Source organism: Ictalurus furcatus, chromosome 17 (assembly GCF_023375685.1).
Source record: "Ictalurus furcatus strain D&B chromosome 17, Billie_1.0, whole genome shotgun sequence".
In the NCBI taxonomy this organism is placed as follows: Eukaryota; Metazoa; Chordata; class Actinopteri; order Siluriformes; family Ictaluridae; genus Ictalurus; species Ictalurus furcatus.
Window position 1 is genome coordinate 16,123,825 of NC_071271.1, and position 131,250 is coordinate 16,255,074.

Consider the following 131,250-nt stretch of genomic DNA (forward strand, 5'->3'; position numbering starts at 1 on the left):
GGTTAGTCTTACTTTGCAGACTGTATAACCCAGGCTTTATATTAACTCTGTTCTTAATTGAATAGAAATTTGGATTGTTCAACAAAGAGAAGCTAGCTTACTAAAACTGGGCATCCTAGCTAATTTTGCCTGTATATGGGTTGTATTGAGGCTCTGACATTTTACAGTGTTGCTTTTTTTTTTTTTTACACGACTTACTATAATTTTTTTAGTTAGACTCAGTTATATTCCAAACAGAAACTGATTCTGAGCAATCCAATTTTATTTTTGCCTTTATAAATAGGTAGAAGACATCTCATTCTGTTCTAAGATATTAGCTGTCACTCACCTTTGAGACCCCCACAATGTCTTTTCACTATATTTGGAGCTTAAAATTCTAAATATTCCTTTAGGAAACATTGCATTGTACAGCCTTGGTTTCTAATTGGGGATTGAACAGACAGGGAAACAAGGTGGATACTGCATTATATATTGTAACAGTATCTTATAAATGATAAGGGACAGTGAGAGATTAGCTGTTACCATGATTCAGGCTTTCACAGGGGGCCCACTTGTGGTCTGCAACTTGAGAGGTATGATTGGAGTGAGGGGTGGGATGGGGTGGGATGGGGTGGTGGCAAATAGAATGTTGCTTTGGGACCCCAAAAGATCAGAAATGGCACTGATGGTAAGACTAATAGATTCCAGATTGTACCAGGAAATTAAAGTTCAGGATATCTGTCTGTGATCTAAAATGAAAAGTGACTGTGCCATACGGCATGTCAATAATCCAAAGTACTGGAATAAACCAAGAGTGGCTAGTTGAGGTCCACTGAAATGCTTTTGCATGGTATGAATCAGGCTATTAAAGCAAGACATTAAAAAGATTTCATAGAAGGGAATGGTGTTAATATGCAATAAATACTAAATATATGTACTCTTACTACTTATATGAGCACTAAACTGGCCAGTGGTGGCTCAGTGGTTAAAGGCTCTGAGTTACTGATCAGAAGGTCAGGAGTTCAAGCCCCAGCACTGCCAAGCTACCACTGTTGAGCCCTTGGGCAAGGCCCTTAACCCTCAATTGCTCAGTTGTGTAAATGAGATAAATGTAAGTTGCTCTGGATAAGGGTGTCTGCAACATGCTATAAATGTAAATGTAAATCTCTTACATGCATTCTTGCTACACTAACAGGGTTTTAGCCTGGTGGTAGTCTTGACCTTTTGAACTAGCTTGAGGATATGGTCTTGATGGAGCTCTAGATAAGTGACATCTGCTAAATGTTGTACATTTCAACGTAAATGTAACGCACATGCTTTTTCATTCAATGACCTTGAATGTGCATTTAAAGATGGAGCAATGTAAAATGTGGTGTAAATAAAATTTCTCATTTCTCACCAGATCACATTTTCAGCCATTTTCATCACTCCAATCAATTGATTACAAAATATCATACAAAATAGAATACAAAATATGGTCACTAATGTATAAATAGAATCTGCTTTTAATCATTAAGTGAAAATCAGTAAGACATTCCCATTAACACAATGCTTCAAAGTTACCTTTAGAACGGTAGGTTTTGATCTGGTGTGAAATTAGGGCACTCTATTCTGTTTGTAATCAGTAACATTTTGATGGCTAGATGGACCCTCTTTTTTTTTTTTTTTTACTTGTTTGTATATCTGCGTGATGCAGGTTTTCCTTTTCCACCAAAGCTGAGAAATCACAGTGCAGAAGGGCAGTGCTGAACACTTGCTTATATGTTATTTGAAATGTCAAAGATTCTTTCCATAGAATTTAGGTCAGTTTTAAACTTTGAGATTGTTCAGACAATATACACCTTACCGCCCCTGCAATACAGTCTACACTCCACTCACATACAGAAGGGATTATAGAAACATGAAGTTTAAGTAACTGATTGCACCTGAAGGGTGTAAACGAAGTATGAAAAACTATTGGGTGACAAAGGATTCCTTACATAGTAATCACATTTATGCAAATTTTAATTATGGTACCATCTATATTCAAATACACATATACACCTTGGAGAATTTCAAACATTTCTAGTGTTCTTTTAACATTTTCTCCAGCTCGTCTTGCCAGTCAAAATGACAATCCTCCTCGAAATCCCTGCGAATAGAAAAGAAAAGAGAAGTTGTTAAAACGGGAAACAAAAAAGGAGGGGGAAATAGGGAAATGAAAAAGGGAAGAGAGTGGTCTTTTTTCTTTTTCTTTTTTTTAAATTGGCTCACGTGTCTTCATCATCTGAACGGGGTTCCAGTCTGTTCTGGTCAATGTGAACTTCCTCCACTCCGTCTGGAACATCATCATTCTGCTCTACAGCCAATGGACAAAACAGAGCTTCAGCACCTGCAACACACACACACACACACAGACACACACACAGACACACACACAGACACACACACAGACACACACACAGACACAGACAGTCCTTGGTTTCAAAACCTCTCGATACCAGATAACTATGCCTCTGTGCATTAATCTGGGTCTTGGCCTGAGTTTCAGAACAGTGTCACTTCCCAACAAGTTGATAAACTGAATTATGAAATAACTGAAGTTTAAGAGAAAGGCCACACCTGAAGCTCCACCTTCTTCCTACTTAACTTCCCAGAGATTCCCGCTCTCCGCTAGTGATTCATTTTCCGCACCCACAACCTCTCTAGCTCTTCCCCAACGGTCTTTAAAGATTGTGCAAAGCAGAAGCTGCCCAGAACTTCTCCCCATTTTACAATTTCACAATCACTCATGTCTTTGAGTTGTGGCTCTGGTATGCAATTACAAGATACCACCACCAGTCACTGCTGTACCTGAGATTCACAAGTATCACAACTCACACGCACTTACTATTTACGTGGATGGTGTAGGTATTGAAGGCTGTGCTGAGAGGAGCTTTCTCCAGGAGGCTCAAAAGTCTTTCAGGTGGATCCTTGTCCCATTGCCTTCTCTCCTGTTTCTGCATTTCTAGAAATCCTTCCCCTATATTAGATCAGTGGGTAGAATGTAAACTTCCTCCACAATGTTTTACTAGCACATTATTATAGTTTTGCTTCATGTACTGAAATTACAAAGTTCCACACACCTGGACAAATAGCAGCTCATTATACTAGTAAGAGTACACTAGAGTCAGAGGTTCACTAATACACTGGTGTAGTTTAAAGTCTTAGATGAAGTAGAGAAACACCTCAAAGAACAAAAAAACACTTATAAAGTAGGCATGCTTCAATTATACTAACTAAAAGGTCAAATGCATGGTGGACAGGGACAAGTTAGTAGTGTAAATGGTAGACAGAGGTTTAAAGGTGGGAAATGCAAAAATAAATAAAAAATAAAAAATAGAGTAGCTTGCTGCACCTTTTGTGGAGTCAGACCCCTGTGTGGTTGCCGTGTCACCAGAGCAAATGATGTCAGCATTCCTAAGGACCTGCAGCACTGTATTGGAGGGTTCTTTTGGCCACCTCTTTCGGGTAGCTACGTTGCCCCCCTGATTCTCAGACGGATTTCTGAAACTAGTGTCTGAGCAGGAAATAAATCACTCGGTTTGTCACTGACCCTCTCCAGGACAGCGCTATTACTTCACCAATAAACATACTCTACAATACACAGCTGCAATATTGCAGCCAATCACAGTCAAATGATAAAAGTAAAAAGAAAAAAGAAGTCACAGTATTGTATCAGTCCTGCTGGTACAGTAAGTACCTTTAACTGTAGATGTGTTTAATAAGCTCTTCTGGCCCAGAAACATTGCCACTTTCTCTCCTTCTTCTTTTTTCCACTGGTTTACTCGTTTCTCTGGTAGTTCCTTGCTTTCTTTCTTGGGCAGTTCCTTACAAATAATATGAATGGTACCATTAATGTGTATGTCCTTGTCCCTTGTACCTTTTGGTTATATGAACATAAATGTAGGAACATCACTAAGACACCTAATTGGAACTAAATTGGACTGTTTATTGGAATGTTTCGTGGTACATTCATGTTGTTCGTACCTGGGCACTACCTGACGGTGTATGTTATCAAAAATGTCCAATATGGCAATTAATCAGTGAAAATAAATAGGTAGCAGTTAGCACAGAGAGATCAGCTTTTATTTTTTTTATTTATACACTTTTTAAAATGATGTATTTATCAATATATAGCAGGTGTTTTTAACTGTGTTGGTGTCTTTGCGTGGAGTCTGAATGAAATCTTTAAATGCTATTTAAATTCCCTTCTGGATGTAACCAGACATTAAAATGCTATTTTAACTTTTGGTTGAGATACATGCAAAAGTGAAACATAGTTCAGTTCAGCGAAAACCGAAATCAAAGTGTAGTACCTCTTCAGATATGTGTTTGTGGAGCAGTCTGGACACACGGTGGGAGCTGAGGATGGTGTGTATGGAAGGCCTGTCTCTCGGGTTGGTCTTAAACATGTGTTTAATCAAGTAGTGAAGCTCATAGGGAAGGTGACTGGGCAAAGGCGTGTATGTCCCACGACACACTTTCAAAATCAGACTCTTCCAGCTACGGGCCTCAAACTTAAACCAGAGCAACAGAGAGTAAACATCAAAGAGGTCAGAGATTATATTCCATAATCATTCATTGGCTCATGAGACCGAAAAGGTAAACGTACACACCGGATGACGTAAAGTGCAGAGTTCATAGAGCACACAGCCTAAAGACCAGATATCACTGTAAAACACATACACAGTATGGTATGAAGTACTTTGTCCAATTTGTTACACAGATATATGAGGTGTGACAGACTAAACTGTATGTTCTGTACCTCTTGTTATTGTATGGTTGGTTGTCCCAGATCTCTGGAGAAACATAGTATGGAGTTCCAACATAGGTCTGGGCATAACCTTTAGCACTGGTGAATATCACAACATAACTGTGTCATTATTAAGATCTGTCAGATGTCACTTTCACCCTCTTTGACTTACTAAACAAAACAAAAAGCAAGCTTTTCAACAGATTACCTGTTAAGAGCACATGCCGAGCCAAAATCTCCCAGTTTGATTGTGCCGTGGTCCGTCAGGAATATGTTCTAAGAAATTTTTTTTTTTAAATGTTGCAAGAGAACTTGGACAATGAACAATAATAATATGAGCAAATATCAGAGTTTAGTCTGCACTATAACATGTATGGTGTCCATTTCTTACAACTATCATTTTTTGTTGTTTATTATACAACTTCTGTCAATCACAGCGACACACTTCCCTCTTCCCAGAATCTGATTCAACAAGATGGTAAAGTCCATTTAGACTATGTTTTAATCCAGTTCATAGTTGGATCATATCACAATATAACACTTTCAGAGTGTTTAAGATGCAACAATATTTAAAATTGGTGCAGTGTTTCAGTTTGAAAAAAACTGAACACTAATGAATTAATGAATAAACAAGATCTGATGTGATTAAAGAGTATTTGTGGTCAGTGATATTGACTTAGACATTATATTTACATATATTCATTTGAGTAACAGTTTTTCCCCCACAGTACCTTTACATGTAATATGAATGTGTAAGCAAGTTAAGTGGGGGAAAACGTTTACTTCATAAAAGCATGAATATATGCAACACAGAAACCCTAACAGAATACATAGCTGCTGTTTTTTTACCTTCGATTTTAAATCTCGGTGAAGCACTCGTTTTTCGTGAATGTGCTTTGTGCCCAGACACATCTGTGAAAACCACCTGAGTATCTACAAAGACAGATCATGACTACACACCAAATCTGTCCTGAAAAGATCAAAAAATATCTACAAAATATTTTTCAATGCATTTTGTTATTTATATTGAAATAATGATTTTACCACATCGTCACGGAACAGAGAGCCGTTTTGCTGCTTCATTCTTTGAAGAAGATCACCTTCGCTACAGAACTCCATAACAATGTACAGATGGCCATCGTCTGCAGCGTGAGAGAGACCAGACAGAGAGAATGAAAGTGAAATAAGTCATCATGTATGGGTCTAGGTCTCCAGATGTCAGTCCACAGAGGCAATAGACTCAAAAGAATATGAAATTCACATAATGAAGCTGTTTGTAATTTTATGCTGCCCCCTACAGTATATGAGGCATTTTGTGTTTGAAATACATTAATAGGACAAGCCTTGCTCTTCCACCATCAAAGTTATGCATACCTTGCCTATCTATAATTTCCAGAAAACAGGAAAACCTATCAACACAAGCATGAGATAAATACACTAGTCAGATCCATTGCAAAAAAAGTATTGTTGAGATATGATTGTTATAGGGTTAGGAACATTTAAATATCACCTGAAGTGGCCATGTTTCTTGAAACTACACCCGTTCTTTTAATTTCTGCTTTTTTAAAGTGCTTTTTACTTGGTTCTCAAACAAAATCACATATATCCTCTCTTGGCATAGTAATCATTTAGCCTATGCATTTTCAATTTTCAAGGGAAGCAAAAGTGGCCCCAAAGAAAATGCATTTGTACAGGGACCAGAAATCTGTCAAACGCCATGTGTGTGGATTCAGAGAGATGTCTGTAAACAAACTAACATCCAGTTAAACCCAAGTGCACAGCTAGGACACTAAAACAGGGTTTGGGAACCAAAGGCTCGCGAGCCATATGGCTCTTTCAGTCATTGCCTATGGCAACGGCAGGAGAAAAAATTCATAAAAACGATCACGAATAAGAAAAGCCAGTGTGTCAATTCAGTTTAAACACTACATATTTTAAAATATTACATAATTCATAATCGATGCTTGTTGTATACAAACAGACCAAATGGGACAAGTAGTAAGTTTGTGTAGGACAATGTGGGACATAATTTCCACACCCAAAGGCCTACCATTTTGATGCCTATCTAAATGAAAAAAACTAAACAAAACAAAAAAAAAACATTTGCACTTAGCCTTGTATCAAACAATGCAACAAAGAGAAATATTACTGTATAAAACAATTAAGTGGGAAAAAAAAAAGGATTTCTATGGCTTGACCTCATGTGTGTCTAGTTGGAGTGAAATCTGACAGTCCTTTGATGCAAGTATAGGTCTCTGCAGAACATAAATGGGCGTTTCCCAATCAGTGTTCAGTCTTCAGACCGGACAGGCGTTGTTCAACCATCCAATCAACTACGGTTATTACAGTTAGGGTAATTTTTATCAAATCAGGTAGTTGAAAACACCTATCCCGGTTTGACGCCCAATAATTGGAAAACACCTTTTTTTGTTCTGCAGAGACACCATACTACTTTGATGAAAGGCTTCAATACTTTCTTCACAGCCATTGGATGAATGTCATGTTTGGCCCTGCCCCCTGGGATCTATCGGTTCGATAGCGATGTAACTGATGTTTTCCGTCCATTTCAGTTTATAACATACTGAAATATTACCGTAGAAGCATGAGAAAAAAAATTAATAAAACTTTAGTGTAAAGCCCTGTTCACACCTGGACGATATTCACGTGAAAAACTGTCCGTTTAATGCCCAGTGGCTGTCAGTGAGAGTGTTCACACGCAGGAGTAAAACGCGTGGCATCAAAGCGTCACATTTTTTAACATCGAGGAGTTGTTGTTTTTTTTGTTTTACTCACCACGATAAAAAGTGTCCGCCAATGAGATTCACGCTTTCGTTCACGTGACCGGAGCCGCTGAAGTTACATAAAAGTACGACTTGATGGCGCTCAAGTACAAAACTGTATCGTCTTACCGACGAAGAAGAAGCTGAAAATGAAGACGAAGATGCAAGCATCCACCATTTTAGTGAGAGAGCATAAGTGACTTGAAATAAAATGCTCACTGCTAATAAATCCTTCTGCCTACACACAAACACAAGGTGTCCTCTGAAAGCACCAGATTCAAAATTACACTCTAAATACTGTATAAGTGTATTTATTATGTTGTGGCTATTTTTTGACGACACTGAAATGCAAGCATATATTCTAAATGATCCATTTAATTCTTTCAGTGTTGTTTTCTACACTAAACAGCATTGTTTGTTTCTTTGTCTCTTCCCTGCAAATGATAATCCGCTGATTGATAGTAATTCTATTTTGCATCTGGCATATTATATTTATTTATATTATATTCATAAGTATTCTTGACCTCTTATTCAAATAGCTAAGTGCCCCATTATTGCGTTGTGTATTATCATATTGACCACAAAAAATGATTATTCATACTCAACACCATCAATTTGCAGGAACATTAACATTTTTGGGTACAATAATAGTTGCCTTATACCCACCCCGTCCCAAAAAAAAATTGATTAAAAAAAATTAAATAATCTGGGTCTTCCCATAAGTGTGCGAATGCTATTGCTGTGACTTTGATATAATTCAAATAATTACTTATTTAAAATACTCTTTAAAATGAGAACTTTAAGGATTTATCTTTAAAGAAGTATTTGTTGCAGTGGCCAAATCACCAAATACCTTACATTTCACAAAAGTGCATATGTGCTTTAGCGAGTTCGCAAAAAGTGTGTGAACAACTTAAAGGTAAATACTGGCTCTCTTCTTATTCTCAGTGATGAGCGGGTGTCAGAAACAGAAAGCTGTGCAGCGCCACTTTGTGTACCGAGGTATTTCTGCTTTTCAGTAAGCGCCATCTACTGTCCGGGAGTGAATTTACACTTTCATTCATCCTGTCACCCGTGTTTAACGCCTGGGTGTGAACACACACAAAAAAAAAATGCGCTGCAAAAAACGGACCAGTGTGAACAGGCCTTAATACTTTCCCAGATTCGGGTAGGGAATGAGAAAGCTGGTGGGCTCTTTCTGTCTTTTGAGACGTCCGTCTCTCCTGTTTTTATTCTTGCCTTGGCTAACTGCAACACCAGAACAGTCATTAGTATAATTCCCCATAGGGGTCCAATCCTTACCACTTACCTTCTCCGGCTCTGCCCTCCATTCACAAACCGGCGCTGGAGCACGCTACGTTCAAATTTGAGTTAACTCTAATTCCAATCAAAATGTGGGACATCATCTCAAGTTGCGGGATGCGGGACAAAGGACTAAAATGCTGTGCATTACAACACAAAGCGGGACGTCTGGCTACCCTATGTAAACACCAACCTGTGGCACAACAAGCTCCAATTTCATTGGACAATGTGGAATGGAGTGGTAATTTCCCGGAATAATTAATAAATTTACATTTATTCATTTAGCAGACGCTTTTATCCAAAAGCGACTTACATATGAGGAAATACATACATCAAGCAGAGAACAATACAAGTAGTGCTAACTGCTAATTATGAATCTTTCATGATCATAAATCAGTTGAAAATATCAGTCTGTTTTCAGTTTTTCAACAAAATCAAAAAAAAAGACGTTCGTATAGTTATTTCCAGTCCAAACAGACAGATGAATCTGCATATTTGGAAGTAGCATTAATGGTAAGTAGTGTTCAGGTTACTCGCACTTATGTACTGCATCATGTATTGATTTACCATATGATGAAATTATCATATCTGGTTAAATGAAGTCAAAGTGCCACCTACAGGCCTATTAGGTGAAGTGCAGGCTACTAGGTCAAGAACACGCAGAATGTGAAATAGCCTTTATTACCATACCACTTTTTTTGTTATAATTATGCAATAATAATAAAGATAATAACTAGAATAATGAGACATTAAAAAAAAGTTTTGAAAATTTACTTTTCTCTGGCTCTTTAAAGAAAAAAAAAATTTTTTTTTTTTTTTTTTTTTTGCTTTCATGTCTGCCAGCAGAAAAGGTTCCCGACCTCTGCATTAAATTGTGTCAGTGCAGTAAGTTTATCCACAGAGAGACCCACAGGAACACACTCAACTCCAACTTCCAGAGAATAACTTGGTGTTAGGGGAGAAAATCTGTAGTAGTACAGGTTAAAAACGTGGCTGAAAGATGCTTTCGCTTGACTAGAATGCTAAAACGTTTAAAACAAGCCCATGCACAAGATACAGACCTTCAAATGACTCTCTGAAAGCCACAATGTTTGGATGCTTCATTTTGGACAGGAGCACCGCCTCTCTGCGCGCGCTCTCCATTCCGCCCTCTGCCTGCGTGTGCATTGAGAACCGACACATAAACAAGATATCCATCACCTTTAATAGGCTATCTATCATTATTATTATTTCAAGATGGCAGCGAATGTTACCTTTGGCAGTCGTATTTCTTTCATAACCCATTTTACTTTGTCCCTTTTGGGTTGAACCAAGAGCGCACGCCCGAAAGATCCTTCACCGATGACTTTAAGAACCGTGTACTGATCCATTACAATAAAGAAAGAAAGAAAGAAAGAAAAAGGCTTTTTACAATTTCCAAAAATAAAAACTATTCAAAGGTAACCGACTCATTATATTAGATTTATTTGCATAAAGCAGGCACCGAAGACCAGAACAATCAGAAATCAGTGCTTGCGTTATTCTTTGTTTATTATCTGTCCCAACCGACGAGAAGCGAGAAAGAAAAAATGACATTAGATTAGTGGGCTGTCTGGGAGATTATAACACGAGACACGATAAAGAAAGCCTATTTAACCTGTAACCTAGTGAAACTAATGAAAGGAGCTGGTGCTTTATCGTGTAACACTACTTCCGCGTTATTTTTGTGACGTACGGTGTAATGGGCGTGGCCTCTGCTGTCCTCAGCTCAGCTGTAAACTACGAAAAAAAAAGTTCGGGTTCTTTCTTACAGTTAACCTAATTAATGTTAAAGTCGGTTGCCGAGTAGATTAATCAAACTATTTTTTTCAACGTATCGGTGATAAATAAACAAGTGTTCCGGAGAATTCAGGTAATCTGTTTCTATTTCAGTGCGCATGTGCGAAATCATGACGTCATCCCATGTTTCTACTTAGATCCACGTGGGTTATCATTTTGGTGCTGGTATTGTCTGATCTTCATGGTCATTTGGTTCAATCTGTTTATAGATTAGTTTGTAATTATACACATGCTTTAAAGTATAGAATGCATTGCTTTCAGAGGCTTTGTTGATCGATTGCTTATTGTTAGTCAGATAAACTTGCTAATTGCAGACTTTCAGCATCTCTGAGTAACAGCTAGATTTAATGCTCAATTGAAACTGTAATTGCAGGGTTCTTCAAAGACAATTTTCTTTCCCCCTCCCTTTTTTTCTTTTTTTTGGGGGGGGGGTGCAGGTATAAATTATATTGCACAGTACAGTAATTAGTCTTTTTATTTTCGGTTCCTCATCTCAGTTACACACGAGGCTTTTTATCTCCTTGAAAAGTGGTTTTGCGGTAGTATGTAGTAGCTAGATTGCCTTTATGTCTGACCTTTATGAAACTAACGTATCTACTTCACAGTTTCATTCAGCAAGCCTCGTCCATACTCAATTCTTTCACATGCCACAGAGAGAACTGACTTACCTGGTACTGCTGAAAAAATGCGTACACCATGTTTTTCCGATTTTCAGCTGTCCAGTTTGCGCGAGCCAACTGATACCTGTCCTTGGCTGACAGGAGTAGAACCAAATGTGGCCTTCTGCTGTTGTTGCTCATTTACATGTTGTGTGTTTTGTGATGCTTTTCTGCTCACCAGGTTTGTAAAGAGTTTACAAGGTTGAGTTAATGTAGGCTTCCTATCGGACTCTTCACCATGTTGAAAAAAAGAAAGTTTAATAAAGGTTAAAAAATAAATAAATAGTAGAGTATTGTGTTCCAGGTTGTTGCTAGGGTTTGGGGCAATTAGAGGTGAAATGTTTTTGTGTTTTGGGCATATAGAATTCAGTGGGATATTTATTTGGGGGTATTTAGAAGTATTTGTAGGTTTAGTAATATTTCACAATTTTTAGGCATGGGAAGATTTTTTTTTACTTTAAATAGGAGAGTCTCATTTTGACTAATTAATAATAGAATGAGAACTTGTGAAGACAGTTTGACCTATTTTCCCAGTATGTGTATGAATTTTGAATGCAATGACATGAGTCACACACTACAGTCAGGAGATAAACACCTAGCCTATTTGTTTTTTCATGTTGTTTTCCTTTTATTAACAAGGGAGTCAATGTAAATTTTTTATTTTATTGAATAAGGCGAACAGGGTCAGGATTTAACTTTTAACTTCACAAAGCTCTTGTTTTTGTTGTTTGAACTCCCAACCTTCATATGAGTAGCCTAAAACCTTAATCACTGTACCACCACCTTTCAAGGGAAGGAATTACAAGGAAGAGAACACGCTGTGTTCAGGTGAGGAGGTGTGGGAATAACCTCCTGTAACGGGACCCAAAATTCTTATTGGCACCCCTGTGATGGCCACTCATTAATTTCATTAATCCTGAGTTAAGCCCAAAGATAGCTAGCTATTCATAGGCTGAATAAGTGTGAAAAAGTTGTTTTTCACTAAAATGACCCATTTGGGTTTTGTGTGTACACTAACACTTCATGTTAAGAACCTTTAATTATCCATGAACCCTTGAAGAACCATTTTTTTTACCAAAATGTGTAGCAAATCACTGACAATTCTTACTGGTGTACAGTCACCAGATGGCGCAAAAGGCATTGAAATTAAAAGAACCCATCAGTAGAGTGTTGGGCTGCATTGTCCATGAAGAAATTACATTTCTACTCTTAAAAAACATAGGAGAGAAGAATATAAATATGATATAAATTCTGTTCTAAAATTTACATGCCTTTGCTAGTTTTCAGTATTTACTGTTCTCAATCCTCAGTCTACTTGTATGAAACGAATTGGTTAGGTAACCTCATTAGCTGGTGGATGCATATAACTATGTTCTACACATCAGTTCTACAGCCTAAATCATTACACATATGTTTCAAAGTCATGGGGTCTCCCTCTTTGTGCCTTTCTTCATGAATTTGATGATATATGTGAACTGTACTCAGACAGAGGCAAACTCCTCCAGAGTAAACACCCTGCTTCCTCTCAAAATGGTGGTATAGACCCAGCTGTGTTTGTACAGGGATTCACTTTATTTATCTGGCTTGTGTATCCATTCAGGTCACATGCAGCTACATAATTTGCATCTGATAATGTGAGTCCCTGATATATCTTCTTTTTCTTTTAACAAAAATGCTGATCTATTGCTGAGGTGTCCTTTTTTTTGTTTCCTTCTTTCTGGTATACAATGTGTTTCTAGCACCTATTTGATTGAATAGTAATTACAACCATGACAACAACAAGGGGACAATTTGATTATCAGCTTTGTGTTCCACACCATTGCACGCACACATTTGAACCACAGACTGCAAAGACAATACCCTTCTTTCAAGCATCATTTTTCAGGCTTCACTATAAGGCTTGATAATATCACCTGCATCTGAATAGAGAGAAATGGATGCTACACTTTGAGTAATGTCACTGTCGGATTATCAGGAAATGCATGCTGTGTATTTCAGCCTAGGTGTCATGTAATGCCTTCTGTCAAGAAAAAATATTTCACTCTGACATAAAGGGGTTTGCAAAAGTGCGACTGGATGCTGTATGGATTCTAATGAATGCTTATGTATGCAAACCCGACACTTTTTCAGTTGTGGTTAATTTTTTTTTCTGCAGGCAAGTCAATGATCCAAAGCACAGGACTAAGTCCTAGTCCTAGAAGTAAGTGAAAGACTGATCTCCAGTTATCGGAAGTGCTTGGTTGCAGTTATTGCTGCTAAATGTGGCACAACCAGATTTTAAGTTTAAGGGGGCAATTAGTTTTTCACATTGGTGATAGGTGTTGGATAACATTATTTTTTTTTTTGCTTCAATAAAAAAAATGCTAATAAAACATGTATTGTGTGTTTACTCAGGTGGCCTTTGTTTTATGTTAAATTTTGTTTGAAGATCTAAAACTATTCACTATGAAATATACATAAAAAGAAGAAATCAGGATGTGGGCAAATACTTTTTCACAGCACTGTAGTTGTGTAAACCTGATTGTACAGTACATGTATACCACAAGAACGTATGGAAAGCCATTGTATGTTACGGTAAGCTGCGATATTTTGATTCTATTGCCCCTTCTCTCACAATCACTTGTATTCTGTACACCCCATTCAACTGCTTGTATACTCGTATCATACATAACCACCTGTTCTGCCTTTCTGTTGAGCTGCATGTGCACTCCTGTTGTGTGATGAGATGCTGGTTGCTGTGATACCATGCTATGTCTGCTCCACCTTCTTTATTTACCTGGTTGATCTTGATTTATCTCCTCTCATGTCTGCTATTCCTGCTTCTTCATGTCAAAGCTTTCTGCACTTTATACAATCTAAAGCACTACAGAGCTATAGAACATCTCACAAGAATATCATAGATTTGCACTTTCCAACAGCTGACTCACCTTGGTGGATAACCTTACCTGGAAATGGTAGAGACTTGAACATCCTAAGACCAGTGCTGTGATTATAATTAAACAATATTGCATAAGCAAGAGTATAATTATACTGAATATATACCACCTGCAGCCTTGTGCTTACAGCCGAATCAAAGCTGCATTGATATTCAATATCACAGCCTGACTGTGAGTGTGCTATTGTTTTTATATAATAGTTTTGTAATAAGAAAATAATATTGAGTAACTGACACAATATGGCCAAATGATTTACTCATTTTTGCTGTACGAATGGAAGTACAGTCATGTGAAAAAATAAGTACGCCGCATGGAAATAGTGTTTTTTATTTCATTTATTTTTTATTTATTTATTTATATATTTTACACATTTGGAAAAGCAAACATTTGCAAACATCGTCTTTGAAACAGGGCCTATTAATAAAGGTGATACACTCTATCAAATGACACATAAAATTGACATTTTGTAGTAATTTTCACAGTTTAAATGAACAAAAAACCAAGATCAGTCACATGGAAAAAGTAAGTACACCCCATACAATTATGATTTATGCTTGTGTACATAAAAGACTATTTTAAAAGAGGCTCATTTTTAGTAAGAGGTTATATTATGGTCTGAATCACTATAAAACAACTTTGTGACATTTTGAACTTTTTTTAAAATGATTATTTTTACATTTACTCATTGGGCTGTTTCCTGAATACAAATTTCCAACTGGGACTGGATACATTTGAGCATTTGGAGGTCTTGCCCAAGAAACCACCAGTGATCGTTTAGTGGTACTGATTTCAGTAGCCCAATTCCTTAACTGCTGAGCCAGTGGTATTGTAAGACAATACTTTAAATAATGATGATAAGGGCATGTTAAAATATTCCATTTACTGCATCCAAGTGGAAGCAGTCCTGTGAATTGTTGTAAATCAAGTATAAGACGTTTTTTTTTTTATTGTGCAACCTTGTTTCCTGGTTCAGTTCTGACCTTGGGCTATTGTCTGTGTGGCGTTCTACTTCGGAACCTGGGTTTCCGCCAGGTTCTCCGGTTTCCTCCCACCTCCCAAAACATTGCCCATAGGTGGATTGGCTAAAATAAATTTCTCCTAGGTGTGTGAATGTGTGTTCATGGTTCACTACATCTTTTACTTCAGGCTGTAAAAACTCAGACTGAGATGGAGGATTAAGCAACCCATGTTACACACCTCAATACATCAGGCTACACTGCAGTTCAGATGTGTATCTGATGCCTGGTAACAATCACAAGCACAAAAAAAAATGTTGACAGAACAGATGTTATACAACAGAGAGAGGGACACAAAAACCTAAGATTCCTCAGGCATGAGTGAGGAGAAACCAGACTGCAAATGAAAGTTTCAGTTTACTATAAGGTGGAGTAATTGGAACTTTAAACTTAGTGTATACATGATGAATATGTTTATTAAATGGGTCTGATATACACTTTTTGGATACTGTGTAGTGCTACATAGAAATGTATCCAAAAATTATTACACCTGGTTGTGGAATGGAAAATAAATGAAATTATAAAAAAAAAACAAATAAATAAATAAAAAATAAATAAAAAATAGAAGTAAAAGAAAATGTTGCCCCTATTTTGGAAATGAGTTGAAAGTCTGTGGTCATATACTTATCAGATCTTTGTTTGCCTTAAATCTACCAGCTCTGGTAGGCAGAGTTTTATGATGAAACAGCTCAGTGATCTGAAACAGTAATCCAAGTTAAACTTGGATTTTCTCCCCTAGACCTCACTATTTGAAAGGTAGTTTGAATAATAAAGAATGCAGAAGCAATTTGCACCTAGGTGAAAACGGAAATGTATTTGCTCCAGATTTAGTCCTACTCTGTAGCTTCATCTCTCTGCATCACTTGATACCAGTCAGGGAGTGTAATTGCACAAGAGCACTTAGCATCATTTTAGTGAGCTTGCTATCAAAGCTGAGTACTGGCTTTAATTAAACATTGCAATTGTTAACCTAATGTTAGTTAACTGAAAAGAGACCCTCGCTGAAAAAACCTGGGACACTTAGGTGGCTTTAGCTGGAAACCAGCCTCAGCTGGTCAAGCTGGACTAGTTTTATGGTTTTAGACTAGTTTAGGGTTTTTGACACTTAAAGGTTAGTTCTAGCTGGTCAGGCTAGAAGACCAACAAAACCCTGGGAGGCAATGAACTAGCCCAGCCTAACACAGCTAGGCCAGCTAAAACCTGCAAATCTCATGCTGGTCTATGCTGTTTTTTTGTTTGTCTGGGGTTTTTATTTATTTATTTATTTATTTTTTAAAGCAGAGACCTAGCTAATGGGTTCAGTTATATAATAGTTAAGTTATATTAGCTAGCTTGTGTAGTGGCCATGGCTGCTGCTTTGCTCAGTGTAAAACCCTAATGTTACTATATCTAGCTTCTTGGTGCTGGGTTTTAGGTAATATTAGTTCATCTAGCTATAAGACAACATTAGCTCAGCTCTCCGGTAGCTGATTAATTAGCTAATTCTGCTATAAGAATATGTTTTTGTGTTTAAGGGTGCAAATGGCTGTACTGTGTGACCAATGCTAATTTTACCCTGTTGCAAATAGACACTGTCTATACAGAACATCCTTTGGATTGGAAAAAACATCAGTAGTACAGTCAAGCAGGCAGCTGTAGTGGGTGCATGTCTAGATCTGCTATACCATCTTCAGTCCAAGAAGTCTTCCAAGAGCTCTCTAATATGGAGAACTGAAGTTGTGCTACTTATATACACAGCTCACCTCTAACAGTAGGCTGGATTAAATGAGTTGCATGGAAAATGATCTCCAATGTATACTAATGTTTTCAATGTATATACACTGCAGGGATGACTTCCTTAGTGGTTACTGTTAAATTTGATGCTAATAAGGTTGTCTGGATTTGTGGGCCAAAGGTGTTGTGCTGTTTTGTGCGATTTAAGCAGCTCACAATATTTAGGTTCCTCTGCATTTAAATGACTACTTTAGCAACAATTAGGCAAGAGAGCTACCCCTAGATTATCATTAACATTCCTGTGTAAAGTATACTTTTTGTTCCAGAGAGAGCAAGGCAATCGAAGACATTTTGTAGAAATGGCACAGCACCATGGCTGATTGCTTCTACAGGTCACTGATTGAGAATTTCAGCTACAAACTTGTTACCTTGCAAATGCTAGAGCAACTCACTCTGGGAAAAGAACACTTGATCTTCAGAGCCAACAACCGTAACACCTAACCTCAGTAAGGCTAGGATTAATAGCAAACCTCTCCTGACCCTTAACTTCGAAATGATGTCTTTTGTTTTTCACTTCACGAGGTGAACCGGTATGTACGTGCAAAACCACAACCTATTTCCAAGGGGTGGATAAGTGAATATATGGGGTAAAAATCTAACTCAATTGGTATGGATGTGAATGGATTACTTAAATATAATTTATAAAGAAAGTTAAAGTGCACAGAAACTCAACTGATTCATGTAGGTCACGAACTTTGAGAAGGTTTCAATCAAAATGCTAGAGTAAAATGTACACTCATTGTCCACTTTAATAGAAACACCTGTACAACTGCACATTCCCAGCACATAAAATCATTCAGATACATGTCAAGAGCTTACAGATACAGCATGAATGAGCAGGGATGTTCCTATTAAAGTGGCAAGTAAGGATGTTTATTTTTATGGAGATGTAATTAAAATGCAAAAGTTACATGTCAAAGCCATGCACTCTAGCAGATAAAGAATACCCCAAATGACAATGCCATAGATTGTAGATAATATGGAGACCATTTCAGACACAGATGTAGTACTGTGTTAAATAAAATCTTAAATAAGATTTGAAGTGGTCTAAAAGGGGGGGAAAAAACCCTTATATGTACATGTAAAACTCAAATCACCAAATATTCTGTTGATGAAAAGGTTTTATTTACAACATATAATGGCTAATACAATACATGTTTTGTACACTATCACAAAATGTGTGTAGATATGAAGCATATACTGTATATAACAATGTACATATATAGTGTATACTGTTTCCATAGTATACATTTTATGATAATGTATACTGTTTCCATAATATACATTATCATAAAACGATAGATATTAATCTTTTGTAATGCTTATTTAACACTGTATGATGAATATGACAATTATTGCAATTTGTAGTGTAATGTGAAAACAGATATGTAAATATAAACAATTCATAATAATGATCTGTGTTTATCTTTATAAACAGACTTTACTAGCACTAGTACACTGAACAAAGAAGAAGAAGAGCACTCTCAGGATTAACAGAAGACATTAAGGGTAATTGGTCCTTCTGATTTTCTGACATTTGTGCTCTAGACATGTTCGATATGAGAGGGCATCAGTCGCTGTGTATGATCAGTCTATTTTATATCAGTGGATACTTCCATGTGAGCATTCAGCCTATGAGAGAATCCCAGCAGCTGGAAAAGTATAAATGGAGAAAGTGCTCATGCCTTAGGTGAAAGACTGTCTCTGGTCTCTCTATAGTCCACTCTGAGGCATTCGTCCTTGGCTGCTCTGTGCTGTTGGCTCTCTGCTTAAAGCTGAAGCTAAAGCTAAAGCTGCCTGAATCTCCTCTAATATGGGTACTGCTTCTGTTTCTTGCCAGCGAAGCAGGCCAGCCAGGTGCAGATCAGCATGGCTGTAGCTGCGCCCGCACCGGTGCAGTAATACGCCCAGCCAATCTCACACGAACCTGCACCCACACACACAAACACACACATACATAGGCATGAAACAAAGAGTTAAACTCACCCTTGAGTCCACCTCTTTTAACAAACTAAAATCATAATGCCACTTCAGTATCTCTCAGCCTTCAGGAATATTCATTCAAGGTTCGTATTCATTTTTGGAAGAAGGATTATAAAACTTCTTTTTCTGTGTCATTTCTTAAGTTTGGTATCGGGACAGTATTCCTACAACATACTAACCATGTACATTTGCACTTAAAATGTATGTCTGGTTAGCCAAACAAAAAAGAAGCTCTATGCATTTGACCACCACCTTCTTGTTGTTACTCTTTTTCAGCTGTTTTATGCACTATAACAGTTGCTATGTCAAAATTTGTAATTGGGTTTTAATTGCCCTAAAGATGCCACATAGTCTTCAACCATATGCAATATGTCATAATGAATTTGTTTATTAAATGTGGCTTGGAGAAGTTAAACTTGTACAATGCAGCTAAAATGCATTTCAGACCCCCTAAAGTGGTTGGAGCAATGATCAGATTTAAACCGTATGGATGTACACCTGCATTTTCATCCAGATAATCACTATACAAACATAATCCAAAAATCAAGACGCATGCTTTCTTTATTGGTTGCAATAAATGTGATTAAATATATCCTGTAAAAAAAAAAAATCTGATTATAATTTTTGTAATTTTTTAAATTATAAATTTTATAATAATATAAATTTATAATAGACTAAAATTTGCAATAATTTTCTAGTTGCTCGTCTTAAACAGGCTGGTTAGAATTAGTCCTTATGAACACATATTACTCACACATAATTACTCATACTGGAATGTTTGTGACCTCACCTCCAGTTCTGGGCCCCAAGAATTAGCCACGGCCCTGATCTTAAAGCATATAATTCACCAACAATGCAAATGTTATGTAGTGACAAGAGTGAGGAGTGTAAGTCTCATGCCATAAATGTTTTTTTTTTTGGAAATTTGTACACAGTAGTATATTCAAATAAGGTACATCTAAGTTTCCATTAAGGCTTCGTGTAAGACTCCTCTTATTGATTTTAGTGTAGCAAACAACAAAAGACCATTCACGTTCTTAAAGTGTCGCTCCCTGGTGTGAAACAGGGCCAGTCATGCATCACACAGAGGAAGTAAACCCCAGTGAAACTCATTTAAAGAACTAAACTGAAGGAGGATGTTCTGTATATCCATGAAATTTATTTGTGGTCTTCTCTTTTTTCCCCATAACACATACTTTAACAACGATTTCAGCTGTCCTTGTCACAAACTTTTAAATTCTGTGGCTGGAGTTAAAGACTGTGTGGAGCGATTAAAAAAAATTCTAAAGCATTCACCTTTCTCCAGTAAATTTTCAAACAATCCCTGATAACACACTATGTCGTTTATCTGTTGAACTCCACCTACATGCTTTTTGCTGAAAGTAGTGTTGTTTAAAATATTGTAATATATTCTATGCTGACAAACAGCATAATAAACCAGGCATTGGCCTTTAACAACCTCTATTTCCACAGATATTATTTTTCATGGTGATCTCTTACAGACGAGTTATAGCTGAATACGAAATAGACAGGATAAAAACATGGAAAACAGTCTCTCTAAGATGGTAGCTGAGCGTTTTTAACCAACTGTGCATAATCTGATGGGAAATACAATAATGGTTTCCTCTTGTCTCATGATATATAATAACAGTTCAAAACATGCAGTATCTCAAAGAAGACAGTCAACACAGGCACTCGATTTATTTTCAGTTACCATACCATTTTTATGGCATTTGGCAGACACCCTTACCCAGACTGACTTACATTTATCTCATTTATACATCTGAGCAATTGAGGGTTAAGGGCCTTGCCCAAGGGCCGCACTGTGGTAGCTTGGCAGCACTGGGGCATGAACTCCTGACCTTCTGAGCAATAAGCCAGGGCCTTTATCCACTGAGCCACCATTGCCCATCTCCATAGGTTTTTTTTTTGAGTTCTTTGGATGTACCTCTTGCGATCTCAGGTCATGAGGGTGTTATTCTGATGCGTACGTGTGACTGAATTTCTGGCTTTCCTTTAAGCAACTACGTATATTTCGTGCTAGAGGAACCTTTAGAAACTAAGCACTTTACCTAAAGGTCAGACTTGGCCATTTGTTCTGTGCCGCATATTTGGAACTACATACTGTAATATGAAGAACGGCACCTGTGCTTTGAGATCACACACAACATATTCCCCTGGGAAAGGTTTATATTTATGAGGGTGTGAACGATGAATTAAATAAAAAGAAGACTACAGAGTATCATCCATTTTCTCCCTATCTACCTCTCCTCTGCGCTTTCAGAAGTATCAGAAGTCGTTTTGCTCACATGTTCTTGTGGACAAAATCATACATCAAATATGCCCAAAGCAAATGTAACAAATTTTAATCAGTGATGGTGCATTTACTTATGGAAAGTGGAACATATTGTACTGAATGCTTTAACACCGTAATTCCCATCAAGACTTGCTGACAGTGTGATTATTGCCCATTTCTGTGCTGGATTACATGTTCCCGCAGTGCTGTTTCTTTTGCTTAAAGCCTGCACGAAAGTGATTCCCAACTGGGGCATTAAGTTAGACTGCCAGTGGCATTCATGCACAGTGAGTAAACTACACTGTAATGGGTACTTGTGCATTCAAAATTAGGTTAGAAAGAGCCTGAAAGAATAAATCAGATGCCTAAAGTGGGGACAATATCAAAAACTGTTATACATTTTGCAGTTTATTAAGTATGGAATTAAATGCGCTGAATAAATAAGATGTTCACATTAAAAGAAATGATTTTCAGGTGCCAACATACACCCTGGACCCTGGTATAAACAGGGTAGTAGGGCTAAGCCATTCCTGTCTCTCAGTGATAAAAAGACAACAGTATACGGTTTCATTTTTTAGCACCGTTTATTAACAAATGACTTAAAACGGATTATTTTGGATTTTTGTGGAACCAAGTGCAACCGCACCACCAAGTATGAGAAAAATACAGAGAATGGACTGAAGCAGCGAGGGCTGGGGCTGAAGTATAGTTTCATGCTGTCTATCAATTACAGTTGTGTTAGGTGGTTACAGCATGAAACACCCTGCAAATTTACTCTCTATTTGGGCTCATATGTTCAATTCAATGTGATCAGCAGTGATTGAGAAGTCGCATGTGAAATACATTCACGGGTGTAATGCATGTATGTAAACAAGGTGGATTATTCATTTTTATCATCCCAAAATAGACAAAAGTAGATTGACTAAGCATACAATGTCCAATCAAAATCCACAAAAGGACAAATGATGACTGTTAGCTTAACTGTTTTTTTTTTTGTTTGAATGAAAGAGTTACAACCTTTCTGATTACTCTGTTAGGTATTCAGAGGAAACACAGCATCAACGAATTCAGATGTCTGTGTGTGTGGGGGGGGGGGGTGATAGTTTGCCCCACAACATTCTTATTATGCCATCAATAAGACCTTGCAAAAAAATATATATATATTGCTCAAACCTTATATTATCATTGTTACGCTAGTGATAGATGTCACTGCCCTGAGCATTCACTTTTCACATGCGGAAGCTCTTTTGTCAGCATGTGACAGTTACATGAGCACCGAAGAAACATCAGGAGACAGTTTAATACTGCATCAAATGAACAGAATGAATTTGTGAAATTATTCACAACATGTCAGATTTCTTTTCTATGCATTTGTATTAGCTCAGCTCAGCTTAGCTCTACTTCCAAATACCCTTAGCACTGTGAGATCAAAAAATCTCGCACACGATCCAGAACTGTCATCACTGGAGAATTAAAGATTAATGTTTGCTGCAATATACATGAGGCTCAAATGGTAGCATGGTTATGCTAATACCCAGCTAACAGTTCACTAAGGTTCACAGAACAATTTCTGAACATTACAGTTTAAGGAACATTTGGCTTTGAAGCTGTTTTTATTTGTATATATTTTAAAATGAACATTCCCATAGTGTCATGGTGCGTTCAGTTGGAGCCATGTGTTCACCATGAACATATGGGAACACCCCACACTTGTGGTATGTGCCACTTCTGAAGCTCTTAAAGTTCTGAATGTTTTGAGACAAACTATAGAAGGCAGATGCCTCTATGCCCTGACACCAATGCTGCCTCTTGAGTTAGTGTTTTAGAAGGCAGTTTAGAAATTTAGAAACCAGTGTAAGGCATGCTTGAAAGGTAGTATGAGCCACAAAGTTGCCAAGATACATACCTAGGCTTACATTCTCTAAGCTGAAATACAGTGGGGGAAATAAGTATTGAACACGTCAAAAAAATTTTCAGTAAATATATTTCCAATAAGGCTATTCACATGAAATTTTCACCAGACTTTGGAGAAACTCAAGAAATCCACACATATAAAGAAATCCAAACATTAAAGTCCATAAATGAAGTTATGTGTAATAAAGAGGAATGACACAGGAACAAAGTATTGAACACGCTAACTGAAATTTATTTAATCCTTAGTAGAGAAGCCTTTGTTTGTAATGACGGCTTCAGGACACTTCCTGTATGAAGAAATTAATTGGCCGCAGTATTCTGGTGTGATTTTGGCCCGTTCTTCTAAACATATTGTCTTTAAATCTTGTTCAATTGGATTCGAGTCAGGTGATTGACTGGGCCATTCTAACACCTTGATTTTTTTTCTCTGAAACCAATTGAGAGTTTTCCTTTGCTGTATGCTTTGGATCGTTGTCCTGCTGGAAGGTCCACCCACGTCTCATCTTCATCATCCTGGTGGATGGCAGCAGATTCTATTCAAGAATCTCCCGGTAAAGGGCTCCATTCATCGTTCCTTCAATTATATGAAGTCTGCCAGTACTATGCGATGAAAAACAGCCCCACACCATGATGCTTCCACCTCCAAACTTCACTGTTGGTGTAGTGTTTTAAGGTGATGTGCAGTGCCATTTCTTCTCTAAACATGGTGTGTAGTATGACAGCCAAAAAGTTCAATTTTGCTCTTGTCTGACCAGACTACACTCTCCCAGTATTTCATAGGCTTGTCCAAATGAGTTGCAGCAAACTTTAAATGAGCTTCAACATGCCTTTTTTTTAGTAATGGAGTCTTGCGGCATGAGCATGAGCAGTGGAGTGCATTGTCTATTGTTTTCTCTGTGACAATGGCACCTGCTGCCTCCAAGTGTTTCTGGAGTGCTTTCTGAGTGGTCCTTGGCTCTTGGGCTACTCTTCTGACTATTCTTCTGACTCCCTGATCAGAAATCTTGCGAGGAGCTCCTGTGCGTGGCCGGTTGATGATGGAGTGATGTTGCTTCCACTTGCGGATAATGGCCCCATTGGTGCTTACGGGAAGATTCAGAAGTTTTGAAATACGTCTGTATCCGATTCCATCAATATGTTTTTCAGCAATAAGGTTGCGAAGGTCTTGGGAGAGCTTTTTGCTTTGACCCATCATGAGATGTTTCTTGTGTGACACCTTGGTAACAAAAAGCCTTTTTATAGACCATAAGTTTACTAACCCAGCTGATATTAATTTGCACAGATGGGGGTATAGTTACTTTCTAACTTGGATTACCTTAAACGATAAATTTTGGTCAGATAAACAGACCTTAGCTGACAACATTCTATGCAAACATTTGGACTTGACTAGATGGCTTCTTCTACCATTTTCAGTCACGCATGTTTTCAGAGCATTATAACATAACTTCATGCATATAACATTATACAGGAACATTATGTTATTTTATAAAATACATATTTTATTATATGTTAGCTAGCACCTGACAAGTGTTCTTAGAAGTAGTAATGTAAAATGATTATTTGGACTTTTACTCTATTTGCTGTTGCTGAGACTAATGAATTTCCTTTGAAACTATATATTTGGTGGGTATATGATGTCTTAGTGGTTAGCACATTTGCCTCGTGCCACTGGGATTGGAGGTTCAAATCCAACTTCCCCCATGTGCCTCGGGGGCTTCCTATGGGTACTCTGGTTTCCTCCCCAAGTCCAAAGACATGTGTTGTAGGTTAACTGGCATTTATGTAATGCCAGTTGTGGTGTAAATGTTTGTGCCCTGTGATGGGATGGTACCCCTGTCCAGGGTGTCCCCCGTATTGTGCCCTGAGATTCCTGGGATAGGCTCCAGGCTCCCCCACAACCCTGTGTAGTATAAGCGGATGGATGGATGGATGGATGATAGACTTACCCAGTTCAAACTGGTCTGAGCGGTTGTCACATGTCTGTTTGACCTCCTCACTATCCCAGCCAAGAGGGTACAGAGCACATCCAGAGCCAATGAGAAGACCTGCAGAGAAGACAAGTAAATGCAATTAAGTTTTTTTTTTTTTTTTAAACTGGTATTTTAAATGTTACGTTAATCAATACCTCTCTCCCTCTCTAACACTATCAAAAGGTACTCTGCTCAGGAATCATAAAGGAACACAATCACCTCTATCGAGAAGCTTTTTGAGTGTACTCAATAAATAAGGGACGAGTTAAAAGTATTGGTCGGAGAAGGCAACATATATCCTGAAGATTCACCTTTCCCATGGAGGGCTTTCTGACAGCATGTATTAGTTACATTAGCACTTAAAGATGGATTAATATTAAAAAAAAAAAAAAAAGTAATTTCAGTACTGCCGAACATAACAAAAGAAGAGTATTGGAGGGAGATAGACAATCTGTAGCAATGCTTTTCTATTTTCTAGGCATGAAGATGAAATCAGCAAACACTTGGAATGGATAATATGGCAGCTGTTTAAGCTGCTTTGTGGCAGTAAGTGATATTAAAAGTAGTATAAAAGACCTCATTTGAACCCCAGTCCCTCTTGCAGTCTCATCTCCGGTGTCACAGAGGGATTCTTGCTGCTCTTTGCATTTTGCTATTCACTGGGTCTCAGCACTGAGCTGCAAGGTCAGCTCTGGATGGATATTAGCCCTCAGTGCTCTGGCTGAGGGGCTTTGCTGTCACATGAGGTTAATCCCTTCCAATTTGCCTTTTGCTCGCCTATCAGTTTTGGGCCAGTCATGGAGAGAGCGAGACACACATACGCCCAACCCTGGATAACCCTTCCACATGGAGGGGCAGGGAGAGATAAGTGGAATAAATCAATCCCCACACAAGTCTATCATACACCTCAGAAATGAGGAAAGGCAGATACATTCATTATAGCCACACGTGACTAAAGAGGACATCAACACTCGACAGCTTTCTTACTTAAATTCGTACTGGCACTTAACAGGGAATTTACAAAGTGCATAAAGTATAAGTGGTTATAAGACTGCACAGAAGGGTTCACAGCAGGATATAACCAGAATGAAAAGGATCCTCAGATTTGCTGGGGTGCACAGTTGCATGGTGAACATGATGTTCAGTGGCGTTAGAATTTATTTGCACCTAATAAACCACTCACAGCCTTTCTCAGCCTCCGCAGTCACACACTGTATGGAGAACTTCTTAATAAGACTTCCTGAGAATGAGACATTCTGAAAAATTGATGCAGATGATCTTGTAATAAAGAGAATGCCTTATGTGAGCAAGAAACTGATCAAATCAAATAATCATGCAATACTTGCAAGGTCACGTACTGCAGCTTTTTTATGACGTGCTTTTGTTTACATTTCCATATGTCAGTTTTGGTCCTGTCTCTGCTCCTGTTCCATCACTGGTTTGTTGCCCTATTGTGTTCACCTGATTATTGTGTTAATTTGATGTATGATTGCTCGCTATACCTATAATTATCTTGTCTGTCCCTATGGACACGGATATTTAATCACAAACACAGCTTCACAAACAACAGCCAATTCTAACTTATAGTATAATTAAAACGATGCCTATTTATATGCAGCACATTCAGCTTCTCGACTCTCTTCTTCTTGACTCACTGTCCTAGTTTTGATATGTAGGTGGGTTTGTACCACAGTGAAATACTCCAAAGATGAAACCTAAAATATGTTGCATCAAAAGCTTCTGGGATTCTCTGTTGGTCACAACTAAAAATTATGCTGCTGAAAATTTTCCTCCACAAATTGGAGCTTATATAATCTTCTGGTGCGTGCCATAACAACTGAGAGAATGCATAACTCCGAAGCCATATTGAGAAGGCAGCATATTCATTCTGAATTTCAAACAAACTCATGAATTCTCTTTCAAGTCGTAAGTAACGTCAGATAAAGAGGCGTGTAATCGGCTTGAAATGTCCTGCGGTGTTGCGAAACAGAAACAAAAGGAGAATAGCTTTTCTTCTTTTCATAGCTTTGACAAACATTCATGTTGTTCTATCATGTTAAATCTCATGTCTGTCGAAAGTGCAACAACTAATTGCATGGAGTTAGAAATAAATACTCTGTTATTTAAGAACTGTAAGGTGTTAAGGTAGAACAAATAATTACCAGTATGTACATGTGCTCAAACCCTAACTGCCTCAAGTACACTAGCACATAATCTCCATCCACAACTAAATAGACTCAGGACAAACAGAGAAAAGTAGACAATAATACATCTAGTGCATAAGTTATGACATGCACTCCTTTTCTATTCATTTCCCTCGTTATAAACAGCTGGATGACAGAGAATAAGGGAAGCAGGTGGCTCCAGTCTCCAGCGATCATTCAAACAAAGTGCAGCTTCACTCTTTCATCTCCCTCCTCTCTGTTCTCTCTTTTCTCTCTCTCTCTCTCTTCATCTGCATGCTCTATTCATCAAACCTTTAGCAAAGCATGATATCTGCTCTAACAAGCACAGAACTTGTGGCAGATGATGGATGTTGATGTTCCTGCACGTACGTACAGTATGTTCCTACATGAAAACATAATGAGGTCCACTGCAAATCTCACCTGGGTCTGGAACAGACAACTTTTTCCACAGAGATGGAATAATGTACACATAACTGAGACCTATTTATGTTTTGTTGTTAAAGTGAGAGCAGTTGTATAGCAGTTGGATCTGCAGGAGATGGTCATCACTTCCCCAACACTGTTGTTGCAGGAGTAGTAGACTGCTTTTGACCATGTGGCCTCTTATTGCTCATTCCTTTGCTTTTCATTAGGCATTTTGTATGTTTAATCCCATCCTCCACACTCCCTATGTGGGATATTGAGAGCCTGAGCTTTGGTGGTGGAGAGGGAGGGTGAGGATTACTAAGAATGGAAATGGCAACTGCAGATATGGTCTTCATGCCAAGATGCCAAGGGGGCAGACTTGTGAACGACAGCTTGAGCTTGGAGGCATTGCTCTTAATGTGTTTCCACATTGTAAAAGCTATTTTGGAAGTTGTCTACAGTGATAAATATATTCAGTGTCTGTTAGGGAGAAGTGTGTCAGAATTGATGAGCACCAAGGGAACTGACTCTGATTTATTCATCTTTATTCTTATTACTCCTATTTCCACTGAACATTGAATACTCTTGGCAACTTAATCCTTGCTTTTTTATTTTTTATTTTTTTTTAGATAATTTCAAACCAATTTTGTAGAATTTAAGTTAATGTTAGTGTCCTAGGGATATAGCCTTGAGCAGAGAAGTGCAATGCATTTAATGACTAGATCACAGTACATCAAGTTACTCTGGAAGGGAGCCATCAAATCCAGCTGGAAACCTTTAATGCAGCAAAGTAGTCAGATGTTCAGATCAAAGGACAGATGACAAAATATTAATTAGTGCGCTCTTCAACATAAATTTGGTGTCCTAGATGTTTAATACCAAGATGTTTGACATTCAAAACATTTTTACTCTAGTAAAAACCACTGAAAAAGAGGCTGGTTACAGTTGTTCAAATGTAAGAAGGTCAAATGTAGATATAGACACATTTATATGGTAATTATTTACACTTATGATACACAATAGATATTATTCCCCAAGTGCTAGTAGGTTTGGATGGTCACATGATAACAAAAAGGTTTATTTACAGATTTTGGCCTTATGTCTTTGGCCTGGTGGATGGTGTCTTGTGTCTGATGTGTCTGATGGTGGATGGTGGGCCATCCATATACAGAAGAAGCCTGATTTACATCTTGCTACAAACACACCTTTAAAAACAATGTTTCTTTGGAGTAATGCTATAGAAGAACTGGTTTTAGATTCATAAAAGTACCTTTCACTTCATGGGTCATTAACCGTTTCGTTTAGTGCCAGAATTTACAATTAAAAAAATATTTTCCAAAGCATAAAAAATCACAGTGTAAACACTTAATTCATTAAATAACTCATCACAAAACCAACAACAATAGTTAAATAATTATCCATCATAGCTTCGACTCTTAAAGGAACAAAGATGAATGGTTCTTTTATGACATTGTTTTAAGAATATTAGATGGTTTTACTTTCAGTAAGCGCTGGGATTGTGAATTATTTATATTATCATGCATACAAATTAACGATTCTTTGGTACAGTACACACACTCTCTCTCTCTCTCTCTCTCTCTCTCTCTCTCTCTCTCTCTCATTCAAATTTCTGTGTAGAGCCCTATACCTGAGTGTTTCTCTATCAGAAAGTGATTTGAGTAGAACCTCCATGTAGATACCTCACTGTGAATTTTTTAAATCTCATGTCAAAAATTAATTTGCAATAGTGTTTATCCAAAACATAATTTAACCCTTCACTCATGTCTGTTTAAATGCCACTTACTGACAACACACCTGACAACAGATCCTGTTTTATCACATTATCACAGAGATTACACAACGAAAGCTAAAAAACCCTAAGCAGCACCATGAACAGGTGATAATGAGATAAATTTGAGAGCTTTTGTCAACTGTGAAGAGGTGCATCTGGTTTCACTGCTGCAATCATGGGAATTGAAATTGGTCAGAGCCACTTCAAACCCATAGCCTACAACTTCAGGAAATGATGTGCAGCTCTGAGTGCTTATAAAACAAACCAAATTTGTTTTTACTGCAAAACCATAATAGCACAACACAATGGCCTCTAAACAATCTGATGTAAAGCCAAAGTTCCTTATTGCCTTAACAGATTAAATTAGAAAAATGCAAATGAGACAAGTAGCTACAGGCTGTTTATGAAATATGCAGAGTTAACATTTTATTTATATCATACGCAATATGTGACTCAATAATACTATTATTATGTGATTAATGACTATTAATAACTGTTATAATGACTGCCTACAGAGATGCTGCCAGCCTTGTATGAATTCTGTTAGCTAATATGAGGAATATTGACTGTATCTTTGTCCAGAATAGCACATTGTCATGTTATATGTTACCTCCTCTTTTGAAATTCTATCTCTTATTGCAGTATGTGGTTTCAAACACAACATACATCTTACTGTAAAGATTTTGGCATTGTAACCAGACACTGAGCCTGTCTGGCAAACCATGTACATCCATCCAACTACTCCCCATCACCCCATTAACATATCCTCAATGTTCAGTGCCTTTTACAGATACTACACTTTTACAGAGATTATGACCTGGTCCATCACCCAATCATCCTTTCTCCTCCATTAGCGTTCAATATGTAGGCATGAGTGGACCCTGATGAGCACTTGTCAGTGGTTAATGCTTCCTCTGACTCTTGCTGATTATCCTACAGCTACTCATTCAGGCTAGTCTGAGAGCATTGTGTGTATTTACAAGTAATTAAAGATTTAAGATGCACACTTCATACACAGAGCAAGTTGTGGAGTTTAACAAAGAGACCAGTGAGACAGGAACCCATTTACAACCTTTAACACTTAAAGGAGACACATTACAAGATAGAATTAAACAGAATAACAGATTTTAGAGCCATTTTGTTTACTTGGTGACATATTTCTATCCATCCTTCCATTTTCCATACCGCTTATCCTATCACAGGGGACTCGGTGGAACAAGGCAGTGGACACTCTGGATGGGGTGCCAACCCATCGCAGGGCACAATCGCACACATTTATATACACTCATTCACATTCTATGGACATATGGAAATACCAATCAGCCTACAACGCATGTCTTTGGACTGGTTGAGGAAACTGGAGTACTCGGAGGAAATCTCCAATACATGGGGAGAACACGCAAACACCACACACACAGGTCAGAGGCAGGATTCGAACCGTCCAACCCTGGAGGTGCAAGGCAAACGTGTGAACCACTAAGCCACCATGCTCCCTGGTGACGTATTTATATTCATTTATTGCTTTCATTCTATTAATTATGTGTAAAGAAAACACTGTACATATGTGTACATTATGTGTAAAGAAAACACTAGACGTAATGTAATCAAGCATACAGCTTGCCATGTTACTGAGAAACTGTCAGTCCTCTGTCCTGAAAATGCTCACTTCAGAAAACATTACAGCTTTACCTCTGAGTGTAACAAAGCAGTAACACTGGAGACTCCTTCCAAAAATGCTAAATAAAGTTCTCCTCACTGAAAACATCACCATATCAACAATTACTCACATATACAGTATATTTTGTAAATGTTTATGTGGAGCATACAAATCCCTATGTAAGTTGTTACTAAGGAAATGTTAATATTTTAAAATGAGCTCAATCAGAATCAAGAATTCAACCACACTGTGACATAAAAGCTTTTTATAGCTCAGCCAAATACAGTAGACATTACATGAGTGATGGAAGAAAAGTAAAATTAGAGTGTCACGGCACACCACAAGAAATAAAACATGAATGACTGGTCTATGTTTATCCATGTTAAAATGTTTATTGAGTGAGCTCCAGTCCAGTAATTGAAGGTTCACACAAACAATGTGAAATTCATTCTTGCTATGAAAGGAAGGTCATGTCACTATTCTGAGGCCACTCATTTTTTTGTCATCTCTTCCCGGGTTTCATTGGTGGGGTTTCTGGAATTCTGTGCCCCCTGCTCTCTTGGCTTTCAATGCTGTTCTCAATTAGCATTCAAATGGGCGGAGAAAGTGAGGAGAGAGGGAGAGAGAGAGAGAGAGAGAGAGAGAGAGAGAGAGAGAGAGAGAGAGAGGAAAAAATAATGACTGGCTGGGTTATTCACAGAGTGGAGAATGGGTGACATGAATAGGTCTGGAGCCAGTTTTAAGAAAGAATATCCCATCATTCTTGGAGTCGGAGGACGAAGAGGTGGGAAAGAGAGAAGAAGAGTTGGGAAAACAGTGCACCAAAGTGCGCTGGGGTGAAGGAACCTTTTGGACAAGATTTGTCTCTTATATAAGCAAAAGATGGAGATAAAGGATGGGGTTAGAAATGTGCAAATTGAGAACAATTAAAATGCTCACTGATTAAAAGAACATTCTTACAATCTTGATCTAAATCTTTCTGTTTATATTAGTTTAGAAAGATTATATTAGTTTGGTAATATTAGTTTGGCAAGTAATAGTGGAGGTTTTTTTTTTTAATGAATGAATGACACGGTCACATTTTTTGTTCAACCACCCAAATAAAATTTAAAAAAAGACAAGATACTCTTAGATTTTGTTATTCTGCACATTTTCTTTGTTCACTAATCACAACAATTAGCTGGCCTCCTGCTTTTCCACAAACTTTTCACGTTTCAGAATTCAAACAGGATCAGAGGATTTCTTGTAGGAGCTTTATTTCAGGGTGAGGGAATCCAAAGAAAAGGATCTATAGCATTAGTTTCTGAGACTGGAGAAACTTTCATGGGAAAGCTGGACACCAGAATGCACCAGAATGTGGATAAGAATGGATAAAAGTCCAAAGGAATACATTTCTTTTGAAATTATGACACAGAACAAACATCATTTCGCGCCATTCAGATTTGATCATCATCAGAAATTAGATTACCCAGCAGTGCCACAGTGGGTAGCACTGCCGTTTCACTGCTGGTTTGATCCTGAATTGTGTTTACTATCTGTGAACAGTTTCTATGCATGTTTCTCCCCAAATCCACCTTCACTGGTTTCCTCACAAAATAAAATGTAAGTAGGTGGCTTGCCTACACTAAATTGTACCTGTGTGTATATGTGTGTGTGTGTGTGTGTGTGCATGGTCCTTGCAATGGACTGGCGTTACATCTCATCCAGCGTGTATTCTTGCCTCACACCCAGTGTTCCTAGGTTTGGCTCTGGATTCACCACAATGCTGACCAGGATGAAGCAGTAACTGAAGATGAATAATGATTAGAGGATTTCATATGAAAGGGTAACAACTAGCCTAATAGCCCATTTTATATATATATATATATATATATATATATATATATATATATATATATATATATATACACTCTAAAGTAGGAAAATTCCAGATCTTCTTTATCAACAGTATACTATAAAACAGATGTTTTCTACGCCTGAACACGAGCAAACTGAAAAGGTTTTGACCCTGTATTAAGATGTCACAGCTTTAGGTCAAATCATATATATTTCACCAGGCATTGAACTCTTAAGGGTCAAGGTCAAAACAGTCTAATTTGTAAAAGTAGATATCCTCTAAATGTAGGCAAGCCTAATGGGAACATCATTTTAAGTGATCTTTATGATCACAATGATCATCAACACTGATTGAAAAGCAGAAATGGGCGCATATAGGCTACATCAACATGAATCTTATTATTCCTGAAGATAGCTCCACTTCCAAATGCAGTAATAATACATATTACATGGTTGAACAAGAAATGTCATGCACTTGCTCAGTACGTCCCATTCATAATGTTTGTGGTCAACCCTGAACGTCTGCGTTCCATCCAAACCAAAATGGCTGCAGCTGGTTACAGGGTTACACAAGATCTAAAAAAAGGTGGTCGATCAATATTTTTAAAGTACCAATGCTAAGACACTGTTTTGACATGGAAAAGATGACAAGCAATCAAATGCTGATACTGGACTGATATTAATAGTTGACAGTATTATGAAAGTAACTATGTTACACAGAAATGTGTTCTATCTTACACTGGTGGTTGTTTCTATTTAACTGTAGCATGGCCAATTCCCATGGGAGAAATCTTCAGAGCTCTGTGACAAGGTTGTTTTTTGTTCCTTGTCTCAACAGCTGCCATGTCATCTCAGAGGTCTCCATTTAAAAGCCGCTGATTAAGATACGTTATAAATGATGCATGTTATTGTATTTATTGGGTGCGATAATGAATTAAAATATCAACTATTGGACTGGTAACAGAAGTTTATCACTGATTTATTCGTTCATTCATCTTCATCCTGGTTGGGGGTTGTGGTGGATTCAGATCCTATCCCAACTTTTTTTTGGCTATTTAAATTCCTCTATAAGCTCTCTATTTTTCAACAGGGCACATGATTCACTGTCCTATTTCTGAAATGACTTTAAGGTTAGTATGAAAACCCCATCAGAGACAGCAATACATTCATTTAGCTTTAGTGTTGGTCAGTGTGGCAGTGGATCTGGAACCTATCCCGGGAACACTGGGCACGAGGCAGAGATACAGCCTGAATGGAACACCAGTCTATTGCAGAGGATCATGCACACATACTCACACTCTCATTCACACCTAGGGACAATGTAGAGTAACAGTAAGTTTCTCGGGAGGTGGGAGGAAACCGAAGACGCCAGAGGAAACCCATGCAGACAAGGGAATAACATGCCAAAACGGGGGATCCTGGAGCTGTGAGGCAACACCATGCCACCACACCGATCTCAACTTATTGCTGAGAAAGCAATCATATAGGATTCAGCTCACATTTCTGAAGATTACAAAACTAAACAATTACTCTACTCAGGTAGAATGAGTGAAGGATTACTCTGACGGAAACAGGAGAATTACAGAGTGATGTTTAATTTGTCGAATGTCTGTTTGTATAATCCTAGCTTTAAAAAAATACATACACGTCTGGCGTCTTTGCTAAACTGCTGCGAGGACACCCGGGCACATCACAGCTGAGACAACTCAGTGTGAACTTCTGTGTGTGACTTTGCTATTAAGCCAGTCAAGCATTCTTTGATGTGTGAGGAGTTTTAAAATGAATATGTCAGCTGCCCATGATTTTGACTGAAAAGCTCACAACAGTGTGCAGTGGAGCGGCGCACTTTCATCACTTGCTCCTCTGAATGATTAAATGCACTGCAGACATACCTAAATAGTGTTCAGTGTGAAAGTTACCTCCAATTTAAGGGAATCTTGTTCACCGGTGCATTGTTGATGCAGAGGGCATACAGCAAACAGTGCAGTTTGAGTATGCATAAATAAAGATAGAAAAATGCTTATACTCAAAAAACTTAATTATTCCCCACCTTGCACTCACTTTGAATAGACTCTGGCTACTGAAGGTTTGCTAGTTTGATTTACAGGATCAATGTATACGCATAAAAACACACACACACACACACACATATTGTGATCATATGTCAACTGTACTGCTGGACGTCTTAGTGATGTAGCTAGGCTGTGCACAGAGGCAATTATTCATTTTCTCTGACATAAAACAAGCTGTTTTCCCCAGAACTGTCTTAAAGGTTACACCCAAACACACCAGTGTAGGAAACTCAGCAATACCCTTATTATGCTCCACCAGCAATATTTCCTTCTGTGTTCTGTCATCTATATATATGTATGGACATGTTGATGAAGTAACCAAACAATGCACAAAAATGTGCTGTTATCTTTATGGAAAAAAAAGGAATATTTCCAGAATATTATGAATATAAATATAACCGGAATATTTCCATACTATTTTTTTTTTTTTTTAGTAATTCTGAGTTAGCATAACATGCTGCACTTACAAAAACTGTTGCTATATATCTAATAAATATACCATTCAAGAACCAGGTATCAGGTCTAATTCATTCCACTTATCAAAGCACTAGAAGATTTTGAAGTCAGCACATTTCACACATGAATTACACATGAACCACAATCTTTTCTAAAACACATCAATTTAAGTTAACAACAAAATCCACTGTGTCTTCCAATGTCATATCTCCATCCTGTTTATCCTGTAAATCTGAACCCAAGATTTTTTTATTTTTTTTGCTGCTGTTTCATGTACTGTACTTTAGCCTGTGGGTACATGACTGACTGACAGCAGGCCTTTTCCTCTTTTTTTGGCTGCTTCAAAATACAGTAGCAGAAATCCACTGGGAATACAAGTGAACCATTCTCCAGCAGAGCCGTCCCTCAGTCAGCCTGAAAACAAAAAGCTTGAGGTTCAGGGGAATGAGGTGTGACGGTACTAAAACTGCACTGCTGGCAGAGGGTGATAGATTAAGATGGGTTTTTTCTATTAACTAAAGGGAAACCCAGACAATTCAGCATTAATTTTACAACTACATGCATCAAACAGGAAGAATTGCCAAACATCATATATTCGACTTATTGCTATTTAAAGTCATGAAATTTCACATTGTAAAACTAACCAGAATGTTATTCAGATCTGATTTGCTCATGAGCTTTGACATCAAGATAATATAAAGTATAGAATACCAGACTGTCATCAATGTCAGTATTTCCAACTGAGATGAACTATAAAGAAAACACTATTCAGAAAATCAATATTCAATTTAAATTGTATTTGTGTGGCACTTTTAACAATGAACATTGTCACAAAGCACATTAGATTTAGATCCCTAATGAGCAAGCCAGAGGAGACAGTGGCAAGGGAAAAAAACTCCCTGAGACAACATAAGTAAGAAACCTTGAGAGGAACCAGACTCAAAAGAGAACCCATCCTCTTCAGGTGTATACAGATGTAGAACAGTAAAAGCAAACAGTACTAAGTGTGGTGTAAGGATGTTCAGTATGAGCATATCATGAATAAGAGTCCTGGGATGAGCCCAGGACAGTCTTTATAATTACAGCAGTAGTTATTATGCATTAGTCTACAGTATCCAGGTGAAATTATCCACTGAAGAATGGGTGAGTCATAAACTGTTAAATGTTTAGGGTATCCATGTGCATTGAAACATTCTGTAATGTGCACTTAGATAAAGCATGACGGAAGGGTGAAAACTCAACATTTGCTTTATTAGATCAAAATCCATGGTGGGAGTCAGAATACAGGCAGACAAGGTGATCAAAGGTCTATCCAGAAAGTATGTCAAAAATAAAGAGGCATGGGTTAACATGATGAGAACTAGAACCTGAAAACAAAGCTCATTAGAAATAACCAAATTAAGGTGGGTCACAGAACAGGTGAGCATATTAGGGCAGTGGTTCTCAACCAGGGTGGCGCAAATTGTTTTTAAGAAAAAAAAACACAAACCGGGCATCATTTGGGTACTAGGTGTATTTTATTGCTTTTCAATAAAAGAAAAAAAAGAATCTGTATTTTCTTTTTGCTGGGGAGAGGCGTAGCTTAGCCTGCCTTTTATCTAGCAGTCATAAACTTTGAGTCAGTGCAAACCAGTGTTGCCAACTAAGTGACTTTTCAGACCCCTTTAGCACCTAGCAACAAATCTAGCGACTTTTTGGACAAACTTTAGCAACTTTTCAAACTTTTTGGACAAACCTTAGCAACTTTCAGGCCAGTACTGTCCTGCAAGCACAAGGTCTTGCTTTACCGCTGCACTCATACCTCTCTCTGCATCTGCTCTGTTCAGTGAGGGGCTGAGAGCTGGAGATTTAACAGTGTCATGGATAACGAGACGCGCCCTTCGTCCTAATTTACATCATTCATGCGAATGTTTTTAGAACGCAAGACGAATGAAATGCAACATGATTTACATACATAACATTTACATACATACATAAAATAGTCCATGTTATTACAGCCTAGTTCTCTTGTTCAAAGTAGGTATAGTGTTCAGAAACATCAAAAGATCAAAAGATCATTCATATTCTATACCTGTCCATTATATAGTTTTATAAAAGTCATAAAAGTTATGAAAAGTAATTAAAAAAGTACAAAAACACAAAAACAAAAATCTGTCTATCTATCTATCCATCTATCTATCTATCTATCTATCTAAAACAGATTATAGATTAGGTATACACACACACACACACACATACACACACATATACATATATATATATATACATATATGTATATATATATATATATACATATATATATATATATATATATATATATATATATATATATATATATATATATATACACACACATACATATATATGAATGATAGGGTGCCACATGATAGGGGAGGCTTGGGGGGGGCTTTAGTTACAAAAGTTTGAGAACCTCTGCATTAGGGTAATCAACAGGGTGATGACACAGAAACAAAAGTGCATGCCACATACCCAAAACAAAACAACATAACACTTGCTGCATTCGGAACCACACCGCAGGCTGAAGGAATTCATTTATGCAATCAAGCCAACAAAAATGTCATCATGGTCATATAAACTATCTGAACAATACAATACCACTTTCAGTTGAGAAATATACTGCAGGCATAATCAACAATCTGACATCTGGCAAAATATATGCAATAACAGAATGGAAATATTTTTTCCAGGACTCTAATTAATACTCAAAGAGACAATATGAAATATTTCCAACAATCCACGAGTCTCTTTTTGTAATCCTAGGGAGCGCTATATATCTGGGACAGAGTATAAAGGGATCATCCAGAATGCTGCTTAGTATTTCTCTGTCACTTACAGACAGACTGACACATACTCGGGTATCTGGCAGTGCTGTTCTTTCTTCTCAGAAACCCAGTGGCCTTCTGCTGATGCCCTGACATCCCTGAGCACACCAGTCGAAACAGCTAATTAATCCTGTTGCAGCTTGAACCTTGCAGAACGCTGGAAGGTAGATCCCTCCCACTTCTTCAATACCACATTGTGCTCAACTACTGACAACCCCTCTGATAAGGCATTCAGCCGGGCTCAGCACACCATTACGCTACATCCTCTCAGAGTTCTCCCATCAGCTTAACAGCCACAAAAGCCATGTCAACTAAGACATCCTTATAGCTCACTACCACTACAGTATAAGAAGCGGATGACTTTGCCTCTCCAAAAGATGGAGCAATTTCTTGAGTGTACTACATGCTCTGCACTTAAATGTACATTCAGCCATTTTGAAGTTGGCTGTTTTAGGACTCAAATACAAATACACAATTGTACTTCAGTGGACTATCAGGATCCAGATGTGCAAAACTGATAGAGACATATTCCAGAAGTCTGTATGCAAGTATGTATTCTGGAATTGCATCCAAAGCTGGTTCTATGTATGGACCTGGGAGGGTGAATACTTATGCAACCAACAAATGTCTGCTTCTTTGTTTAATTAACGTTTGTGCCACAATAAAAATATTTGCATATTTTGTGAAACTCAAATGATAAAAATCTCAATTAAGTCCATTCCAATTCTAGGTAGTAACACTACAAAATGGGAACAATTCAAGGAGGGTGAATATTTATGCAAGGTACTGTAGCTGTAAACTCGTGGCAGAATCATAACCATTTCCATCAAAGTGCTTCATAGTTGTCTTTATTCACTGCTTTTCAGTGGCTCTGAGACATTATAAAACAAAACTGAATCTTACCATTACTGAATCTTACTCTGTCACACATCTGGAACAATACTTTAATTCACTACAGTATACAGGGAAATTGTGTGCAAAACATCTGGATGCGATTTAGTTCCCCAAAAATCATGGGAAAAGAAGGGAGAAATTGATTCACATAGAAGCATACCAGAGCCAAAGCAAGTGAAAAGACTCCCTGGGTAACAGTAACGGCCTGCAGTTTCAATACAGTTATGTTAAACTGACTTATCCTCACTGAAAGCCAGATGTTAAAAACAAGCGTTTCACACACTCATGACTCATTTTATTCCCTATAAAATGTCCAACCAGCATTAGGTCATTTTGTAGAAATGATAAGTCCAGCCTTTTTGCTTTAGGCAACAATTATACAAAAGGTGCAGTGTTCTGTGAGCAGACTATGTTTAGATCTGATGCAAGATACATGACATGATGTTTTTGTTTCAGATAATGAATGGACAGAAGTGGTAGTGAAGTGGTTTTGCATGGATTTTATCTCCAAGTCTCAGTCCAGAATTGGGGCTTTAATCAGAACAGCCACAAACCACAACTGTGGTTTATACTTCAACGTGCTGAAATGAATTATGTGAGAAAATCTGCCAACAGGATTAAAGCCATCTCTGAAATACAGAGTAAATACTGCTTTGGGATTGATGAGCTCTTTGTGTGGGCACATTTTGTAGTTTGAGTTAGTTATCAAGCTGATGAGATATAAGATTTAATGTTATGTTGGCTGTTTTAAACTAGCAACTATAGTGAGTAGGCGGAAAAATCAAATCTGTCTAGTGAAAATGGATGTGAATCAAAGCGTGACCAATGTGGCTGGAAGCAGTAGCTCTTTCATCACCTTTGCCCTTGTGTGTGTGGTAAGCATCTCTTTAGTTTCTGAGCTGATTAGTGCAGTGGTGTGTTTCATCCAGACCAGGAAAGCACTTGTGCATACAGCATGTGACTGAACATATTCTGGAGGCTTCAAATAATTACAGAATTCCTTTAGATATGCACATATTGAGTGTGTCCGCTCATGTGTGTATGTTCGTGTGTGTCTGTGTGAGTGAGTGCGTGTGTGTTTGCTTCGACCCCCAACATTCTTAGACCACTCATCAATATTCCATTCATTCATTAGCACATGCACAAATCTGAGAGCATACAGCCCCCAGCTCTATAGTGCACACACACACACACATGCTGGGAAAGTCCAAGATCACCCCCTTTCACATAAGTGAGAACAATAAGTGTCGCCGCTACACACACTAACACACACACAGACACACACACACACACACACACACATATCCCCCACACCCTCAATGTCAGTGTGTCCTATGCAGCTCCATCAGTATTCTCACGATCAATGCACTATAGTGGATTCATAAAAATGTGAGTCTACAGCATGCTTTCCTTTTACCTTTCTATAACCATGTTTACAATCTTGTACCTTCGGGGCATCTTGATAAGATTAAAGAAAACTTCACAGTCAGTTTGGTATAAAGAAATCAGAGATCTTGTATAGATAAAGCACATTTGTGTTTCCATAACTGCTAAGTTGGACGATGTGAAATGCAATTCATTGAATATAAAATCGTAAAACTAATTCATACACATAGCCACAGCCTTTCTACATTCTTTATTCACTTCCTGAGAGACCCAACCAGCGATCCATCAACTCCCGACAAGCTATCTACACCCATATAAATTGCATTTAGATGTAGGTCATAAAAATAATAAGTGAAATTCATATTTGCCATTTGCTTCATCTATACCTCTATCTCTTCTGCTACAGACCTCCCATCTAAAATCGACGTGGAGACGAACGCGCAGCTAAAGATGAAGGGACACCTTGTTGAAAAACTCCCGGTGAGAGCTATAATGGATCATAAGTAATGCCATGAGACCGGCTAGCCATGCATCACGCTCTTATAAAACACACTTACACACTTGAGCCTAGTTAATGATATTGCCCATGAAAAAAATCCTGTTCCACATGTGCGCCTCGCACCAATAAATCACAAAAGGGCACACAGATTAACATGCTCAGGAAGATTTCAGAGTCCTATCTAGCAGGGAATCTATTTAAGAAGAAGGAATGGGATCCCAGTCCAACTCAGGAGAGAGTCAGTTCCTTGTGTAGTGAAGACAATGAGATCTATTTCACATCAAATGTGTTTACGAGTCCAATTCACTTTGATACAGCCCTGTCTTCGTCTGATGAGTGGCTAAGCCAAAATTGATTTTAGCAGGAGTTATCTAAAAGGCTCGGATTACTGTACTGAAAGAGACGGAAAGATGGCTCACGAGAGAAAAACTACTGACCAGTGAGCTACGTGAGAAGCATGTAACCCTGAGATATTACAGTTCATTTCTGAAGCTTTGCTTTTTGTTATCTTCCATCAGGAGAAGAAAAGTGCAACCACTCACAGGCAGAAAGACAGACAGGGGAGGTTTAGAAAGGTTCCCGCAGACACAGCGGAAAACAGATGAACGTGAAAATAAGGTGTGAAGCACGAGGGATTTAGTGTGTTGCAGGCTAGAAAGACAGATTAGACACACCTGCCAAGGATAAATACAAATACACAAAAACCAAGTATTTTAAATCTCAGCAAGTCTGGCAGCAATGCTCAAAAACAAATGCTCATAAAAAGTAGAAGATAACATCTTCAGCACCAGTGGACCATGACCATCCTCCAAGGTCAGCAGTGACGGGAAATAGGCTGCCTACGAGAAATCTACCATCACTGTTTCTCTTGTGGTTTCTTCCCCTGGATTCCTGATCCTTTGCCAAGGCCCCACTCTGCTTTCTGTTGTTTAGCTAAAGCTAAAATAGGATTTCTCTCAGCAGGGAATGAGCTTCTCTCTTTGAAAAATAGGCATGGTGTCCATTAAAATGCCACAACAAAAAACGGGCTGAGAAATAAGTAAACAAACAAATCCAGGCCACTCTCTGTGAACATGCGATGCAAGCTCATCAGAATCAAAGCGGTGGCCCATTTAGCCAGTTCTAAGAAGAAGTGGCTAATAGGAGTCTGTCATAACTTTTCAAATTAGGAAACAGCCCAGGGCCATAATGGGCTATTTGTTTGTGTTTACATCGCTTATGTCAGTCATGCTATAGACACACCCTCATATTTACTACTCAGAAATGCAAATTTGGCAAAATCCAGTGCTAAATAGCAAGAATCATTAGATACTCTTGTTGTGTGATGAGCTACAAAAAAAAAACCCCAAAAAAGCAGAAGGACACCAAAAGAAAGGAAAACACGTATAAATGTGTGCTGCTTTACCAAGATGGAGAAATCTCTTGACCATAAACGAGATGAAACTGGCTGCTGAACGAGCTAGCTACATTTCTCCTAGACAACTGATACAAACAGTAATATTAGAAAATGGCAAATGTTTTGGATAATTACTGCAGCAACAAATCAGTATGTTATTTGGTATGTCAGTATTTCACATACCTTTGTTATAACTGTCCAAATAGAATGAGACTAGTGTGGGAAAGTGGACCAAAGCTGGAGTGCTTGTATGCTAGTTAGCCAGTGTCACAGATTCCCCCTTCGTGTCATGGTTCCCATGGTGACAAGCATAATGTTGTCTTGGTTTCTGTTCTAGTCCTGTCTCCGCCCTTGTCCTTTCATTGGCTTGTTTCCACATTGTGTTCAGCTGTTCTGTGTTTAGTTCTGATTCGTTTGTCTATTTATACTCTGTTGTGTCCATGTTTTATATATATATATATATATATATATATATATATATATATATAGAGAGAGAGAGAGAGAGAGAGAGAGAGAGAGAGAGAGAGAGTTTTCTATACCACTTATCCTACAGGGTCGTGGAGAAACTGGAGCCTATCCCAGGGAGCATAAGGTGGGGTACACCTGGACAGGGTGCCAATCCATCACAGGGTACAATCACATACACATTCACACACCCATTCATACACTGCAGACACTTTAGACATGCCAATCAGCCTATCATGCATGTCTTTGGACTGAGGAAGGAAACCGGAGTACCTGGAGGAAACCCCCGCAGCACGGGGAGAACATGCAAACTCCACACACACAAGGAAGCGGCGGGAATCGAACCCCCGACCCTGGAAGAGCCCAATCTGTCCGATGTTTCTTTAATAAACAAATGCATGTGCAAAAAAACATGTAACAGTGAGAGAGAGAGAGAGAGAGAGCGAGAGAGAGAGAGAGAGAGAGAGAACAGACATTTTATCACATAGTTTGGGGATAGTGCCAAGGTGCAGACCAATTACTGTGAAGGATGGCAGTGAAGGGATTAGAGATGCCCATGTGTGGCCAGATGGCAGTGATGTCCTCCTCAAAGGTCACCTACAAAACAAGAATCCTGATGGCTCTTAATTCATAATTCACATTATTATTTATTTTTTTTTTTGATCTACACTGCTTTCAACCCTCTTCATCCTACAGAATTATAGTATGTCTCCATTATTTACCAAATGCAAAGACATTGAAAAGCCTGTTAGCCCTTCAGAAACAGCAACAACCCAAAGTCACTTGTGTGGGCTGCAGGAAGAAAAACGAAAATGCTATCAATTTCTTTCATCAAGATGTTCCATCAAGAGGAACTTGGCCAAATGCCAAGACCCCATTACACTGTGCTATACGGGCTTCTACTTTCAGACACATCAGACTAAATGTTATGATGGCATTAATTTGCTTGCAGAAGGTCACCAGTGACAGCTGCTCCACACATCGTTCTCTGGGGTGAGGCATGACTTGTTTATTTCAGGGTTTTTTTCCCCATCCTTAGAGATTCTGTTCTACTGAATGCTGTATGGGCCTGCAAGAGTTTCCTGTCACCATAAGGCTGACGCCCCCATAGGCGTTGGCTTCCACATCATCACCAGATGGTGCAACCTGGGATGGGATGCAGCAATATACACAGTAGCAAAAGGGATCTTTCTTTTTCTACTTCTACTCTCTTCTCTTCTTCTCTCTCTGCTATTCTTGCTTCCCCCCTCAGGGTCCTCTGACTCTTTCCAAACACTAGAAAAGGGACACTTTTGCCAAATGGGATAAAATCCAGGATTGAAACATCCTTCCTTGATTTCAGGCAAAATCCCACACTTCCATGTTCATTTCCTTTTTTTAATGCCCTTGTTATTGCATTATTATTATTGTTCCAAAACAGAAAACAAAAGTGGATTCAAGGACCAAAAGCAAGATTCTTTGAACCGGAACTCCTATGAAATCATAAAACAATGCATATAAGCTGTATTGTAGAATTTAGCGCTTCAAGTATGAATGCTTTGGCCCTTGTTCCTGCATCCGAGTTGGTACTTGGAACCAATCCAATCAGCCATCTTTATTGTTACAGTTATAAATATTACGATTCCAGCACGGTGATGAATAGAGCACATTTCCCCATGAGATCCAGACCGTCCATTTCAACACTTATTACTGTCCCCACCCTGATGGCTTAATTGATTCTCACAGGTTCTCATATTGACCTAGTCATGACCAAACTCCAGTAAAGGAAAGCTTTTACAGCATGAAATACGAGCCCTTTCATCCAAAGATGCCAACCTTTGATAAGAGGAATGGACCAATGTTCAAAACCACCCCAATTCTACATTCAATCACGATCCAGTCAGACAATCATAAATCTACCAGAGGAGATTGGATGCTGCATGCTGTAATATATTTTCTCTCCTTTTCTTTTTTTTTCTTTCCAACATTATGAGATTGTATCAAGATACCGAGTAACAATATGTATTCATGAAATAGGCCTACAGGATTTGAGCACCGAGCAACCAGAGAGCAGGATAACTTGAGCTTTCATTGCTGTTGACAGGAGCTGAAAGAAGTCATGAATGTTTTTACGCTTGTCTAAAATCAGTCACACTAAGTACTGTATGTGAAAACAGCAGCTTAACCCAGCCACAGCAGCAGGCCAGCCCTCGCGTGGCATTGTGTGGTTTTTTATTTTTATTTTTTTTGCTTTGGTATGTTTTTTTCCCCAACATATTTATAGTGCAGGCGCTTGTTTTAGACATTCCATCTGGTCTTTTAGGATGGAGTTCAGAGTGCAGGCACCTTCTTCACCCATATGCTTCTCCAAGTATGGTTTTTCACAGATATATCACCATATACAGTGTAGAAACAGATGTCTGTAGCTAATACTATGCAAGGTTTACATAAAATATGAAAAACATGCATATCTCGTCTCTTATGGAAAAAATTACTTTTTCACCCAGTCCAAGAGAGAAAGGTGCTTAATCACATTTTCATCTTATACTCATCGCTTAGCATAGTTGTTCATACAGTTTTCATTATATAGACATTATATATACTATATTATATAAAAGTGGAAAATATTGAAAAGTTTATAAATCATTGGTATACCATCACAGGTCTTTATGCTGACTTTCCCCTGTGTTAAGGGCACGTCTAACCGAATTTCAGCCAGGATGAGTGTTCTCTACATAGTGAGAATGAGTGTCTGGAGAGCTTATTACACCATTTCCACAATACTCACTATGCATCTTATATGATAGCATAACCATTCCCTTTGTTATAGCTCTTTAATTGAAGTATATTGCTATTTAAATTCCGGCTTTTGGAGTAATGAGGATTTATAGTTTTACACACACAAAGACACAAGGTTACAAGACAATTCAAAATATAGAAATCCTCACAGGCAAAGAGGAGACAATATTAAAAAATATTATTACAAACATCTATTTATAAAGTAAATGTGAAACATTTTCTCTTTTACAGAATCATGCTTCAGCTACATGATATCTAACTCATCAACATTACACATGTCTTGAATGGGAAAAGACAGTTTTATGAAGAACATGGTATTCAACATTATAACTCAAAAGCGCATTAGCATTTTAAAAAGATCACGCATAAGCTTCAGTGAGCACCTTAATATCTGCTCATTCCTCTTCATTAAGAACAATCTTTGACAAATCAAACACAGTCAAAGCAATTTCATCCATGCGCAGTACATGGTTCTCTACCCAGAAAATTCAGAATCTAAAAGCTCTCTCTCTCTCTGTGTCTGTCTCTGTGTCTGTCTCTGTGTCTGTCTCTCTGTCTGTCTCTCTGTCTGTCTGTCTCTCTGTCTGTCTCTCTGTCTGTCTGTCTCTCTGTCTGTCTCTCTGTCTGTCTCTTGTCATATGAGAACTAATGTGAGATTTAGCTCCAGTGACTGACACACTTCCTCTTTGCTGCAGTAGACAACCACACAGCCTTTGCCCAGAGCAAGCCGTCACATACTTGTTACTGACTCAGGTTGACAGTCAAATGTAGAACTTTTCTCACACTGATGTATACAGACATGTACTGGATTCCAAAGATTTACCAACCTGGATGTGTATTGGAAACATTTAATTTTTTTTTTTTTTTAAAAGAGGAAGAAAAAAAGACCAGTTAGTGGTTCTTCCAAGTCCTTTCATAAGTCACAAGTTCATTTTGCATTTCCTAACACACTGGTTCTCAAAGTGGGGTCTGTGCAGCATATCCAGTGGCTCCTTGATGTTTTATTTCACTATAGCAGTGGAATTAACAACCCATTATTATCAAAGCTATTACCTTTATTATCCAGTTATTACAGCTGACTGGTGACTTGAATTGAATGAACTTTAATTCAAACCTCAATAACTCAAAGACAAGTAGATCTATAAACCAAGTCATCAGAACACTACCTAAAGTGTTCTAATGTATTTTCTGGAAAGTTCAGGAACAATGGGTCCAATAAATAACCAAAATATTATTGTACACCTTTAAGTAATGAGCCTAATATCTGCATAGTCAGATTATGTTCATAAAACTGTACTGAGGAGGTCAGTGTAATTTATTTTACAGGTAAAGGAGTCCCTGGATGCAGAAAGTCCTAAAGTGCATAGATTTAGCTTTTATAAAGAGTTCAACTCACAATGGCTAATAAGGTAAAAGAACAAAACAAACTCTTAGTCTGATCAAAACCTTATATTACTGAAACATTTGCTTTAAAAGTCATTATAAACCACTTACATTTTTACCCATAGTGCTGCTTTGAAATCCACACATATTCTATTGGTTCTTTCCCTGACTTATCTAAAGGTAAACAGTAAAGAAATGAGTAAACACTAGATAATAGCTATTTGTCCTCTTAACAGTGCAGTAAAATGGAGAACAAATAGGCTGGGCTACATTTGGTCAGTGTGTTTGTTACCATACACACAACACTTAATCTGCCTCTTGTTTCAGGCCAAAACCAAACTAGAACTGTAAACTTTTAGTTTACTTTTTAATATAAATCCATGAGACTGATTATGGTAGCATGATTAGCTCTGTATTGTGAAGGTTGATTGTAGAAATTCTTAGCGGATCTAAACACAGTCAGCAGTAAGGTCAGTAGCTTCAGGTAAATGATTTTCCATATGGTCAGCAATGTTGGTCACTATGTTGTGCATTCTCCTGGCATCCCCTTGTGTCTCAATGATAAATGGGGTAATTGAGAACAGCCCTGGGCTACTTGGGACTACAGGGAAGAAAGCCCTAGGCCTGGATCTCTGCTGACACCACTGTGATGGCATGAGCCTTTGGAGGGAGTTGAGTCAAGGGACAACCAGAGGAAAATATATCAGCTTTCTACACACAAGGTTTATTGCAATGATTAGTCCCATAAATTAGAAGTAGGGGTGAGAGAAAAAACAATGGCATTACATGATACAACGAATGTGTCACAATATTAATTCTGCTAGCAAAGGGCCAACAAAACAAACTGTAGTGATATATAATGTAGAAAATGAATGTTTGATGATATTATTATCTAACATATACAAAAGATCTATCCTGAGCTTGGGTTGCTACCTGTGTGAAGTGTGTCATGTTCTTTCCATGGCTTCCTCTGGGTTCTCTAGTTTTCTCCCAATTGGCAAAAATATGACAGCTGTTTTGCTGACTCTAAATTGCCCCAAATAAGTGTGTGAATTTGTGTGTGTGTGTGTGTGTGTGTGTGTGTGTGTGTGTGTGTGATGGGCTGTCATGGGCTGCCGTGTATGAGGGTGTATCCCTGCCATGGCCCTGTGATCCCCCGGATCCATTGTGACCCTGAGCAGGATATAATGGTTACCAAAGATGAATGAATGAATTGAAATGGAAAAAAAGTATGTACCCTGAAAAGAGCATGCATATTTCAAATATGATATTAAATAGAAATAGCTATACAAACACAGTACATCCAATATGATAATTTCTCAAAAACATAAAAAAAAAGTAGTAATAGATTTGTATCAGTTTGGACTATACTGTAGATGCCTGTTTGTGACAAAAAAGTGTTTTACATTGGCTCCCAAGTGGCACAACTGGAAAGCTTTCAGCCTATTGTAGGGAGATTGAGATTGAGATTGTGAGTTCAAACGCTGGTGTTGTCATAACTGTGAGTCCAAAGCTACAAGTCCAAGAGTGTGAAATTGGCCATACTCTCTGGGTGGGAGAAATGGCATTAGTCTCTTCCCATTAATCACAGCAATCATGGGCATCTGTGAGAACATGTATGCAGAAGATGGCAGATAGCAACGTTCTTATGTTACCCTGTTACATAGCAGGAACAGCAGGTCAAAAAGATGTGGTCCGCTGGCTTCACATGTCTCAGAGAAAGCATGTGTTCACCACTTTCACCTTCACCACTTTGGTTGGTAACTGTCACTAGATGGTGGGTGGGAATTGGCAAGTGACCAAATTAAGAAGAAAATGGGGTATAATAAAAGCAATGCTTTAGCAGGAGGGTTTTTTTTCCTGATTGTTTTTTTGTTTTGCTAGAAACAGAGATTATGCCTTTGTTACTCCCAGTCAGCTTAATGAAATGCCAAGCTGTGCGCTGCTATTTACACTGAACTGAATCTGCTTGTGGAAAGATCATTTTGGTGCTCAATCAGGCTTTTTCTCATTCAGTAATTTCCTTCCCTTTCCCCACGCATGGACAACTAACAATCAGTGTTCTCGTAAGTCACTACACTGCATCTGCTCTTGGACCTAAAAATGAGTGTTCCATCTCAGACTGATGGAGGGCTAATTGATCTACACTTTGTCAATGGAAGGTAATATGAACCGACTCGCCTGCTTGACCGAGACAGAAATGGTCTATTTTAATGGGACAGCTACACAGCACAAACCATCCAATTAGGAAGTCAGCAAAGTTCAGCAGTAAAAGCAGCAAGGTGGTGGGATGAAGGTTAATTGCCATGTCATGGTAAGAATAAATAAATGTGCAACCCAGCAACCTCATTTAATAAATAAATGAACACACATCCTAGCCCCACAATGCTTAAGTGGGAGGCATTCAAGATAAACAGAGAACATCTCTGTGTCTAGATCCTGAGAAATTATATGTAGATGATAATCTCTTCTCACAGATCAGCAGATTCTGAAAGTGACTACAGAGCAAGAGGAAAGAAGACTGGGATAAAAGGAGGGTCTTTTCTTTCTTCACAGAGAAAAAGAAGAATTGTAGGTCAGACTGATGAGGGATCATAGAGAGTTGGAAATGAAAGCTATTCTCAGTGGGGATCCTAGCTCAGAGAAGATGAAGGCTTTGCTAGTGGTTGTATAGCCTCCAGGACCAACACAGGTCTCTCACTTCTTCTCAGTGAATTAGCTTTCGTATGCAGGAGCCGGCTAGGTAAGGGTCCCATGACACTGCAGTATTTAGTGGGATGGTGGGAACATTTAAACAAACTGTCAGGAATCAAGAAACGTGCGGGTCAGTTGCTTGTACGGTATTAAGTGAGTACTCTTTTAAACAGGCACACTATCATTGCAGTCTAGATAGCTTCTAGTCCTGGAGGGACACAGCACTGCATAGTTTAGCATTTTACTTCATTTAACACATTCTGTTCAGCTCATCAACTAATTACCAAAGCCATCATGAACTGAGTTCAGTGTATTAGAAGAGAGAAAACAGCTGTGGCCCTCCAGGTCCTGAATTTGACACCCATGTTGCCTTTAAAGCTTCAATCATGAGCTTCTGAAATAACAAGAGACCTGTGAGTACTGCAGAGCACGATAATGACACATACTTTGAGGTCCTGAGGTCCTGATCAGGAAATGCTGTTATTGTCTAAAACAGAGGTTCTCAAACTTTTTTTTGCAGTCAGGGACCCCTTTAACTTTCCAATGAATTTCACAGCCCCCCTGAGTAAATGCCTATTACTGATTAATTTCAGGAACATTATTTAAACATGTACAGTAATATTTTGGCTATTTATTACAGCCATAGAGCTTTTTGTTCCTGAACATTCCACTGACAGAACACCTTTTTCTGTTAACTAACTAAATAAAAGAAACCCACACACAACCCAACTATGCTTCACGGACCCCTGGGGTTTGAGAACTTTGAAAAACTTTGAGGAACACTGGTCTAAAAGACCTGTAGTGCTGTTAGTCTGTGAGTCTCAACTGGATATTTTAGTATCCATGCTTCTGGATTGTGGACATTGTACTGACTCAAAATTTTATTGTTATTTATATTTTATAGCCTTTTCTTGATACTCTAGAGGCACCTCTCAAATACCTCCCCCATAATTAAAAGCAGGGGCGTAACCTGGCTACAGAATTTGGGGCTGTAGCTCCAAAGATTTTTTTTTTAGTCACGAATAATTCTCCACTTGGAGCAGTTTGTTACTACTTAAATGAACATCAGTAAAAGAAGACGGCAGTGTCGTAATTTTGTATCTTCAGTGAACGGACTGCTGTATTTTATCTTCAGCATATGGAGGTGAGACCAATCAGACAGGGTTTACAGGAAAATGCGCAGAAATAGTCGTGTCTTATTGGCTGACGGGTCTCAATTCTGCCAAATGCTAGATAACACAGTCAGTCAGTGTGAGAAGAAAAATGGATATACATTTTCCCCCCTTTTTTTTAGCCAGTAAAAGGGCCGAAACTCCAAAACTAACATCCTCTCATTCTGAGCAGGAAAACAAGGTGTGTAAATGTCTATATCAATTCCAAGTTTCATGAACATGATATGAGCAGAGCTCAAGGAAAGATAATGTACTTTGCATGGCACTGTAGCAGCTAAATCCATACAGTGATAACTTAGCTGTGCCTCCCCTTGGCTAACGACACCAAACTAGCCTAGTCTCGTGTTAGACAGCTAAAAAGCTTTATATTTTATCCGTCTGGTAGTCCTGCAAACAGTGATAACACCCGAGGCAAGTTTTATGATAAATCCAACTTTTTGTTCAGTTTTCACATTTTGAAGCAACTAGCCCTCAAATGCAAAGGGAAAAAACGCATGGAAACAGTATATTTAGAAGTATGTTTTTAAAAGTTTTTGATGGAGAAGAATCTAGCCTCATATCATCTACAGTCCAACTAACGCCCCTGATTAAAAGACTTTTTTTCACAATGCGGTCATATCTAACATTCTGTATCACTGTAATTAGCAAAATCCCACTGTTGGGTGTCACCAAGACAAGGATGGGTTCCCTTTTGATTCTGGTTCATCTTAAAGTTTCTACCTCATGACCTCTCAGGGAGTTTTTCCTTGCCACTGTTGCCTCTGGCTTGCTCATTAGGGAGCTAGATCTAGATTTCTTTAAAGCTTCTTTGTGACAGTGTCTATGTCTGAACGGAAGTTAATTTTACACAGCTTCAACAGCGGCAAAATGCCTATTGTGGCTTTACCGTTCCACATCAATGTCACAATGTGTTTTTCCTTACAGCCAAAATACGGGCTTTTGAATAACATTTTTATATGACTTAAGGATACATTTTAAAGCAAAAATCAATGCTTACTTCCATGAAACACCCAGTGGAAACGTGCCTGTACCACAGCTACACCTCCTTTTGCCACAGTGCGTCTGGATCGCTCATCAGGAAAGCTTTTTTCTCCTCCTACCCAAAGCAGTGCTAAATTTTGGAAACCATCATTAAATCATTATGGTGTCATTCTAGTCTAGTAAACTGTACAGTATCCAGCATTAGCAGATCCATTAAACTTGGGGTGTTGAACATTTCTTGAAAGACATTAATATTAGAAGATGTAGCGTGAGAAAAGGAGGTGTTTATTTTTTTTATTTTATTCTTTGTCTCAGATAACATTCCCCTCTCCTCCTCCTCAATAGGTGCTTTAGTGCTAGGGAACAAAAAGCTTGATCTTTTACTCCTGCCAAGCATTGTGCATGAACTGATTTAAGAGAATTAGTAGTGAGGCTCGCATTTCAGACGCAGCAGAATCTTATAAAATGTCTGGCTCAGTCGTTGCTCATTACACAAACACTTTCTCAAGCCCAAAGAATGATGAGAATTCGAAATCCAAATACAGCCGTGTGCCGAGATCAGGCTGGGTCACAGGGCTGAAATAATAAGCTTCTAAACTTCTGGTTTAAAACCTTTGACGTTTCACTGTGTTTTGCCTCTCTTTCTGAAACCATTTCTCTGGTTAATCTAATCTGAATAGATCGCCTTAATGCCTAACATCGTTTATTATACAATTTCATGACTCCATAAATCCAAAACACACGCAGATCAGTTGAGTGTGCATCATTTAATGCCAAAATACTGCACATAGCTTCAATATAACAGAGTAATAAAAGAACAACAGGGGGCACTTTGCTTTTTCTCCAATTTCTGGTCGCTGCTTGTTCAACAGGATAAATTGAATTGATAGATCTTGCCGTAATCTTATTACACACGCCTTTACTGTCATACATTAAGGTAAAGATCAGACACAGTGTGCTTCTGGTGAGTTTCCAGGTCCTGCATGTGTTTAAACACTCCAACAGTCTATTTCTACATACTGCAATAAAAAGATATTCATACTTTATTGCTGCTAAAACTATTTTTAGATTCAGGGTTCTAAAGTATGCCACCAAAGGCAAAGATTGTGATTTTTAATTGATAAATGTCTGTATATTTTCCATAAAAAGCACGTTTTAGATTTAAATTTTAAGTTTTTATATTTTTATGTTTTGTGGTACTGATAATTGTTCTTAACTAGAGTTCTACAAATGTTTTTAAATACAAAATGAGTCATAAATCTTTAAGAAGCTTAATTTCTTAAGCTAAAACATAATGTTATGTAATCCTGTTATGTAATCCATGTATATACATTTCCTTAGCTGAGGTTATGATTTCTGCTTAAATATTTATTGTTTTCTGGGTTATTATGGGTTATTTATTAATAAGTTTCTTAATACGTATTTATCACTTATTAATAATAAGTGGGAGATTACATCCTGGTGATCTCCCACTTATTTCCTACACCAAATTATTTTCTCGGCCTTCAGAAGAGGCATATCACCATAAGTTCTGGTCCATAAGTCAGCTGTTTTTAATATCTTGAGAAGTTACATTTTATTAATAAAACTTTTTCCAAACGTTTTTTCAAAAAATCACAGAAATAACCATAATTTGACAATGATAAAAGTCTAACCATAGGCAGTGTTATCACAATAAAACTAAAAAGTGATTCTGAGTGAAATCCTTTTGTTGAATACATTTTTTGTGATATGCCGATTAGCATATGTAAAGTAAAAATAAGTCTATTAGCATATTGTACTTGGCCTTGAATTGGGTTCTGTGTTTCATTTGGCTGAGTTCAACCCAAGCTCATCTTTTATATTAATTAGAATTGTTCAAAGCCCTTTAAAAGCTATTCTAAACATCTAAACAAATTATGCCTTTATACTGTTTATACTATATTCTAGAAGATTTCTTTAAGTATTAACCAAGCCAAAATGTGATCTTCAGTAGTTAACAAGCCAGTGTACTTACACTAATTATGGTACATCATTAATGATTCCATCATATTTGCAAACTCTATCTCTATCTGTTGTATTAGTGCACTGCGGTGTTTGGAGTAAAAAATGAGCAGATATACAGCACTTTTATACGTTAATTTCCTACAAAAATAAGCACGCTCTTCCAATGTAGCCAGAACAGGAAAATTAGTAAATGGCATTTCGCAATGGAGTCCTACCACATTCGGTGTTCAATAACCGTTTGTAATCTCATAAACTATGTTTGCTGCACTAATAAAAACCATATTCGCTGCTGCCTACTGCAATGTATGGTGCAATTAAATGAAACAATTGCACACTACACTCACAAAACTGCCTGCCTTTTCACTAAAGAACCTCTCATATGTTTACAAACTCTAGCAACGCAATCGCAATGCCTTTATCACCCATAATATAATGTCAAAGGTGTTGTTACTGTGAACTGCCAAGCTTCCAGCCAGTTCATTTACTCATTCTAGTAAAACAGGAAGGATATTCACTGCTGCTAATAGCTTTTAAAAGTGGTGTAAACTAATTTGAATCTCACCATGAAGACTAGGTGAGAAAGATATCTACAGGCAATGCTAGGTGAATGAAAATAACAGCTCTTGCTCAATATGTTGTTCTTAACAATCAGCCACTTTCGGCAATTGACACTGAGGGATTCTGACAATAATTCTGACAATGAAACATACTTACAGCTGTACAAAAGCTTTTCTGAAGTGGAGCAAAATCCGCTCTCCACTGCAACCCTACTCAATAAATAAAGTAACTAATGTAGCTAGCTAATGCCTTCATTTAAAATCAACTAGTTAGCATTATAAAGAACAAGGCTAATAGCCTTAGCGCATGAACACATGTGTGCACTTTTCATGGCCACAATTTAAACAGAGTTAAATAAAATGGTATGTGACACACTTGATTGATTAATATTAAGTAGGTTGACAAGTACCAAAAATTATGTACGCATACTTGGTCTGAGAAAATGATATCAATGCATCCCAAGTATTAAGCAGGAAGTCAAACATGGCATGATACTATTGGTTAATATTTTTGTGCATACATAAAGCAGATGTTTAGCAGTAGGCAAAAGTGACTAAAAATTTTTTTTTAAGATTATAGGGGAAAAGACAAGAATTTTCTTGCTCACTGATGTGGATGAATTTTGTATATGACTAGAACATGAACAGTTTTTTTTTTAAGTTTGTTTTTGTTTCAAGTTCTTTGATTAAATCATTTTTATTAAAGCTGGTAGAGCTAAGCACCATTTATGGCCAACTGGTAGTAATGTGCCTACACAAACCTCAGCAAAAGGACAAAATGTAGCAGCCATTGAAGAAGAGAAGAGCACTTCATTCCCTCTCTTCTCTCTCTCCCACGCTCTTTGTAAAACTGAATAATAAATGAGCATGCACTGTATAAGAAGTGCTTTGAAAGAGTGAAGGGCTTAGGGGCCACAAGGGGAACATGCATGAATCATACACCATATATATATATATAGCGCACCAGTCAAGGCCATGCTCTGAGATCGTGAGATATTAGATTGTCTTGTGTGCCTTTAAGCCTGTTTGCCTATTTACTCTGGTTTGCATATTAGTTTTAGAGACCTCACTTGAGTAAGCAGTTTCAAGAGCTTACACGTCTGGCCACTCCGCAAAGTAATTATCAATGACTCCAGTAACCTCGGTGTGCTTTTGGCCTTTGTTATCAATCTCTTAGCACACAACCTCTCATTAAGACAGACTGATTGAAGGCACCCAGCTGCCTTCTGCCCTGTAGTTATCATTTTGTGTCAGGAGGTAAAGAATTACAATAACTTGCTCTGAATTCAGTATAACAATAGTAGAAATAGGTATTATGCTGTGATAAGAGGCATGACTAAAAGGTTTTAAGATCCAATCTGGTCACTGACAGATACAAAGAAGCTAATTGAGAACCTTTCCAGTAATACAAAGGAAACATGTATACTCAAAAGTGCCAGAAAAGGTTCCTTTGAGTGATGTCATAAAAGAATATTTTTTGTTTCATAAGAGCCTTTCGATTGATGGATCTTTATCTATTTATATTGAAGCCTTAGAGAACTAAAAATAAGTTTCCCACCATATATAAATGTTAATATTATACTGAAGGATATTTCTGTTGGAAATGATTTAGCCAAAAATGACAAAAGAATCATATACTGAAATGTTGTTTAGGGAACCAAAAATGTTCACCTATTGCATTGCTCTAAAGAAATTTTATAAAGGGAATTTTTGGTGATGGTTATGTTCAACACATGCAGTAGAATCCGCATAGCCATGGATGGATGAATACATATTTTTTTTACATATTCAAATATACTCAATAATCAATTCAATATGTATGAAAGTCTTAAAGATTGCATAGTAAATCAGAATAGCAAATTAGAAATTAATTTTTGAAGAGGTATTAGTTGAATAGAAATGTAGGTGCTATTTAGTAGTAATCAAATCATCTATGCTAAGCATTCTGCTTTTGAAGAACCATAAATGTCATCTCTCTATAATCTCCCTGAGGACAAGGGAGTCATAGACAGGAACTTGAAAATATCCTTGAAAATATCTGCCCCTCTTAAGTACTGAAAATATAGTAAATGTGTGTCGTTCAAAAATTGTATAATGCTGTATCATTTCTATCAAGCTTCCAGGTAATTATGTGTTTAAAGATTAACATATACAGTAGATAACGGACATTAAAAAATAATTTAGGCAATGTATGGTAAAAATCCATACCTCAGGATTTCTGGTTGAACAGTCACGCTATGAATACATGCCACTGACTTACTAGACTTAACTGCATTTGTGGACGGCCTGTCAGGCAACAAGCAACTATTAAGTCAAGTCAATACGTCAAAGTCCACATCTCCATATTTATTTCCCAAATCAATCAGTGACAAATCAGATAATCATTTCAATCCTGAATCCAATTGAGGAATGTCACACCTTTTGTCAGATGATGGATGCTAAAATGTAAAGTAAGCGAAAACACAATTTATAGACTTCACAACACATTGATGGAATGCTTTAGACATCTGAGAGGACAAAGTGCTGTCTCTCCATAACTAATGACATCTTAATAATACATTATGCCTGCTCTTTGTACATTCATGATGAGTGTCAGGATACACACACTGTATTTTAGCAGCAAGCATATACTACAAGTAATATGCAGAGTTCAGTCAAATTTTTACATTTTTTCATTGTATGTCAATGGTCAGACTTTAACTGGAGGTTCCAACACAGTTCTCAAAAACCATTCGTCGATCCACATTTATGTTCCACTCCTATCTCCTATGGTCCACTCCTATGTTCTACCTCTGATCACTACTGAATTGTTGGGAGAATCTATACGCTAAACAAGAATGAGAATCTAGAAGCTAAAAAGCTAATAAAGGGTGTGAACATTGTGCACTCGCAATACAATTTACACCTCCAGTCAAACATTTTAGAAGTGGGTATAAGTGAACTGGAAAAGACTAATCAGGATCATTCTAAATAGACTCTTGTAGCACACAACATATATCTGTGTTACAGTTAATACTAACAATGTCTAATATCAATTATAAGATAAATGACAGCTTACAGAAACTTACAATTATACAGTAATGGCTACACCAAACGAGTACACTTTATAATTTAATAAAGCACTCTTTTAGAGTCCCAATAGAAGTTGACAATGAAGTGCTTAAAAATATATATGTGATGGAACAAGTGTTTTGTTATTTTCATTATTTTATTGCCAGTAGTGGCTAAACTGTAATAGAATATATATTCTTTTTTTGTTTTTATTTTTTTTGACTGGCAGTGTATTAAGCTTGTTACTCACTTTGGAAAAAGTAATTTAATGTGCAAATTAGTACCACAGTACGGGGTGTTATTACCACAGTACGGGTGTATTAGTACTACTTAACATCCTGTTACATATTACAAGAAGCATAGTACACAAAGAATAAGGTTTTTGGTAATATCATTATGTATACACATATAGCAGAGTGTAATTTCTGATCATATTTTAAACAGTATAATTTCAGATTACTCTAGTACTCATGTACCCAGTGCCTTCTCATCTGATTAATTTTAAGGAAAATGCTCCATATTGGCAGGATTCATTAAAGCTGCACATAATGCAGGCTGGGGATGAAAGAACAGGAGATTGTTTTCATCAGCTACAATGTTCTGTGCTGGTACACTAGGGATTTGCTTTGTGTGTGCCACCAGGCACCAAAGCACTAAATTAAACCAAAGGAGAACTATTCAGCTGGGGTGAAAAGGAGCAGTCAACAGACTGCAAAGCAGCTCACATTCAGACTTTCTGATCACTGATCTGATTTCTGACAAGATGCATTTAAACACAGAAACAGTTCAGTTGAACTGAACGACCACACAGGGCACAGAGAATCTTCCAGGACTTCTTATGCACCCAGGCCTTGGTGGAATTTGAGGCATGCTTGGGATCACTGTCCTGTTGGAAGGTCCAATGACGCCCAAGCTTCAGCTTCCTCACAGATGGCATGATGTTTTCTCCTAGGATTTCCTGATACTTCACTGAATCCATCCTGTGTTCCACACACTGCAGGTTTCCAGTGCCAGAGGACGCAAACCAGCCCCAGAGTATCACCGAACCAGCACCACGCTTGACTGTGGACAGAGTGTTCTTTCTTCATTCTTCTTCCTCCAGACATACCGCTGATCCATCGTGCCAAAAAGTTTTGTTTCATTGCTCCACAGAACAGAATCCCAAAACTTCTGTGACTTATTTATATGATGTTGAGCATCTTGGAGTTCTGGCATGGAAATCTTCTGCGTTTAGTACGCGCCTTACTGTGCTTACTGAAACCTCAATGCCTGTTGCCACCAAGCCTTGCTGCAGGTCTTTTGCAGTCACTTGAGGGTTTTTCACAAGCTGCCCTTCAGAAATCTGGTTGCAGCCGTTGATAGTTTCCTTTTTCTGCCCTCTCCAGGTATTTCATTAATTTTCTGCCCCTAGCCAGTTCAGGTATTTCTTGTGTTCCAGCTCAAGAACACCTGGTGCAACTAATGAAGCCCTTGATTAGTTGCATCAGGTGTGCTTGAGACAACACCTGTTTTGCATATTTGTGATGTTGTGAGGGATTCTATTCAGGGGATTGAATAATGTTGAGACTGGAGAAATCATTTAAAGTTGCATTTTCAGTTGAATTTGGGGAAACCACTTTGGGGCGAAAGCAATCGTTGTGTTGAACTATTTCAATTGCTTTTGTTTGATTTGTTCATTGCAAACAGCTGAAAGTCTGTAAATTGTGACAATAAACCCGATTTGCAATGGGGGTTGAATAATTTCGATTGCAACTGTATATGATTATATGTATGCAGTGACGTAGTGTTTGAAAATGAGGTGAGTAGAATGTAGAGATTTTTCGTTTGAAATGTAGTAAGGAAAAGTCAGAATTATTAGATGATAGAAAAACCTCAACTACAAATATATTTAAAACCAGAAATGAGTATAGTAACAATATAATTACACATTGTTACTTTCCACCTCTGCTGATAAGATCTTTCTTTTTTCAGTTCAGCAGTATTCGTTTTAGCCTTGTGAGCACAACACAGATGTGAATACAAGCAGTGTGGAGGGAAAACCTGATAGGAGTCTGATATGTCTGGTTTAAGGGAGAAGGATTAGAGACAATGAATTGACAGGGGTTTATGGGCAAGGAAGCATTCACTCACAGCAGGACTGTTAAAATAGAAAGCCGTGTGCAAGTTCATGCCAGCACTTTGGACAGGTGAAAGAGGGAGGAAGAATGAGCTCTGAAAGGGCCCCAGTTTCAGCTTTCACTCAAGCTAAAAATACATGCTGTTCACCATCTCAACAGCACAACTGCAGTTTAAGGCTTAACGCTGCTAGATGTTGGATGTTATTTCAGAGCAGGATATTTAACAGCTAGGATGTATTTATTGTGGTAATTCCAGTACTGTTAATAACTACACTTTACCATTTAGTGGAAAAGTGTTTCACTTCCCCTCAGGTGTGATATCAACAGAGGCATCATCATGGCCTAATAGCTTTGATAAGTACTGTATAAACATCTAGGCCGGCAGAAGCTGATGTATCTACAGAATTCTAATTTTCATCAGCTGTGAGAAACTACGATCTAACAGACACCAGCACTCGTTTTTCTCACAAGTGAAGGTGATGTGGTTAAATTTCATTCAATTTCACATAAGTACATTAAGTCCAGTCCTAGCCCTAACGCCAACCTTTTATACAAGTTAAATTGTGCCATTGTTACAGATAGGCAAGTGTAAGACCATGTTGGTTTTTGGTATCACAGTCAGAACATGTGTTCTGAGTCATCATGCCTTTTTTTTTTTTTTTAAATCCCATAGCAGCAGTTAGGCTGATTATGAGCATTAACGCAATGGGGTCAAGCCAAGTCAAATTGAGTCAAATCAAGTTGGGTTTATTGTCACTTCTTGTATAACATGAATATAACTCCCTATACCTCCATGTAAACTCTATACATTGCAAATAAATGTTTCTTCGGGAAATGCCATTGTGTGACACAATGCAATAACACACCAACTCTCTACACTGTCTTACAATGTAAGCAGAAAAGCTGTCCCACTGGTAGTGGTAGAATTGGAAAACTGTCCCAATAGCAGCAAAATGGACAAAAATATACAGAAAGATTGTAATAAAACTGAAAAGTGTCCCATAGCAACATGGTTACAAGTAGCAACAGCACCATATGAATGGGAGTGAATACTTATGCGAGACACTGTACATATATAACAGATATATACTGCCTATAAGGTGTATTACATATTTAGAAAATCATTTTAAGCTAGGAAAGATGTATTTGGAGGAGACGGAATCAGTGCTATCTGTAAAAAACTGCCTGGCCAGTCACATGACCTTACCAAATCAAGCTGCACTGAGTGGAGTTGGATCGAAAGGTTTGAGAGAGGTCATTATCCAGCTCCAATGATCTCTGACAAGTTCTGTAAGAGACCCAGAACATCTCTGGGGAAAGTCTAGAAAACATGACTAATACAAGAAAGTGTGTGCAGTAGTTACAGCTACAGTATATTTTTATAATGTTATGGTTTCTTTTGACGGACGATGTACAAATTTTTGCGATGTAAACTCATATACGGTTTATCAGTGTACTGGTTTATCTTCATGCATATATGTGTAAGACAGGACAAACTTTACAATACAATATTGGATTGTATTTATATTCTAGTTCTAAAGTATAAATTGTTGACTCTTGTTCTGACCACCCACAGTGCTGGAACACATGGACATGCAACAGCAAAAACTGAGTCTCAGTGGGGACCCATGGACCCATAGGCAAGAGTTATGGAATGCTTTATGAGAAACGCCACTCTGACTCGACCGAGCATGCTCTGTAAACATGGACAAACTGAATTTATGTTTGTATCCATGTCTCTATTTATGTAAACCAAGCAGAACTTTTGAACTCTATGTATAGCATGGCATTTTTCCCTGGGAAATATACCATAAAGGCTCAACTGTGCATGATGTGGAAAGTAAATATCCTGCATTTTAGAGGTCATGCGATCTTACTTGAGATTATAATGATATACTTCATCTTTTGCTATTTGGCTCTGACAGGCAATATAAGACATTTACTTATGGAATTTGAAACTGAAAACTTCATTTTGCTCACATGTTTTGCTGTGTGGTGTGATTATGGAACCATACCCAAGGCAATAACAATTATTTGTTCCCTGCTGTTCTGTTTTCATGTTGGTTCAGGATTATGTTTTGTCCTTATCAGACAGGAAATAAAACAATATCTCATAGTTTTTATTCGTGCAAGGAAATTTCATGACCTGAGCTACCCCACATTCTCAATCAGATATAAATCATAAGTAACACAAACCACCTGCATATATCAGCTTAACTAAAAACATTCCTTTCAAATTGTTTTCACTTTCTACATTTGAAGAAGTTTTCCTTTAAAAGTGCCTTTTTTTCAGATGTAAATAAACTATGGAAATTCCCCTTCTTCCTGTGTCTATTTCTGAGAAGGAATTTTGCTCAAGGAATTTTGTTACTGATGGATTGCTGATCATAGCTGTGGATCTGCTCAACTCCAACTGTTTCACACCCAGTGAAGCTTGTGACCCTTTGCTGCCATGGGAACAAGATACCTCATAATACCACAAGGCCACCCAACCGCTGTGTGACAGAGATTAAATCCTGGAGGACTTGGAGAGGAAGAAAAATTGTACGAGGAAGAACAAGAATAATCATCCAATAGTCCTTCTGTACACTGCGGAGGAAATTTGTGAAGAAGTTTTTTTCAGTTCACCTCAGCCATACTGCTGTTTAGACTAATCCCAATTTCCTAAGCAATCCTATGCTCAAGTATAACTTTCTCTAATGTTGGAAGAGATTCATTTGAATATTGTATTTCATCATGAAGCAAGTCATTTAAATTGTATTCATAGTGTAATCACCATTGTTACAAACAGAAAATCTTTTGTTTAATTATTCAAGTTTTATAAATGTTAAATATGAGTAATAAAAGAATATGCAATAAATATTACTAACCTATTTATTTCCTATCTCTCACCATTGTGACCATTTGTTTTGTATTTGTAAAGCTCCAAAAGAGATGTTGTTGTGTTTTATCTTTAAAAGTAAGCTATAAATTAAATGACAGATCATCTCAATTCCATATAAATATTATCATGTGGTGTAATTGGTCACATGACACGTGCCATTTATATCATGCATGAGAATGAAAATGAAAATGCCAAACTCCACAGAGACAGTAACCTGAGCTCAGAATCAGACGGCAGACCCTTAAGCAACCATATTATTGCATTATTGATATAATTATCAAAAGATTGTTATTTAAATGTATGAAAAAGGAAAGTTATACAAGGTGAAAAGGTTACCTCAGCATACATCAGTGTATGGTTTTCATTTTAACAGTTGGGTCTAAATTAATTGACAGACTCATTGGCCACAATTGTGAACAAATTTAGAAATGACACACAGTTTGTGCTATAGAGCTTTCACGCAGTAAAATTGATGTACTCACACAGCTCTGTAAAATTTGTAATCAAATATGCTAATAATTATTAGGAAACTATTGTCATTAGGTCTTTTTCTGAGAATTTTAATGTAAAAGTCTATGCATTGTAAAATGGAAGTGCTTTTGAAAATGACCTGAGCAGTCCTTTACAGATAGTTTGGTTTATACAGACTGGTTTGGTTTATACAGACTGTCAGTCACTAAGTGCAAACCATAATCACAATTTCATACACATCTAAAACAGTGTTTCGAACAGATTTTAAAAACGTGTAAATGTACATGAAACGTTGAAGGGAAGTGTTGGTATGAGTCATGAAAATTGTACAGACTCAGTGAAGCGGTGCTCTGGAGAACAAACAGATGACAGATGCAGTGTGGCATTTACAGTCACTGTGTCATTGTGATGCACATGTTTAACAAGGTAGTGCAGTATTATACACTGTATAATATCACACATGCCAGGACGTGCATGAACTTGATCGAAAAACAGGATTTCTCTAAACTACAGAAAGAAAGGCCTGTTTTCAGCTGTTGTCAGTTATACTGGGAATATTTACAACCCACAGTTATGACAGGCTTAATTCCATTGTTTCAGAGAACCACCAAATTATTTTGACTACGTTGACATTATGGTTCTTGGTATATCAGCTTGATCATGAGTGACCATGCGTGAGTAATGATGTGAGAGCAAAGTCTTTCAGACGAGGAGTACTGAGTCAGCTCTTACTGTATTAAAATAGCTTATCACTGTAAAGCTATGCAGACATTTCAGAGAAGAGCTACTGTCAGGATAGGCTACATCAGGAAACGTGACTTTTTTCTGCTTTCTTTGAGGTCATCATTCAGAGACAGCACTGCTTCCCCATGCAAAGTTAAATACACGCCTATAATAATAACCGTATCTCCACAGGATGAGAGAACTGTTAGAGAAAAAAAACAGCCAGTTGATGGACTTCCTGTGACACATTCATAATACACACGTCTTTATTTACTCACCTGCTTCACACACTCTATGACCCCAAAAGCCAGGAAGAATTACTCACACAGACAGTGTGCACTGTAGCCAAGTACTGAAAAGGTTCACCGGTTCATGTCAGCATGTCTGAACATACTGGAGTCAGTCTGTGGTGTTGTGTTTGGTTACAATAATGGTTCAACTCCAGCACATACAGCAGGGTTCAAAAATACGAGAACACATTGTAAATCTGGGAATTTTTTTTGTTTCATTTAAAATTAGAGATACACAGAAGGTTTTAGAATATTTTAACAAAGAAAGTAAAATGTTCAATATATTGAATATTTAATATTCAAGATTCTGCATTATTTCTAGGTCCCTATTTAAATGTAAGCAAATTTGTGATATTGACCATTTTAACCTTCTTTGTACAAAAGGTCAGATTTTTCTCATGCCTAAGCTCTTATATTGGAGCATGTGTTTAGATAACACTTCGATGGATTTGATCATAAGTTTTTGCACAAACTTGTGGAGTCCATGCCAACTCGAGTGCACACACATTAAAGCAAAAAGGGGACGTACCAAATGCTAAGAAACTCCCCAATTCATGTTAAAATTTCATAGATTCTGCTTTTCACTCAAGCTGTTGTGAGTAATATAATTTGTAATGAAAATTATTGTATAGATATTAGAAAAGAATTGATAATAGAAGCATTTCCACTACTGCTCTCAGACTTTTGGTCCCCACTTTATATGCCACATGACAATACGCATGGCTCCAACCAAAATTTCACATGCATGTAAAAAAAAACAACAACAAAGACTTTACAGCGTGTTGGCTGAAATAAAACATCTCAATGCCAAGCCTTGATTCAAGTGTAAGGTTGTGAATGGTTGTGAATATTTGTTTAGTCAGGGTGTAGACAGAACAGCAGCGATGCTGTAAAGATAATGGTGATCGTATCATGCCACTGACATTGCTGCATTGAGTGGTGAAAGATTAACCAGGTTTATTTTGAGGAAAAGCATCTCATTAAAAGTAATTATTTATTACCATCACAAATATCTAGAACTGCTGTACACTTTCATCATACAGATAGTTTTCAAATGCATTCCTCACAGATGGGCCTCTTGAACTGCTTGAACGAGTTTCTCTCGAACATTTTAGTCGAATTCCTGTCATAGCAGCTTGATACAGTTAGAGTCAGTGTCCTTTATAGACACGCTCCTTATTTCCAGGTATCTCTCACACAGCTTTGAATTGTTCGGGGTTGTTGAAAATTGGTACTTGGAAAATGAACATTTCAAAAGCAGGCAAAGTGTCTCCAAACTTCATTACACTATGAGTAGTGTATATGTGACTGGTTTGACTTTCGTGCTGCTGCTGACATTTCTCCATTTCTGTGTCATGCCATCTAAGAATGTGAACATTTATGTGCATTAATAGAAAGAATTCCAGCTGGTTCGAGGAAGAGAACTCATTTCATACTCTTCCATTAAATTAACTGTCAACGAATGTTTAAACCTGGTGCCTTAAAGGTCTTGTGTGATCTTAATCCTTAAAAATTCTTGATTATGCAGTTTAACTCAATGTCTAAATGCCAGGAAATGTTAATCACATAGCTTGACACACTCTTAATTAAAAGTTCATTAAAGACTAACTGAGCAAAAGTCCAAAATGTAAGGAAATTCTGTGAAGATGAGGATCTCTACAAGTCAACAAGCCATCAACAATGAGTCTCTCAACTATACGTTTTTCTAAATTAAAATTTGCTGACATCACATAAATGCCCTCTGTCTGAATTTCTGTCTGCAGAATCAGAAATGAAACCTGCTCACTGACAAATTTTAGTTCACATAAACCTTTCATACAAAACCACAACTATGCTTGGGCATGAAATAATTCCCCCACAACCGTTTCCTAATTTGAACATTGGTTGAGCAATAACAATCCCCACAGGCGTCCTCTCCTCCATAGCAGGCTGTGCTTTAGTTATTTCAGACAGAGCTGAGTGAGGATCGGTTCAGTGGCCACTCTGCACTTGGCCCTGTGGAGCTGAAAACAAGGGTTTAGAATCCAAATGGACTGAAATAATGCTTCCTGCCTAACCTTTAGTGCTGTAGATATCCTGTTTGACTGAGACAAATCCCTGCTGGAGCTGGACAGTCCGGCACTGGGCTGACCTGCTGTCTGACAATCCCTTTTTTGTTTTCTGTCTCCCTTTCTCATTTTCTCTGGCTTTCTTTTTATATGTGCCCTTGCAGGTCACTGAACACTGTTGGGCAGTGCTTCTCTTCCACTCAGCAGGCCTTGCTTTAATTCACACAGAGGAGTGATTGAAGGTCAGAGGGAAAGTGAGAAAAAGAATGGGCCAGAAAAGTAATTTAGGTGAAAGTTGACCTGAAGTAGAGCTTGGATTCAGAACATACAATAATCACCATGGACAAGAGAAACTTGCAAAAAGTTGAGGTTTAGAGAATAAGAGGAAGAGAACTTAGAATGGCGTATCAGTAACATTACCTCAGAGCGATACGGCCTCACAAAGTAAACTGTTCCCTGTACACCTGTGAGGGTATCAAATGTGCTTGTAGAAGAGTGCCTTAATTATTCTCCACTTTAGAAGCCTGATCATTTAAAGCCAGAAGCGCAGACAAGATAACGTTAATGCTAATTAATTACCGGTATTAAGTCTGACTGCAGCTTTATATCAAATGCCAGGAGACTCAACCAGTGGGTTTTAATAGTTAGAGCAACCAAGCTTAATGATGATGAAACAATCACTTCACTAGCAATCATACTCATTTGCATATCCTCAAAGACATGTAGGTATTCAGAAAACACTGCATCAGCAATTACAGGTAGCTTTCCTTGGGTGCTTGTTTTAGATGGGTTCAGAGCTGGGAGAAAGCATAAATGTGGATCAACTTGGGGGAAGCTTTGTGTTAAAGGATCAGTTTGTAATTTATAGATCCCTGTGTTGTCTGTGAAGAGAATTGCAGTTACAAAATAAAATACTGATAATCCATCCCAAATCGGGCTGTCATAATCGTGGTTTTTTTTTTGCCAAATTGGGTTAACCACCACCCCACCCCCCCCCCCCAAATATAGACTATGACAAACGAGGAGAATCATTTCTGTTGAAAGTTATATTGAAAATATTGGCAAAGGGAATGTGGGATTATGGATGACAAAATCCATCCTGTAGATCAAAAATTTGTCCATAACATTGTGAACTTGTTTTCTACACACAGACTGGGAAAAAGAAGAATAATTTGTAACTGTTTTCCCTCATGAGTTCTCTGGGCTAGTTTATGGTCTTCTTACACGGTTTTTTGAGATGTAGTTGGGCTGGAAATTTTTTGCTGAGACCTGGCAACCCTGTTCATTGGTTGCCTTAAGGAAAAGACTTAAAGAAGCTTTATTGTAATTGGGGCGGAGCTAAATTTTGGGCCAGATAAATTACACAGTAATGAAGAAAAAAGCCAGATCCACTATCCAGCTTAGAAATACGGCATTGTGAAATTTCTGTAAGTGTCTTTGGATTTAAATGATTATTATAGTTTTAAAAACATGTTTAAGTAAACTGCGCCTCTAATCCAGATATGCACGCTGCATAACAACTGAATGCCTACGGGTTGAACTGTATTGATTTTGTATGAAATAACTACTGAAGTCTGAAATAACTGGAATTTACTGGCCTACTGAAATCCATCACTATGCCTACATCTACAAGAGCTTGATTGATTTTTGCCTAAAAGATGATCTAATGACAGAATCCTATGCACACTACCATACCCATAACAAACTAGATTCATGTTTCTGGAAGTAAGTTGTGTTGTTTTTTTGGGAAACATGCCACAGGAGACAAACTGGAATAAATATGGCTACGCAAATATAGCTGAACAGAATGTGAAATTAAATGTATCCATCAAACACTGTTAGTTTATCCATTTGAGCTGCTGCATTTTGGCTTTTCTGAATATTGTAAACCATAAACCACTATGTAATAGCCGAGACTAATCTATAATATGCACCCGAAGGAGCCTTGTAATATATCAGCCTCTTCTCTCAAACCCAATACCATAAGCATTCATCATCTCTGAGAGAACAAAGACAGCCCTTTTAACAGAGAAGGTGAGAATATCTCATAAGGGCCATTTTTGTGATGAGACACAGAAGTCACCAGTTATTGACTAAATGGAGAGCAGCTGAATGGAAGAAGAACCATGGGATGTTTCTGTCATTGCCATGGACTCTGGTCTATCATTAAGACTGAGAAAAAGGAATGAAGAGAACATAATAAGTGAAGTTTAAATATGAAGGTCACTTTCTCTTTTGCTCTATTCTTTGCTGCTGTCTTCTCTTTCTTTGGCAGTTTGGGCTCATATAGCAATCAGTTTAACTATTCCAGCATCTATATCCATATCAAACAGCATTAGTGTTTATGTGGATGCTTGTTTTGTGCTGATGTCTCTTTTCCCACAAAACTAGATATTCACAATAACATATACAAAACTCATGTGAACTCGGCATAAGTGTGCGCCATTAATTCAGGAACCAAAAGCTGGAGTAACAAAGGCATAATCATCTCACCCCGTGTTTGGAAAAGTGCTGAGGACAATGACAATGACAGTACACAAAATAATTAAACCAAGTCAGTTTGCACTGAACCCATACCAGTACCATTTTAAACTCTCTAGCAGTCATGTAATGATAGACTGCAGTAGAATCTTTTTAGAATTGAGGTGCTATGGTTTATTCTACCTGTATACTGCCTTGGCTGAAAATGGAAAGTGATACTGACAGAACAGAGTGTTATACTGCCGCCTGATTAAATTGGCAGGTTTTTTTTAAAGACAGCTAGAGCCATTACAGTAATTTTAAATTCTCATGTGCAACAATTTCATGATTATACTTTTCTGTAAAAAAAAAAAAAATCCACGATAATGCAATCATATCTCCATATCTTCATGTGTATCTCCACACAAACATGAAACCCAGGAAAAGAAACCTGATAGAATCCCATTGTGCTTTTAATGTGTAGCTATCATTTTATCAAAAGAAAGGTCATTTATGAGAAAAAGGCCACTCTGAGAAAAAGGTGTAAAATGGGATAAACTGATATCTATAGGAAGCATTTCTGCTGCAAGCTCTTATATAATTAAGGAATAATACACAAGATGGCACGCTTTTATACAAAAATAATCAATGGCAGGGTGGTGTGATGTGGCCCGATGAAGAGTGGAGTTACTGTTACCACTACAATGTTGATTGTTTTCCAGTAACAGCACATCCCAAATTTCCTCCTCTAAAAGTCAAGCAAATTGCCAACTCGACCAATTATTTCTTTATTTATTAAAGAATGGTGCAATGGATACTTTGTATCATTTTGCAGTTAAATTTAATATTGTGGAACTTACATGAAACAAGCTAATTCCTGTTATCACTTACATTCTAACCGTTATAAACAGTCTTTCCTCACAAAACGACTGCAGCTTGTCATGTTAAGAAACCGGAATGCACCAAGTTCTCTGTCCTGAGGACTTTCCCATGCCTGAAAACTTTTAACGTTTTACCTCTGTTACAAAGCCCTGACACTGGTGACTCACTGGTGATCAGGAAGGAGAACTCAACAGCCCTGTAATATGAAATATTTTTAACAGACTATACTTTCAAAAAGCTGTGGGAACAAAACTTGGCATATCAAAATAATCATCTCCAGTATAAGTTACGCTAATGAAGTGTTCAACATGTTAAACTGATACAACACATTATATCTGTGAAAAAAAAAACCTCTCAAAAGACTTCATGACGAATCATTTGTTCTTTCATATATTTGCATTCTATAACCCCGGGCTTGCTCTTACATGTCTGTATACCGTGCACCTGAAAAGTGGCCAATACTATGTGATTGTACGAATTAGGTGCATGCTCAGCTGGGCTGTATGACAACAGCGGTGAAAGCCGATATAAGAGTAAACTTCAAAGGCATTGGATTAATGCACAAGCCCTGCATATAAAGTCATGCAGTGAATCATTAAAATGCATGGAAGCTTAAGGAGACGGAGTGCTGGAGTGATAAGGAAAGAGCTGTCAGCAGCGATCTGCTTCTATTTAACACGATTGTAAAGTGACTGGCTCATGGCAGGTTGACAAACCACATGAGTCTGTATGTGTGTGATTGTGTGTGTATGTGCATGCAAGCTGAGTTAATGAGAGGGAAGCGCCAGCAGTATTTCTAAATACAGTGCAACGCATGCAAGCTAAAATGCACACAGCACAGAAAGTACAGAAAGACTTGGACATGGCTGTTTGGTTGTTCTGTCTTTTCAGCAGTGTGTGTCTGTTTGAATGGCAAACTATTTCACCCACACAGTGGTGTGACAATGTGCGTCACACAGGGATATGACTGGGACAGTCCACTTTTTTTCCCATCCATAATCAAAGAACTCACGGTCATCTGAAGTTGCCCAGCTCAAACAACTATTCACACTGGCCTTCGTGAATGATCTGCCATACTTTTGCACATTTGAAGCACAACCATGAACCAGAACAGAAATAAGAGTCAGCATTCCTCAAAGAATCCCCGCATAGCCTCTGTTTCTGTTCTTCGACTTTGTGCCAAAACTCTGCCAGACAACCGATAGGAGGGGAAAAATAAAAGGCTATTATGTCACACTGTTGAGAAGAACTTAAAAGTTTGGAATTACAGTCTTCAGCTCTCCAGTCTAAAATGAATCAGGTTCCTTCTGTATTGGATTTAATATTATTTGGAGAAGGCAACCTGAATAAGAGGACTGTGATATCAATGCGCTCTAAACCACAAGGATGAGCAAAAGAGGAAATGCAATGCAGGCTGGAATTGAATAGCCTTTTTATTACAATGTGAACAATGACTTCTGATGAAATATGATATGTTCTCACTAAGTAGACACCAAAATATACTTGTATGAGCTTTATGTGATTACCGTAATGTTAGTGACTGTCATTTCATCTGTCATGTATCAGGCAGGGTTAGCAGGGTTACTTTAAAAATGTATTCCGTTAGAGTTACAAATTACTTCATTAAAAAAATGTCATCAGTAACGTAATCCAAGTATCACAATATGAAAGTAATGTAATCTGATTATTTTCGGATTACTTCAAGGTCACAAATGTAAATAAAGTCAAGAGAAAAGCAATATGATCTAAAATACTATTATTTAGAGCTTATTTTAGAGCTTAAAAACATGGTCAGTCTTTGGAGTTGTTTTAGTAAAATGACTAAATTGGTTGCTCGTGTGAGTCACAACTGGCAAGAAAGAACCAGAACTATAATCAAGCAGCTGTCTATATTGTGTTTTGTCAAAAGGTTAATTTCTTTGGTTATAAATGAAAAAAAAAAATATTTTTGTAAAACTGTAAGTGATAAGTAATCCCTTGTGTGAATGCGTGTGTGATTGTGCCCTGCGATGGATTGGCACCCTACAGGGTGTACCCCGCTTTGTGCCCGATGCTCCCTGGGGTAGGCTCCAGGTTTCCCCATAACCCTGAAGGAAGGATAAGCGGTATAGAGGATGGATGGATGGAAGTAATCCATTATTTTTATTTATTTATTTATTTATTTATTTTTACAAAATGTACCTGTAATCTGATTACTTTGTTTTTTGACATAACTGTAACCGATTACAGTTACCAGTTTTTGTATCCTGATTACATAACGATGTTACATGTATTCTGTCACTCCCCAAGCCTGGTATCAGGACATGTCAGAAGGCAGATTAGAGGAGTGTCACAGATACTGGATGCGTAAGGCAAAGACATCCTGGATATCAGGACCGACTACGGAATCAATACTCATTTACATAATCAAGGACTTCTGAGTATTCAGGAAACACCACACCAGCTATGCTGTGTCCTTTGTTATGTTTTAAATGTGTTTGTAACTGGAAGAGAGCAAAAATGCAGGCCATCTGGAGGACCCTAAGGACCAGTTTGGGAAACACTGTTTTAAAAGCAGTCTGTTTTTGTTGCCTGCAAGTAGAATCACACTTGCAATCGAACCATTAACAAGCTGCCTCCTTCTCTCCAACCGCACCCCATCTCTTGCAAGTATGTAAAACTAATGGGCTTGCCTTTTTAAAGAAAAAGGGCAGAGCTAAGCATGTTCTGGCTCTGTTCTGGCTGAGAGTAGAGGTAATTTCCAGGCTGGGAAAAAAAAGTAAACCGAGGCCTAAAATGAATAAAGTAGCCACAGACATTGCAACACAATATGGCAAATCACACATTGTTTTTAGGGTATGTGTGGAATGAAATGATTAGTACAGAAACCATTACAAACTGTACCTTTAAGCCATAAATACTACAAAAAATGTTGATGGACAAAATTTATATGGGAACTAATACTCAAAGATGACACTTCAGTTTTTTTGTTATCATGACCAGATATTCAATTAGTGCAGTGTAGGTTGGAGGGGGTTGGGACAGTCACAACGGTCACTGATTTTTCAACAAAAAATGTACAAGGAAAAAAACAGGTTTTGACCAAAAATGGAGTGTTTCTGCGATTTTTCTGACATCTCCAAAACATAAATATATTTAACCAAAAATGACAAGGAAATATTTTTATTTAGGCTACTTTTTAAACTTGCCTTGCCGTTCTGCCTGCAAAGATCAAATGCAGCAGTAAATGTAGTCAGTCTTCATAAAGATGTGTAAACCTTTGCCAAGTAAGTGTGATTTGTTCACAATTTGATCAGGTTTTTGCACCACTACATGTCAAAGCGAAACAGATTTCCTACTGTAAACTCCATTCTTTCCAATTTGGCAGTAATGCTTTTTCCTAAGTAGATTAGGTTATGAATGTAAATGCAAGCGAGGCGTCTTTCAGCCGAAATGGAAGGATATCTTCAAATGCAGTTTTCTCCCTTTTCACTTTTGGGTCCAGACTAGAATTTTACTTCTGGTGGATATACATTTAAAAGAGGAAAATATTTTAGTTCAGGAAAGCCTGTAGTTGTCAGAACTCTATATAGCATACATGTCAAAATTTGATCGTGTGCAGAGTTTTCCCAGGCCATTATACATATCCATCCAGCCATTTTCCATACTGCTTATCCTACACAGGGTCGTGGGGAGGCCTGCTCTGGGAGCAGGGAAGGGACACCCTGGGTGGGGTGCCAACTCATCACAGGGCACAATTGCACACACACTATGGAGAGTTTGGAAATGGCAATCAGCCTACAATGCATGCCTTTGGACTGGGAGGAAACTGGAGTACCTGGAGGAAACTGCTGAAGCACAGGGAGAAACACTGAAGTCCCTGACTTCTGTATGATTTTCTTTTTCTATTTAGTTATTAATCTGCATGCACACAGGCAGAGGTGAGATTTGAACCCCCAACCATGGAGGTGCGAGCCATCCCCCATTATATATAAACATGAAAACCTGTACAATTTTCCCTTTCTATTTAGTCAGATTCAGCATTCTATCTGCAAACAAACTTTCTCAGACTTGCCAGATTTTGTCAAGCCCTTTAACACCAACTTCCTGTAAGGTTGTGATTAATGACTACACATGTACTGTGTCTTGCACGTGCATGCCTACTGTTTGTATGTTATAATTCAAATGCACAGTGTTATATTCCAGGCAGTGATCCACCTGCGTGTCTAGCGTTAAACCATTTTCACAGAGCAATCACAGGGTCATAGGAGGGTGAGCAGCTCGTGGTTACTCACCACCGACGAACTGCACGCCCCCAGCCACGCGGCCCACAGTGCGGGAGATGAGCTCGGACACGCAGCAGCCCATCAGCGCCGTGAGCGCCACGAGCAGCAGCAGACCGCAGCCGGTGCCCGTGATCACCGTGCAGATGCGCCACTCCATGCTCGGGATGCCCTGAAACGAGGCGTAGCGGCCGCACTGCTCCAGCATCACCGTGGCCTGCCTGGCCTCGTCGCGCACCGGGTACGAGCAGCGGCGGAATGTGCCGAAAGACACCGGCTTATCCATCTGAGATCCCAGCAGCCAGTATGGCATGAAGAAGCCCACGCAACACGCCGCGGCGCTCAGCAGAGACACGAGCGACCACACCACACCCGCACACGTTAAACTGGAGGCCATGGTCTTCGATATGATTCTATACTTCCCAAAGATTTGTTCTGCACGTGAAAACTTGTATCCTCTTGCTCTTGTTCTGTCTATCCCCACGCGTTTTTCACCATGGTTCTCTGCGCACTGCGTTCCGTCTCCTATCACACACACACACACACACAAAGTTATATGACGTATAAGCACACACATAGTGTATACACATTTAGGGTAGGGTAGGGTGTCCACCAGCTGAAAAGTTGAAGAAAGTTATATGACTCTATAAGCTTGCATTCGTATTTTGTTCATCTCGTATTTTTATGCATTCGTATAGCACCATAAACAGAATTGACAGGCTTTATCATATAACGATCTGTGCATCTGCGTGCATTGTATTGTGTTACAAGTAATACCCGCTATAAATGATATAAAATAATACTAGTGATGATCAAATACCTACAGAATAAATTTCACCGCCTGTTGTCTCAAGCCCACATCAGAGATGACATAGCCCAGAGTCAGAAACAAAACTTTCTCCAAGACCCGGAGACATGGAAAAGTTCCCTAAACGTGCTGCTGGGAATCCAGTGTCCTCTTTCACTATTCACACTGTTCACTGAAGCAGAATAGGACAGAGATCCAGCTCCAGGCTTCAGTCCGTCAGAGACCCGAGCGCTCTGTGCGTTGCGTTTAGCTCGCGCTCCTCGAGAAATGTGAAGCGCGAGCGCAAAAGTGGAGACTCTATATGTACGCGCGCGCGCGCTTGTGTGCGTGCGTGTGTTTGTGCGCGCTCATCTCCGCCCAGGAGGTTGGGCCAGTTCCCATGCATGCAACACACACACACACACACACACACACACACACAGGCTTGTGAGGACCTTACATTACCATAATTATTAATGCAGTTCAATGCAGTTAATTAATGCTATGCGACACTTACATCTAACCGTAACCTTAACTTCAATAACCAAAGTGAAACCTTTTGGCTGCAGTAAAAATAAAAAATATATATATAAAAAAAACGTTTTTAGGGACCAGGCAAATATCCCTGAAATGTCCCTCACAAGATCAAAACTGTTATTTATTTCTTTTCCGTGTATGGAGACTGGGTCCCCACCAAGATATATCCCTCCAACCCACACCCATCATTTTTATTCTTTTACTATCTTTGTAAAGTATTTCTACTGATTTGTGTGTGAAGTAATGCTAATCATAGCTCTACCCTTAGGAAATCCTAAAGAAATCTTTGTATTTTAGCTTTTCAAATAAAAAAGTTTGTTGTTGTTGTTTCGTTTTTTTTTCTTGGGGAAAAGAATATTCCACAAGGTTTAATCATCATGTACTCCTGTCACCACTAGGACATTTGGCGCCCACAAAGAGATAAATAAACCCCCCCACACATATAGTCTAGACACATATTTTTGCAGTTAGTAACTACTTTAAGGGTAGAAAATTTCCACAGAATGATAGCTTTTTACTCAGACTAATGGGCATAATGCCCAGGCCCAGAAGAAAACAAACAATGATGCATAATCTAAGTGTCATTAGACCATTAGACTGTCCTAGGTCCTCCCCAGGACAACTTCTCTGGTTGAGCAGGGCTCAATATTACACAGACACAGTTTATGTTTAGCATTTTATGAATTACTTTAAAATATGAGGACCAATCGGTAAATATGTATGATATTGATGCTTTTTTTTTTTTTTTTTAAATCACCTTATGACTTAAAAATGAAGACTATAAATATATAAAGCACAACTTTATGTACAAACAGGCCTACTTAAAGACCAGACTTAACAACAGTAAAGTGTTTAGCACATTTGTTATACACAGATAAAGTGAATCAAGTCTGTGACAATAAATCTCTTTTTGTAACGTGTTCTGCTTCGCACTGCAATGTGTGTGCATGTGTGTGTTAATTTTGTATGTTCTATATTTTCTGTGTATCTTTTTTTAATACAAAAATTACAACTTTATTTTAAAACAGGAAAAGCCAAAAGGGTTCCTTTTGGTTATTGAGGTTAAAGTTATGGTTAGATTTAGGTGTAAACATGATAATTATGTAAGATTATGTTATGTAATTATATTATTATTATATATATACTATATTATAATATAGTATTATTATAATTATTATGTAATAATTATGTCCTCACAAGGATAGTAAGACAAATGTTTGTGTGAGTACGTGAGTCTGCAAACATAGAAGGAAAAATGCTCTAGTTAAAACAAATACAACAAATTGATTCGGTCAATTTACAGTATGTCCTTTACTCAGAGTCACACAAACTACATGCATTTGCATTTTTATAATCTCTTCATTCCTGACCTTCCTTTCCCTCAATTACTATGACTTGGACTTGATGTGGACCATCTGTCATGTCAGAAATGCTGCTGCTTCATCCAAAAGTGCAACAGAGGGTGTCATGGACTGTGAATATGTAATCTGGTGTATGCTGTACCTTACAGTGGTTGAAATACAGTTTTCAGAGCTGCATGATCATAGATCAGTACTAAACATGCCAGAGAGCACAAGCAATCAGTACTAAAGAGATACACCAGGGAGGTGTTGTTTGTTGAGTGCAGGAGATAAAGCATGAGGTGCTTGCTGGGGCACTGGAGTTTACAGAAGGGAAGCACTACTGTGAATTATTCAGAAAACCTCTGCATACAACGCCACAACCCTGTTTTTTACCTGAACATTTTCTCTAAATGTACTTCTGTAATTTCATCATTTTGCTGTAATGCAGTAATTTGACAGAGCAAATATATTCAGGGTCAAGGACATCTATTTTTTCCTCACAATATCAATGTGCAGAAGTGAGTTTGGGATGATTTAATGAGATTGTGGCAGGGGATCTGTCAAAATAATTGACTGTGAGAGGCAGCCTTAAGCCATCCCTGATCGTGGAGTACTTATGTTTCCTTTTTAAACTGCCTTTAACTTGCTATTTTGTCAAATACATTTAAAAGCATGAGTGTTGTTTAACACTACTCATCCATTACTTCAGTAACCACGTTATTCTTCTCAGGGCCTTGGTCGATCCAGAGCCTATCCCAGAACCACTGGGCCCACTTAATGGGATGCCAGTCCATTGCAGGTCATCGCAGGTCATCACACACACACACACACACACACACACACACACACACACACACACTTACTTGGGGGCAATATAGCACTTTTATATAGCTGGTAGCCAATCCATCTACCAGCATGTTTTCAGGAGGAAACTGAACAATCCAGCGGAAACCCTTGTAGACACAGGGAGAACATGCAAAACTGCACAGACAGTAATTAAACCTGTAGGACCCTGCAGCTATGAAGTGGCAATAATACCTGCTGAACCATCGTGCTGCCCTTTTAACACTATACAAATGTAACATGATTAAACAACAGTCCTTTAATTTGAGTTTTAACCTAAGATCTAAATTGCTTGCACTGTTAAAAGGTATAGTCCCTTTCCCCTTTTACAGTCTTAATTGCTTTCACAGAATTAAAAGAGAATTGTCTTTTTCTTTTTTTTATGCTAGCATTATTTAGGAATATTATACAAATTATTATGCCGGTATTGTAAATGATAATTTGCAGGGGATATATATATATATTATATATATATATTTATGTATAACTCCGAGGCCGGAACTCGTTGTTGCGTATCGCTTGTAACAGAGGGACGAATATCTGCGATGCTCAAAACAGCTTCCTGGTAGTTGACGTGGTTTGTTTATAATGGCAGATACAAAAGTGGAAATTTCATCTGACAGTCCGAGTCTGATCCTAAACAGCGGCAATGTTTCCTCTCAGACTAATAACCCGCTGTCAAGGAAGCTTAATAAGATTTTGGAAACCAGGCTGGATAACGACAAGGTGAGAGACAGATTCATTCAAAGCTTGCATGCTAGCTGGCTAACTAGCATGTGTTAAACTAATGTACTTATTCACTAGCATGTGTTAAACTAATGCACTTATTCAGAGTTAAAGTCATGTTTATGTTCAAAAGTGCAGAGGCGTGATTTCTGTCGTTTACTAACAGGCTACAAGTCTTCTTAATGCATCTTAAAGAAATATAACTTAACCAGTCAGCTAACTTGCTCCTCAGATAACCAGAACTAGTTCTGAATCCATAGTTAACAAGATTTTAAAAAGATTTATAAACTCCTGCCTCCTTACGACTGTTTATATGTTGGCTGTTTATATCACGTTATTCTCTTTATTTATTTTTTTTTTAAATTTATTTATGTATTTTTGTCACATTATGAATGAGTAATAATAATATGTCATAATGGTAATTTATTATTATTATTATTATTATTATTATTATTATGTGATATGTACAGTAAGTGTAATTTATTTGTAAGTATATAAGTATATGCAGAGAACCATTGCTCATGGCAATATTCATGATTTCCCCCCCAGTTTTCAGTAATTTCAGATTTATTCCCCACTATACTGCTACTATTGCTACTACTACTACTACTACTACTATAAGTATATATAATATAAGTAAATACTACTACTACTAATAACAATAATGCTTCTTTTTCTTCTTCTACTTATTATCATCATTATTATTATTATTATTATTACTATTATTGCTGTTGTTGTTATTATTTGCAGTGTTAATCAGAGTTGATTGGAGTCATTACATTTTTGTACCAAAAATGTTAATCTAATAGTTTAGTTTTTAAAAAAAATAATTTTAAATAAAAAGTTAAATAAAAGAAATAAAATGACCTTTGCGTACTCTCAGTATTGCACCTAATTCTTTAGTAATTATAGCTTAATTTTACCATGAATATATTGCAATTTTCAGTGTAAGGTTTTGTCTTCTTCTTCCTCTTCTTCTTCTTCTTCCTATTTTCTTTATGTCCACGGATAGCTGCTTTTTGGTGAATATTAAACTTCAACTTGACCTTCATCTTCTTTTCTCACTGTAGGAGATGTTGGAGGCTTTAAAGTCTCTTTCAGTTTTCTTCACTGAAAACAGTCTTCGCACACGGAGAAACCTGCGAGGGGACATTGAGCGGCGGAGTTTATCCATCAATGAAGAATTTGTGCGGATATTTAAAGATGTGAAGGAGGTATGCTGTGCTTAACCTGGTCTCTGACTGTGATACTGAACTAAATGAATAAATGTAAATGTCAATCTGTCACTATCTTCAAAAAACAGCTAAAGACCCTCCTCTTCTGTGAACACCTAACTAACCCCTAAAATGCCAACTCCACATTATCCTAAAAAAAAAAAAACCTACTCTGGCACTTGCACCTCTACTCTGTGCACTTTGCTTTTCTAGAACTCAGTTAAAAGATATTGTATGGTAGCACTACTTGTATTGTTCTCCACTTGATATATCGCTTTGTTTGTATTTCCTCATTTGTAAGTCTCTTTGGATAAAAGCGTCTGCTAAATGAATAAATGTAAATAAATGATACTGCAGTAATACAAAGAATATTTGTGTTCATTAAATGCATGTTTAGATGTCCCTTACTGAACTTTATCTCATTTACATAGGAGCTGGAGAGTATACATGAAGATGTCCAAGCCATGAGCTCCTGTTGTGAAGAAATGACCAATAGATTAAAGGTATAATGTTTTTTTTACTCTGCAGCAATTTGGCCAAAATGAAATAATTTTCAGTGTTATGTTGCTTTGCACTGTGTTGATCCTGCTTTGATGTGTGATGTAGTTTAGAAAATGAATTGCTGTTCTTTTTAATAGGCAGCCAAGGAACAAACCCAGGACTTGATTTTGAAAACCAACAAACTACAAGGAGAAAAGTAAGTTGAATTGCAAAATGCAAAATGTGGCAAAATTTTACATCTACAGACTCCCAAACAAAATGCCAGCTGTTTGGAAAAGTCTGACAGTTTTCTCTTTGCACATGTTGTATTATTGTTCCCAGTTTGTATTTTGTATATAGAAATACCATCCTCTGCTACATTTGACATTTTCTATATTTTATGTCTGGTGCCTTTTTAAAAATCCGCTCAGTGAGTATTCTGTATTCTCATAAATTGCGATAAAGAATCTGCAAAAATGGGAAAACTGTATCTGTAATTGTGGCCAAGTCTCTTGAAACCGGCTCTGCTTTTACTCCTGGTTAAAAGAAGATCCGTATCTCGGGAGGGTTGAGCGCAAACAAAGGATTACAGCTCGATATCTCTCAGCACAGCAGTAGCATATATATGAGGAAGTTAAATCTGCTGAAGGTACACACTTTTATTTTATGCAGTTTAGAGTGTTATAAAGTGCAAGCTGATCAAATTCATTACCAAGATGAATAGCGTGTACACGGAAGCAAATTGTGTAAATCTAATAGATTGCAAGTGGAAATGAAAAGACTGTATACCTGTTTGTGATAGGATTAAAAGTAACTCTCAAGACCAGGGTTTGGATGCAGTGTATTACAGCAGTTTTAAGATATTTTAGATCAGCTTTGTATTCTGGAAAATGTGTTTTAAAATGTGTTGTTTTTCACTGTGCAGTTGAAAGATCTGTAAAACACTGGTTCTTTCAGATGAGCTCCCCCTTAATGACTTCATTATTCATAATTAATGTAGTTCTGACATTTCTTGGGGCTTAAAGAGAACTGAACTGGTTTTCTTATGTCCATGTTATTTTAAAACACTGTGCATGTTATTGCAGTTTGTATATATGCATTATACCATAGTGCTGTTGAATTCTTGATTCTGGTCAGAAGGTGTTGATATTTTTTTAATTTTTTTTTTTTTTTATAACCAACAGTAATAGAGGCTGTAATTCAAATAACACATTTATATTAATGCGCTTGTTCTAATACATTATAGTTTCTATAGTAATGGTGAATTCATGTGAATGTATGGCGGATACTCCACATAATCTAAGAGTAATAATAAACAGATTAAAAATGATTTATTATTTGACAAAGAGAAATGGATAGTCATGATGTGGGGAGATATTTATTTAACTTTTATAGAAGGAGACTTGAGTGTTGGTGTGTTGTAATCTTCAGTAAGATTTCTGCCATGAGAGAGCCTTCGGTACAGAACACTTTGTGCTTTCAGCTTTCTCTGGAACATAAGACATTTTTCTGCCTTATTAAAGTCAAAAGAAAGTGAGGGAGTTTTATAGCTGCTGTACCATACAGTGCATCTGGAAAGTATTCACAGCGCTTCATTTTTTCCACATTTTATGTTACAGCCTTATTCCAAAATGGATTAAATTCATTATTTTCCTCAAAATTCTACAAACAATACCCCATAATGACAACATGAAAGAAGTTTGTTTGAAATCTTTGCAAATTTATTAAAAATAAAAAACACAAAAAGCACATGTGCATAAGTATTCACAGCCTTTGCCATGACACTCAAAATTGAGCTCAGGTGAATCCTGTTTCCACTGATCATCCTTGAGATGTTTCTACAACTTGATTGGAGTCCACCTGTGGTAAATTCAGTTGATTGGACATGATTTAGAAAGGCACACACCTGCACACCTGTCTATATAAGGTCCCACAGTTAACAATGCACGTCAGAGCACAAACCAAGCCATGAAGTCCAAGGAATTGTCTGTAGACATCCTAGACAGGATTCTATCGAGGCACAGAGCTGGGGAAGGGTACAGAAACATTTCTGCAGCATTGAAGGTCCCACTGAGCACAGTGGCCTCCATCATCTGTAAATGGAAGAAGTCTGGAAACAGCAGCACTCTTCCTAGAGCTGGCCGCCCAGCCAAACTGAGCGATCGGGGGAGAAGGGCCTTAGTCAGTGACCAAAAACCCGATGGTCACTCTGACAGAGCTCCAACGTGTCTCTGTGGAGAGGGGAGAACCTTCCAGAAGAACAACCATCTCTTCAGCAGTCCACCAATCAGGCCTGTATGGTTGAGTGGCCAGACGGAAGCCACTCCTCAGTAAAAGGCACATGACAGCCCACCTGGAGTTTGCCAGAAGGCACTTGAAGGACTCTCAGACCAAGACAAAGATTGAACTCTTTGGCCTGAATGGCAAGCATCATGTCTGGAGGAAGCCAGGCACCAGTCAACACCTGGCCAATACCATCCCTACAGTGAAGCATGGTGGTGGCAGCATCATGCTGTGGGGATGTTTTTCTGTGGCAGGAACTGGGAGACTACTCAGGATCGAGGGAAAAATGAATGCAGCAATGTACAGAGACATCTGTGATGAAAACCTGCTCCAGAGTGCTCTGGACCTCAGACTGGGGCGAAGGTTGATCTTCCAACAGGACAACGACCCTAAGCACACAGCCAAGATAACAAAGGAGTGGCTACAGGACAACTCTGTGAATGTCCTTGAGTGGTCCAGCCAGAGCCCAGACTTGAACCCGATTGAACATCTCTGGAGAGATCTGAAAATGGCTGTGCACCGACGCTCCCCATCCAACCTGATGGAGCTTGAGAGGTCCTGCAAAGAAGAATGGGAGAAACTGCCCAAAAATAGGTGTGCCAAGCTTGTAGCATCATACTCAAAAAGACTTGAGGCTGTAATTGGTGCCAAAGGTGCTTCAACAAAGTACAGGAGCAACTTGGGTTTCAGTGTCTTGCCTAAGGACACTTCGGCATGTGGCCTCATGTGGGCCGGGAATCGAACCGCCAACCCTACGGTTAGTGGACTACCCGCTCTACCACCTGAGCCACAGCCGCCCAGAATACTTATGTACATGTGCTTTTTTTTTTAATGCAAATATAAAAACCTTTGGACCACACAGACATTGCGTCATTCATGAATTATCTTCCAGGGATGAACTTTGGTTTGAAAAGTTCAACTGAATCCTGAGACCATGACAAAGGAATTGGGGAAAGAGTTGGAGGCATCAAGTACCAAACTATGCACATCCACCATTAAGAGGGTCCTACATTCCCATGACCTGAAAGACTGTCATGCAAGGAAGAAGCTCCTATTCTAATACCGGCTTGAAAAAGCAAGACTGAAGTTGGGTTCTGATCTCCATGATGAAGACCTAGCCTTTTGGGAGAGTGTTCTGTGATCAGATGAAACAAAACTTGAACTGTTTGGCCATAATGATCAGCATTACGTATGGAGGAAATAGAACGAGGCTTTTAATCTGAAGAACACCATCCCGACTGTGAAACATCTGGTTGTGAAACACGACTGTTGCAGCATCTTATTGTGGGAGTGCTTTGCTAGAAATCCTAAAACAAAGCCTCAAGACATCAGCCAGAAAGTTCAAACTTGTTCACAATTGGGTCAGGACATTGATCTTAAGTAGTAATAAACTGGCTTAAAGACCTCAAGGTGAATGTATTGGGAGTGGCCATCACAAAGCCCTGACCTGAATCCCATAGAAAATATGTGGACTGAATTGGAAAAGGTGTCTGAACTGAGTTACACCAGCTCTGTCAGGAGGAATGGGTAAAAATTCCAGCATAGTATTGAGAAGCTTGTAGAAGGCTTTAAGTTCAAAGGCAATGTCACTAAAATACTAACCAAGTGTATGTAAATGATTGACCCGCTAAAAATCTGATAAATTAAAGCAGAAATACATCAGTCTCTTAACTATTATTGTGAAATTACATCTTATGGAAATAAAGTAGACTTATCATAGGAAATGTCTTTAGTCAATATGTATGTAGATTTCTGGACTCATTGTGCATCTTGAATGTCATCAAATCCATTTAAAAATGCAAGAAAAAATATCCAGTTTTCCAGCTTGCTCATATGCTGTAGCTTAAAGAAGCCTACCCAGAAAGTGCAGTTTTACTAGAAACATTATCATCAATTACCACTGACCTTTCCTTTACTTCACTTTGCATTTGTTATCAGTGTGATTAGTGGCTAGTGCTGCTTCTTACTGAATTGTGAATACAGGTTAATAAAAGGTGAATGTTTCTGACTTCAGATGAATTGCAATTAACTGCATTGAACAACTTACCATAAGCAATTCTTTTTCTGCAGTTTGGTAAAAACAAAGAACACATCTTATATCTTTTTATTTCTTTATTTATTTAACTATTTCTACTGTTACCCATAATTGCTTTGTCCTACCTCTGTCAAGCATTTTGTCAGATCTTTAGTTGGTATTTGCTCTGCCGCTTTGTGTTACATCTGAGGAATATAAATGAGTGTTCATAGATTCATAAATAAGTTAGAAATTGAACTTTTTCATGAGGACTGATGAATGATTCATAAGCTGTCTCTGTGACTGTTATTCTTGTCGCACTTCAACGCAGCATGTGTAATTAATAGTGTCATCTCTTGTTGGCTGCTCATTGTGATTTCTACCGATCGTGGCCTATGATAGATATGATCGGGAACTGTGCTTGCCCCTGGGCAATAAGACGAGAATGTGCAGTGCAGTGAGTGATGAATCAACTCTTCAGGCTGAGCCTTTCCGTTGCTTTTCACCGCCCGCAGATCAGCTTTACGGCCCCTGCTAGTGGCACACAGTTGTTTATGGCCATTGAGAGGCTGCCAGTAAAACTCATTTGGGCATAATTGATTAGAGGGAGAAGCGATTGAGGAGGTGACAGGAACGCTCAGCAGAATGTCTCACCTGATGAAACATTGGCATGCCGGAGTGAGAGAGAGAGGGAGATGGATCGGGTGGAAAGAAAAGCAGAGTGATTTATGCACAGGGGGTTTGTTTGTGAGAGAGTGAGTGATAGAACAAGGCTGAAAGTGATGGTGTACAGAAAGTGATTTCTGGAGCTGAGCAGTGCAGGTTGGCTATATTTCTGACCTTGTGAAGCGACATCTGCCACTGGCATGTTGCCACAGCTGTGATGGGCATTTGGTCACTCCATGCTTCAGTAGCCCTGACCTCAGACTATGGTATGTTTTGAAAAAGAACCCTGACTTAAACATACCATTAACATAAGGAGTTTGTTCATTCATAAGCTATGGGGCTGCACAGACTGTTTTTTTTTTAATGTTCAGTATGCTATCGTTCTCAAAGCTCCATGTATTGCCTGATACCTGATACTGATTTGATACTTATTTAGTACAGATTCCATCCTAATTCCTCCCTGATTTAATACTGATTCAGTACTGATATTTAATACTAATATGGATTTGATACTCATTTGATACTGATTTCCTTCTGATTCGATAATGATTCCATTATCTGATTCCAGATTTCAGTCTGATTTATTACTGATTCCGTACTGACATGATACTGATTCTGTACTAATTTCATACTGATTTGATACTGATTCCATGGGGATTCCAATCTGATTTATTACTGATTCTGTACTGATTCCATACTCATTCCATACTGATTTGATACTAATTTCAAACTGATTTGTTGTGGGTTTTAATACCCAATTGATACTGATTGTATACAGATTCAGTACTAATTCAATACCGACTTGATATACTGATTCAATAGAGATTTGATTCTGATTCCTTTGTGAGCTGATACTGATTTGTTAAAAAAAACCCCATTTGATACTGATTTTATTCTGATTCAATACTAATTCATTACTGACTTGACACTTATACAACAGAGATTTTATACTGATTTGATACTCCTTTCATACTTATTTAATACTGATTCAATACAAATTACATACTGATTCGACATGGTGATACTGAATTAATACTGATTCAATACTAATATCATTTTAGTAATAATCTGTCTACAAGTTTCTGTTGCTTAATTACTTGAAACATCACAGACACAGTGGTACCAGTGTTTTAAGGCAAGCTGTATCTTCTGTCCACATGCAAGATCTTTATTGCATGAGTGATCATGGCATAAAATGAATCAAATTATCAAGTGGAAAATGCATAAACTTGGATCCGATACTAATTTTAGGCTTGTTCTGGCCTGGATAATGATGATGGGTGTTGGGAGCAGTGTTGCCCTTTTTTTTTTTTTTTTTTTTTTTAATAAAGAACAAATAACAAATATACCAGGTGGAATACTAAGTAAATTATATTTCATTGTTTTGATAAGACACTACAGGCTAAGACCAGTTCTTCTTGCACATTAATCTAAAAAGGTTTCTGTTGGTAAAACCCTACTGTAGATGCTAAAGACATGACCTGTTTTTGCCGGTGCATTATTTATTATTCATTACCATTTTTCATGTCAGTAACAGGCTTTTTGTGTCAGGTTCTGTCCATAAATGGTGTGATAAAGCATATTTTAGATTACTATAATGAAGTTCACAGAAATGACAGTTGAATGTCAATTAGTTGAATAACAAAAATCATCAGCCCGAATTTAACGATCGTGACAGCCCTTTAAGAGATCTTTTAACCAAGTAATAGTATACTTGCATGGAAGCTGCAGTGTTAAATAAGATTTAATGTCAGTCTCCATATTATTACACTTCTGTCTTAGACATTCTACAGATATTTTAGGTTTAAAAAACAAAACCAAAAACCCCACCCTTGTAGTGTTATTGTGTATACAGGATCATATTTTGCTTTCTGCTCATGTCTTGTTAGAACTCATTTAAGAAGCGAACAGCATTTGTATTATCCAGGGAAAAGTCTACTGAATGAATATGTTTTATAAATATAGAGTGGGCCTGGTGGTGTTATTTTGTCCCCCAGGTCCTTTGGGAGCAACTCCGTCTTAGTGACATATTCATCAGTGAGTCCACAGTACACTAGGCCAGATGGGAGCATCCCTGTCTGTCCAGCTGCTCTGAAACCTTGCCTGACATCTTGTATATCATAAAGGGAGAAAGCTGTGGGAGATACAAGACAAGGACATAGGATGCACTTTTACTTATTGGGAGAAAATGAATGAGCAGATATAATGAAAGAATATAAAATATGAAACCACAGACTGCTGATGTCAGCTTTCCCAGTCTGGAAAACTCCCCCAAATGACCTTTGGTTATCGGTGTGGTTCTTTTGTGCTGAAGTTCATTGTATAGACAAGTGCTGACCTTTTTTTATTTGACTTTTCTAACATTTGAGGCAAGAGCTTGACATTTTAGATGGAGGAAAAATAAATAGTAGAGTCTCGTTTCTTCTTACTTTACTGAGGCCTGGTTTTCTAGATTCTTAGCATTTCTGTTTTTTTTTTTTTTTTCTTCTTTGGTTAGATGGAGGTTATCAAGTTGTGGTAGACTTTCTGTATGCAAAAAACATTTCGTGCTGAAAAAAAAGAAAGAACGAAAATAAAAGCTCCCCTGTCCCTTCCTACCTCATTTAAAAGCAGAATGTATCACCTGAAAGCTTCTCAGACAAGCCTGGTCTCAGTGACAAACGAGCATCATGTCTTGATGAGAGAGCGCATCGCGCCCTCTGTCTGCCTCCCACGTCCTCCATATCACTCAATGCCACGGTGCTGTTTGTTCTCTAAAGAACATAACAGCTGTGCCTAGTGATGAGAGGAAAACAAACCCTGAATAAAGAAGGCTGAGGACAGACAAACAAGTAAGCACCCGATAGCACTGATTGTCCACTGCCCCTAGCTTTTTCTTCATCTTTGTATGTTTGCGTACATGTTTGAGCAGAAGTTTCGCTGAAAGGACCTTTCATTAGCAGAAATGAGAATTTGTTGAAACGTTCTATGAAGCCTATATTTATAAATCATTACAATTCTTTTTCTCTGTCAGTTTGTAATAATTTCTTGTGAGCTTTTTTTCTTATCATTTATAACTAATGGCCTGTGAATAATTATAAAACTTGATTATAAAAGCGAATTATTAATAACATATTATCATTGAGTGCTTCAAGTAAAGCAAATGATGTTAAAATTTACAATAATAAATATATAATAAGTTGTAAGACATTATTAACTTCATTTTTGTAATGTAATATGGAAACACTTCATTGTAGATTAATTGCATACAAACATAAAGGCACATTATTGCGGTTTGAACACTTTCATTTCAAAATAATAAAGCACTTTACAAAAATGAAATGTTTTGCTCTAAAACATTTAAAAATGGCAAGTACACAGCACTTACTTATCCTTTGAGAGACAGGAAGGTGCTACATACAGTATATGTGTCTGTCAGTTCTGGAAGCCCTGACATTTTAAATGTTTAAGTTCTTATAATTGTTTTATTGTAACTACAAATATTATAAATGATCAAAGCATCATTAGAGTTTATAGAAATACTTACAAGGAGTCATGAACAACTTCCAAAAGATAATAGGCATAGTTATACTGATCTTATAAATATGGGTTGAACAGAAAGTGTTAAAGGGAATTTGAAGTAGAATACACATTTCTCTTTTTAAATTGATAAACTGACCACATCTTCTTCGCTTGCTATGTTGTGGGAAATGCCAGGAAATGTCATACTGGAAAAATCCAACTAGGGATCCAATTTATAAGCCAATTTATACGCAAATAGTCAGAGAAAGGACACTTGAACTGTTCGGTCCATAAGAAGTGGGTTTACAATCAAGGGACTGCCTGAAAGTTTACTTTGTTTTAGAGCATGGGTGACTGGTCAGTACATTTCACGAGGTCGCTCATGTCCCAGTCCTTTGATTGATTCCATGGCCTGAGTCGAATTGAGGATGCATGAGCGAGCAGACACATTGAAGCGCGAGCACAGGCGGGGAAATGTATTCCCATTTTTCCCGTAACACGTAGCTACACTTTGCATTTGTATCAGGATGAAGAATAGGCAGATATGTGTGGTTTTGTAAGTTAAGGTTTAGCAGCAGGACTGGTGCTGTGACTAATGCAAGATGAAGATGAATAATATTTCACGTTAAAAGCTGTGCTGTGGATGTGCATTGGTGAGATAGTTGGCTTACCGAACACTCTATAGGACCACTGGTGCATGACTTAATAATCATTTAATGAGTTTGCCGAAGACCTCTATGAAGGAGGTCCTCAATCATGCTCTGTTCTCAGGGATCTTATACATGAGGTTGAAATGAATGATTGAAACAATGTGAAGAAATATGTGTATGTGTGTGTGTGTGTGTGTGTGTGTGTGTGTGTGTATGTGTGTGTGTGTATAAGTGTGATTATATATAGTTTATAGCAGAGTATAACTGAACACAAATGTATTATTTGGAATTATCAGCATTTAAAAAAAAAAAAAAAAAAAAGCTTCACAGAGTGTCTGGTAGAGACTAGAAGTGTGCGTCAGGACCATTTCATGAGCATGATGATAGCGTTCATATTTTATTTAATTTAATAACAAAAAAAAATCTTCCAGTTCATACCACACCCAGTTTGGGTATAAATCTGAATACTGATACAGATATTTTGTCATATGTTGTGTTACACCTATAATTTATACAAAGTCAAAATCAAAAGCATTCTACTTCATTCTCTCTGTCTCACCCACAATCACACCAAATAATGTACACTTCCTTCCTATAAAAGCCTTGTTTATGAAGCATTAAATGAAAGTCGATAACTATGCACATTCATTAAAAGTGTATCGAGTTGTATGACTGAATTTATATATTACGGTCTCCTGAGAGACAGGTTTATTAACCTTTTTGTCTTCTTATTATCTTCATTCATAGAATGTTGCATTTAATAATTGTCATGTTTTACAGCTTTAATGGGATGGCTTCTTAATGATTTTACTATCAGTGATTTATAGTGTGTAAGGGTGCTATTTTTTTTCTCTGCACAGGAGAGCAATAGCTCATACACTAAAATAAAAAAAGATTCTCGAGTTGTATTAGTCAAAGCTGGCGGTAGTTTCACACCTGAGTAATGCTGTGTTTCGGGGCAACAAAGAGAAAATAATATCTCATGCCTAGAGTGAAACTCTAAGCTCCATAGCAGAACAGTGCAGGACTTTGTTACTTATCAAAGCTTCATACTCACAAAAACCAACACTGATAGAATTAAATATTATGCTGGAGGATTTCCTAACCTTAGGGCTTTAGTGTAGTATTCCTACCGTGCTCTGTGGCATGGTACTGACTGACAACTGGCTGTGTTTCACTAGGAATCTGCAGGTACATTTATGGGAAAGACAGCAGTACATGGGGCCGGAAATTGTGGTCAAAAAGGCATACTGAATGACTGTAATCCTGCCTCATTAATTCAGTATGTGAGGAAAAACAAAAGAGAAACTGTGCCTAAGGTGATGGAAAATGTCGATACAGGGTGTCATCAGACTATCAGCAAGAGCAGTTGGATAACTACATAGAGAAGGATGTTGTGTTATAACTACAGTGCATAAACCCCTTATTAAAAGAAGGCACATTTCAGAGTTCAGCTGTACAAAAACCACACTGATAGATTATGATATATTCAGAGGAGTGATACATGTTCTCGACAAGTGGGCCAGTGCAGTAAGAGGCATATGACCCTTGAAGGAGGGGGTCTGGTGGCTCTGTTATGCTGTAAGGTATGCTGTTCTGCAGTGGTTTGGTTCCACTTGTCTACTTCGAGAGAACACTCACTGCACATCAATCCAAAGTTATTATCCTTCCAGGACCACGCTGCACCCAACTACAGCGCAAAAGGCTTACTGAATGATTTGATGAATATGGCCGTGATGTAAATCCTATGCTATCTCAACCCAGTTAAACACCTATGGGAGATTTTGGAGCGATGTCTTAGAACGTTCATCATCATCATCACCATCATCAAAACACCAACCGAAAGAATCTTTTGGGAAAATGGTGTTCATCCTTCCTGTACAGTCTTAGAGACTTGCTTTAAAGCTGTTCTGGTGGCACGTGTTGGCTCAACACCTTAATAAGCCACTTTATGTTGCCTTTCCATTGATTTGATACAAAGCGACTTACAAGTAAGGCCGTATACAATACAAGTATCTAGCTGTCCAAAGACTTAACGTTGATATAAGTACTGCAGAAATAAAATAACCATCAACACCCCCAGAAGCAAGTGTAGGATAGCTGGAGGAAGAACAGAGGGAGCAACAATTAAACACAAACAGTGCCACAAACATTGTGACCAAGCAATCAGTCAAACCACAAATAAAACCGTTATGATACACCAATAATGTATGATTAATTGTGTTTAAAAAGATAACCGCATTGCACCACCTGTGTAAAAATAAACACACAAAGACAGAGGAAGACCTGAGGCTGTTTTCCCATCAGCGTTTAGTTACCTAAAGAGCGGTGTCTTTTTTTGTGTGTTCTTGATGGTTGAGTGGAAATCTAGAGAGTGTCTGAAGTTCCGTAGCTTGTTCCATGACCACGGGACCAGAATTGAGATGAGTATGTGATGAAACAATGTAATTCTTTTGGAAACTCAAGTGCAGATCTGCACAGTGGCTTACAAAGTGAAAGTTTTCTGGAAGTTTCCTATTATTTGCATTTCCTTTAGTAGCAAGAACTAGTAATTTAAGGTCACAGGCTGCAAGCATGGCTTTTAAACAAACCCATGGTCAAACAGCTAGCTCTTACAGTGCCCTCCACTAATATTGGCACCCTTGGTAAATATGAGCAAAGAAGGCTGTGAAGAATTGTCTTTATTGTTTAACCCTTTGATTTTTTTGTTTAAAAAAAAATCACAAAAGTGCTCTGCTCTCATGGATATCAAACAACTGCAAACAAAACACAGGTTTATCAAAACAATCTTTGTTAAATATAGGTGTGCAACAATTATTGGCACCGTTTTTAGTCAATACTTTGTGCTACCTCCCTTTGCCAAGATAACAGCTCTGAGTCTTCTCCTATAATGTCTGATGAGGTTGGAGAAAACATGGCAAGGGATCTGAGACCATTCCTCCATACAGAATCTCTCCAAATCCTTCAAATTTTGAGGTCCATGCTGGTGGACTCTCCTCTTCAGTTCACCCCACAGGTTTTCTATGGGGTTCAGGTCAGGGGACTGTGATAATCATGGCAGGACCTTGATTTTGTGGTCAGTAAACCATTTTTGTGTTGATTTTGATGTATTTTGGATCATTGTCCTGCTGGAAGATCCAACCACGGCACATTTTAAGCTTTCTGGCAAAGGCAGTCAGGTTTTCATTTAATATCTGTTGATATTTGATAGTCCATGATGCCATGTATCCTAACAAAATGTCCAGGTCTTCTGACAGAAAAACAGCCCCAAAACATTAAAGAGCCACCACCATATTTAACCGTGGGCATGAGGTACTTTTCCATATGGCTACCTCTCTGTGTGCGCCAAAATCACCTCTGGTGTTTATTGCCAAAAAGCTCTATTTTGGTTTCATCTGGCCATAGAACCAGATCCCATTTGAAGTTCCAGTAGTGTCTGGCAAACTGAAGATGCTTGAGTTTGTTTTTGGATGAGAGTAGAGGCTTTTGTCTTGAAACCATTCCAAACAACTTGTGGTGATGTAGGTGACTTCGGATTGTAGTTTTGGAGATTTTCTGACCCCAAGACGCAACTAACTTCTGCAATTCTCCAGCTGTGATCCTTGGAGGATTTTTGACCATCCTCTTCACAGTGCGTTGAGACAATATAGACACACGTCCAATTCCAGGTTGATTCATAACATTTCCAGTTGACTGGAACTTCTTAATTATTGCCCTGATGATGGAAATGGACATTTTCAATGCTTGTGCTATTTCCTTATAGTCACTTAACATTTTGTGAAGCTCGACAACCTTTTGCTGCACATCACAGCTATTTTCCTTCGTCTTACCCGTTGTGATAAATGATTAAGGGAATTAAGCCTATGTTTTACCTCATATTTATACCCCTGTGAAACAGGAAGTCATGGTTGAGCAATTTCCTGTTCCTGGTCACCCATGTGTACTAAAAAAATATCAATCGCAATTTACTTTATATATTTTTCTCATATGTATTCAGAGGGGTGCCAATAATTTTTGCACACATATTTAACAAAGATATATTTTTTTTATAAACATGTTTGCAATTGTTTGATATCCAGTATTTTTGTGATTTTTTTTTTTAAACAAAATATTAAACAATAAAGACAAATTTTCACAGCCTTCTTTGCTCATATTTACCAATATTAGTGGAGGGCACTGAAGATGATGTACTCATCATACTGGTGAAACATCTCTTCACAGTCTTAGCCTCAGGTGCTGTGCTTCCACCTAATTATGCACTGTTAGTATGACTTACAGCACAGCGTGACATTTATGACTACTTCCACCTGAAACATCCTGTTCTCTGTGATAAAACTTACAGTTATGATACCTCATCGCTGCTACTTTCTCATATCCGATTGGTCAGAGGGTTTCATTTATTTAATTTTCAATTTCTAGAACAGCACGGCTCTGACAGCAGCAGTTTGCTGGCCGTAATTCAAATTGGTATCAAAAAAAGGTATATATTAATGCGCTTGTTCTATCATGTTATTGTTTCTTTAGCAGCATTTCAGTCACAGGGACTTGTATGGTGCACTCTTCATAAAATTTAAGACTAATAATAATATACTGATGAGTTTCTGTAATATGTTTGTTTAATAATTACTGAAGGAGTCTCCAGTGGCAACTGACTGTAACAGTCAGTATGTTTTTCATCACAGAAGAGTGTTCAAGACAGAGGACTTTTACATGTACATTCCAGTTTCTTGGTAACATGACAAGAGAAAAAAGTGGCTGGTGAGGAGTGAATATTTATAGCTGATGTAGTAGTGATAATAATGACTGTAGTTGTTGATTGTAAATTACTGTGGTATAAAAGGAGTAAAATTCTGTTAATGGCACATAATCAAGAGTAACTTTAATTCACACCAACCTGACATTGATTATTGATTATTTTATTCCTTACATGGTAACTTAAATATCCCCACAATCAAGATGATAAGCTTGCTTTAGCACTAAGGATTTCTTCTTAATCAGCCAGGTCGGAGCTCCTTTCAGTCTATTTGAATGCAGCTCCATGCTGCTGGTTTGGTTGATGCACGGTTCCTCTGTGAGAAACTAAAACGTGGCAACTTCACATCTAATACAGTCCCTTGTGGAACTGCACCTTGAGAGTTACCACAACATGATGTCTATTCAAACTTCAGCATGATTAAGTTGTTCTACATCATTCTGGGTTGTAGCTTATAAATCAAATTGCTGGTATCGTATTGGGAGAAGTGGTGGGGAAAAAAGACAGCTGAGTAATTTAGAGAATCTGCAGAAGAGAATGGTCCTCCCATGAGAAGCTTACAGCTTACAATATAAGTCGTGGCCACTATTGTTCTACTGCAGGAAAGTTCATGCTTGTTTTGTATGCAGAAGTGGTCGATTTGTTTTTATTGTGTTTGATATTTTTTTCTCTTCTCCCTCATACTTATGTGGTGGAATTTACAAATGGAAATTGAGAATTAGAGAATTTGTTTAAAGATCATTACTGCCATCTAGTGGCACATTTTCGTTGGCCAAGGGATCATTTTGACAGACTCTGTCTTTTTAGGGGCTCACATCGACACAAACGTTGTGTTAAGAAGTAAAGCAAAACATTTAAATAAATGAATGCTGCAAGTATTGAAGATTCGAATACTGAGTATTTTTGCAGTAGGTACAAAATATACAGTTCAAATAGTAATATAGGTACTAACATGATAAATAAGTATTGTCCTGCGTATTATGTTGTCAATGAATCTTTATCACTGTATTGGCCTCTGTAATATTGACACACCACAAGTTCTTCAGAAGGATTTTTTATAAATCATGACCAATTTCTTTACATTTTGTATTAATAAGCATATCACAATTGCATTGTGCAGCAATATAATTGCAACGTGCAGCCTTGTTTCAGAGTTTGTAGAGGACACGGCGACTTTTGCATATTGAACCTTTAACAGTAATTGCGGTTGACTGTGAATAATAGGTGCTAAGCCTGTGCCAAAACGCCTCTTAATCATTTTATGAAAACATAAATAGTGTACTTAAACTTAGTGACTTTGTGTGACTTTTGTTGAGCTCTGTTACTAACTGTAACTGTCTATTCCTCTTTTCAAGTCACAGTCTAGAGGTGCGAGCACAGGTGGCCCAGGCCTTTCTCTCCAAATTCCAGCTGTCCAGTGAAGAAATGGCCACTTTACGCTATGCTCGTGATGGCCCCATCACCGAGGTACCCTTCAAATACTCTGTATAGCCAAAAGTATGTGGCCACCTCATCAGTCACACCTGTGTGTACTCGTTGGACATCCCAGTCCAGATTTAGTCCCTAGATTTTGGAGCGTGGCTGTGTGGATTTGTCCATTCAGCCACAAGAGTATTAGTGAGGTCAGGCACTGATATGAGAGGAGTCGGCATTCCTGTTCATCTTAAAACTGTTGAGTGGGGTTGAGGTCAGGGTTCTGTACCAGCCACTCGATTTCTTCTAAACCATCCTTAGCAAACCTCATCTTTACGGTCCTCGCTCTGTACACAGGGGTATTGTCAGGCTGGAACATATTAGTTCTAGTGAAGGGAAATCTTAATGCTACAGCATACAAAGACATTCTAGACAATTGTGTGCTTCCAACTTTGTGGCAGCGGTTTGGGGAAGAACCACACAGGGGTGTGATTGTCAGGTGTCCACATACACTTGTAGTGTACATCATGTTTATTCTTTCAAGAGACTCGTCAGGCAATATGTAAGATGACTGTTTCACTCTTTCACACACTTGTCCAATCACTGACTGGGATATACATTAGCTTTTTGTTTATTATTAGGGATGTATTCAAAGTTGTTTTTTTTTTTCATACAATGGTCTGTCCGAATACTCGATTCTGATTGTCTGGAAGGTGTACGTTAAAACCGTGTATACCACAGGTCGTTCCGGTCAGTTTAATCACCATTCTAATACGCGCTGCCTATAAACAACTGTAACCATAGTAACATACAGTTAAACTCACAGCTTCATTATTAATAGAGATGCAGGAAATTGACACTCTCTCTCTCTCTAATAACTATTTATTATAAACCTTTCAATTGAATGTAATCTTATTGCACTTCTTTATCTCTGTGTATGATTTAGAGCGGGTGTAATTCTATATCTACCGACCCATATATAAAATAACTGACTAAATTGAACCATTATTTTTATCTTTACAGTCAAATTTTGCACTGTAAAACATCAGTGACAGCTTTAACTAGTCAGTGCTGGCAAGTGACCATGGTATAATCGGGATAATCCACGGCTAGGTGCACGTTACACGATATTAATGCACTCCGCTTTGCGTTGGGTTGCTCTTTGCCTCCATGTCATGCGTTAAAATCGTGTAACGCACACCTAGCCGTGGATTATCCCTTACTTATACCTGACAGTGTTGTTGAACTCTAAATTCTGATTGGTCAGAAGGTGTTGGTTAATTTTCTATAACAGCATGCCTCGGACAGTAGTTGTGGCTGTAATTCAAATCACAGGTTTACAGTAATGTACTTGCTAATTCTCAGGTACCGGTATGGCTGATGCTCACATAAACAGAAAAAGAAAGTATAATCTTTGATGAGGTGAAATTTTCTGTAAGTAGATGTTTATGTAATAGTTTTGGAAGGAGAATCCGGTGTCAGCGCTTTGTAATGGTCAGGAAAGTCTTTTTGCTCTTTTCAGTTTCCCAATAACGTCACTAGTCTTATTAATTCAAGACCGAAAATAAAAGAGAGGTTGGTGAGGTAACAACTTACCAGCAACCGGATAACAGGAACTAATTTGTCTCATGGATGTTCACAGCACCATTAAATGTAAGTATAAACTGTAAAAAAGTAATGAAAAGTAATTGAGGGCAAGTTGCTGCGGTATAAGAGGAATAAAACACTTCTTGACATGCTGTTATATGAAAATAATCAACTTTGGGGTGGTAATGCCATGATTCATCACTGATTATTTTCCCATGACATGTTTTATTTATTTATTTATTTATTTACATACAGCTGTAGCCAAGCTAGAGCACAGTTGATGGAGTATTATTTAGGAGTCAATAGTAAGACATAACGATTTTAAGATTTAAATAATTGATGATTTCTAATGAACGTTTAACCTGTGTTAAAATATGGGCCAGACTGACATACAGAGTTTTGTTTGAATGCAGGATTTCTTTAAAGCCCTAAATCGTGTGAAGAATATCCACGAGGACGTGAAGGTCCTGCTGAGGACTAACCAGCAAACAGCAGGGTGAGAGGGAAAGAGAGAGAAAAGTTGCATTGACTTTGACATGAAAACGTTCTTTGGTTGTTGATGCTGTGTGTTTTAACTCAGCTTGGAGATCATGGAACAAATGGCAGTGATACAGGAGACATCATATGAGCAGCTGTACCGCTGGGCTCAAAGTGAGTGTGTTCACGCACATGCACATGCACATTAAAACACGATTCCAGAAAGGTGACACATTTCTGCATTCGTGACACAGCTGCTGTGAGGGAGTGTAAAAAAAAAAAAAAAAAACGAGTCACGGACAAATACTGACTAATTCTTTACTGTTCTTATTAAAATGGTTTAAAAGCCTTAAGTGAAGGTACTGTGTTTTTATTCTTTCTTTTAAATCAAACAACCCATTTTTTTTTCCAAGGAAGTTGTTTTCATATCTGTTATTTCTTTCTCTTGCTCACTCTTGTGTCTCTTTTTTCTTTTCTTTTTGTTCTTCCTGTCTCTCGCTCTTTCACACGGTTTATCATAGATGAGTGTCGGGGGTTGACTCAGGAGACGTGTGATGTTCCTCCTGTGCTCACTCAAGCCATGGAGGCTTTACAGGACCGGCCTGTTCTTTATAAGTGAGTACAAACACACACACTCACACTGTGTTAACTTATTACAACAGTGTCTAGTGACAGTGTACAGCAGGTCTTTAAAAAGTATTTTACTACATTGAAGTTGAATTGGTCAGAAGGTGTTGATTCATTTTCTATAGCAGCAAATACATTAATATACAGTATATTAATGCACTGATACTAATACGTTATCGTTTCTATGGTATTATTTATTTTAAAAATGTGTAATTGTTGCTATAATGAGGTTTTCTCTGATTTAACATTCCTCAAGAGAAGAGAAAAGAAAGAGAAGCTGGTGAGGGAATGACTGTTTACAGCTCCTGTAAAGTGAGAAAAAGAGGCAGCTGTTTTAGTGGATGTTCCACAACAAACAAAATCTAAACTAAACAAAACACAAACCTGTCATTCCTTTATTTATGTATATATAAATATATAAAGAAGTGAATCATTGGCAAATTGCTTTGGTATAAGAGGAATAAAACATTTTGGGATGTATAAAATAGTCATCTTTGAGGTAGTAACAGCTGCTTCACATCACCCTGTCTTAGATTATTTTCCTATGACAGCATGACCCAAGGTATTTTATTCTTAACTAAATTTGTCTGAAATTACATTTTACAAATTAAAAGCTTTGTTAAGCTTTCTAAGGGATTTAGACTTAATATGCTTCATATTATTTTTAATATGGTTCCTTTTATGTTTTTTTTATGTTGTTAAATCTGTGTTGATCTGTGAAACGACATACCACTGGTCACCATATATAACAACAAACAAAATATAGGTTTATAATATATATAAATATTTGTTAAATTGGTGTGCAACAACTATTGACACCCTTTTAGTCAATACTTTGTGCTACCTCCCTTTGCCAAGATAACAGCTCTGAGTCTTGTCCTATAATGCCTGATGAGGTTGGAGAATACATGGCAAGGGATCTGAGACCATTCCTACATACAGAATCTCCCCAGATCCTTCAAATTTTGAGGTCCATGCTTGTGGACTCTTGGGACTCTCTTCAGTTCACCCCCACAGGTTTTCTATGGGGTTCAAGTCAGGGGTCTGGGATGGCCATGGCAGGACCTTGATTTTGTGGTCAGTAAACCATTTTTGTGTTGATTTTGTATGATATATGTTTTGGATCATTGTCCTGCTGGAAGATCCAACCACAGCCCATTTTAAGTTTTCTGGAAGAGGCAGTCAGGTTTTCATTTAATATCTGTTGATATTTGATCGAGTCCATGATGCCATGGATCCTAACAAAATGTCCAGGTCCTCCAGCAGAAAAACAGCCCCAAAATATTAAACCACCACCATATTTAACCGTGGGCATGAGGTACTTTTCCATATGGCTACCTCTCTGTGTGCGCCAAAACCAACTCTGGTGTTTATTGCCAAAAAGCTCTATTTTGGTTTCATCTGACCATAGAACCCAATCCCATTTGAAGTTCCAGTAGTATATGGCAAACTGAAGATGCTTGAGTTTGTTTTTGGATGAGTAGAGGCTTTTTTCTGGAAACCCTTCCAAACAGCTTGTGGTGATGTCGGTGACTTTGGATTGTAGTTTTGGAGACTTTCTGACCCCAAGACGCAACTAACTTCTGCAATTCTCCAGCTGTGATCCTTGGGGATTTTTTTGGCCACTCGAACCATCTTCTTCACAGTGCGTTGAGACAATATATACACACACATCCAGTTCCTGGTTGATTCATAACATTTCCAGTTGACTGGAACTTCTTAATTATTGCCCTGATGGTAGAAATGGACATTTTCAATGCTTGTGCTATTTTCTTATATCCACTTCCTATTTTGTGAAGCTCAACAACCTTTTGCCGCACATCACGGCTATTTTCATTCGTCTTACCCATTGTTATGAATGACTAAGGGTATTAGGCCTATGTGTTACCTCATATTTATACCCCTGTGAAACAGGAAGTCATGATTGAGCAATTTCCTGTTCCTGGTCACCCAGGGGTACTAAAATTTTTTTAAAAATATCAATGGGAATATACTTCGAATATAATTTTCTCATATGAATTCATAGGGGTGCCAATAATTGTTGCACGCCTATCTTTAGCAAAGTTTTTATTATTTTTTTTTTATAAACTTGTTTTGTAAACTTGTCTTGTTTTTTATAAAATTGTTTATGTATTCTTTTTATCAAAAGATCAAAAGGTTAAACAATAAAGACAATTTTTCATAGCCTTCTTTACTCAAATTTATCAAGGGTGGCAATGGTGGTGGAGGGCACTGTAAATACAATTATTATTCTTATGTATTACTGTGTGCCTATCGTGCTTCTGTTTTCTGCAAAAATGGTATACATTTTATATCAACATTTTTTCAGATTGCTGTTTCAAATATGGAACCAATATAAAAATCAATATGGAACAAATATTTGTTGTACATGTTACACGGTATGCCATATGGAGCAGTCACCTATGCATTGCGGTTCTGCACAATAACCACATGGTGGCAGATTTACACTAAAGCTTACTACAACTGATAAAATACACATTTAAATAACGTTGGAATGGAAACAAGAGCAAGGCTGTGAAGGAGAATATTTGTCTAGAAGAGCATGTGAATAAAGAAAAGGTTCACGTTGCTATACGAAGTAGAAGCACTACAACACAGTTCTTGTACAGTACCTAATGTTGCTGAAACACACTCTGACTTGCTCAGCTCAGCGCATAATGCTGATGCTGGATAAAATAAATGAGTAATCTGCCTGAACAGGACTTTTTCTTTGCAACCCAAATGTTGCAACTAATAGCTTACAAATGTCCTGCTGAGAAGCCTGACTAAGAGGTACACTTTCAATATATTGCTTTAGTGGGAAATGCTTGCAAAAAAAATCTGAAACCAGTATGCTAGCTGATCATTGACAAACCAAGTGCCAGGTACTGAGTGCTAGCTGAATAAATATGTTGACTGTGGGATATAAACCCTACTGGAAAAAAATAGAAACTGTCTGAGAAATTCTAATGGTTTCCACTACTAATACCATTACAAACCATCAGCAAACCATTAATACCATTACTATTATTGGTCCTTAATGGTATCCACTAGACATATGCCAGCAATAGAAGGCAACAAATTACGAGTAGAGACTCAGAGACCATTACAATTTCTATTTAAACCAATATAGTTCCCATTAAAACCATTACAATTTCTATGAGGGTTTCCATTGTGTTCTATTGTTTTGTAGCAGGGAAATCAAGCTTAGTATTACAGTGCACATTTAATACCCATGTTTCCTATATGCATTAAGGCTCATCAGCTTTAGGTTGTTTTTGTTTTTTTTATGAATATGGCGGATATTGATTAAAAAGTATTGTAATTGCTTTAAATTTAACTGATGATATTTCACTAAGAACATATAAAAATAAGTAACTGACTGGTAGAATTGTCTTGAAGAATGCATTATCATTTTGAGAGATCTTATTTTTTGAGATCCTGGCATCAAGTGTTTATTTACATTATTTTTATTTATGATGAATTTTGCTGAATGATAAGCTGGCATGCATGTTAGTTTATATGAGTATGTGTGAAAGTCATGTTTGAATTCCTTCTATTTCAATTTGCAGTGTTTTTGTGGTTTTGGCATGAGTAGGTTTTGGTTTCTTTTTCTCCAAAACAATCCAGTGTAAGGTAATCAGGCATTTCTTAGGGGAATGCTCTGTATAACTGAATGCCTATCTGACTGTTTTCATAGACATTATAAACTTTGTGCCAAGAGTTATTTCTTATCACTGTTTGCCTCACAGAGTGTGTATGAAAATATCCCTCCATCATTCCTTCTGTGAAATGTGCTGAAATACCTTTCCACATTCTCCAAGAATAACTTCCAGTTGAAGAATAAACTATGCGAGCAATAGTGGAATTCTAAGGCTGGGCGATATGGCACTATAATGTCGATATTGTGACAAATTATGTCACATTACACTTTTCTGTGATCTCTTTTTATACATTTTTATATTAAAATAATTATTTATTTACAAACTGAATGGAAGTAGCCGATTTGATGTTCAAATTTTATACTTCAAATGTTTAATCTTTAACTTTTTTTAAATTGTAAAAATTTTAAAAAATTTCTTCCTTTCCTGATGTACTTACAGTTTATTATTTTTATATTAATGTCTTGAATCATGATATGATATTTCCACCCCTAGTGGAATGAGTAATGTTAGATATGTCAAATGTTGAAAATTATCATCAATTGAAATATATAAATAATTATATATACTGATAAGCCATAACTTTAAAATCACTGACCGGTGCCACTGTAACAAGATAACTAAGGGTAGGGTATATTAGGCAGCAAGTGAACAGTCAGTTCTTGAAGTTGATGTGTTGGAAGCAGGACAAATGGGCAAGCGTAAGGATCTGAGCGACTTTCACAAGCCCACATTGTGGTGTCTAGACGACTGGGTCAGACCATCTCCAAAACGGCAGGTCTTGCGGGGTGTTCCTAGTATGCAATGGTTAGTACCTAACAAAGTGATCCAAGGAAGGACAACCAGTAAACCAGCGACAGGATCATGAGTGCCCAAGGCTCACTGATACTGCACCCTGCCACACTGCAAAAATTGTTCAGTGATGGGTTAATGAACATGACAAAGAGGTCAAGGTGTTGACTTGACCTCCAAATTCTCCAGATCTCAATCCAATCAAGCATCTTTGGGATGAGCTGGACAAACAAGTCCGATCAATGGAGTCTCCACCTCGCAACCTACTTAAAGGATCTACTGCTAACGTCTTGGTGGCAGATTCCACGGCACACCTTCAGAGGAGTCCATGCCTCGACGGGTCAGAGCTGCTTTGGTTGCACAAGGGGGACCTACGCAATATTAGGCTGGTGGATTTAATGTTATGGCTGATCAGTGTATGTGTATGGAAAGCATAGATAAACCTTATAGTAGTTTCAGACAGACTGTTATACCTCAGGTAAACATGATTTTCTTTTCCCCACACTTGTTCCCGCTCTGTGTGACAGTTTCTCCCCCTGTTCTGTTTCTCTCCCACATTCTGTGCCTGTGGGCCCTAACTGAGGCATGGGCTGTTGAAGTCCAAGGCCAGAGTAGAGAGAGGATGAGAACGTGTGTTCCTGCGGTGTGTGCCAAGTCCCTCCACCCCTCTCCTCCTCCGTCTTCTCTGTGGCTGTTGTAGAGCTACTGTTTAGTCTGCTCAGCTCTGTTCTCAGCCTGTAGATCAAAACAGTTCTACTCTTCCGCACCACACCGGGAGCTTCCATTGTTTTCATTTGTGTGTGTGACCAGGGCTCTCTAACCTCACATATTTTTCTCTCGCTCATTTTGGAGGTCAGGGCTAAATTTTGGACAGAAGCGCTTTGTTTTCCATGTTTCATTCTTCTCTTTCTCTATGATTCAGATACACTTTGGATGAATTTGGCACAGCGAGGCGCAGCACGGTGGTCCGTGGCTTCATCGACGCACTAACACGAGGGGGACCAGGGGGCACGCCCAGACCAATAGAGATGCATTCACATGATCCTATGAGGTAAAACACAATGGCACAATGTGCACAATCACCTTATACCCATCCTTTCAAAAGCACATTGAAAACCCAATAGCTTTTTTTTTTTCAGCTCAAAACATAAACCAGTTGTTTCACAGCTAATTGAGGGTCATCTTCAGGGCCATGTTGTCATTTAGCGCTAAAAGCCACTTCATATCTCATTACATTACACACACAGCACTCATCCTCATACCGACCTTTTTATTTTTTTGGCTGTCTCTAAAGTGACAAATTCAATTCAGGCCCCTAAAGACATTAAAAGCAAGCTGATTGTCTTCCATGAAATCCTCAGGTCTTCTTCAAGGAATCAGTTAACCTAGAGGGGGTTCAGTGAAAGTGCAGGTGGTCAGATGTATGGATTTCTGGATACTACAAGTGTGCCATCTTGTTGCTGTTCTAACATCCTCCTCTCAGAACATCTCTAAGGACCTGGAGAGGGAACAGCAGGTTCTCAGTAGAATGCTGATAAGACACGAGATGTGCAGTTCTCAGAGTTACAGATCATCCCTGTTAAAGAAAATAACTGTAGCGTAATGACAAGCTGCTCGATATCCGTGTCCTGTGCTTATATATCATCGTGTTGGGGACACTCATTCCTAATGCTGATATGCCTGTCTTAGTGAGGATCACTGGTTTTGTTCAGGATCATGGACATGTTTGTTTGAAAATATGTACACACTGGTGACAAATTAAATGGAAAAAAATGGTGGCTTTAGGGTTGTTGTTGTTGGGGTATTTTGATGGCATGTTTGGGTCACTGCACATCAAAACAAAGTTCTTCTGACTGATCACCTTTATCCTATGATGGAACATTTCTATCCTGAAGGGAGTGGTCTCTTCCAGGAAGCCCCGCCTCCATCCACAGGGCACGAGGGCTCAGTGAATGGTTTGAGGAGGATGAAAACGATGTAAATCATGTGCTATGGCCTTCAGTCAAGAGATGTCATCCTGAACACCTATGTGAGATTTTGGAGTGACTTGTTTAGACAGCACTCTCCACCACCATCATCAAAACACCACCTGAGGGAATGTCTTTTGAAAGAATGGTGTTTATCCCTCCAGTACAGTTCCAGAGACTTGTAGAATCTGTGGCAAGGGGCATTGAAGTTGTTCTTGTTATGGCCGAAAACCTTATTAAGACAATTTATGTGGGTTTTTTTTGTTTTGTTTTGTTTTTAAACATTTCCTTTAATTTGTCAACTATTTTGTACATTATATAGTGAGGTAGTAAAAATGCAAAAGTTTCTACAGAAATAGGACTTTCAGATAAAGGTCCTTCTTTAGGTTCATACTCAAAACCTTTTACAATTAAAAAAAAAAAAAAAAAAAAGCATATTCACGTTGAGAGCCTTATACTCTTGACTTTCGGTTTTGTTCACTCTCTTCCTTTAACACTAACATGCCAATTTATACGCAAAACCTGAACAGCTTAGTGTGAGGTCTTGGCAATGGCGCCGAAGAGTATAATGTTTAGGCTGCATGTGTGTGTGTTAATGTGTTAGGTATGTAGGGGACATGCTGGCATGGCTGCACCAGTCCACAGCCTCGGAGAAGGAACATCTGGAGGCTCTGCTCAAACAAACTACAGGGCAAGGTACATTATCTATAAGACCTGTAAATACAGTATAGCTCTCAAACCTGCTATGGAAAGGATTTTGGACATTGGAAAATCAATTCCTAAAATGAAATAAGAGCAGGTTCATTCTCCTTGAAAATATTTTTTGTGCTTTAAAAATAAAAAACGATTTCTCCTGCATTATCAGTTCATCACAGCTATATGAACATTTTTGTTTTAAATATAATTTCTGTTTAGACTGTTTTTAAATGTGTATATTTTAATGAGATTCTAATGGCATATTAAGGGCACTAGTTTTGGTTAAGTTAAAACCTTTTATACTATTTGCATTTACAGTAATTTATGTAGTCATTAGAAGGCATCAATAAGAAGCACAACTTGTGTAAGCAGTGGTGATGTCCTGTGTGTGTGTGTTGTACAGGTGTTGAGGACAGCATGCAGGAGATTGTTGGCCACATAACTGAAGGAGTGTGTAGACCGCTTAAGGTGAGGGAAAAGGTTACATGGATTGTACATGGGCACTACATCTTTAGTTTAACCAGTTCACTTCCTATTGTAGTGCAGGTTGCCTTCGTGCTACTCAAATAAGCTCTTAACTTTCCTTAGACTGATAGTGTGTTCCTTTCTGAAATGATGAAACCTATGTAGGGCACTTCAAAATGGGACACATGCACAGCAGCTATTTGTTAAGAGAAAAGCATTTACTCTGAATGGCTCTTCAAACATGTCTTTCAACTAGGGGACTGTTTGCTACCAAGATTCCTTCTGCTTTTATGCAGAATGGGGAAAAAAGTCATCCAAACTGGAGAGTATACTTATAAATATTAAGTATACTTACCAAGTCCAAGTATTAAACAAAGCAACATCACACAATAATAATAATAATAATAATAATAATAATAATAATAATAATCACTGTATAGCGTGGAGCCTTCAGAGGGAGTAGGATATAGTCCTGGTCACTTCAGAATGCTTTGCAGCCTATACTATAATACACTCTTCTAATAGTAGCTCCAGATGCAAGGTTTACATTAATACACTCGTTTTTATATGTTATCGTTTCTGTAGTAACAACTTACACTGGGATTTGTATGGTAGACTCTCTGCATAAACAGATTTTAAAAATATATGTTTATATATAATCTTTGAAATGTTGACCTTACCCATTTTGTGGTTTATTTCTTACTTTACAGATATAGCACATTCTTTTTCATTCCATTACGTTTCTACCCGAAGGATCCACTTTGGAAACTTTTCTCTTTCTCATAATGCTCTTGGCTTCCTGTGTTTCATGCAGGTGAGGATTGAGCAGGTGATAGTGGCAGAACCAGGAGCTGTGCTGCTCTACAAACTGTCCAACCTGCTCAAGTTCTACCACCACACCATCAGGTACAGTGGGATTACCCACTGATGAATGAACACTTAACATACTAGACAAATAATCTCATGCTGTTTCTTTCTCATTTGCTCTCAGTGGAATCATCGGCACAAGTGTTGTGTCTTTATTGATTACTATAGAGGAGATGCATGTTCTCAGTAAGAAGATGTTCTTCAACAGCCTCAGTCTTCATGCCAGCCGGCTCATGGACAAGGTAAATAAGTTACAGGGATTAATTAGCGCTTGTTCTTAATGTAGTTTTCTTTGTACATATAGTTTGTACATCATAAACGATTGGTGCAGCAAGGGAATGAGAGATAGAGAATGCAAAAACCTTGATGTTCCTTGTCTGCTGTAAAATAAGAAGAACGATGGAATCCGAAAATGTTTTGAGGAGGAACAGACTTTAAAGGATATTTAGTGTTAATGCAGGTTAAATGATCTGAGAATATTAGGAAATTCTTGATATTTTTTATTTCAGATTTGTCGGTAGGTTTGTTCAGTATTTGTGTAAAGAATGATACAATTCGGTGTGTCAAGTTACAGGAAACTAATCAATGACAGGGTGATGTGATATGTCCTGAAGCGAAGCTGAGTTACCACCCCAAAGTTGATTATTTTCCTATAACTGCATGTCCCAAAGTGTTTTCTTTCTCAGATGCCAAAGCAATATGCCAGTGATGCTTTATAATACTTTATCAGTTTATAGTTCGCTTACGGCGGAGCAGCTACAAACATTTAGGGCAAGTTGATAAGATTAAAAAAAAAAAAAAAAAGCTTCTCATGTTTGCCATGTTGAAGACTTTCCAGTGGCAGAAAACATACTGACTCTTACAAAGCACTAGCACTGAAGACTCCTTGGCTTTTTTTATTTTTATAGAAGGAGATACTGTCACCATCAACAATTATATTAACAATGATAGGTTTTCCTTGGTTAAATACCAACACGTTTATTAAATACATTTATTATTCGTGTTTGACTATGTCTACGTCCCTGTGAATTAGTTGTTATTGTAGAGATGATCAAATTATTGCAATAAGCAGTAATTCCTTGCTGTCATAATTACTGCCATTTTATTTTATAGAACATGAATCAACACCTTCTAAGCAATCAGAATAGATTATTTCATTAATGTGCATTATCCTAAATACTCTATTTAGTCCTATCATTTTTTTCTATGTAGATAACCTTGGACTCAAAATGGAAATGTGCTATATCACTAAAGGATATTATTATGTACATTATGTCTGGGCGTTGCATAAACAAAAATAGTGAAGGTCAACTAGAATTCAACAGCAGGTAAATTCTGAATCACAGCTCAAAGCGACATGTGGGATCCTTCTGTTCGGTTACGGCTGAGGTCAATAACCTCGGAAGAACGTGTACCTTGTAAACAGCAGGGCCACACGCCTCAGCTTAAATGATTACACCAGGCAACAAAACAGCAACCTCAGACTGGCGCCTCTTAAATTACCACCAAAATAACAGCGAACACGGTCGAACTTCCTCGGAAGTTGGTTTCATTGACAGGTCGATCAATGGAAACAACAAGGTGGTCTCACCCCTCTACAGAGAGAATAGTCACCTTAGCAGCACACTAATTGAATAAGCTCAGGCTCAGGGAGGTTACATATCAGGGGCCAGTGGCAGGTGCCAGGAACGCTGGCCAGAGCTAATGAGCTCCATTAGATGCTTCAGAGAAGCAGGGCTGACTGGCATGGAGAGATGGCTAGAATAGCTCACTTTTTATTAGTAAGCACTGGAAGGGTTCGTTGTACTCTCTCATGTTAGCAGATATTGTTTGAAGTGACCAAGTGGCACTTGGTGGAAATGACGCAGTAATATTTAATATACTGTCTTTACTGAATCTTGTGTAACTTGTGCTAATTGTAATCGGTTAACTGAAGTCAGATATTTATTCTTGGAAACTGGTTGAAAAGGATTGGAAAAAGCCATGCTCCTTCATGTTTGGCAGTAAATGATAAACAATATTTTTTTGCAACAACTTCTTCAAATAAGCAGACAACAAAATAGGAGTAGTAAAACTAGAAGCAAAAGTATTTACTATATAAATAAAAATTTTTGTTAAAAAGAAATGTGTTGATTTGTACTTGTTGGGCACGTTCGAGTCGCACCTCCAGCGTTAGGGGTTCGATTCCCACCTCCGCCCTGTGTGCATGGAGTTCACACCTTCTCCCCGTGCTTCAGGGGCTTTCCTCCAGGTACTCCGGTTTCCTCTCCCGGTCTAAAAACATGTTGTAGGCTGATCTCTAAATTGTCCGTAGTTTGTGATTGTGTTTGAGATCACGATCCAGGGTGTCCCCTGCCTTGTACCCCGAGTCCCCTGAGATAGGCTCCCTACACCCTGTATAGTATAAGCGGTACGGAACATAGATGGATGGATAGATTTTGTACTTGTTATCTAAGTAAAATAGGAAAGTAAAATAGGATGTCTAATATTTTACAAATATTAGTTATACTGTAGATGTTAGTGGGCTAATTGTTTACAATCCTATTTAAATCCTATGTAAAATGTTTTTTTTTTTAAAAGACGTTTTAAGATTTATTTATTTATTTATTTATTTTTTTAACCATTTGGTCTTTTGCCAGCACTTGATTAAACCACCGCCATGGAAGCTCTTATTTCACATTGTTTCCAATTATTAAATATTTATTGTTTCTCTCTCTCTCTCATATATATATATATATATATATATATATATATATATATATATATATATATATATATATATATATATATATATATATCTGTATGTATATATGCATACTCAGGTGGAGCTGCCTCCTCCCGACCTGGGCCCCACAGCGTCCCTTACCCAGACGTTGTCTCTCCTCAGGGAAGTGCTCGCATCACACGACTCCTCTGTGCTCCCTCTAGATACCCGCCAGGCTGACTTTGCTCAGGTTAAAAACACACTGATAATGTCACAGCACTTGATTCATCTTACTAATTCATAGTCTTTCTTACACTGTAGTTTCATAGGGACATTTAGCTTTTTACGACTTAAACACTAACAGCATTGTAGGACCTTAAATCAGCTATCCCTGACCCTGAACTCAACAATCTCTAGGCTACAAGACCAATCTGCTGTTTATAGTAGATTTCAACAGTAGAAATATAAAGGCTTCACCACAAGTCATAAACCTTTCATCATCATCTTCCATAACAGAAGGCCAGATTACAATAGGCTAAAAGTGCCAAGAGCTTGCAGAGCTGTGGTGGGAGCTTTTACAGACAGGAAACGATTGCAGTAAACATAACGTGGTGGAAATGGCAAAAATGCGGAGCCAAAAAGAAAATGACAGCCAATCTTAGGCCTCATTTGTGAAACAGGGTGGGTTTTTCCTGAAGACTTGTGTATGCCTGGGTAGCTTTAAGGAACTGCCTTACTTATTTCCACAACCAGAAGAGGACACAAATACTAGATTTTACTAGAATGTTCTAAAATGTACTGCGTAATGCTAAAGCAGCAGGACAGTGACCCAAACTGCACAAGGCAACTAATGTGTTAAAGACAAAAGGTAGAATGCTTTGGACTTCAGTGCAATTAAAACACTGTTCTGTCCAATTATTATCTAACAATTAACCAAATGAATAATTAATGCATGCTTAATTATGTTTTTTTATTGTTCATTTTATTTCCATCATTACTATTTGCTATTTACATTACTGTTACACTGTTGTGGTGCTCAGGTGTTATCATGCATCCTGGACCCCCTGCTGCAGCTCTGCACCGTGTCTGCCAGCAACCTGGGCACAGCAGACATGGCCACTTACATGGTGAACTCTCTATACATGATGAAAACCACTCTGGCCCTCTTTGAGTTCACAGACAAACGGCTAGAAATGCTCGAGTTCCAGGTACGGTGTGTGTCCCTAGTGTATTTAAAGACTCAGAATTCTTCATTCACCAGTATATGTGTCCTAAATTAATAGAAATACAGATATGAACAATAGGTTTTTTATTTTTTATAGAAAGCTTGCCAAAATATAATATACACTCTCTAATAAGCTTTAATTAATAATCATAATAAACAAAATAATTTTTGACCCTCTCTGCACGAAAGCTGTTTTCATGAAGTCGTCTCTGTCGGTAATACAGCTGATGAAAGATAATGACAGAGGACTCACGTGTGTGTGTGTGTGTGTGTGTGTGTGTGTGTGTGTGTGTGTGTGTGCGTGTGTGTGTGTGTGTGTGAATGCTTTGTTTTCTTTGTGTTTTGTTGTGTGTATTAGATCGAGGCTCATTTGGACACTCTGATCAACGAGCAGGCATCCTACGTACTGACGCGAGCAGGACTCGGCTATGTTTACAACTGCGTGCAGCAGCACAGCACTGAGCAGGTAAGTGCACCTTTACTGCTCAGTTCATTTAAATGTTATTCCTGGCTAACCCTAAAGCGGTATACAGTCAGGAGAAAAAATATGTCGAAATTGTTGGCTTTTTTCACGTATTTGGACAAGCAAACATTTGATCATTTGACCCGATACTTTGATGATTGCAGTAATGTGTACAATACAAAAGTGCACCAAGAGCCTAATCGGACTTGTTGACATTCAAATTAGAGATGCACCGATACTAAATTTCTCAGCCGATACTGATAACCAATTATTTAGAGTGACATCCGCCGATACCGATACCGATAGTTCTGCCTTTTATGCCTTCTTATAAATTAATAATAATTAATTCCACAATTCTGAAAGAAATGCAAATAAAAACTTTATTCTCTCCATTTCAGCAAGTTGTTTCACAGTAACTGTTCTCATAAACAGAAAACACATTACTTTAATTAACACATGAACTAAATTCTGAAGATTAAAGTAAGATTTCTTAACTTATTGAATGTTATTAATTCATGGTAACATTGACTGAATTCTAAAAAAAAAAAACCTGTTTGTCTCACATTCACACGCCACAAACACAAGCATTTCTACTTCTTCATTGAACATCAAACTGGTAATAATATATAAAAAAGTTTATATATATCATTAAATGCATATGAAATATATTTCTCTACAAATATATTTTTCTGTGCAATATATACTTTTTTGTCAGCCCATCTTCATTTAAATCTTTCAACAGTGTACTGGCGCTTTAATTCAGCTCGAGCAGTGTGGTAAAAAAAAAACCTTTTGACTCGATGCCAAAACTCGCGCTTCACTGCTGCTCACTTCCGGTGTAAAATTTTATCAGTGCAGAGATTACAAACTGCAGTTTGTATTCCACACAAGACATCTTCTTTACACACAGCACGCAATGTGTGTTTTCCCACCTCCTTTTGATAGACAGGATATAATCGGTCCTGATCACCTGATGTTTTTAAACTATCGGCCGATGGCCCATAGCATAATAAATAGCCTTTATCGGCCGATACATCGGTGCATCTCTAATTCAAATACATTTTGTTGGTGGTCCTATATGATCTAAGAGTTCACATTATTTCAGAAAAAAAATAGTACAGGTTGCATTCAAGTGTTAATATGATCTTCCATTTCAGTGCGAGACTTTCAGCTCTTGTCTATAAAGAATAAAATAATTTCTATTTATTATTATTTGATTTTGTATGTTATTATTATTTTTCTTTCTCTATATTACACATACACCCTTCACTTCTTTCATTAAAAGTGCACTTTGGACTAGGATGACAGTTCAAATGATTATTGATTGACATGATTGGAAGTGAAACCATTTGTTAAAGATACACTTTAGCCACAGGTCTTTCACTGGAAATAGTATTTATGGGAAGATGTATTTCCAAGTACAGATATATACAGTACATGATCATATGAATTAAAGTTGAAAGTCCACTGCATTAAACCCACTCTTGTCCTCATCGTCCTCATAAACCATTCCTGCTTTTATTCTCAGTAAGCTTTCTTTATAATGATTTCTTTATTGTTTCTAAATGATCAGTCAAATGTATTTCACTGCTACAACTAAAAAGCAGTATGTTTAAAAAAAAAAAAAAAAAAAAAAATTAAAGTCCCATCTTGTTTTCTTTCAGGTACACCGTACAGATATGAATAGAGAGGCTTAAAAGCTTTTTTTGTAGTGTGTGTTGCAGTAAAGCTTCTCTCTGCCTCATTATATTTAAAGCATACTTTATGGCCCTCATATTATCTGCAATCAGTGCGCTTGTCCCAGTCACTCAGGGCTCACAATGCGTTTTGTTTTTTCTTTCCCTGACAGTTTTTTTTTTCCCTCATTTTACAGGAATAGTCTCTTTTGTTAACATAGCCTCTCATTACACCTTGTTCCCATGGTTACTCTGTGGTAAAGCTCTCATTAATAGATCTGAAAACAACATCTTCATCTTAAGTTTTTAAGACTTCAGGAAATGACTTGAGATCATAAAGGCTGGAGGGGAAAGAGAAATAAATGACTACATGCACCCATTTATCATACATCTAAAAACACAACGTTACATTTCCTCTCTTGTGCTGTCTTGATGGAGTGACGGAGTTTGATGATATTCTTTTTTTTTTCTTTTTCTTTTTTTTGGAACAAAATTGTAGCCACACACATTGTGATTGATGCTTAGTTCTAAATTTGAGAGAGAGAGAGAGAGAGAGAGAGAAAATGTTACCCAAAAGTCTGGGAGGTCTTTGGTAGATATTTATTAAAGTTTGATTTTCATGACAGCCCAGGTGATTTATTTCTGCTACGACCACTGCTGCCCAATCAGCAATCTAACAACTAGTTCATACATATGGCATTGTGACAGTGAAATACTGTGCAATGTAGAAACATAAATAAAAACCTGACATTCTGTCGGGTGCAGTATGGTTGCATTGACAGTAGGATAGGCGTGTATATTATGTTAGATAAGATAAACATATCTTAAATAAATTAGGGATAAATATGATGAGCTATGCTCCTGTGGGGAAAATAATCAACCACTGGGTGCTGTGATGCAGCATGACGTGAAGTAGAGTCACTTTTACCACCCCGAAGATTATTCTTTTCCTATAAAAGCATTTTCTGAATTGTTTTATTTATTATTTAATAAACAGCAGTTTGCCAACTACTACATTTTTATTTATTAAATAACGATCATGGCTTTATTCCATTTGTAGTTGCATTTAAATTTGATGTTGTTGTGAACATTCTCAAAACAAGTTTGTTATCGCTTACTTACTATAACTACAGGGTGTCCCAAAAGTTTCTATACACAGGGGACCATGTACGCCAGCACCACGTCGGTTGTGCCTTCATCAGCGGATGTTCGTGGACGTCCGCTTCTTGGTCCGTCTGCAACACTTCCAGTCTTTTTGAATTAGTTAATAAATTTGGCAACAGTGTTGCGTGCGATGTGCTTGCCACGTTTCCTGTTAAAGCTCATCTCAAACTATGGACAGCTTCTCGATCATCCGTGAGAATGATTTCAATACGTTCTTCTTTTGTCAAAGGCTATCTAAAAATATATATATTATACATAAATTAAGTATGAAACATTTTGGAAGACAGTTTGCTAAAAAAGTGTTTATTTCCCCCATGTATGAAGACTTTGGGGACACCTTGTATAATGTATAATAGCTATAAACAGTCATTCTCTCACTTAAAGAAAAATGCTACTTATTATCGAGTAACCACACAGTACAACATCCTCCATCCTTAGACTTTCCACTGGCGGAAAACTTAATGGAATAGCTTTACATCTGAGTATCTATTAAAGAGCACTGACACTGGAGTCTCCTTCCTTAATCCGTGTTAAATAAACATTAATCAATGTTAAATCTCTACAGAAATTTTCATAGTATCAACAATTACTTTAACACATTAAAAAAAAAAAAAAGTTTTTATTACTAGATTAGATTATGTGGAGCTTCTGTGAAGGAGTTGTAACTATAGAAATGATGCTGTTTTAGAACGAGTGAATTGTAACTTCTTCCCAACTACTGTTAGAGCAGCTGTTATAGAAAATTAACCAACACCTTCTGAGCAGTAAGATTTGAGAATTCAGCAGTGTTGTGGTACCTTATTACAACCGATATGATTTGTAAAAACACTCATTTTCATTCAGAAGCGATCAGGAAGAGAGACAGAAATGTTGGCAGTGCTGTCAGAATGTTGTCGTTGGCCTGCATGGGTCTCTCTCGCTCGCACATTGTTCTTTCCTAAGGCACAAAGTAGGAACCATTTTGCTAGCTCTCAGCGTAGTTAGTCACATGACTCATCCATGTGTTTGGTATTTTCATTGGTGCAGATAATCATTACAGAACTCCGTTTCAATCTGTTCAGAAGCATAAGTGATGGTGATAGCATAGAGGTTCTTATCCATATCAAGAGAGAATTCGAGTGGAGCAAGTGCACTAGGCAAAGAAAAAGTCTGAGTGATGGAGAGAGAAAGTGGCCTTGGCACATTTGGGCAGTCTGGTCATTCCCTTGCCAGTCCTCTGCCCACTCCCCCCATGAGAGGCTGCAGGGTGACTAACTGTCTCAAGACACCTGCTGTCCACAAGTGCAGAACACAACTGTCTCGCCTCCTGCTTCAGTGGCTTCTCTGTCAACACTTGGCATTAATTATTGGTGCCTCCCGTTCACTATTACTCAGACTTCTAACAACAAAAATGTTCTGTGAATCTGTCTGGAAAAAGTCGTTTCATCAGAATTTCTGCACACTTTATTTGTGCAAGACATTTTATTGCTCTTTTCTTACAGGCTTACAGTAGGTGCTCATTCTTTTAGAACCTCTCAGTAACTGACTCCATACATCTGTGGTTCATTACTGACTACGTTTACAAATTGCCAATAAATAGTCTGTTGTACGCTTGTGGTTTTTTTGGTCAGCTGTGGATCTGCTTTTCGTGTCTTGACTTCTTGCTGATGAGTGATTATGTTTAGGCGATGTTCAGACCGATGATTTATTTCTTGGATTTAATGTCGCATTGCAAATTACAAGTAACCAAAACCGATTGGTGCCTTTGGATTGTAGTCACATTTACCCTCGTAGCCACATTGGTTGTCATGGGAACAAAGTAGTGTGGGGCAGTGGAAGGTTAGGATGTTAGGTGATTTAAATGTTGAACATGGGATCGTAAACATCCAAAAGGTGATTTTTATTCCTTTGAAAGTATAAATACTGTGAAAATACAATTATAAAGCGGATGGTTTCAGTTCTAAAATCTGATTGGCTCATTCGAAGCCATTGTAAAATCCTCAATATATGCACACCTGTAAGCGCATCACAGTAATTGAATTCTACATTCGTGCACCAGGTTTTAAACCAGTAAAACAGTTCCACTTAAGCTGTTGTGCTTAGCAACCAACATTGCGTGGTGGAAGAATTGTTCATTACATTATTGCTTTAATAATATTCAAATACTGAAACTCATTCTAACGGACATTATTTTATCTCTTCTGGTGTAGAGGACGGGTTCTCTTCTTCCTCTCTTAAGGTTTCTTCATCATGTCGTCTCAGGGAGTTTTAAATCTAAATCTGGATTTCTGTAAAGCTGCTTTGTGACTGTGTCGATTGTTATACAAATAAAATTGCGCTATACAAATAAAATTTAATTGAACTAACAGAACTAAAGAGGGTGCCGTATGCCAATTTTGTTACCGGTTTCTCTGCTGAAACTATAGTTATGTCCCAATTTTCCCAGTGATTGTATGTATACAGTCTATGATTTTCCTCTGACCTGCTTTCCTCCTGGTTCCTGTCCATGTTATTCAAATATCAGACAATAGCATTCATTGAATGACCCAAAAAAAAACAACCAACATAAAATCTGACCTCACCAGTCACACTTGCTCCTGAAGTTTTATTATCAAATCGAATTCAAGCCACATTTGTCTGTGGTTTCAAATACAATTCATTAATTCAGACTGTGGAAAATCTTTCCCACTCAAATCAGATCTGGCAAAAAAAGAAAATCAGACTTGAGCTGAATGTCTGAATATAGATTGTCTCTCTCCTTTTCAGGGTCCTCTATCCAACCTCGCAAATATGGACGGTTCATCTCTGAAAGCAGCTATGGTGAGTCTGTTTATATAAAAATATCACATTATGATCTCCACACTACATTATACGTAACACAATATTTAGTTGTGTCCAGGTATGCTAGCGAAGTAAACCAGTAAGAAAAAACAGCATAGCAATAAAAATGCTGTAAAAAAAAGAAACTGAGAGTCAGTGATTTCTGTATTAAAAAAGCTCAGGTTCAGGAGGAAAAATGAAACAATTGATTAAAATAAATGTCCAGTGTACTGTGAGTACCAGTGAATGCTGATGAAGTTATATCTACTACTGTTGAGTACTTCTACTACCCACACACAGATGCACATAGATAGCCCCCACCTCCACATTATAACTTGCCATTGCACTTCTGTCATCACTTTTATATTTATCCCATTTCATCCACCTACACATATAGGTATTATATTTTATTTGGACGTGACCCTTTCTTCATGCACAGGTGCAGTTTGATCGCTACTTGTCGTCTCCTGACACCTTTGTGATGCCTCAGTTCAACTTTCTCCTCAGCGCAGCTATCAAGTGAGTGTTTTCTTCTTCCTACAGCACAATACATTAGATTTACGCATTTGTGAGCTTCCTTTGGAGGTCCATAGTTGTAGCAGTGCTCTTCCATAGCAGGTTTTCAGCACTATGAAATGATTAGCTTGTCAGATAATGAGTCGTGTCCACTAATTACATTGCCTTATTGTACAATTTTAAAGGTTGCACACACAGATAAATATAATTAGTATAAAACCAGATCATTAGTTGCTGGTCAGAGTTTTCTTTCATGTCCAAGTAGAACACTTTTGTGTCAGTGGGCATGATGGAACACTGTTACACTGTGACAGGCCTTAAAAGTCAACAAACCTCAGTCCAATAGAAAAACTTGTGGGATTATTTAGAACAGCAGGTCAAACACCGAAATAGGCCACAAACTGCAGCTAAATTACACCCACTGAGCGGAACTGTGGACTAAAACTGACAGGAAATATCTTAAGACTCTGGTAGCATGCTTACCTGACAGGATGGGTGCTATTTCTAAGGCGATGATTGGCGTAATCAAGTATTACCAAAGAAATGACACATGCACTTATTTTGCTGCTTTATTGCTATAACAAATGATTCCTCAAAGTTTCTATAGGATTGTGGTCCAGTGATTTTGCAGGTGAAAGTGTGCCCAAGTGTTTGAGTTTTCCCAAGGGATATATTTTGTCTCTATAGGTTCATGTCACCCAGTTGTTGTTGTTTTTTTCATACAGTCTGCTTGAGTATTTTCTGACTGCGTAGTTTGATCCTCTGAGATAGTTGCTGGGTCCGCATCCAGAGCTCAGTCCTCCAGTTGACGACCCCTGCCCTAGAACATAGCTTAGTGTTGTGTTCTGCTTAGACACGAAGCACAGAAGTTAACCTCAGACTCTGGCCAACAACTGACAGGCCGGGTTTATGCTTGTTTACTTTCATCCAGGAACACCGCTTATAAGCATTCTTCAATTAAGTGCAGCTTTTGGTGTATGCATCTCCTTTTTTTTTTTTTTGGTCCTTACATAAAAACTTAAGGATTTCTGTTGGTATTATATATAAACCAAGTCCCACAATAGACACCAAATAGTCTGGTAACCAAGAGAGACTGTATGTGCATCTGTTCCGCCTCCCCACTCGCCTTCACTGCACGAGTATGCTTTTAGCATGAGTGTGGTGTTGCTCTTTGAGCGAGAAAAAGAGAGACTATCTGAGTCACATTGTTACTGGGAAATGTAGCAGGGCCGAGGAGCACTCAGTGTGCCTCAGGTTAATGTTCTCTATTAATGGAAATGGAATCGTGGATGGGCCAACCACAGCTAATTATCCCCTGGTCCATTTCTCTCTCTCTCTCTCTCTCTCTCTCTCTCTCTCTCTCTCTCTCCATCCCCCCCCTTCCCCCCAGCTCTGCCAAGCACCAAGTCTCGCTCGCCTACACATAACCACTACATGTGGCTTCACTCTACATGGCTTTCAGGGAGAGTTAACTAGAGGTGGATTGTTTATTCTGAACCGGAGACAAACATGAACATTATTCATTTCAGTGCATACATTTCCAGACTTTTAAAATTGTTTGTACACGCACATAGCAAGCGCAGAAATTTAATTTTCAGTTGCTCATTTCTCTTAAACTCCACAACATTTTCTTATGATTGCTACAACAGCTAAGCCCTCAGGGAGCTGCAGGTGGCACTGTTAGCCTTTTCTGCATCAGTGCTCAGTTTAACACACTGTACTATATGTATGCTTATTCAACCAGCAGCTTAAATAAGTTCATGTTGTTTACAGTTGGTACGTGGTGCATCACCTATAGCAACCCTTACAGTCACTTATGATTGGCCTCGTATACTGAGGGTAGATTTTGCACATGGTGCTATCTTGCTGCCAAATCTCAGTGTGCTTTAGGAAGAAAGTGTAAATGCCAAAAATATCCCCACTAAACACCTTTAAACTAAACGAGCACTAAATCGTATTAGAAATGAAAATTTAAAAAACGGTTTTGTTTTCTTTCTCACCATAAATGCTGTAAATGTAAATGTCTTGTTTTGCTTCTTACGTTCGTCTCTAGTACCTTTTTATAGTAACTTTCAATATATTAAGGTAACATAAAGGTTCACACATACACTGTTAAACATGGTTAACTTGTGAGTGGAACAAATTGGGACAAAATTATCAAAGGTATATTCTATAATTACATATAATTCACTGCACTTTAAGAAGAGATAAAAATTCTGATTTCCTGTATGACCTTTGTGGGCATATCAGATTGCATAACAATTGGCTGTGACATTTCACCAGCAACGTAAACAACTGGATGATAGAGTAGGAATAAGAAAGCATGACGCATCCAGTGGCATGTGTTATGGGGTGGAAAAGTGCAGAAATATAGGTAAAAGTGTCAGTCTTTCTCTTGCCTTGTTGGTTAGTTAATATTTAATAATTTAATACATGTTGAACAATAATCTAATGTTTAGAAACAAATTTATCAAAACGAAAATACAACTGATTTGGGCAAGCTGGGCAAGAGGAAATTTGCATGCCATTTGTGATTTTCAACAAGCACTTAGAAGGTCAAAAGGAAAAGGTGAGTAGTAAAAAGCATCTTTTTTGTCTTGCAAATTTACTCGGGTAAGAGTACAAGTATTTCAATAATACTTGATTAAAGTGGAAATAGTAAAAATAGCACTTCAGTGCACAAACAAAATACAATTACTGAAATGTATTCCACCCTTGCGCATTTCAGGGGCTTGACGCTCATGGCAAGGCGCAAAAGTAAAAAGAAGGAAGAAAGAATGTACTTAGTGTGTGCAGTTTCACATTATATACACTGATTAGAATAACGTTGTGTTTCAAGTGGCATTGCTGCTGATTTGTTCTGTACAAATCGACCTGACTATTATAACAGTACTGACACGTTAGGTCCTCGCGATGTGAAAAGTGATGAATATTTAATAAAACTGACAACTGATTACTGATTTCCTGTTTACAGAGAACAGATCTTTAAGCAGTCTACAGAGCTGGTGTGCCGTGCATACGGAGAGGTGTACACAGCCGTAACCAATCCAGCTAATGGCTACAGAGAACCTGAGAACGCGTTACACAGATCCCCTCAGCAGGTACAGACCCTGCTGTCCTGAGCCCCAGTACACACTCAAGTTCACCGTACACATACACCCACACAGACACACACGGATATCCAGAGGATCAGGTACCATATGTTGACCAGGCTGCTATATGAGACAAACGAGGTGGATTCGGGGATGGGGTGTGACCTCGTGTGTGACCTCGTGTGTGACCTCGTGTGTGACCTCGTGTGTGACCTCGTGTGTGACCGAGTGAGTGAGTGAGTGTGTGTGTGTGTGTGTGTGTGTGTGTGTGTGTGTGTGTGTGTGTGTTTGTGCGTGTGTGGACTTTTAAGCCATCGAGTGTCCTTCCACTCCTACTCCCACACTGTTGTGGGTAAAACACTTTGTCTGAGGGAGAGAGAACAGCTCGTGCTGGGGGAAAACAAAAAAAAAAAGAGAGAGAATAGAGTGTTCCTCTGGACTTGAGCATAGATTCCTGCTGGGAAACGTGAAAGAAAATTCTTCAGACCTTTTTCGCACTACACATGAGCAAATACACACAAAGTTCATTTGTATTAAATATTATATGGAAAAACTTTTATGTCTCTTATTTGTATACACACATACATATGTACACACATAAACATACATACACACGACTCAGCTCTGTAATCAGAAACAGTTCTGCCTTTCTTCTCATTAATTAAACTGCATTAAAATGCATCCAAATGTGCACTCACTGGTGTCTTGCTGTATTTTTTTCCCCTCCTTTGCCTCTTTTCAAAGAGAGTTAAATGAAATTTTGCGGCTGACCAGCCGAGACAGCGACCAATAGTGTAGGTTCTCTCACACAATGATGCTTTTATGTCGTGATCGCTAGTCATGCCTGATTGCTAGTCACGCCATCCTTTAATTGCGGGCAAAATGCCTGCCAGGCCTCATTCGTCAACTATATTTAGCTGATGAAAAGCAGTGTAGTGAAAAAAATGCCGTTACGCTCCGACTAATAATAGAAGTTTGTGTTAATTTTTTTTTGCTAAATGGAAGAAGGCCAAGTATTAAACCCTGGCAGAGATGCAGGACAAGAGGGGGAGAGGGTACACAAGATGACTGCAGAGGAGCAGATGAGGACATTTAGCTTCTCATGTGGGGTTAGTGTTGGGAAAGAGGGTCACGTGGCTGTGGTAAAGGGACTCTCCCCGTCATGCCTGCAGCCAGAAGAGCTGTAGCGAGTTTCAAGTGCCTCGCAATTTAGCTCCAGGCTCAATCAGAAAACCACAGTCAAGCAAAAGTCAAGGAAAGTGTTGCTGAATGAAGTGTTCCTCTGCGAAAAAGGGCAACGCAGTTTCTTTTATTGCATGGTTATTCCATGTGGCAGAAACAAACATGCCAGTTCTGATCAAGTTACTGCAAAAAATCAAATCTTGCTTGTAATTAGCTGTCATATTTTCTCTTATTTGGCCTATAAAAAATGCAAATGTTGTTACTTGTAACGGTTGCCAGATATCACTCTGGTGTTATCCCCTGATATTCTAAAGTTACAACCCTTGTGGTGTTATTTAAGCTGGCTCTGTGTCGAAGGCGATGATGTCATTGGCGATGATCTCTGGAATGCTGTCTAACCCATCTGTTAGAAGAATGGTGGATTTAATGGGACCCTTATTTTTAAGTCAATCTGCTTTAAGGCAGAGGAATTCAATTATAATTTAGGATGGTCCAGCTATATAAAATTGCTTCTTACAAACATTCAAATAACCAAATAAAAAGACTAAATAGCAACGACTGTTACTTTTTAATACTTAACCATTAACGATTGGTTATGGCTAATGAATGTAAAATACCATAATTGTAAAAGCTATAAATAAGGTAATTCAATGTAGTTATACAGTGAGGGAAAAAAGTATTTGATCCCCTGCTGATTTTGTACGTTTGCCCACTGACAAAGAAATGATCAGTCTATAATTTTAATGGTAGATTTATTTGAACAGTGAGAGACAGAATAACAACAAGAAAATCCAGAGAAACGCATGTCAAAAATGTTATAAATTGAATTGCATTTTAATGAGGGAAATAAGTATTTGACCCCCTCTCAATCAGAAAGATTTCTGGCTCCCAGGTGTCTTTTATACAGGTAACAAGCTGAGTTACCTGTCTGAAGTTTGCCAGTGAACATCTGAATGATTCAGAGGACAACTGGGTGAAAGTGTTGTGGTCAGATGAGACCAAAATGGAGCTCTTTGGCATCAACTCAACTCGCCATGTTTGGAGGAGGAGGAATGCTGCCTATGACCCCAAGAACACCATCCCCACCGTCAAACATGGAGGTGGAAACATTATGCTTTGGGGGTGTTTTTCTGCTAAGGGGACAGGACAACTTCACCGCATCAAAGGGACGATGGACGGGTCCATGTACTGTCAAATCTTGGGTGAGAACCTCCTTCCCTCAGCCAGGGCATTGAAAATGGGTCGTGGATGGGTATTCCAGCATGACAATGACCCAAAACACACGGCCAAGGCAACAAAGGAGTGGCTCAAGAAGAAGCACATTAAGGTCCTGGAGTGGCCTAGCCAGTCTCCAGACCTTAATCCCATAGAAAATCTGTGGAGGGAGCTGAAGGTTCGAGTTGCCAAACGTCAGCCTCGAAACCTTAATGACTTGGAGAAGATCTGCAAAGAGGAGTGGGACAAAATCCCTCCTGAGATGTGTGCAAACCTGGTGGCCAACTACAAGAAACGTCTGACCTCTGTGATTGCCAACAAGGGTTTTGCCACCAAGTACTAAGTCATGTTTTGCAGAGGGGTCAAATACATATTTCCCTCATTAAAATGCAAATCAATTTATAACATTTTTGACATGTGTTTTTCTGGATTTTCTTGTTGTTATTCTGTCTCTCACACTTCAAATAAATCTACCATTAAAATTATAGAATGATCATTTCTTTGTCAGTGGGCAAACGTACAAAATCAGCAGGGGATCAAATGCTTTTTTCCCTCACTGTATATCAGGTAACCATTTTTGACTAGTGCCAGGGACAAGGAACATATGAGACACATTCATTTTGAATTTGACATGCACGGAGTAAACTCATACTTCTTTGTCCATTAGTTGCCCCTGGTCTTCTAATTTCATCATCGATTTTAAACAAAACAACAACAACAACAACAACAACAAAACAAGCCATGTTATCTGTTTGCTAGAGAGACCAGAGAGGGTAAATAAAATGAAAAATCTGTGAAAATTCCTCTTTCTGGCCTAAGGTCTCTAGCCTTTACTACATGGCTAAAAGAATGTGGACACCTGACCGTCACACCCATATGTGCCCATTCCAAAACCATGGGCATTAACAGCTTTGCTGCTCTAACAACACTCTTTTGGGAAGGTTTTCCACTAGATTTTGGAATGTGGGGATTTATGCTCATTCAGCTACAAGAGCATTAGTGAGGTCAGGGATTTGATGTCAAGTGAGAAGGTTTGGTGTGCAATCGATGTTCAGTGGGGTTGAGGTCAGGGCTTGGGCCACTGGAGTTCTTCCACATCAACCTTGGAAAACCATGTCTTCATGGAGCTTGCTTTGTGCACAGGCGCATTGTCATTCCAGTGAAGGGAACTCTTAATGCTGTAAAATACAAAGACATTCTAGACAGCTGTGTGCTTCAGACTTTGTGGTGACCGTTTAGGGAAGGCTTACATATGGGTGTGATGGTCAGGTGTTCACAAATGTTTGGCCATATAGCGTAATTTACATAAATGCATATGAAGTCCTGAAACACTTTGCTGGGTCTACATCAGGACCATGGTCTTCTATTTGATGCATCCTGCATTAAGGGTTTAGAGAAACTTAATTAGGCTCTTTGTATCAGTTGCTTATAGAGATTTTGTCATATAAACCAAGTAATTTTAGGTTCAAACCATGTCCAGTCATGTTATTGACCTGTCCTAGAGCTAAATTAATAATGACCAGGGGGGGCAATGTATGACGAACAGATTTAACCTCATAGCAAAAACATCATTGTTCTAAGTGAGCCTTAAATATTTTTATTAAACAGCATGTATACGAATTCTGCTGCCAAAGGTCTGTCTTACAGAAAAACACGGAGTAAAATGAACAGTATGGTCATGACTTAATGACCACATTACATCAGCCTTGGTCTAACCGGAGGTTAAAGGAATAGTTTAAAAGTCTAAAAATGGCTCAACAACTGATATGAATTAAGTACTCATTAGCATTATATAATTAATGAAATCAATCTGCAGTCAGATCCAGTGTTCATTTTGTTATCCACATTTTGTGTACCATTTTGGTTCCTGTATGCCTTTATGTGTCTTGCACATACAGTTCATTGTAAAAGCAAAGACCTTTATGAACTTGGATCAGTTTTGTGCAGATTTCCTGTATTTCCTTGCAGGAAGCAGTTACAACCATTCACTACCATGACTGAAACATTTAGTTTACCTTTCAATTATCACTTTCCTCCATAGCAAAATAGTTTACATCTTCACAAAAGGGCAGTAACATTTTAGCCCTGCAATGAAAAGGTCACTGTGTTGTGGCTGAATGCATATGCAATCCTTTCAAGAGCCAAAACCAAAACCAGTTATTTCCAGTGTTACTACGTTGAGCTGTACTGTATCCAATGAAAATCCATGGCACTCTCACATTTTCAGGGGAAATACTTTTTCTTTCTCTTGTTATAAATTCATTAAAATAAACCATGATTGTAAAACATAGCCATGTTGCTACAACACACCCAAATCCACACTGGGCTAATTAAAGCCAAGGGAAATTGAAAAGGAGAAGCTATTGGTATGCGGCGTTAGCGTCCATAGTTGCTACTTATTGTAAAGAGGAATCATGGTTGTTGTGCTGGGCATAATATAAGTTACGGGAATGTGCCTGTGCCGACGTGCAATGAAGCACGGATCTGTGCTTCACCTGCAATGCGGCCATTTAGCACGCATTACACACTAAGCTAGCTGATGTGCGACAGGTGGTCAGCCACTTAAACAGGTGTACAAGGCACCATTAGGGTCACCACTTACACAAACACAGGTGATGCATTCATGTGCCCATCCAGTCATCCATCCAACCATCCATTCATTCATTTCCCCACCCCATCGCTCTTAGTTAACTAGTGCGGAAACGTGCTATGTTCACCCTTTGACCTACTATGTGTGAGAAAACAGGTGTGGGCCGGAGCTTTTTTTTTTATTTTTTGTGCTGATTTCTGCAGTTTCTTATTACAGTTGAGGTTGCCATACAGGTTTCTGAAGCTGCTCTTGTATCAGTGTGGATAGATAATGAATATAGAGCCTGATTTTTCAGAGGTGTTATATTGTAGAGAATTAATACCCTTGGATTACTATCAGTACTCTGTCTGTAGATTATATTTGATTACCATAGATAAGAATCTCAAATACGATTGCTTGTAGTGAAAAAAGAAAGGAAGACCCATTTAATAAGCCCCCTAAAATGGGTATTTAAGTAGGGCAGTCAATAATAAACATTTGTGCAAAAGATGGATTTTTGTCAAAATGCTTTAAAAATTTTTTGTTATGGGAATTTGTAAATTAAGCACTAAATCTGTAAAATCTGTCCTTAGGGGAAAATTTGTGGTTATGTTTTACCAGTCAGTATAGCTGAGTAAACACAGAATTACTTATGCCTGAAACAAATGGATTGCTCATAGATACCACAAAAAAGCATAGAATAACTGTTTTACTTAAGCGTTTTAAATAATAAAAAAAAACCCACAATGGGTCATGCTGTTAAATAATAACAAAATTAACAAACCCCTTCTGACCAATCGTAATTGAGAATTCAACTGCTCTGTGAAACTACAAGCACAGTTTTTTCATCTTCTGGATCAAACACGTACTGATGAGATTGATATGTGCATTATTGTGCATTGTTGATATGCCGTATCATTGTGCATTGTTGATATGCCGTATTCTTGTGCATTGTTGATATGCTGTAAGTTACAATTTTTTTCATTTATAAATAGTATTTATAATAATAGTATATAATTATATGATTTTACACAGTTTTACTCAGCTTTTGTATGGTATGCCACTTGGCTCATACACACGCTGCTCCTGTTATCTTGTATAGTCAGTAATATGTAGTCTTTTATTCATTACGGTCTTGGAGAAGCATTTCATCCCACATGTACAGTATACAAATGGAATGTCAAGTTAAAAGTTACTTGACTTGATTAGAGTAAGACATTTTCTTCTGTTTGTCTCATCCTGACACCCTCATTATTAGTGTATATTATTACCCTGTATACACACGACCAGCAATGTGACAATACGATCAGAAATCATTTATTTTTGATGTGAGCAGGAATACATTAGTTGAACTCGTTCTACGTCATCATCCACTACCGAAGTTCAATTTGAATACTCAAGAACGCAAGTACCGGGGATGCATGAAATTACCCGGATGTGTTCTTGATATCGAGGATGCAGACCTGAGCGCACTGAACCCGCAGAAATCACTGCAGCAAAACAATAGGGGATGACGGAAGCCTGACCCGTAACTGCAGTTTTAACATCTTTTTAACAACAATAATCAAAATAAATCAAAATATGCATCTAAAAAGAATGATTTTGATATATGAATTAGATTGAGATACGTATGAGGTTGTTGAAAAGACTATTTTATCCCTCAGATGTATTTTAATTAAGCTATGCTAGCTTTCATCCTGAGGTAACAATAATTTTTTTAGCGTTGTTTTTAGTTTAACGTGAGGTCGCAGAGAACTTACTACATTAAAGCATGCTTAATTACATTTTGGTTAATCAGCCAGTTAACAGTAAATCTATTAACCTGCTGAAACATATTACTTAGGGAGTACTGAAGAGATGAGGACCCTGTCCCAGTACTGGAAATGTGCTGGGACGGTCCAACAAGAAGCTCACAGCACATCTCAATTCTCGCAAAGATGCGTTCTATGTCCTTCTGTCCTTCCAAGTTCGTTCTTTCAAGGTAGCCTGGCAAGACCGGTCTTCACGAGAACACAAGCTTGTTGTTTGAGTTCCTAGTATTGAGAAACCGACAAAGTATCCAGGTCTTTACCTACATGTTTGTCCCGTACCTACATGTTTGTCCCGTACCTACATGTTTGTTTAAACAGATTTGTCCAGGAGTAATTGAACCACTTCTAAATATAATCAATTCTTCCCTAAGCACTGGCTATGTACCTAAATCACTTAAATTAGCAGTTATTAAACCCTTGATTAAAAAACCTGATCTTGACCCGTCTCAATTGTCCAGCTATAGACCAATATCAAATCTCCCCTTCATCTCTAAGATTTTAGAAAAGGTTGTAGCAAAGCAGTTATGCTCGTACTTAGATAGGAATAACATTCATGAAATGTATCAGTCAGGGTTTAGACCTCATCATAGCACAGAGACAGCATTAGTTAAAGTAGTAAATGACCTTCTACTGACCTACGATCAGGGTTGTGTCTCTCTGCTTGTGTTACTCGACCTTAGTGCAGCTTTTGATACTATAGATCACACTATTCTCCTTGATAGATTAGAAAATGTTGTTGGTATTAAGGGAACAGTCCTCTTCTGGCTCAGATCTTATCTGACCGATCGTTATCAGTTCGTAGATGTAAATGGTGAATTCTCCATGCGTACTGAGGTTACTTTTGGAGTTCCACAGGGTTCTGTTTTAGGCCCACTGCTCTTTACTTTATATATGCTACCCCTAGGTCAAATTATTCGTAAACATGGAATTAGCTTCCACTGTTATGCTGATGATACACAGTTGTATGTTTCAGCGAAGCCAGAGGACAGACAGAAGCTTAGTAAAGCTGAGGATTGTGTAAAGGACATTAGACATTGGATGTTAACTAACTTCATTCTACTTAATTCTGATAAAACAGAAATACTTTTATTAGGCCCACGTGTAGCTAGAAGTAATCTTTCTGATCACATGGTTACTCTGGATGGTCTTTCTGTTTCATCATGTGCAGCAGTTAAAGACCTTGGAGTGATTATTGACTCCAGCCTATCATTTGATGCTCATGTAGATAATATTACTAGGATAGCCTTCTTTCATCTCAGAAATATTTCTAAAATAAGAAACATATTGTCACTACATGATGCGGAAATACTAGTTCATGCATTCGTCACCTCTAGATTAGATTACTGTAATGCCTTACTGTCTGGATGTTCCAGTAGGAATATAAATAAGCTCCAGTTAGTCCAGAATGCAGCTGCTAGAGTCCTAACTAGAACTAGAAGGTACGACCATATCACACCGATATTATCAATACTGCATTGGCTCCCAGTAAAATCTCGCATTAACTATAAAATACTTTTATTAACCTATAAAGCACTAAATGGTCTCGCGCCACAATATCTAAGCGACCTTTTGGTTTTATATAATCCGCCACGCCTACTTAGATCAAAAGATGCAGGCTATTTGACGGTACCTCGAATAGTGAAGGCTACAGCAGGGGGAAGAGCTTTCTCTTATAGAGCCCCACAGTTATGGAACAGTCTTCCTATTAGTGTTCGGGACTCAGACACAGTCTCAGTGTTTAAGTCTAGGCTTAAAACGTATTTGTTTACTCAAGCCTACCCTGACTAGATTCTGTTCTACTACTTCGCAGTCATAATTATCTTTTTTCTCCCTCTCTCCTTTCGCCGAGCCCCACATGAATTTATGGAGATACTAGAGATCCAGATCCTTTCTGCCTCTGGATGGAGCTCAAATCTTCTCTAATTCCAGACTGCTGGGACTACAGCTGCTCCTAAGGCCATACAGACTTCATATAAATCCATAATGAACTTTTTCACACTATCTGTTACCCAGATGAGGATGGGTTCCCTTCTGAGTCGGGTTCCTCTCAAGGTTTCTTCCTCTTAAAACATCTTAGGGAGTTTTTCCTTGCCACCGTCGCCACTCAGTGGCTTGCTCAGTTGGGATAAATTCGCACCTTTAATATCTGTATACCATGTTGATATTTCTGTAAAGCTGCTTTGAGACAATGTCTATTGTAAAAAGCGCTATACAAATAAAATTGAATTGAATTGAATTGAGTCTTTCTCACCACCCCTAGTTATCTGGGGTTAATAGAGCCTTTGTGGTGCCACAAAGCTGGAAGCACACAATTGTATAGGATGTCTTTGTAACTATATTACAAGTTTCTATCACCTCCATCCTGTGTGCCTTGGGGGTTTCCTGGGTACTCCGATTTCCTCCCCCAGTCCAAAGACATGCATTGTAGGCTGATTGGCATTTCCAAATTATTCATAGTGTGTGAATGGGTGTGTGAGTGTGTGTTTGTGCCCTGCGATGGTGCAGCACCCCATCCAAGGTGTCCCATGCCTTGTTGGATAGGCTCCAGGCTCCCCCGCGACCCTGTCTAGGATAAATGGTACAGAAAATGGAACCGACAGATCTAGGGGGCCCAAACCTGTTCCAGTATCACAGTGCCCCTGTTCACTACGCGAGGTCTATGCCAAGACTGGAATGGAAGAACTTAAGTAGCCGGCACAGAACCCTGACCTAAACCCCACTGAACACCTTTGGAATTAATTTTAATGCTGACTGCGTGCCAGTCCTCCTCGCCACATATCAGTGCCTGACCTCACTAATGCTCTTGTGGCTGAATTGACACAAATCCCCACAGCAACTCTCCAAAATCTAGTGGAAATCCTTCACAGAAGAGTGAAGATTATTATAACAATAAAGGAGGCTTAAATCTGGAATGGGATGGTCAAAGAGCACGTATGAGTGTGATGGTTGAGGTGTCCACAAACATATAGTCTTCATGCCTGACTAACATTTTTACATAGACTCTGTAGCTAATGATGCCATTTGTGTTGCCATATTTCACCAACCATACTGAAACTATGGCAACTGGAAATAAACTAAGGAAATAAGGACCACCCATTACCAAGCAGTGTATAAAGCATCTAAGCTTAGATGTCCATTATAAAAAATATATATAAAAACCCAACTAAACAGCATTTCTGTTCTTCCCAAGTCTTGTCTGTGATTAAGTTGGAAAAAAACCTAACCATATTTTTCTTGACCAGTTCCATCACACCAATCATTACACGACAGCTACCAACCAGAGAAGGTGAAGGCCAACACATGCTTCCTCTGAGACATGTGAAGCCAGCCAACTGCATCTTGCTGTGTCACAGGGCATCATAACACACATGAGCTCACAGGCATCCAAGATTGGCTAGTGTCACTGTGATTGACAGGCTAAAGAGAGTAAAGCCATCCCTCCCATTGTCAGGATTTGAACTTGCAATCTCCACACGATAAGGCAAACTGTTTTCTGTTGTGCCACTCAGGAGCCCAAGCATTCCTTAAAAAAATCATGCTGCTGGTTGTTAACTAACACGAAAGGAAATGGTATTCCAATCAATCAGCTCTGGACTTTAACTAGCACCTCCACATGCTGAAGATGACATCGGTGACCTGTGTAAAGCAGTCTTCTACTGTATGTCACACACTTATCATCCTCTGCAAAGGGAAAACCAGCCACAGTCAATGCAAACATGCATTCTTAACACCATAGTGAAGTATAGATGGCATTCCACTGTGCTCACTTATATTCTACTTCCTTTGTGAAATTTGCGACCACTTTTAATGCTGGAATTCACTACGACAGCCAAATTCTTAGACACCTATTGTGCGGTTAATCTTGGCGCCTCACTCTCAGCATTAATCCTCTCATTATAAAAGCAGCAGTTATGCAACTCTCACATTCTGGTTACTGCATGCCATAGGTAACATGGGGAAGTCATTGTTCCCATTCACAAAATCTGTATTCAATCCAACATTTACGGGTAACGTTCATTCACGTTAGAGTACAATAAATGAGTTTGTAATCTTCCGGATGTTTCAGGTGTTATGTCAGATATGCCAGACAAAAGTGAGGGGTCCCTGTACAGACCATTTAGAGTGCAACAGTGTGGAAGAAAGATTACAATAAATAAAAAGAATTCCTAAAGATTTTAAGATATCCAGGGACATGTAAACATGTCCTGTAGTGTTGTGTTTAAGGTCTTTCAGTTTATTGAGACAGTCACACAAAGCCATAAAGATGTTAAGATGCTAACATGAAGAGGTTGGGCTAACAACTGTATTTTAATACAGTTATGAAAGGAACTTTTTTTTTTATTTTTTTTGTTTTTTTATAAACAACCGATATAACTGGAAGCTGAAAGAAAGTGAATACGATTATTTAATGTGAGATAGAATGCTAGGACACAGTGTCCCCATGTCAGGGTACATGAATAAGGAATAGGTGTTATAGGTCCAATAGAGCGCAGCTCTTTTTGACTTCCCTGTTTAAATATTCATTGCTCTGTCAAAGCTCCAGATGCTTGGGACTGAACCAGTGTGAAAGTGAAACTCTGTGTGCATAGTAGCTTTTTTTAATAATAATTCAACACCCTGTAATATTTTGTCAGACATAATATCAAATCAGAACGCAA

At 38.0% G+C, this 131,250-nt stretch overlaps 3 protein-coding genes across 4 annotated transcripts; 1 reads left to right on the forward strand and 2 right to left on the reverse strand.

The window, feature by feature from the left end:
- Positions 1 to 1,965: 1,965 nt before the first annotated feature.
- nek3 (NIMA related kinase 3) lies at positions 1,966 to 10,495 on the reverse strand. Of its 2 annotated transcripts, none has more exons than XM_053646380.1 (13): positions 10,089 to 10,495; positions 9,897 to 9,990; positions 5,798 to 5,895; positions 5,603 to 5,686; positions 4,962 to 5,029; positions 4,766 to 4,852; positions 4,617 to 4,671; positions 4,317 to 4,517; positions 3,707 to 3,827; positions 3,356 to 3,517; positions 2,849 to 2,980; positions 2,233 to 2,350; positions 1,966 to 2,110 (listed from the first exon to the last, which is right to left on the reverse strand). In XM_053646380.1, the coding sequence occupies exons 1-13, from the start codon at positions 10,203 to 10,205 to the stop codon at positions 2,044 to 2,046; spliced, it is 1,404 nt and encodes a 467-aa protein (XP_053502355.1). In that variant the 5' UTR covers positions 10,206 to 10,495; the 3' UTR covers positions 1,966 to 2,043. The 2 variants fall into 2 exon arrangements, with proteins under 2 accessions (XP_053502355.1, XP_053502354.1); XM_053646379.1 differs by having other exon boundaries at positions 3,701 to 3,827; positions 10,089 to 10,493.
- A 7,273-nt stretch (positions 10,496 to 17,768) lies between these two features.
- On the reverse strand, positions 17,769 to 74,918 carry LOC128620972 (LHFPL tetraspan subfamily member 6 protein). The gene is made up of 4 exons (XM_053646382.1): positions 74,651 to 74,918; positions 73,839 to 74,351; positions 25,177 to 25,275; positions 17,769 to 18,964 (listed from the first exon to the last, which is right to left on the reverse strand). The coding sequence occupies exons 2-4, from the start codon at positions 74,221 to 74,223 to the stop codon at positions 18,846 to 18,848; spliced, it is 603 nt and encodes a 200-aa protein (XP_053502357.1). The 5' UTR covers positions 74,224 to 74,351; positions 74,651 to 74,918; the 3' UTR covers positions 17,769 to 18,845.
- Positions 74,919 to 77,861: 2,943 nt separating this feature from the next.
- Positions 77,862 to 120,508, forward strand: cog6 (component of oligomeric golgi complex 6). Its single transcript, XM_053646868.1, has 19 exons — positions 77,862 to 78,062; positions 79,133 to 79,276; positions 79,708 to 79,779; positions 79,915 to 79,973; positions 94,979 to 95,090; positions 97,037 to 97,119; positions 97,204 to 97,274; positions 97,622 to 97,715; positions 103,104 to 103,232; positions 104,753 to 104,844; positions 105,248 to 105,312; positions 106,124 to 106,215; positions 106,301 to 106,418; positions 108,999 to 109,130; positions 109,921 to 110,088; positions 110,464 to 110,571; positions 116,154 to 116,207; positions 116,647 to 116,726; positions 119,698 to 120,508. The coding sequence occupies exons 1-19, from the start codon at positions 77,925 to 77,927 to the stop codon at positions 119,843 to 119,845; spliced, it is 1,959 nt and encodes a 652-aa protein (XP_053502843.1). The 5' UTR covers positions 77,862 to 77,924; the 3' UTR covers positions 119,846 to 120,508.
- Positions 120,509 to 131,250: the final 10,742 nt, after the last annotated feature.

Coding starts and splice junctions, on each gene's coding strand:
- nek3 (XM_053646379.1), bottom strand. CDS start 10,205: ATGGATCAGTACACGGTTCTTAAAGTCATCGGTGAAGGATCTTTCGGG. Junction 5,687..5,797: donor CTCTGTTCCGTGACGATGTG/GTAAAATCATTA, acceptor CTGTCTTTGTAG/ATACTCAGGTGGTTTTCACA. Junction 4,518..4,616: donor TCTGCACTTTACGTCATCCG/GTGTGTACGTTT, acceptor CTCTGGTTTAAG/TTTGAGGCCCGTAGCTGGAA.
- LOC128620972 (XM_053646382.1), bottom strand. CDS start 74,223: ATGGCCTCCAGTTTAACGTGTGCGGGTGTGGTGTGGTCGCTCGTGTCT. Junction 25,276..73,838: donor GGGCGTGCAGTTCGTCGGTG/GTGAGTAACCAC, acceptor TCTTCTCTGCAG/GTCTTCTCATTGGCTCTGGA. Junction 18,965..25,176: donor CTCAGACCAGTTTGAACTGG/GTAAGTCTATCA, acceptor GTGTGGGTGCAG/GTTCGTGTGAGATTGGCTGG.
- cog6 (XM_053646868.1), top strand. CDS start 77,925: ATGGCAGATACAAAAGTGGAAATTTCATCTGACAGTCCGAGTCTGATC. Junction 106,419..108,998: donor CCAGCCGGCTCATGGACAAG/GTAAATAAGTTA, acceptor ATGCATACTCAG/GTGGAGCTGCCTCCTCCCGA. Junction 109,131..109,920: donor GCCAGGCTGACTTTGCTCAG/GTTAAAAACACA, acceptor TGTGGTGCTCAG/GTGTTATCATGCATCCTGGA.